A 144,179-nucleotide genomic window follows, 5' to 3' on the forward strand; every position below is an offset into this window, starting at 1 on the left:
CGTCTGATGAATCTGCAGCTCTCAGCAGAGAGGAGACCCTGGAGTGGGTACCTCCTCTACGCAGGCAGGTCATCCTGTCTTCTGCTGAGCTCTCAGTAGAGAGGAGACCCACAGTGGGTAGCTTCTCTCCAGAAGCAGGTTTGTCCTGTCATCTTCCTGAGTCTGGCCGAGTCCAGGATTTGTATGGGCTTCAGAGGACAGGAAGTGCATGCTGATTGGCCCATGGGTGATTATGGGCAGGCCCTGAAAAAGCGCCATTAGTTTTCATTCTGGTCCATGGAACTGACATCCTGACCCGCAGGCTTCTTGGGTCATCCCTGGCCTGAAGCTAGTGTTTCACTGGGGACCTGCCCCTTTGCAGCCAGGAGCCTGTCTGCCTCCTGCTGCCATTAACCTGCCATCCACAGAGCCCATGGCGCCCAGGCTGCTTGTGCTGAGGGGCACCTGCAGGCCTGTGCCAAGCCGCCCTTATCCCCACCTCGACCTCCCTTCCATGCTTGTCAGTGCCCAAAGTCCAGAGGGGGCTGAAGGGGCAGGGGGCTGGCATGTCAGTGCCACTGTGAATCCCTGCAGTATAGCCATTTAAATATTGAGGGCACATTCTAGATGAGTCCTCATGTGGCAGAAGTGGCAAACAAACCCCCTTGGGCCTCTTTTTTTAAGGGACATCATCTCATTTATGAGGGCTCTGAATTCATGATATGATTGCTTCCCAGAGGCCCAATATCTGAATATCATCATATTGGGGGTTAGGATTTCAATATATAAATTTGTAGATATTCAGACCATAATAGACCTTCCAACCTGCATAGCTATAGCTTAATTAATGTTCACAGTCATCAAAAAAATAAGACTACAGACACAACCACAGTCTTATAAGAAGGCTTGCGGAAAACTTTAATTTCCTATCTCCCATCAGCTTTATGAATAACTGAATCATTGAAAAATAAAAACCGAAAATCTTATTTATTATATATTTTATTGAAAACTGGTTAGCAACAGATAAATTACAATAGAGCCTGGATATAAAAATGAGAGAAGAATGCAGACTTACAAGCTTATAGAGAAAGTCAAAAAGGAGCAAGTTTTTGAAATCAGATTTTATGATACGGAAAAAAAATTTCCTTTTTTTGCCAACAGGATTATTTCGAATAATAAATCTGCCAGTGCCAATCAGAAACACCATTTCCACAATATTTGCATGCCCCTAGTTGCCTATTTTATACATATCGACTCCTTGAGCTAGGGGTATTCGTGTCTCTAAAAGGAAAACGAGTGTATTGTATAGGTTAATATGTTTTCTGTTTATGGGCACAATTCATTCTCAACTTCTGTAATGTCTCAGGAATAATTCATAATATTGAACAGCTGGTGACAAGTAACATACAAAAATTATATCCTACAATTTCCGTATGTTCTGAACACGGTCTTATCAATAGCTGATAGAACATTTAGTAGCTAGTCAGCTACGGGACTTTCCAACCTAGAAGGCCTCCTCCTCCCTACCATTCAGTATTGTATATCTCAGGGCCTTTTAATCATTTCCCTGCATCTTGGTACCTGAAGGACACAGCAAACATATATTCACTGAAAATCTGAAATGACTTGAACTTGATGGTGATCTAGAGTTTTCTTCTATCTTCCTACTGATACAGGAGTGCTGGGAAGGGAGGAGTGTGGTCTCTTTAAATGATACAGAATGAGGAAGGGAAGTGCTGGGTAGAGGAAGGCATGGTCCCTAGCTAGGGCTTTACCCCCACGGACCTAGGTGAGAACAGGCACTCCTGACTTCACGCCCAAATGTTGCATTTCCCAAGACCACCCTGGCTCACCACCTCCCCATCCAAGGTCTATAAAAGCCCAAGATCCTAGCAAGGCAGAGACAGAAGCGTCTGGACATTGAGAGGACACATCAGTGGAAGAACACACAAGCGGCTGGTTGTGGAGAGCATACTGGTGGAAGAGCAGCAGAGAGCTACCTGCACTCAATAAAACTTTGCACTCATTCTCCAAGACCATGTGTGATTGATTCTTCTGGTACACCAAGGCAAGAACCTGGAGATACAGAAAGTCTTCTATCCTTGCAACAAAGTCCAACTGAGCTGGTTAACACAAGCTGCCTAGAGAGGGCAAACTAACAGAGCACCCTGTAACACACGCCCACTGGCACTTCAGGAGCTGTAAACATTCACCCCTAGACACTGCCGTGGGGTTGGAGCCCCACAACCTGCCCATCTGTATGCTCCCCTAGAAGTTTGAGCAGTGGGGCACTGAAGAAGCAAGCTACACCCCCACCACACACCCTGCAAGGGGGACAAGGGAACCTTTCCCATTTCACTACCTACTAAACTCATTAAGAACTCAACAAAATGGCCATTATGTCATTGTTATAAGTCTGGTCAAACTCTTTTTATTCTCTAGTTGGGCAGCAAGATTTTACTCTACAATCCACTGCAGCTTCCCATTGATGAATTTTGTTCTTTGAACTGGAGAAACTGTAAGCACAGGAGTACCTGTTGTTTTCAATTTCTACCTTGCATAAACATTTGAAGAAGTTTGACTAAAGATAATAATGTTACACTTTTTTTGGCTTTACAAATTAGAATTAAACAATGATGTCTTTACTTGATTAAATCTTAAAGCCAATTAATGGCAAACAGTTACTGTGAAATTAGTCAGATTCTATAATTTGAAAGAAACTTGCAATGTGATCACACAATTTAATATTTATGAATAATTTTCTCATGACTAAAGAGATACCTGTTAATGGGCTTCTAAAAATGAGATTCAGTAATTATCACTTAAATAGCTCATTGTCTGTTTCAGAATTTTACCAGTCAAGCTTTTTTTCATTTCTAATGCAGAATTAGAGGAGGGTGGAGAGAAACCGTAGTCACTATTCTTTCCATTATAGTTGTCCACTATCTTATGTCAGTTTCCCAAAGGTATGGTGGAGTAATCATGGAGGTCACCTTTGCTTCTGGAAAAAAAAAAGCTTCATTTAAATTACCTTAGCTAGTACCAATTTTTTTTTCAATTCTATTTTAGTCCTTTCCCCCCCTGCTGCCACCTCATTGTTTTACAAGTAATGATAAATGTGATAATGAGTAATGACATCTATTCATGGAAAATGTGAAAAGTCTGAAGTTACAGTATTTTTCATTAGGAAAATGTGTCTCTAGCAGAGTTAGGCACCTTGACTTAATCAGCCTAGCTCCAACTCTGTAAAAGAAATGAATTTTCCTTAAATTTCAGAGTCCCCTTCTTCCTCCTCCTCCCCATTTTCACTCCTAATAGCTATATAAGCTTGTTCATGGTAGTTTAAGTGTAAAGAAATGTTTCAACTCTTATTTGTATCCATTAAAATGCAAATGATGTAGGGTTTTCTGATTGTTTAATCCCTGGGAGTTTTTGGATATGAAACATTGAGTACATGTTTTCAAAGTGAATTCTTAGTATCCTTCATCTGCTCCCTTCCAATATGCAGAATACAATGAATGATTAGTGTTAAACCAGGAAAGCAAGATGTATGTAGAGATTAAAAATGACCTTGCTTTCTTGATCTCCATTTGGGACTAGCCATATGGTGCAGAGAGGCTATCTTAAAAACGTGAGGTCACCCATGTTATTTCTATAGCTCTTCCATATCAGGATTTCAAACAATTTATCTCTAAATTGTCATTGATAGTATGTTATTTGACCTCCAACTAAAATAATACTACCTATGTAATTAATGTAAGAAAAATGATCCACCATAAAAATCTGTCAGTTTTATATAAATACAGCCTTTTGTCAGAGGGTTACTTGAGAAAAAAATGGAGAGTTGTTAAACATTTGAATACCACGCATTGATGCTTACAAATATAACATATCTATATAGTAACAATATCATACCAAACATATATGCAAATTTGTAATATGAATATTACTAGTTAAACATTTGAATACCAAGCATTTATGCTTACAAATATATCTATATAGTAACAATATAATACCAACAATATAGGCAAATTTGTAATATGAACATTACCAAGATAAAGTTTAAATGCAACAAAAAAGAATGAAATTAATTTTGTTATAGTAGAGAGGTAGGTAAGAATTTTTTAAAAAAAGAAATAAACATATGTACATTATATACATATATGTACACACACATAGTTTTCTTGGCTTCTGAACTTTCACTGAGTAATATCAACTGCCTTTTTTAAGGTAACATCATAATCCAAATATCTCTTTCTGCAAATTCAAGGCAAAGCAATATGATACCCATCTTCATTATCTTTCCTTTCTCCTTTCTCATCACCAAGGCTACAGTGTGTTATCCAGATTTGTCCTTTCTTGGCTCATTTCAAGCTTCATCAAACGTTACCTATTTTGTGTATCATGTCCTCAAGTCACCAGTCAATATAATATCTACCTCCTACTTTAATATGTATGTGGATACATATATTACTCCATGTAACATCTGGGGAAAAGAGGTTTAAAACCACAACTCTTACCATGACAATTCACTGTCATGGTAAGAATGCCAGGCAGGCTAGTGTATAAGGTACTAATAACTAGTACCTTTCTGAGCCCTTGTCTTACTTCTCAAATTAACCAACGTAATGAGCTTTCTACTCTTCCAAAAAGTAAGATCTACTTTGAAGTGTGGATATTCAAGAACCATGTTCCCAACCAACATCCAAAGCCAAAGCAATAAGCATGTTGTCAATTTCGACTCTTTCTGTGAAGACTCTATCAAACATAGATTCTTGGATCTACCAAAATATATCTCCTTTTCCGTGATCTTGTTTTCACTTTAACTGCTCGCTGCAAAAAAAAGAAAAAAAAAATCTTAGCTACATTACTTTTAACCATAATAGTTGCTTTCTGATCCTTACAAATAATATTTGGGTATAAACACCATCAACAAACTTCTCTTTTCCAGTTTCTGGCCCAGGATACAGAAAGCCTTTATCATTTCAGGCTCTTGCAAGCATTTTGCAATCACTTTATGTCCCAGGCAATAAATATTAATTCCAGTAAGTGTTTACTTAAATAAGTTTGTGGCCACTTGCAGAACCCATTATGTAACACTCCCTACAACTCTCTGCCTGCCAAAATATCACACTTTGAACAAGGCTTTTGGTTCAATCAGTGTATCAGCCCAATACATCGCTGCTTCTAGCCTCAACATCCTTCCCTTCTTTCCAGAGGAAGAAGGTGGTAAAGTCGTTTCCTTCCATTGCTGTGAATCAAAAGACATTTGACCATTTGACAAGGGCAACAGAATGCTGCCTGCCTGCTGTCTATCCAAAAACAAGGAGGAATTTTGCAGGAGTGTTGCAAAATAAAATTCTTCATTCAGAAAGATTTTTATTCAGATAAAAAAATTGGTTAACGAATGCAGCTTTAATTGCTTCTAGAGTTTGAAAGGGATTGTTTTTATAATATGCTATTACTTTCACCCAATTCATATTATAAACCATTCCAAGGCTTTAAACAAAAACTAAAGGGAACATATCTGTAAAAGTAACAACTAGCCTTGAATATAAACTTGGAATTAAATAAAATTATGTTATATGCTACAAATTAATCAAAAATTAAATATTTATATCATCATTATTTAACTTATTCACTTCTTGATTAATTCATCAATTCACATGTTTTAGAACCACAATTTATGCTTATGTCACTTCATTATAAAAAGAAGGCTACATAGAACAAATAATTAGAAAAAGTTTCTATTCTTCATACACATACAAGAGCTTGCATGATACACTGAATACTCTAGATAAAGTTATGCCTTTCCCATTAATAGATGTAAAGATGCAGGGATGAAGAGGAAACTGAAAGTTCCTAAAAATTAGTCCTTATATCTCATATGCCTGGAAATGTAACCCAACATTCTATCAAAAGAGATTTGTAGTGGATTCATATTAGAGAGAGACACTGAAAGCCAAGCACTTAAAACAAATTTAATTTGCCAAAATTTCAAAGTGGAAAAATTTCAGAAGCCTTCTGACACTTACCAGTGCCATAGGAATTATGCATTTACTGGCATCATGCATTTGTAGTCTGAAGAAATACAGTAATACTACATGGATTTCTGATATATTAAAATGTCTTCTTTCCTAGGGTGCTAAGGCAAGTGCACTCTATGTTGGTTGCCTGAGCTCGTAGCCTTATCACTCTTAAGTTTGTGTTTAGTAAGTATATTATTTTGAACTAGAAGTGAGGTTGGTTTTGTAGTTGTTAACGATTTGCTTTCTTGTGTACATTTGATCTCTCTAAAAAAGATACAAGTGTACTGAGGACTGGGATGGTATCTTTCATATCTTTTGCACAATCCAATTGCATTAGAACCATACAGTGCTCCCGGTGCCAGCATCACAGCTACTCATCAGGACTGAATTAGGAATCCAACCCATTAACTGGCTCGGTGACCCTGGACAATTCATTTTACCTTTTGAGACTCCTGGTGCTTCCCATATAAAATGAGGTGACTACATTCTTTCTAAGATACTTTCCAGTTATAAAACTCTATGATGCTTAATTAAGGAAGCAAGTAAAGGAAGGAAGTTATATGAATGTGTGGGGAACCGTGATACCCAAATTCACAGCATAGACTGCCAAAATCCTTGGCAAAACTATTGATGTGCTGGAAAACCAGAGGGGAGCATTATGAAAAAGCAGGCAGAGACCAGAGAGAAATCTGCTCCTTAGAGCTAGAGCAACGTGGATCCAAATTTGTGAGCTACATGCTTTTCTTTTTTTCTTTAACTGAATTTTCCAATTATGTGCAACCTGGGTGGTAAAAAGCCTGAAGTGTCCAAGTTTAAAGACAAACCTGACAGAACAGCTGAAAATTAGGAAAATTCATAGAAACATGAAAACAACAGAGAGAATGATCCTAATCATTGCCTAGTTCCTCATCTCTGCCCAAATTTAACAAGCATGGAGGAAATCAACAGGGGGAGAAGCTTTAAAAGCAACAGTAGGAAGACATTAGAATGGGCTGGAATGATAAACAGCTGTCTACCATGGGAAATGAGTAGCGGGCAAAGTTTCTAGATTGATTCTAGGCAACGTAACGCAATCATAGAACTAAAATCCAATCTTCTGAACAATATGATGACTCTAGAGTTGCTACAGTGTGTTACCTATAATATCCAGATTTTAATCCAAAATTAGACTATGTACAAAAGAAAGAAAAAAATCAGGAAAGTATGAATCTATCCTCAGGGTAATAAAAACTATTCTGTTGTGAGTTTTCTAAGATTTACCTGAAATAATTCATCTTCAACTCTAAGTAATTGGGATACATGTCAGATACATATTATAATGTCTAGAACAACTTCCTTAAAAAATGCAAAGAGGCTGGGCATGGTGACTTATGCCTGTAATCCCAGCACTTTGGGAGGCCAAGGCAGGCAGATCACTTGAGGCTAAGAGTTCGAGACCAGCCTGGCCAACATGGGAAAACCCCATCTCTACTAAAAATACAAAAAAAGTAGCCAGTAGAAGTGGCTCAGGCCTATAATCCAAGCTGCTCGGGATACTGAGGCAAGAGAAACACTTGAGCCTGGGAGGTAGAGGTTGCAGTGAGCCAAGATTATGCCACTGAGCTCCAGTCTGGGTGACAGAGCAAGACTCTGTTTGAAAAATAAATAAATAAATAAAACAAAACAAAGCTATATTGAGGAGGGCTAAGAGAGAAATTAAAGTGGAATATTAAAATTGCTTAATTAACATAAAAACAGAAAAAGAAGAAAACAAAAGTAAACTAATAAAAAAGTGAATAAGACAAATAAACGAACCAAAATAAAACAAATGTTGAATAGCAGACCTGAATAGAATGCTATCTTTAATTATATTAAATATAAATGTACTAAACATGCCAATCAGAAGACAGAAATCATTAGTCTGGGTTTTTAAGAAGGCAGGACAAACTATATGTTGCATATAAGATACATTTTAAGTAAAAAATACAAAAGTATGTGCTCAAATCTTTGACCCCGACATGGTTTGGCTCTGTGTCCCACCCAAATCTCATCTTGAATTGTAATCCCCATGTGTCAAAGGTGAGATGTGTAATCTCCACGTGTGGAGGGAGGGAGGTGACTGGATAATGGGGGAAGTTTCCCCCATGCTGTTCTTGTGATAGTGAGTGAGTTATCCTGAGATCTGATGGTTTTATAAGTGTTTGACAGTTCCTCCTTCACACACTCTTCTCCCTCCTGCCAACTTGTGAGGAAGGTGTCTGTTTCTCCTTCCACCATGATTGTAAGTTTCCTGAGGCCTCACCAGTCATGTAGAACTGTGAGTCAATTAAAATTCTTTCATTTGTTTATAAATTAGCCAGTCTCGTGTACTATCTTTATAGCAGTATGAGAATGAACTAATACAACCTCCTATTTTATAATACAACCTCCTATTTTATAATGTTATTTGTCTTCTTATTGAGTTGTACGAAGTCTTTACGTATTCTAGATATAAATACTTTATCAGATATATATTTTCCAATTGCTTTTTATATCTCTATTTTTCCTCATAGTATCTTTTGAAAAGCAAAAGGTTTAATTTTGTTAGAATCCATTTTATCAATTTTTGCTTTTATAGTTTGAGCACATACCTCAGTAAAGATACACTAGTGCCAGTAAACAAAGCATCAGGGAAATACAAATTAAAACTACTGTTAGTTACTAGTATATATCTACTTGAATGACTAAAATTAACAAGTCTGACAATACTAAGTGTTGGAGAGGATTTGAAGCAACTCTAGCACTCATATATTGCTGGTGAAAATGTAAAATTTCATAGTCACTTTGGAAAGCAGTTTAATTCTTTATAATAAAGCTAGTTGAAAACCTACTGTATGATATGGTCTGGCTCTGTGTCCCCACCAAATCTCATCTCTAATTGTAATCCCTACATGTTGAGAGAGGAACCTAGTGGGAGGAGACTGGATTATGGGGGCAGTTTCCCCATGCTGTCCTCATGATAGTGGGGGTGTTCTCACGAGATCTTGTTGTTTGACAAGTGTCTGGCAGTTTCCCCTGGATGCTCTCTGTCTTTTGCTGCCATATAAAATGTGTCTTGCGTCCCCCTTTGCCTTTCACCTGATTCTAGATTTCCTGAGACTTCCCCAGTCATGCAGAACTGATAGTCAATTAAACCTTTTTTCTTCATAAATTACAGTCCCATATAGTATCTTTATAGCAGTGTGAAAACAGACTAATACACCATATAATAGCATTTCTACTACTAGAAATTGAGCCTCTCTAAAAAACCCACTGATTTCCACACAAACACTAGCAAACAAATATTTGCAGCAAACTGTATTCATAATAGCCTAATGTACAAATAATCCAAATATCCATTAACTGGTGAATAAGTTTTAAAATTGTGGTATGTAGAAAGAAATAATATTTAGCAATTTAACAGATGAATCTCAAAAATACTGTGCTAAGTGAAAAAAGTCAGCCCTTAAAGGCTATATACTCTATAGTTCCATTTATGTGGAATTATGGAGAGGACAAAGTATAATAACATAAAGCATCTCAGTGATTATGAGGGGTAGGGTGGGTTAGGGAATTGACTTCAATGGGGCATTAAGAGAATTTTGTCGGGAAGATTGAAATGTTCTATATCATAATTGTTGCAGTAATTGCACTACTCTATATATTTTTCAAAACTCAAAGTGCATACTTCAAACTTATGAATTTTGTTGTAGGTAAACAACACCTCAATGTAAAAAAAATGTTAATGTTTAAATAGATGAGCTTGATGAGTGAAGAAGAAATAGAAAATCTGAATAGAGCTTCAATCATGCAGTTTGATTTCATAGTTAAAGTTGCATTCCTTCAACAACACTGAGAAAGAAATTCTAAAACTTACAAATGGAAACAGAATCCAGACAGCTTTACAAGGGAGTTCATATGATTTTACAGTGAGGTTAGCAAAGGAAAAAGATGCATCAAAGTCTAGAAAGTCGAGGCAAAATCTCTCTTCCAGGTAGGTCTTAGAATAGATTGCATAGAACACATTCCTTGTTCTAGCAACAAAATGCTGCAATATATGTGCTGGGATTTTGCCCAGGATAGCCCACTTGAGATTTAGAGTTCAAGGTTTTTACTGGGGGACAGGTCACATCAGAACTTTCTCCCGGTGTAGCCAGGAATGATTATCAAAGTTCTAGACTCCTAGGAGGAAAGCAGGTATTTACCATCAATCACACTGTTTGCACAGTATAGGCAAGGAGGACTCAGTGCCTGAGGCATACAAGACAGCCGGATTCTTTAGTAACAAAAGGAAAATTCCAAAGTCAAGTTTTCAGACACCAGCCAAGGATTAGCAAGCCCTTCGAAGAGGAACATCAGACCTGCTACAAGACTCTTTCCTATACCATAGGGGAGGCACTTCCTTTCCTTAGCTGCAGTTCAATCTAGCTGGATTTTTTTCCCCCAAAATGTGTAGAAATGGCCTAACTAAATCCTCCTCAAAGAAACTGATCACCAGCCAACCAGCTTCATCTACTGAAATGTCAGTTTCACCTCCACAAGTTTCTTCAACAAAGCTTTTGAATTTTAGTGATTCTAACTTCTTCTCTTTGTTCACTAAGGCTAGGAGTGGTCACTGCTGCCTGCGATTGCTATTTCCACAACTTAATGGTTTTTTATATTTTTTTCCTCTTCTGAGTTACATTAACAACCACTTACTTTTAAAATATTTGTATGGAATCACGTGTGTTAAAGTAATTTCTGTGGTTGTTCTGGATGCTGACTAATAAAAGAGCAGAGGCATCTTCCTTTGGCAAAAGTTACTAACAAATAAGAACTAGTAACATATGTTCATTCATTATTCTCTGTTTTGGGTACTATATTTGTGGTATGAGGCAACTGTGACAGTGGCAGCAAATTTGCTTATATGACCTATGATGACACCTGAGGTAGGTGACTGTGAAATGAAATTTCAGCATCACCCCTTATCCCCAAAATGCTCTCCTCCAGCTCTTCCAATGACCTTTCAAGTGCCTGTTATATTCTTCCCTCCTTGTAACATCTAGAGTGATTTTTGTTTCCTGAACTGAATTCTAATAGATATATAGGCGATTTATCAAAAGAGTGCAGTAAACAACATACTCAGTAGTGAAATTTTAAAATTATTCCCCATAAAATCAGGTGTGAGATAAGTATGCTCCTTCTCACCATTTCTATACAACATTGCATTGGAAGCAATAGAGCTGAAGAAGTAAGTGGAAAATGGTAGGGAAGAAAACAAAATTGTCATTATTTGCAATTGATAAGATAATCTACATAAAACCCCCAAACATAGCTTTATGGAAAATTAGTATGTATCACAGACATAAATACATTCGATGCTGCACTGTGTCTACTTTTGTAAGACAGGAAGAATATATCTGAAATGTTTAGTAACCTTTTTTCAAAAGCAGATGAAATTACATCCAAAATCATCAATAACTGAAGAAGTCTAATAGGGCTTACTTCTAGAGGATTCCAGGTGAATGGATACAACCTTGAGCTAATTGCACAAAAGAAATTGTGTCTATAAGCAGGTCAATTAGCTTGTTTCACTAGAACACAGTTAAAAAGGTAGTTCTCCAATCACTTTGATTTTCAGAAGAGCTATGAGCTTGATTCTTAATGATTATTTAACATAGTTGAGCTTTAATGGTTAACTTGAAATTTTAAAACCATAAAACTTTATAGAAAATGAATATCAAAAGTAAAGAAGCTGTTAAGACCACAGTCACTGTACATAGGAATTTTATCTCACTGCTGTAAATCGTGAAATCCTGCCCTCAACCATAGTGTACGAACATGGCCATTTCAAAGATGCACCTCTGTGACATTTCCCTGGATTTCTCCACGTAGGAATTTCAGCGGTTATTCTCTGCAGGTAATTGCAGCTTCCAGAATAACCCCAGGTCACTGAAACACCTTGGCTCTACAAACAACCCATTATTAGGCAGATTACATCAAGAAAATCCATCCTGCTACTGCTGTGGAGATGTGAATTTATGACATTGAAGAAAAAAAACATGCAAAGAGGTTTCTGGAGTCTCTCTGTGGTGAAGGCAATGCTCTATGGACACATTTTATTCAATCACACTTAATGAATGAGCCTCACTCCTTGGTTTTCTTCATCCTCTCTGTCTCGTAGAATCCTTCTAGGGAGATATATATATATATATATATAGTAGCTGTGAATTAACATTTGTTCTCTAAAAACACAAAACTTGGTTTCTACTATCATACACTTAATACAAAACTCCCACAGTTCGTCTACGACCATTGTCTCCATCAGGGTCAGGTGAGAGGATGGAAAACATACGAGATTTTGAACAGGGAGAATGTAATGTAAATAATTGTCAACCAGGTATGAAGTTGTGAACTAGGAACTGAAAAGATAAAAAGAGGACGCTAATGTATCATGGAGGCAGCAAATGTAGGAAGCAGATACCATCCTTATGGTTAAAAAAACTAAGGGACATGATTGGATTTATTAAAATTTAGAAACTTAGAGGAGGGGTCTTGCATAACTGAAACTCAGGGCTTTGAGGAGGGCTACTGGTTCAGTTGCTCAACAGATTCTGGTGTCTTTGAGCTTGGAAGAGCGGTCCCAAGGGGCTGAGACCCAGACTGTAGAAAACAGGATACTGTTAGCAGATGCTGGTGATTGTTAACTGTGACACAGTGAAGCTTGTTTCACAAGTGTTTAAAAAACTGTTAACTGAATTCAGCTACTGCATACAGAATTACTACTCCTGCCTGGGTGAAGAAGCGCTGCCAAAATGATGCTTACAGGAACTGCAAACGGACAGGAAGTCAACAAGGAGTAAATAAGAAAGACCAGGTTCCTTCTTTCTCCTCCAGTCCTAGTCTCCGTCTTGTGCCCCCTTTTGGCAGAGCATAACAGGAAATCAGGGGGCAAAGCAGAAATAAGGTTTGCAGAGTTCCAGCTTCAGGATCATGAAGCAATTATAGAAATGTGGTTTGAGCTGAGAGACAATAGCTGAGTAAGTGGCACAACCATACACCGAAAAGTCTTCTGAAATAACTGAAAATTGATTCATGATTAATTACACTACGGTATAGCTAAACTGCTTATGTAGTTTTGTAACTTACTAAGAAGTTGTATAATTCAGCATAGTCTCATAGTTTTAACAAAGAGAAAGAGATAAGCATTCAGTTTCCACTCCCTGTTCATTATGGAATACAAGGAGATACACTGTGCATCTGAATGTCCACTTTGATTCCTGTGTGAGAAATATCGAACCAGCTTGTGGCTTCCAAGAATAAAATTAGTAAAATAAATGGACAAACATGTAAAAGACACAAAATTAAAGCATTCTTATCCTCCAAATCAGACCAAATAAACCTTATCTCAAATGATATTTCTAAACAGTATACCCACTTCTAATCCCCCTCTACCTCCTGACACATACTTAATAACAACTAGAATTTCTAACTTCCACATACACCAAAAAAAATTTATTACCATAATTTATAATAATAAATAATTAAGAACATCTACCTATTGACTTTCTTATCGTGTGTTCACCACTTTAAAAAATGAATCAACTTTCAATTATCTATTTCTTTTTGCTACATGATAAGTGACTAGAATGTAATCAGTTTTTTAATTTTTATTTTAGGCTCAGGGGTACATGTGTGCAGGTTTGTTATATAGTTAAACGCATGTCACAGAGATTTGTTGTACAGATTATTTCATCACCCAGGTACTATGCCTAGTATCCAATAGTTATTTTTTCTGATCTTGTCCCTCCTTTCACCCTCCCTGCTCAGTTAAGCCCCAGTATCTGTTGTTTTTCTCTTCACCAAAAGGTTTTTAAAACCTGGTTTTGGCCAGCGTGTAAAATCATGTGCTACCACATCTTGTTGAAAATTTAATTCACATTTCCATGCAGGACAGAAGTTTGGTTTTATGCACCATTTATGCTCTAAAATATGCTCTATCCTTCCTATAGAAAATGCATTCCTAGAAATTATCTCTAGGGAGATAGTTACATCCATATAAAATAGATTTAGCTGGAGATTATTTTATCAGGTTTTTTAAAATAAAGCAGATGAACATAAACCTAAAAGTTTTGCATAGAATCCTGGTTAAATAAATTACACAAGTAATGAAACACTATGCAGTCAGTAAACATGACTGGTTAGACATACCTTTTATTAACATAGAGCAAGCTATAAAACATTCATTCATTCAAAAAATATATACTGAGTATCTGCATTGGCCAATGTACCAAAGAGTGACAGAAGAAAAAAAAGTCCCTATTGATGTAAAACTTCACATATGTTCATATGAACACACACACATACACACACACACAGATGTCTGGTGGGACCTTCTCAAAAATATTGAGTCATTCGCTAAAAAATAAAGTGGTTTTCTCCCAGTGGGGGACTATAGCTGATTTTTACTTCAGTCTTTTATGTCATGTATTCGCATGAATTTATTTTACAAAAATAATATAGCCACTTAAAAAAATCCTATACCTATTCAAAATCGAAGGCAAAGACTATTACTACCACTAAACCTTACCAGGGTTACTGGCTGAATGTGATTTCCTTTCTCTCAGAATTGCTTTATCATTTGGTGAGTATCATTTTGGGGAATTCAGAATACATTGGATTCTGAATTATAATTAGTTTTGAATTTGTCTTTCCTTGAGGATAGTGACACTGTCTTGTGTAACTTTTTGTCACCTATAACATGTAAAGTAGAGCTTAGATGCTTTCGGTGTGTGCTCAATAAATAATGTGTTATATTTCTAATTTCACTCACCATCAAATTGTACTGGGCATTAGTCAGGGTAACTGCTTTGCCCATAGAGTTTATAGGTTATCATGTGCTACTTATAGCCCATGTTGAAGAGCAGCCTTAAAGAGCTATGTTTTGTAATATGTAACCCCAATCTCCAGACACAGCTGATTGTATTGAGGGTGAATACTTGACTCAAAGGCAGCCAATCCAAAACCTGGCCAGAGCATGACCTGGAATGCAAATGTGATCATAGGCTACTCATAAGAGAAAAAAAATCAAACTGGCTAATAAACCTGTAAAGCCTTTTCTGCTTTATTAACAGTGAAAATGCAAGCTAAAAAAGAGACAGACATGATTTTATTCCCATTGGATTGTTGAAAATTAGGAGTGACAAGTCTCATATTATTGAAAATAAGAAGGGTGATAATATCTCATATTGAAAAGAATGAAGGGAAATGGTCACCTCCACGCCCCATGGGTGGGAATACAAAAATTATTAAGGCAATTTGACAGCATCTACCAGCATTTACATTATGCTCATCACCTTTTAACCCAGTTAGTCTACTCCAGGAAGACAACTTGCAAAAATAGCCACAGGTGCACAAAGATGAGGCAAGGATTTTCATTGTAATATTCAAAAGAGATACATTTCCATCATTAGGGTGAAGTAGGCTATGTTATTTTCATTCATTAGAAGAAAGGCAGAGATTCAATAGAAATAAAATCAAACCCAACATCCTTACTTTGAACCGCAGTCCTATATAATTTGGTCCCTGCATTTCTGAACTCATCTCTTCTCTCCTTCCCCACCACTCACCTGCTTCAGAACTCACTGGCATTTGCACTTGCTCATTCCTCTGCTCGTTTCATATCTCCAGCCATTCTCAGGGCTGATTCCTTCTCTCCAGCATCTCTGGTTAAATGTTACCCCCAGGGAGAAATTTCCTCATCAACCTGGCCTCAAACCTCTCTATATTTTCTCTCTTCTTATTTTCTTTGTCTAATTTACCTTCTCTTGACATTATATTAAATATTAAGCCACATTTTTTATTGTCCATATCTTTCACTAGAATCAAAACTTTTATGGGCAAGCAATTTATCTATTATTTATCACTAAATCCCCAATGCCTAGAGTGATGTCTTGTAAAGAATAAATGTATGTTTGATAAATTCATTTATTCTACAAAAGTATATGATAGAACTGTGTATTTTAACATAGAAAAATATCTAAGATCTATTGGTGTTGCCAAAAAAGACACAAATGATATGTTCACTTTTATGTTAAGAATACGTGAGTATTTATATATAGGGGTGTGTATGTGTTTAACACATACATGCATGTAATTATCTAGATAGAGAACTAAAATTATATATATCAAGTTGTAATCTCTGCCAAGGATAGTGTCTATGGGAAGTAAGAAAATGAAACTTTGACATTGTACTCTACATATTTCTGTATCCATTTAATGTTTTTACAAGAATAGATTTATATACTTCTCATGAAAGGAAAACAAAGAAAGAAAAGTAACTACTAATAATGACAAATGACATTTAAAGCTCTTGTAATAGGCAATACTTTGAGCATTACAGATGTATTAACTCATTTAATCATCACAACAGCCCTAGAGGATATATTATTATTATTAATGTTAATATTACTATTTCAATTAGAGAAGAAGCTAAAGCATAGAAGAGCTAAGTAGCTTACTCAACATTGCACAGTGTCCAGGTAGCAAAACCAAAGAAGGAAATAAAGGAGGAAAGAATGAAAAGGAGGTAGGAAAGGATGAAGGAAAGAAGAAAGGATTCATTAATCAGTTAATTTATCAGACTGAATATGGCAAATGAAAAGTGGTTAAAGTTGTGAATGCCTACTATGCAAAATTGCAGGTTATTTGAAAGAGAATGAAATGTAAGGAAGATTTTCAGCTCCTGTCCTGGGGTGCACAGCTCTTCCAGAATTCCCAAGATTCCTTGACCAGATGGTTCAGTTTTTCTTGATTCCCACACACGTGTCCTGAGAGAAACCCTGCGGCGCACAATGACTTGAGTGAGGCTCTCTTCTTTGCCTCAATACCTTAAAGTAGAATGGATGTTTTTGACCTGCAGAAATAATGCCATGTGTTAGAAAAGGTTACTTATTTCCCAAGTCTGTTAAAGAGGAGAAATTATCAAAGGAAACTTAATATTGGTCAGCAAAACAGGGACAGTTTCGAAATTTTCAAGAGATCATCAAAACAATCTGTGTGCGTGTGTGCACATGTGTGTGTTTAACTATGCACTGATGCTTTTTTTGCCTTTCTTTCTTTTGTAAGCTTACCTGATTGGTCATTCGCTTTTTAAAATCCTGCAGTCAAGTATAACCGAATTGGGTGAATATAAGGGCGCAAAGAAACAAGAACAATGCAGGAGAAGACATGAGAACAGATGTGCCTCATGTTAAATTAAAACGCTCCTTTCTTCTGAACTTTCTTACTAAAATTCTGCAATTTGTGTAAGACGGATTCCATTTAGCACTGCTTTTCATTTTCCTTAGAGCTTCTCCATGTGATGAAAGAGAGATTGTGGGTGAACATCTGAGATAAGCATGGCATTAGGTCTCCTTCTATCTCTTTATTTATTAAAAGAATGGATCATTTATTTCTTTAAGACTAATATAGGTTTGTATCTGTAATTCATTTATCAACTTTAACATTTCATTTGAGATCTAACAGAGATGGATCATTGTGTCATCATAATCTTTTAATTAGAAATACTATGTTAAGTGTGCCCTTAAATGAACCCTAAAAATCTTCCTGCACTCCAACCACGGGTGTTACATTACAAAGCACGCTAGTTTACTGACCATTTCAAGATTGCCTTGTGGTTTTTATGCTTCAGAACATGAGGTTTATTGGTAGTGACACAGGATGAAATCCAAGCATATATGATTACAAATGTCCACATGGCAAAGCTTGGCTTTCAAAATTCAAATTGTCTACAAAGTAGAAACTGCTATTTTTAAAAAGCCAAAGAAAAAGTAAAAAAATAAAGTATCATATCTCATTTATAGATCTTGTTCCTTCCTCTGAAAGATACTGAAAGCTTAGGTAGCAGAGTTGTTTTAAAGTATATTCTCTTTTACAGTTAGGCAAAGATATGATTTAAGAGAATGCTCATCACTATAGCCATGCCTTTTATGCTGTGAGCTATTGAAATGTGAATACACCACTAATTCTTTGCAACTACCAGACTGTAAACCAAACATGCCACTTTAGTAAATGACCCTTATTCTTCATTTCTGTTCCTTACTAAAGAGTACTAGCTATTTGTGGAAACCGCAAGAAAACACAGAAAGTTTGGAGAAAAATGTTTAATCTGTCGTTCCCCTAAGGCAATTTGCATCCTTTGAAGCTCTCTCTGTGTAATGAAACAAACAACTAGTAGGAAGGTGAAAATTTTACTCAAACAGTTTTTGAGAGTTTACATTTTTGTTTTTTTTCATGGAATGCTAAGTAATTGATGTTATTTTTCCTCACTGAATTCTCCAGTTGTTTTAATGATAGGTAATTAGAAAGAAGAATTCACTAAGAAATAAAATGGTTTCATGAAGTGATGAATTGTAAAGATAATTTCTCTTGAGATAAATTTAGCAGTGACACTAAGAAATTAATTCAGCCCAATCATAATAATAACAACTCCCATTTACTGAATATTTACTATGTACTGGCCACTCATCTGGCCCACTCAGAGCTGAGTGGCTTCAGCAATAAGCAAGTCATTGCTGTTTGCCAAGATCACTTTCAGGAGAGTGGGGATAGAAGCCAGGTTTCAATGGATTAAGAAGGAATGGGAAAGGAGAAAGTAGAAATAGCTATCATGGACACAAAATTACCCATGAAGGGAAAAAAAAGAAATTCAGCAGAAGCTGGTGGGAAATATGGAATTTAATAAGAAAGGGTTTATTTATTTATTTTTTTTTTTTTTTTTTTTTTATTTTTTTTAAAGATAGGAGAGAACTGAGCACATACAAATGAAAGCTGGGATAGCACTTTGAAGGTACAGAAAGGAAATAAGATAATCTACTGAGCAAGGCAACTAAGGGATTAGGAAGAGTAGGAGGGTTTCAGGAAATGACATCCCCTCTGTGCTGTAGATTTCACTGAACCCTACTGGACATATTTATCCTTGGGGATCTTATAAGCACCTCAACTCATCAGTTCCATCTCCATGCCCAAACCCTCTGCCTTTGCTTTCTTTCTTGAAAAATTGCACCATTATCCACCTACATTCCTAAACCAAAAATCTAGGCCTGATGCTGGATCATCCCTTCTCTTTATCCTTGCATCTTATTACCAACTTATGTTCATTTTATCTTTTAAAAATAAGTATTTTAATAACAGATGCTGGGGCTGTGGAGAAATAGGAATGCTTTTACATTGTTGGTGGGAGTGTAAATTAGTTCAACCATTGTGGGAGACAGTGTGGCAATTCCTCAAGGATCTAGAACTAGAAATACCATTTGACCCAGCAATCCCATTACTGGGTATATAACCAAGGAAATAGAAATCATTTTATTATAAACATACATGCACACGTATGTTCATTGCAGCACTAGTCTTAATAGCAAAGACATGGAATCAACCCACATGCCCATCAATGATAGACTGAATAAAGAAAATATGGTACATATACACCATGGAATACTATGCAGCCATGAAAAGAAATGAGATCATGTTTTTTGCAGGGACATGGATGGAGCTGGAAGCCATTATCCTCACCAACTAACACAGGAACGGAAAACCAAACACCACATGTTCTCACTTATAAGTGGGAACTGAACAATGACAACATATAAACACAGGGAGAGAACAATATACACTAGGGCCTGTCAGGGGTCAAGGGGAGGGAGAGCATTAGGATAAATAGCTAATGCATGAGAGGCTTAATACTAGGTGATGGGTTCATAGGTGCTGCAAACCACCATGACACATGTTTACCTATGTAACAAACCTGCACGTCCCACACATGTATCCTAGAACTTAAAATTAAATTAAATTTTAAAAAGTATATATTTTACTTCTTCTGAAGATTTTTTCCTGTATATCCAATGTTTAAATATTCAAGTCCAGGTTAGATGCCCTGTAATATCCATTGGAATCTCATCAGAAAAATAAAACTACTCTAGTTATTCCAGCCTAAGGGATTTAATACAAGGAAATAACTGTACAGAGGAAGAAACAATTGAGAAGTTGAGGCAACTGAGGGAATAACAGAAGAGAGCAAACTACCACCTCTAGAGTTTCAGGAACCAGTAGAAGCATCATTACTAGAAACAGTGGTGTACTGGTTCATGTTTAACATCCAGCTCTCTAGGGATAAACAAAACTTTACTGCCAATTTCTGTGGTGTTAATATCATACCATGGCTGATTTCAAGATACCAACATTTCACTAAACGCAGAGCTGGGAAGAGATGCAGAGATTCAGCTCTTATGAGCTCACACACCAGAAACCAGAAGCTGAGCCTGTCAAGCAGAATTTGGAGCCATGCAAAAGAGGCCGCTGTTTCCAAAATGCTACCTGAATAGAGCAAGAGGACAAGTACATTGGCTTCTACAATCCTCCCACCTTTCATTCTCCTTTTGAGTCCTTTCTTCCGTCAAACTCAGCCAAAATCTTGCCAAGCCTGGGAAATGTAGCCTGAAAGTTTATGTCTCCTGAGATACAGAGCAGAGCTGGAGTAGGGCAAGGAATGGATTCAAGAACCAACGGCTAAAAGACTGACACCCACACCTCAGAGCTCTTGGAGAACTTCTACCTCTGTTATAACTGATCTATATGCTTTGTGAAGGCAGGGACCACTGCCTAGCCCAGAGTCTAACATTCATTAAGCATCAGTAAATATTTTACAGAATAAATGAATGATTTATTAGCAAATATAATGTCAGCATTTAATAATCAGAAAATCAGTGCTTCTTTGTGTATATATGACTTCCTATGAAATTGCCACATTTCTTGGTATAGTGCAGCTATAACTTGTCAAAATAGCATACAAAAATATTATGCTGTTTGACCTTTTCTAATAATTCTCATTTGTGCCTTATTCCTTTCATCCCATCCCATGCAGTTTGTTGGAAAACTGAAAGCTTTTGTTTGATCTGATGGCTCTTGTAATTTAAACATTTCCAAATTATTTACAAATTGACGTTTTAGGAATTATCACTAAACCAGTATATTCTACAAGTTTCTCTCTCCATCTGGGATGTCCATCCATTGCCTCTCCATCTGGCAACTCCAAAGCCCTTAGTTAGAATTTTCATCTCTATTGCTAGTACCTGCCGATGGGCAGACTGTTTCAATTTCCACCAGTCCTATGTCTGGTCTGACTTCTATTTCTAGCTATAGTCAACAGAGTCAAATGTGTTCCATTTGAAGGACCACATTTGTAGTAGAATTTTCCCGTGGATCTAATCCCAAAGGGGCCTTTGATTCATGTGCCTACCTTTGTTCAAATATATATTTAGATTGATTTATAAATCTTGCCAAATATAAGCAAAATTGGAAATTTGTTAAAGTGGTATGGATAGATTAATCACTAGTATATTATTGCAATAAAAAGAGTCCAGCCTGACCTGAACTCAGCTTTGATTTGTATGGAGGCGACAGTGTGTTTTAAAGGAGGAATTAAGAAATAGGGAGGTGGAAAGGCAGAGCAAGATAACGAATAGAAGCCTCCCCCAATTGTTCTTCCCATAAGAACACCAAATGTGACAACACTCTACACACGGAAAAAGCACCTACATAAGAACCAACAATCAGGAGAGAGATCACAGTACCTAGTTTTAACTTCATATTGCCGAAAGAGGCACTGAAGAAGGTGGAAAAGACAGTCTTGAATGGCTGAACCACCTCTCTCCCATCCCCCAGCAATGGCCGCGTGGTGTGGAGAGAGAATCTGTGCACTTATGGGAGGGAAAGCACAGTGATTGTGCAACTTTGCATTGAAACTCAGTGCTGCCAACACCCGGCAGAATTCAGGGGATGCCCACAAAGGGAGTCTTTAGACCAGCTCTATCCAGAGAAGAATTGTCCATTTCAGCAGTCGCAGCTTGAGTTTCAGCAAGCCTCATCACCATGGGCTAAGGGGCTCTGGGGTTCTAAATTAACTTTTTTTTTTTTTGAGATGGAGTTTTTTGCTCTTATTGCCCAGCCTGGAGTGCAATATTGTGATCTTGGCTCACTGCAACCTCCACCTCCCGGGTTCAAGAGATTCTCCCGCCTCAGCCTCCCAAGTAGCTGGGATTACAGGCACCGACTACCACGGCCAGCTAATTTTTTATGTTTTTAGTAGAGACAGGGTTTCACCATGTTGTTCAGGCTGGTTTCGAACTCCTGACCTCAGGTGATCCACCCACCTCAGTCTCTCAAAGTGCTGGGATTACAGGTGTGAGCCACCGCACACAGCCCTAAATTAACTCTAAATCCTGTCTAGGTCACAAGGACTGCAACTTCTAGGCAGGTCCTACTGCTGTGCTGGCCTAAGAGCCAGTGGACTTGGAGGGGCACATGACCAGTCAGGGTGGCAAAGGCAGTACTCGCATCACCCCTCCCCCAACCTCAGGCAGCACAGTTTGCAGCTCCAAAAGAGACCCCTTTCTTTCACTTGAGGAGAAGAGAGAGAAGAGTAATGAGGACTTTGTCTTGCAGCTTGTATTCCAGCTCATCCACTTTAGTATAAGGCATCAGGCAGAGTCCTGAGTCTCCTGTTCCAGGCCCTAGCTCCTGGATGGCATTTCCAGACATACCTTGGGCCAGAAGGGAATCTACTGCCTTGCAGGGAAGGACCCACTCCTGGTAGAATTCATTACCTGATCACTAAAGAGCCCTTGGGCTCTGAATAATCAGCAGCAGTAACCAGATAGTACATACCATAGGCCTTGAGGGTGAGGCTCCTCTGCTTGTGGAAAGGGGAGAAAAGAGCGGGAAGAACTGCATCTCATGGTTTGAGTGCCAGCGCAGCCGCAATATAAAAGAGCACCAGGTAGATTTCTAAGGCTTCCAACTCCAGGCCCTGGCTCCCAAACAGCATCTCTGGACCTGCCTGGGGCCCAGAGTAACTAACTGCTCTGAAGAGAAGGACACAAAACTGGCTGGCTTTGCCACCTGCTGATTGTAGGACCCTAGGGCCTTGAGCGAACATAGGTGGTACAGGCAGTGGTTAGAGCAGGCCTCAGGCAAGACCCAGTGCTGTGCTGGCTTCAGCACAATCCCAGTGGTGCTGAAAAAAGGAGAGAACAGCCAAACAAATAAAATAAGAGGTGAAAAAGGAGACATTATAACTGATAAAACAGAAATCCAAAAGAACATAAGAGCCCACTATGAGCAACTGAGCAACTATATGCCAATAAATGGGAAAATCTAGAAGAAATGGACAAATTCCCAGACACATATAACCTACCAAGACTGAACCAAGAAGACATAAAAATCCTGAAGAGACCAACAACAAATAATAGGATCAAAGCCATAATAAAAGTCTCCCAACAAAGAAAAGCCTGGGGTCCAAAGGCTTCACGGCAAAATTTTACCAAACATTTAAAGAATAACTAATACCAATCCTACTCAAACTATTGTTAAAAAAAAAATAGAGGTGAAGGAAATCATCCAAACTCATTGTCTGTTGCCAGTATTACCCTGATACCAAAACCAGACAAAGACACATCAAAAAAGAAAACTATAGGCTGATATTTCTGATGAACATTGATGCAAAAATCTTCAACAAAATACTAGCAAACAAAATGCAACAAAACATTAGAAAGATCATTCATCATGACTAACTGGAATTTATCCCTGAGATGCAAGGATGGTTCAACATATACAAATCAATCAATGAGATACATCAAACTAATAGAATGAAGGACAAAAACCATGAGATCATTTAAATTGATGCTGAAAAAGCATTTGATAAAATTCAACATCTATTTCTGATAAAAACTCTCAAAAAACTTGGTATAGAATGAACTTACCTCAACATAATAAAAGTTATAAATGACAGACCCACAGTTAATATCATGCTAAATTAGGAAAAACTGAAAGCTTTTCCTCTAAGATATGAAACACAACAAGAATGCCCACTTCCACCACTATTATTCAGCATAGTACTGAAATCTCTAGCTAGAGCAATCAGACTAGAGAAAGAAATAAAGGTCATCTAAATAGGAAAGAAAAAAGTCCAATTATCCTTGTTCATTGATGATATGATCTTATATTTGGAAAAACCTAAAGACCCCACAAAAAAACTATTTGAATTGAAAAACAAATTCAGCAAAGTTGCAGGATACAAAATCAAAATATGAAAATCAGCAGTATTTCTATATGCCAACAGTGAACAATCTGAAAAAGAAATAAAGAAAGTAATCCCATTTACAATAGCTGCAAATGAAATTAAATGCCTAGGAATTAACTTAACCAAAGAAGTGGAAGGGCTCTACGATAAAAACTATAAAACACTGGTGAACAAAATTAAAGATGACACAGAAAAAATGGAAAGATATTTCACGTTCATCAATTGGAAGAATCAATATTTAAAATGTCCATGCTACCCAAAGCAATCTGCAGATTCAATGGAATCTCTATCAAAATACCAATAACATTCTTCACATAAATATAAAAAAAATCCTAAAATTTATATGGAACCACAAAAGACCCAGAATAGCCAAAGCTATCCTGAGCAAAAAGAACAAAACTGGAGGAATCATATTACCTGATTTCAACTCATACTGCAGAGCTATGGTAATCAAAACGAGATGCTACTGGCATAAAAACAGACGCATAGACCAATGGAACAGAATAGAGAACCCAGAAACAAATTCATACATCTACAATGACATCATTTTTGACAAAGGTGCTGAAAACATACACTGGGGAAAGGACGGTCTCTTTAATAAATTGTTCTTGGAAAACTGGATATCCATATGCAGAAGAATGAAACTAGATGCTTCTTTCCATATACAAAATTCAAATTAAAATGGATTAAAGACTTAAATCTAAGGCATAAAACTATGAAAGTACCACAAGAAAATCTCCAGGACATTGGTTTGGGCAATTATTTTTGAGTAAAACTCCACAAGCACAGGCAACCAAAGCAAAAATGGACAAATATGATTACATCAAGTTAAAAAGCTTATGCACGGCAAAGAACACAATCAACGAAGTGAAAAGACAACCTACAGAATGAGAGAAAATATTTGCAAACTACCCATCTGACAAAGGATTAATAACTCAACTCTATAAGAAAAGAAATCTAATAATCCATTTAAAAATAGGCAAAATATCTGAATAGATATTTTTCAAAAGAAGACATACAAATGGCAAACAGGCATATTAAAAGCTGCTTATCATCATTGATCATCAGAGAAATGCAAATCAAAATTACAATGAGATATCATTGCACTCCAGGTAAAATGGCTTATCTCCAAAAGACAGGCGGTAACAAACACTGGCGAGGATGTAGAGAAAAGGGAACCCTTGTACATGTTGGTGAGAATGTAAATTAGTACAACCACTATGGAGAACAGTATGAAGCTTCCACAAAATCTAAAAATAGAGCTTTTATACAACCCAGCAATCCCACTACTAGGTATATACCCAAAATAAAGAAAATCAGTATATTACAGAGATATTTGCACTCCCATATTTATTGCAGCACTATTCACAATAGCCAACATTTGGAGGCATCCTAAATGTCCATCAACAGATCAATGGATAAAGAAAATATGGTGCATATACACAATGGGTTATTATTCTGCCATAAAAAGGAGATCCTGTCATTCACGACAACATAGAACTGGAGGTCATTACGTTAAGTGAAATAAGCCACAGAAAGACAAACTTCCCATGTTTTCCCTTATTTGTGGTAGCTAAAATTAAAACAGTTGAATTCATGGAGAGTAGTTCTACTACTCCACCAAAAGTCAGATTGACCTTTCCAAAAAACAGTTCTGATCATATCCACCACCTTTTCTATACATCCTTTCATGAAGTCAAAATGCTCTTAGAATAAGAACTAATTCACTCAATATTTATTTAGCATAATCTCTGATGCAAATCTCTTCTCCAGTGATTACTTTGTAAGGCCCTCATTGTAAACACATGTTCAAAAAAATTCAAGAAAACATCAAATAAAAATAAAAGTTAAATGACAAAAACTGGATAAATGTATTTTCAAATTATATCATAAATAAAGTGTTAGTACCTCTTATGTAGAAGACCTTCTGGAAAACAAGAAGAGAAAGGCTAATAGCCCTATAGAAAAATGGACAAAAGATACGAGGAAAGAACCCACAAATAAACACAACAATATGCTCAATCTCTAATATAATAAAAGAATGCAATTAAAAGTACACTGATGAGATTGGCAGAAATCCAAAAGTTTGACAACCTACTCTATCAAGGTGACTACAGGGAAATAGGCTCTCTTAGACTTTATTGGTAAGAAGAATCTAAAATGATATAATCTTTATCATGAGGAATTGAGTTATAACTAGCAGAATTATATATGTATTTATTTTTCAATCTCCCCTCTATAATAACCTTGTCTAGGAATGTCTTTCAAAGATAACACTGGGGAAACGGTATATGGGGTGAAGGGTTCATGAGGGTCGCTTTTACTCCTCTCTATACTTTTGTGCTTATTTATAAATACCTACAATGAAAGGTTTTAAAAATTAATCTTTGCTGGTGTTTTCTCTTGACCTTGGTATCCTATCACCTTAGCCTGGGTTTCCCAAAAAGTGAAGGCTAAGAGAAAAGCTGCCGCCTGACTGGACTATTCAGTAGTGTGATGGAGGGAGGGTGGTAAACAGGAAATAAGAGAGGGTCTTCACAAAGATGCATTGTTGAGTTGGCCACCACGTGAGGCTGCTCATATGGAAGGGCTTTCGGAGAAGTGTGATGAAATGAACCTCGGCAACAGACACTCTCAGCCTCAGAGAGACCCCAGGGCAGGGAGTAAGTGGCACATCTGGTATACCCAAGTCCTTGTCCTGCTAGGGTACCCATGGGATGAGAAGTCAAGCCTATGCAGAGTTAGCTTTCATATCTGTGGCTACACAAAGAGGGGAGGCAGGGAGAATTTGATATGTGGCAAGAGAGCTGTATGCTGCCCCCAAAAAGGGATTACTAACACTTGCATATAAGTTGTAGAACTTGCCTTTAATTTGATACAATAAAATGAATCATCGGATTAATTTTGGGAATGTTGATATTAAACAGCCAAACTCCTAATAGGTAATTTTATGATTGATGTCTTTACCAAGATATACAGCTTCCTCAGGAGAGAATAGTACATATTAAAACTAGAAAATTATACTATAGATGTTAAGAGTTCAAATAATATATGCCAATCTATAAGAAAGCCAGTCGTAAATAGTTTTCACTGATGCATGCCAGAATATTTAAATATTTAGCATATTTAATACATTAAATGTGGTAATGAAGTGGGACAACCATCTTAAATCTATATACACACACATATGACATAAGGTATTGTAAAATAGTATAGTATAATCTATATATGTACATAAATATTGATTTTGAAAAGTTGATAATACAAAGAGAAGAGAAGTAAGCTGGCATCACATGTGCTCTGTAAGCAGTTACTGAGGCAATGATACAACAGCCAAGGGCTCATTTTGAAGTGCTGATTATTTCCTTGTGCCAGACAGAAGTGACAATCAAAGTGATTTACTCTGAGAACTTTGCATTACTGTGAAATCATTTATGCACTGTAAATGATTTGAATACCCATGAAGTCCGTAGGTCCCCAAATCATGTTCTTTTGCATTTCCCTGCCTTTCTTCCACCAAAGACAGATATCATGTGAAGTAATGTATCTGAAATTCATAAGCAGACAAAATTTCTACTGACTTCAATCATATGGGCCAATGAAAAGGTTATCATCTTCCCAAATGGTCTCCCAACCTATATTAGTTTCCTATTGCTACCGTAAAAAATAATCACAAATAGCCACAAATTATGGGAAATTATCATAGCCACCTTGGTGGTTTAAAACAACAGAAGTTTATGTACTCACAGTTCTAGAAGCCAGAAGTCCAAAATCAAAGCGACAGTGACTGTGCTTCCTCCTGAGGCTCTTGGAGAGAATCCATCCCTTGCCTCTTCTGGCTTCTGGCAGCTGCTAGCATTCCTTGCATTCCTTGACTTGCCAGCGCTATCATTCCTATCTCTGCCTCTATCTTCACACTTCCTTCACTATGTGTATAGCAGATCTCCCTCCACCTCTTAGATCTTCCTATGAGGACATTCAAGATGACATTTAGGGCCCACCCAGCTAATCCAGGTATACCTTCTCATCTCAAGATCCTTAATCACATCTGTAAAGACCCTTTTTCCAAGTAAGGTAACATTTACAATATTTGCATGTTCTAGACATTAGGACCTGATATCTTTGGGGCCACAATGTAGCTTACCTCACCAACCATGAGTTATTCTATTGAGATATTGTCTGTCATGCTTATTGCCACTGTAAAATAACAATTAAAAAAAAGTCTGCACCCCCCTCCCTATTCACATACTCATCCTAAGATTAGCGATAATTTTGTTTCCAAGACAGAAGACAGTACACTTTTTCTGAAAAGGGCCAGATAATAAATGTTTAAGAACTTGTCAACCATATGATCTCTGTCATAACTGTTCCAATAGTTTCTTATATGTGCTGTAACAAATTGACACAAATTTTGTGGCTCAAAACAACACAAAGTTATTACCTTCCAGTTCTGTAGGTTAGAATTGCAACAGTGTTCTCCCTGAGTTGAAATCAAGATGATAGCAAGACTATGTTTCTCCTGGAGGCTTGAGGAGAACGTATGTTTCCTTGAATTCACCAGCTTCACATGTCCTGGTTCATGGTCCTCTACCTCCATCTCCAAAGCCAGCAACAAGTCCAGTGCTTCTGAGATGACATCGCTCCAACTTTTTTCTCTGCCTCCCTCTTCCACTTTTAAGAACTCTTATGATTACATTGAGCCCACCCAAATAATTCAGGATAATCTCCTTTTAAATCAATTGATTGGCAATCTTAATTGATCTGCAATCTTAATTCCCCTTTTTTATATCATATAACATTCACAAGTTCTGGGAATCAGGATGTAACATCTTTGAGAAACCATTATTCTACCTACCACAAGGAACATGCAAAACCTATATTTTACTCCCAACCAGAACTTAGAAGGTGGCAGAACCTCTGATGAGAGACAAATGTAGAGACCCAAAGAGGCTAAAATGTAAACACCCTGACCTTGAAAGCAGCTACAAATTTTTTTTTCTTCAACTTTTTTTTTAAGTAAATTTCAGGGTACATGTGCAAGATGTTCAGGTTTATTACATAGGTAAACATGTGCAAATTTCTTGTATCAAAGAGGACCATATGACAAGGCATCTCTGGAACCCAACCAGAACAGTTTTGCAGTTGTCAACCAAGCCACCCAGAAACAAAAGGAACAAGAAAGCAATGTTGACCATCTTGAACTAAGAACCAGGGACCTCCCCTGTTCGCACAGAATAATGTGAATTAAACTGACTGATTCACAGTAAGTTAATATGGAATAAAGTTTCACCTACCTTCTTACATGAAGGTAAGAAATGAGTTCAAGTAATGACTGATATTGGATGTCCTGCCGGTCAGATAATTGGGAACTCAGACACAGAGTACATTTGGTTTAGAAAAATAGAATATGGCATTCTTATTATTGCCAGCATAACACAGAACATACTGATATCGACTACATATCTTCAAAATATATAATACGTTTTATTCTTTTCCTTCTCTGACTTCCTAATATTGCAACCTTCCTGCTCAAAAGCCTTAAATAGTTCAGCAATTCTGAGCCTGGTATTAAAGATCCCTCCCCCTACTCCTACACTAAGATCTGATTCAATTTTACCTTTGGTAGTTTATTATTAAATATTAACTTTTACATATTATGATTTCCAGCTGAATTATATTTTGTGTTCCCTGTTATTAAATATTTTTATAATGTTTTCCTGCTTTGAAAGTCTTTTTTCACCCCATCTTTATACCTCTAAATTCTACCTATATTCAAGGTCTTTTGCAAATCCTATTTTTTTCATAAATTCTTCCCTGATCTTTCCAACTGAATTATTGGGGAACCCCCACTCTATTTACATAGATCTTTTATTGCTATAGTCTTCTCACAGTTTATCAGTCAGGTGCAGTCAGAAAAAAACAGAAACCACACTAGGGACTCCAACAAGGAGGATTTAATATAGGGGCTGGTTATACAGATGTTTGAGGGATGAAAGAGCAACAGAAAACACTAAAGGTTAGCATGAAATAACAAGCAGCTATTTCTCATACAGCTGGAAGAATAAAAAAAGAAGAGGTTAGACTATTAAAGCTTAGGATCTCACAAAAGAGGACTTACATAACTGTGACTTGGATTTTTTTTTTTTTCAAAAAACAGGGTCTTGCTCTGTCACCCAGGGTGGGTGGCATTGGCATGAACATAGTTCATTGCAGCCTTGAAATCCTGGGCTCAAAAGACCCTCCTGTCTCAGCCTCCTGAGTAGCTAGGACTACAGGCAGGCATCAGCACACCTGGCTAATTATTATTATCATTATTTTATTTTGTAGACAGTGTCTCACTATATTGTCAGGTTGATCTCCAACTCCCAGCCTCATGCTATCTTCCTGCTTCTGCCTCACTGGGATTTCAGGCATAAGCCAACACAACTGGCAGGACTCAAACTTCTAAAGAGTAGGCAATGCTTGACGGTGGTTAGTTCTTATGAAGGAGAGCAACAAACTGGTTTGGGAATTTGAAGGCAGTTGGACATTGAAACCAACTGGCACTCTTAAGATAACTGTTTCTGCAGGGATGAAATGTTATTGCTGGAGAAAGCTGTCACCATGCAGGTGAGAGCAAGAATAACAAACAGGAAACAGGAGGTCCTTCCTCCTTTCTTCCTGTGTTCCAGTCACTCTAGTGTTTCTTGGTAGAACCCAACAGGAGGCCAGCTGGCAAATAAATCAGGGAAATGTTTGCTGTGTCTTTAGCCACAGAATGGTAAGGCATTCTGGAAGACAAGTGAGGAAAGTTTTCTGAGGTGGCAATTCCTTCTGTAGCTTTAAATTTTTATCATATAGAAGTCAAAGGCCAGGTGCGGTGGCTCACGCCTGTAATCCCAGCACTTTGGGAGGCCAAGGCGAGCAGATCACTTGAGGTCTGGAGTTCAAGACCAGCCTGGCCTATATGGTGAAACCCCTTCTCTACTAAAAATACAAAAATTAGCCAATGTGGTGGTGGGCATCTGTAATCCCAGCTACCACTGAAGGCCACTAGAGTCATCCAAAGCATGTTGGTGCAACAGGATCCATATTTGCCAGAGGGATCTCTCTCAAGACCTTGGCAAGGCCAGACTCCACAGTGGGAGATTCCCCTCCACAGACACTGAAATGTCTTTGAAAATTGCAACAGTTCATTTTCTCTCTTGCTCGATGATTTCTTGTGTCATTCCAACTTTATAGCTTATGCAATTTACTTTTTTCTCTCTCTCTTTTCAAAGAAGAGAGATCCCTCTAGTGGTTTGAGTGAGTCTCTGTTTTTCAGTAACCAGAGAGAACATGGAGAGAGAGCTCTTTTAATTTCCAAAGAGCTATGAGAGTTGATGAGCTGGGAGGAGAAAGAGATGAGCTGCAATAATAGGAGACACAAAGAAGCATGACTTGATGACGCTCATACAGTACCTTTCTTTGCTGTGCTGGCAGCAATCAAGGAATTTTATGAACCTTTAGAGACTTGTAAGATCCTTGCTACTGGTTTATCAGGATCTTTCTGATTATCATTTATGATTTATTCCCATTTTCTCATTCCTGTTATTTCAGTTCATTTTTCCGCTATCTGCATTGCTTTTGGAGGACGCAAATTCCCCTCACATAATTGCCAAGTCCATGTACAGTTTCCATGCATGATTCTATATGGAAGTAGTTGATGAAAAAGAGTTGGTTAGCATGCTAATCAGTGTATTAGAAGGAAAGACTCAAGAAAATCCATTTGCATTTCTGGTTTTGTGAATTTTACTTCATTACAATGAGAGAGGAGGGTGACGGGATGGGCCACTTTCTCTCTCTTCAATTCTAATGAAGCAGCTGGAAAGATTTAAAAAATCATTCTGCATAGTCAAAGTCAATTAAAAGAAGAACACTAGCAACCTGCAATTATTTATATTTTTTTAAAAAGATGCTTGATATTTAATTGGCTAAATAAAGTCTGCCTATATATCAGTAACATTTTAACTAAGAATCCCACTGCAGACATTTAGCCAAAGTAGCTAACATGTTTGATATTCCAGCTTTGAAGGGTTGGTTGGTTAAGCCTAAGGATATACTTTCTGTCCCCTCCAACAATGACCAAGTGGAAGATCTTAAGAATGGGTCTAGTTTCTTCCTGGTTTAGTCTTGGGAGGGTGTATGTGTCAAGGAACAGGCTCTGAAATTGTGGCAATAATCAATAGCTTACCAACCAAAAAGAGTCCAGGACCAGATGGATTCACAGCCGAATTCTACCAGAGGTACAAGGAGGAACTGGTACCATTCCTTCTGAAACTATTCCAATCAATAGAAAAAGAGGGAATCCTCCCTAACTCATTTTATGAGGCCAGCATCATCCTGATACCAAAGCCGGGCAGAGACACAACCAAAAAAGAGAATTTTAGACCAATATCCTTGATGAACATTGATGCAAAAATCCTCAATAAAATACTGGCAAACCGAATCCAGCAGCATATCAAAAAGCTTATCCACCATGATCAAGTGGGCTTCATCCCTGGGATGCAAGGCTGGTTCAATATACGCAAATCAATAAATGTAATCCAGCATATAAACAGAACCAAAGACAAAAACCACATGATTATCTCAATAGATGCAGAAAAGGCCTTTGACAAAATTCAACAACCCTTCATGCTAAAAGCTCTCAATAAATTAGGTATTGATGGGATGCATCTCAAAATAATAAGAGCTATGTATGACAAACCCACAGCCAATATCATACTGAATGGGCAAAAACTGGAAGCATTCCCTTTGAAAACTGGCACAAGACAGGGATGCCCTCTCTCATCACTCCTATTCAACATAGTGTTGGAAGTTCTGGCCAGGGCAATTAGGCAGGAGAAGGAAATAAACGGTATTCAATTAGGAAAAGAGGAAGTCAAATTGTCCCTGTTTACAGATGACATGATTGTATATCTAGAAAACCCCATTGTCTCAGCCCAAAATCTCCTTAAGCTGATAAGCAACTTCAGCAAAGTCTCAGGATACAAAATCAATGTACAAAAATCACAAGCATTCTTATACACCAATAACAGACAAACAGAGAGCCAAATCATGAGTGAACTCCCATTCACAATTGCTTCAAAGCGAATAAAATACCTAGGAATCCAACTTACAAGGGATGTGAAGGACCTCTTCAAGGAGAACTACAAACCACTGCTCAATGAAATAAAAGAGGATACAAACAAATGGAAGAACATTCCATGCTCATGGGTAGGAAGAATCAATATCATGAAAATGGCCATACTGCCCAAGGTAATTTATAGATTCAATGCCATCCCCATCAAGCTACCAATGACTTTCTTCACAGAATTGGAAAAAACTACTTTCAAGTTCATATGGAACCAAAAAAGAGCCCGCATCGTGAAGTCAATCCTAAGCCAAAAGAACAAAGCTGAAGGCATCACGCTACCTGACTTCAAACTATACTACAAGGCTACAGTAACCAAAACAGCATGGTACTGGTACCAAAACAAAGATATAGATGAATGGAACAGAACAGAGCCCTCAGAAATAACGCCGCATATCTACAACTATCTGATCTTTGACAAACCTGAGAAAAACAAGCAATGGGGAAAGGATTCCCTATTTAATAAATGGTGCTGGGAAAACTGGCTAGCCATATGTAGAAAGCTGAAACTGGATCCCTTCCTTACACCTTATACAAAAATTAATTCAAGATGGATTAAAGACTTAAACGTTAGACCTAAAACCATAAAAACCCTAGAAGAAAACCTAGGCAATACCATTCAGGACATAGGCATGGGCAAGGACTTCATGTCTAAAACACCAAAAGCAATGGCAACAAAAGCCAAAATTGACAAATGGGATCTAATTAAACTAAAGAGCTTCTGCACAGCAAAAGAAACTACCATCAGAGTGAACAGGCAACCTACACAATGGGAGAAAATTTTCGCAACCTACTCATCTGACAAAGAGCTAATATCCAGAATCTACAATGAACTCCAACAAATTTACAAGAAAAAAACAAACAACCCCATCAAAAAGTGGGCAAAGGACATGAACAGACACTTCTCAAAAGAAGACATTTATGCAGCCAAAAAACACATGAAAAAATGCTCACCATCACTGGCCATCAGAGAAATGCAAATCAAAACCACAATCAGATACCATCTCACACCAGTTAAAACAGCAATCATTAAAAAGTCAGGAAACAACAGGTGCTGGAGAGGATGTGGAGAAATTGGAACACTTTTACACTGTTGGTGGGACTGTAAACTAGTTCAACCATTGTGGAAGTCAGTGTGGCGAGTCCTCAGGGATCTAGAACTAGAAATACCATTTGACCCAGCCATCCCATTACTGGGTATATACCCAAAGGATTATAAATCATGCTGCTATAAAGACACGTGCACACATATGTTTACTGCGGCACTATTCACAATAGCAAAGACTTGGAACCAACCCAAATGTCCTACAATGATAGACTGGATTAAGAAAATGTGGCACATACACACCATGGAATACTACGCAGCCATAAAAAATGATGAGTTCATGTCCTTTGTAGAGACATGGGTGAAACTGGAAATCATCATTCTCAGTAAAATATCACAAGAACAAAAAACCAAACACCGCATATTCTCACTCATAGGTGGGAACTGAACAATGAGAACACACGGACGCAGGAAGGGGAACATCACACTCTGGGGTCTGTTGTGGGGTGGGGGGAAGGAGGAGGGATAGCTTTAGGAGATATACCTAATGCTAAATGACGAGTTAATGGGTGCAGCACACCAGCCTGTCACATGTATACATATGTAACTAACCTGCGCATTGTGCACATGTACCCTAAAACTTAAAGTATAATAATAATAACATAAATTTTTTTAAAAAAATGGGTCTAGTTTCTTAAGCAACCCTGGAAAATAGAAAAGAAAAATCTCCCATATTCAGGGTGCTTTTGTATAACAGCTGAGCTGGTTCAAGTGTCCCAGAGAGAATGGGACTGAACACTGTTCATGCTCATTATCGTTTATCTAAAAACTAAAGTTATTGGTTACAGAGCGTTGTTTAGATACTATGGCAATAAATCATTTTTGTGAGCTGCTGTGATGAAACATATATTGTCCTTCAATATAAGCAATCAACAGCAACGGTGTTTCTTGTTCTACTTCAAACTGTTGGTCCCTGGAAAATCTACAGAACAAAATCTCTTAATGTCACAGTATATTATGTGTTTCAGAAACTCTACATGAAATCATTCATGTACATTCATTCTACGTGAATTCTACATTCATTCTACATGAATGAATAAAATGGCAATCAGTAAATGGAAGAGATAAATAGACAATGAAGAAACAAAATTGGCTAATTCACAAGCCAGGTAATCTCTGAGGAATACCAGAGTATGCCACCCTAAAATATGCCTCTTTGGATTATGGATTATTTTGAGCTAAAAGCCATTAAAAACCAGCAGCAGGAAAAGCTCTAAAAATAAAGCACAGATTTTCCTTTTACTGGGGAAGTCTCCATTTATAGAGGTGTCTCCCTCATACCAGGAAGAGGAGGACTCTTAACAACTCTTAACTCTTATCAATGGAGAAAGCACCAATTTAAATCTGCAAACAAATCTTAATAAACAACCCTTGTTTGCCATTCTTTTCTCTTGTCACCTTCCCATAACTTGCCTCCTTCCACCCACAACATGAAACCCTTTTTCTTTAGTCTAAGATGGTATATAATCCTAAATTCTAACCACCCCCGTAGGTCACTCATCTCTGGGTACTCGCGTGTGTAAGCACAACACATGTGTTAATGATATAGGAGTTAAAAAGAAATTATTTAGGCAGATAGTGAGGCTAAGGAAGGTTTTCCTTTTAATAAAAAGCAGCCCCCAAATCATTTTCTTTTCTAACAAAGAGCAGCCTGTAAAATCAAGCTGCAGACATACATATGCAAGCTGGAAGCTTGCATGGGTGAATGTTAGCAGTTGTGTCAGTAGGAAAAGGCTACCTATGACTAGGCATAATCAAAATGGCGGCTCCATCTTCCCTTCACTTTGCCAGCCACATGTACAGTAAGAAGCAGACAAGATGACGCTGGCCAAGTGGAAAGTCCATTTGCATAATAAGATTAGGGTGGTGCAACCAGCCTTCCCTGGCCCCACCCCTCGCTATGTAAACGTCACACCTGGTAGAACCAATCTGTGGCCCTATGTAAATCAGACACTGCCTCCTCATGCCTGCCTATAAAATCTGCTGTGATCTGCTGCAGGCTGGCTTTTCCCTTTCAGACACCTCACTTCAGATAGCTGCTGTCCTCTCTTCTTTCTTCTGCCTATTAAACTTTTTGCTCCTTAACCCACCCACATGTGTCCATGTTCTTAATCTTCTTAGTGCAAAATGATGAACCCCGGGTATTTACCCCAGACAAGGATGCCACTTCACTAATAAACTATTGTTTGTTTTTCTCTTGTTAATCTGTTTTTGGACAGTCTAATTTATAGAGCCCCAGCTGAAGAATCTAAGATGGATAGAGAAAACGATTTTTTCCTCACCTACATCTGTAATTATATTAGTTTGAGGGTAAATATGAAGCAATAATGATCACTACTTGGTAATCTCCTTTACCAATCCTCTGTAATTTGGTAAATTATAAAGCAAAGTTATAGCCAATTCTCATGATTCAGGCTTCTTTTTATAGCATTATGTCTAATATATCTGATTCATGTCTATTGTTTTAGTAATAACATGCCAACCTCATGGAAACCAAAAAGTATCTCAGACAGCTCTCAATCAATTTAGAAAGCTTATTTTGCCAAGGTTAAGGATGCACGCCTGAAAGGCAGGTCTGTGCCTTTCTCCAAAGATGGTTTTGAGGGCTTCAATGTTTAAAGGTGAAAGAGTGGGTATTTGGGAAAGAGAAAGAAATTTTCAAAAGGTGTGGGTAGACAAATGGTTGCATTCTTTTGAATCTTTGATCAGCCTTTCACTGAATACACAATTTACATGTCGGTGGTGTGGAGGAATAGACACTTATGCTGTCATCTGGCTCACTGAATCAGCATTTTTACATCAGAGGAAACAATCAGATATGTGTTTGTCTCAAGTGATCAGAGGGATGACTTAGAGTTCTGTCCTTTGTCCTGCACCTGTAAAGATAAGCTGTCTATTTCACTGTCAGAGTAAAATTCAACAGAACTGTCATAGGGTGAAGATCTTGAAGTCCACAAGGAATTTCCTAGTGGGCAAATTGTGAGGGAGGTATATACTTTGTATTTTTGTAGCTATCTTATTTAGGAATAAAATGGGAGGTAGGTTTGCCTGATGTGATTCCCAGCTTGACTTTTCTGTTTGGCTTAGTGATTTGGGGGTCCCGTATTTTCCTTTCACACTCACAGTAAAATTTTAATACCCTCAAAATCTGCAGGACAAAACTCACACATAAAGCTCCTTGAGAAGTTACTAGAGGTTAAATGGGTCCGAAGGGCTCTTTCCATTCTAGGAGAAGGATCATGATACTATGATAAGGTCACTAATATCAGCATCATTTATTTATTTAACAAATAATATTGAGTACCTGTGGTGGATTTATATCATGTCAACTTAGCTAAGGTGTAACCACAGTTTTCAGACTTCCCTTCACTGCATAATTCCAAGTTAGTATGGGCCACAAATGACATTTGCAAAAACTGAGAAGTAGAAGTGAAACAGCAGCCTTAAAAAATAAAACTAATAGTTGGAAGATTTGCTCAGGTCCACTAGGCACCACTGCAACTCATGTACGTTGCGCCCATCTGCTGGCTTGCCTTGAAGATGTAGGAGCCAAAGGGAAATGACCTATTTGCACTTTGAAGTTTCACTGAAAATCAACTGACAAAGGCAAAACAATAGCAGAGAAGGCTTGCACAATTTTATTTTAACATGCATAGCACAGGTGATTCTCAGGAGAATGATTACCCAATAACCCAATGAGGTACAGAAGCTTATATCCTTTTTCACAGGGGAGAGGGGAGAATGGGGAATGTGGACAATGCTTCTCAGAGACAGCAAATGATTCTTAAGGAGAAGAAATGGACAGAAATTAACTTGTAAATGATTGTCTTTGGAATTCGAATGAGCCAGAAAAGCAGGCATTCTCTTGTGAAAAATCCATTCTAGTTGCATTCCTCAGTCTTCTTTTCTGAAAGAGACAGGGGGACTTCAGGGAGAGGAAGAAGGCAATCTTGTTCATTTTGGAAATAAGATTTCATGGTGAAATAAGAAAATCCCAGAAAATCCCAGAGAATCCCTTCTTGTGCTTGGGCACGAAGCGGGGTTGGGGGAAGAAGACAATATTAGAGGGACCTGGATTCTGAGGCAGCTTCTAAGGCCTCTCAGCATGTCAAAGTGCCAATCTTTGCAGTTTTATTTTCCAAGCCCCAATAATAGCATAGGGCAGATCCCACTCCTAGTTTTTCTGCTCCTATCGGACACCCCGTCAACTCTCTGACAAGCTTCTTCAACTCCCTGTTCAGGTGAATATTTAGTTCCATGACAAAGGGCTCAAACTTTGATTGAAGGTCACCCCTTCAGCATTGAAACTGGAGGTTTGGAAAGACTGACAGAGTTCTAACTCATCCATTGGAGTTCCAGCTCATTCTCGTGGGTTCCAATTTCTCCTTGCTCTTCACCACTTTGCCTTTGTCTTTTCTTCACAGGTGGCTGCCTTCCTGATTCAGACTTCAGAATCAGGCACAAAGACAATAGACTCTGTTAGACCATTTAAGCAACTTCCAAAATTACATAAGGCCAGTTGGAATTTTTTCTTATAAAAGGCAAACCAAAACCAAAACCACATTTTTCTCTCTACTCTCACTCTTAACACAGAATGCCTCTGTGACCAAACGCGTGGGTTTTTTTTCCCCTCAACACATCAAGCAATTCTTTAGCAGACACCAGTTGGGTGTCCTATAACTCAAATCAATTCTGACACTGTGTGATCCCACAGGTTAAGAGTCAGATCCCACAGGTTAAGAGCTCAATCCCACAAAACTGCCGCCCTACCTTAAGATGCCAATTGCAAGGCCCAGGTTGTGACCTGTAATCCTGATCAATGGCTATAGCAACTGGGATTCCCACAGTCTGCCTCCTTGTGTTCCATAATTTGCTAAGACAGCTCACAGAACTGAGTGAAAGACTTTACTTACATTTACTGGTTTGTTTTAAAGGATATACAGGATATGGATGAACAGCTAGATTTAAGAGATGGCTACAAGTCTGGGGTAGGGGATGTCACAGTTTTCATCTTTCTCTCGGTTTGCCACCCTCTCAGCACCTCCACATGTTCAATAACCAGGAAGCTCATTAAATCTCGTCGTTCAAGAGTTTTTATAGGCTATAATCTCCAGCACCTTCCATCAGGTCAATGGGTGGGGTTGAAAGTTCCAACCCTTTAATTCTTTAATCCCTTGGTCTTTCTGATAACTGGCAGCATCTTGAGGCTATCCAGGGGCTCTATCCTAAATTGAGATATTAGGATAAATACAGGTGTGATCAAAGGGGGTCCATGAATAACAAAAGACACTCTAATTACCCAGGAAATTCCAATGGTTTTAGGAACTAGGTGACAGTAACTGGGTACACAGATCAAATGTATTTCATTCTTAAGGGCTCTGTTTTGTCATACTGAACCTTGACTCATACAATGCCCACCATGTACCTAGCACTGATCGTATGGATATAAAATAAAAATTAATTTTATATTCTGATCATACAGATATAAAAATTAAGCCAATCTAGTGAAGAAGTCTGTGTTAGTTTGTTAGGGCTGCCATAATAAAATATCACAAACTGGGTGGCTTAAACAACAGAAATTTATTTTCTCACTGCTCTGGAGGCTGGAAGTCCAAGCTCGCGGTATCAACATGTTTAGCTTCTCCTGAGGCCTCTTTCCTTGGCTTGCAGATGCTTGTATTCTTTCCGCGCCCTCACACAGCCTTTTCTCTGTGTGCGTTCCTGGTGTCTTTTCCTCTTTTTATAAGGACACTAGTCCTATTGCATTAGGGACTCACGTTTTCTACAGCAGATACACGTGTCGGCAATAACTTAAGCATATGCTGAGAATGACCCTGTAGTCTAAGAAGAATGTGTGTTCAGAGTTCTGAAACCCTGGCCTTTCCCTTAGAACACAGGCTGTCCAGCGGATTGAGGCCCTTTGTTTTGGGTTAAATAGTGATTGCTAGATGGATGGTACTGTGTGAAAATACTGTATGAACTGCATGCTTTTTACAAATGGTAGCACTTCTCCTGTTCAGCTCGCTGCCACTGGACTGTCCCTGAAAGCAAGTTCCCCCAAAGAACCCTGTGTCTTATTCCTTGTCTCCAGGTCTCTTCTTCAGCCTCTCAGACACAGTGCCATCCCTATTGGAGTAAATAGGGGTTCAGGATGACACCTTTATGACCTCGTTTAATCTTTATTACCTCTTTAAGGAACCTATTTCCAATATAGTCACATCTGAGGGTTAGGGCTTCAACATATGAGTTTGAGCCGGACACAATTCTTTCCATGACAAAGGCAAGTAAATAGGAAAGTATAATTGCACCTGAAATATGCTAGATGCAATTATAAAATGTCATGGAAATCCATACAAAAGAAATATAACACAGTTCTGGAAATGTAAATTCAGAGATAGAGTGATTATATAATGTATTATTCAAATAGGGACACTTGTAAGAGTGAAAAGGTGTATTAAAAAGAATTTAAAGGCACTAATTATTTTTAAGCAGGCATAATCTAGAACTTTCCCAGGAAAAGTAGGAGACATATGCACCCTATTCAAAGAAGACCTAATGGAAGAAATACCATCTAAACTGAGACCTAAAGGAGGAAGGGAAGTTGAGACAAAGGTGAGAAAGAAGGGAGTGTACTCCAGGTGAGCAGGCAGAAAGAACATAGTCAGCAGAAAACAATAAGCTGGAGAAACAGTGTGCCATGTTTGGAAAACTGCAAGAGATTTCACATGGCTGAAATTATGGGGGCAGAAGGTGTCAGGCAAGAAGCAAGGCTAAGCAAGATTTAGAGGATAACAGAATTCCTTAAAGAGTTTGGACTTGGTCTGTAGCAGGTGTGGGCCATTAGAGTTTCAGTCATGGAAGCAGCATTGTTTAATTCACATTTTTTAAAGATCTCTCAGATTCGATCAAGACAGCAGACTCCGTCAATTCCTGACTCTTACCAAATACCTCTTTTCCCCCAGGGACAAAGAGCATCATCCAAAAGGCCAAATAAATAACAGCCATGGGAAACAATAAGGAATTCAGAAATGGAAGATTTGCATAAAAACAGAAATTAAACAGTATCAGATAGACAAAGAAGCCACAGGCCAGTGTATGAACAAGAGAGAAAAAGAGGTAAGAGAGAACCTTTTACCTCTTTTCATAAGGGTGTCCCAACCTTATGTGGAAGAGATACAGGACAAACATCAGTGCAGAACACTGAGGAACTCTATTTAGAGCAGCTGAGCAGGTCGGCCTCTACTCCTAATCTCCTCACTCCCAGATCTGAGGGGACTAAAGAGTCAGCTTCCAAGGGCTCTCGTTAAAGATGGGCAATTTGAGTGTCAATAATGATAACTACAATAGATTGAAGTGCATCACATAAGCTTCCGTCTATAATGATACTTTGATAACACAAATTAGCTGCCACCAAAGGATACCAATAAATTGTTTTAAAACTGTTAAATAAAGGGAAAGATTCAAGCATTTATCTTGCTTTTTCTATATGAACTGTACCAAAGGGTAAACAATACTAGATGGGATGTTTCTCTTTATAGAAATACTTCAGCTAATAAATGAGGAAGGAATAATTTAATTAGTACATAACCATTTTACAACTATAAATGAGGTAACGGAGTAGGTATTGATAAGCAATAGCTGCTAAAACCATGAAAGTAAACCCAATGGACATTATGTGCCTCTGAATAGGAGAACATAATATTACCTACGAATTAATTTTGCTAAAAGAAAAAGTTAAACCTGAATCTAATTAAACATCTAATCAAACCTTCAGACCAATTACTAATGTGCAGGAAATTTAGAATGATAGAGGTTACAGTCAGAAAATCAACAAGACAAATGACCTATTTTTCTTAACAAACAAATTACAAAAATAAAAAAGAAATGGAGAAAGACTACAGATTAGAAGAGTAATCAGAGACATGCCTATCAATCACAATGTGTGGACCTTATTTATACCTTGATTTAAAAAAATCAACTGTACACCAAAATTGCGATATTTATGTCACAGTTGCACACCTAGATACTGACTCAATATATGATGACTGAATAGTTTGAGTTTGGAATAAATGAGGAGACGAGGCAGTTGCATACATAAATCCAAAGCTCTTGACAGACATCTGAACTGGGGAAACATATGTAGAAGTCGGAATCAACTATGAATTCTTGCTGAACACACATGAGCTGATGAGCTACAAAGCTGTGTTTGAAGCTGGGGTTATCAACTTCTGCACTACTGAGGTTTGGGGCCAGCCAATTCTGCGTTGTGTATTATAAAATGTTTAGGTATATCCATAGCCTCCACCCAACTAGATGCCAGTAGCATTCCCACACGCAGTAGTCACAACCAAAAATGTCTACAGATATTACCCAATGTCCCCTGGGGGATAGTGGGGGCAAAAGTGACCCCAGTTAAGAACCAGTGGTATGGAGTAAAAAGAGAAGAGGGCAGAGAATGAAGCCTCAAGGAGTCATACAACTCCATCATTCACTTACAATTCCATGACTAACTGTGACCATCTTTCCAGACCCCAGTATTCTTATCTACAAAATGGACATGATATAATCTAATTCACGAAATAGGTGTGGCAATTATTTAATATTGAAAACACTTCTTAAAGTGAGAGCATATTCAAAGTGCCTGCCTTTGTAAGTGTCCATTACTGTGGGCCTCTTATCTCTTCCCTTCTCCCTTAAAGCTGTTAGTCCAGTTTAGCTCCACGAAACTCCAGAACAACATTTATCCTCTTATCAGTCTCTTAGGAAACCTGGATCTTTGACTTTGTAGCTACAATGCGGAAGCAATCCTGATTCTGTGAAGCTGCTTAAGGATTGCCAAGTTTCACCCACTTCCTAACCCTCCACAGGAAGGTACTTTGCATAAGTAAACTAGCAAGCAATCTCAAAAGTAAAGACAAGATGTTGTTCTTCCTGGAATTCAGTATCAGAGCCCACTCTTACACCTTCCCGAGAGCTTTCTCAATATGATTAAGAAACACGTCCTCACTGGAACTCCTTGGATGAAAAAGTAGACAAAAATGTATATTCTCAGTGAATTGAAAAGATTTTGCCAGGAGAAAGTTACCCTGCTGTAAAAGAGGTTCCCTTTCTTACTTAGGTTTTGAGAAAGGGGCCTGAAGTTTGTGCTTTACCTCTGTTTACCCAACATGATTTCCTTTCAGCAGTTATAACTCCCTTATTAAGAGCTTTACTGAGATATAATTCTTACACAATACAATTCAATCATTTAAAGTGTGCAATGCAAGGATTCATGGTATATTCACAATTGTGTACACCGTTACTGTAGCTAATTTTAGAATATTTTCATCACCGTAAAAGAAAACCTGTTTAGCCATCATTTTCCTACCTCTTTATCCCCCAATCCAAAGTAACCACAGATCCACTTTCTGTGCCTATAGATTTGCCTATTCTGGATATTTCTTATAAATGGAATCATAATATGTGGTCTTTTGTGTCTGACTTCTTTCACTTATGAAAATATGAAAAGCATAAAGTCTTCAAGGCTCTTCTTTGTTGTAGTATGTAACCGAATTTCATTCCCTTCTATGGTCAAATAATATTCCATTATATGGATATATCACATTTTGTTTATCTTCAGCCAACAACTAGTAAGAAAATGAGGATCTCAGTCATACAAGTTCAAGAAAATGAATTCTGCCAATAACCTAAGAGAGCCGGGAAACAGATTTCCCTAGCTGAGCCTCCAGATGAAAATGCAGCCAGCGGACACCTTGATTGCATCCATGAGACACTGAGCAGAGAACCCAACTAAAGCATGCCAGATTTCTGATAATAAATTAATATTATTGCAAGCCACTATATTAGTGGTTATTTTCTATCCAGCAAAGAAAACTAATACAACTAATACAGTGGCAAATGTCATTGTGTGTGTGTGTGTGTGTGTGTGTGTGTGTGTGTGTGTGCATGTGTGCATGCGTAGCTTTGTGTGCATGCATAATTTGTGCACTAAGAGAATTTAGTGGCTTTGAAGCACGGGCAGGACCTAACACATATTCTTGCTGTTGTTCTATATGCCTTTTGTATACCTATCATTGACTTATGTTTTATATCTAAATAGCTCTTTTACTACACATCTTTCATACACATCTTCTATAATTAAATAAATTGTTAAGATTCTCATCTTGATGATAATGCAGTAACCTGCACAAGAGATTTGCTTGTTGATTTGTTTTGTCCTGAGAGGTAGAGTTCTAAACCCTTAAACCTTGCAAATGCTTTTCTGTTTTGAGTCCCAAATTGCACTTTTAAACAGAATGAGAGGTAGAAGAAATCAGAGATTAGATACAAAGAGACTTAAAGTTCCTAGGGGAGTGGTAAACCTAAAAGAAAACCTGCAGTTTGTCTGTGTAACCCACAGACTATTTAAATGTGGGTGTTATTGTTTAGTTAGCACAGTATTATGTAAGGGCCTAAAACAATTTTATTCTGGTGATTTCAGAGTACAGTGTGGTATATATCTGTGTCATCAGATTGCAGTCAGAATAAAATACAATGCAAGATAAACTCCAATCATTTTTTTCATTGTGGTGTTAGCCCCAAAGCTCCCCCATTTTACCCAAAGACAAATGGACAACAAATGGTGTTCTGTTATTGGTACAGAACTCAAACTGAATGGGATTTATCAGGATTTTGTGTCTAATCTCTCTTCTTAAGGGCTCTGGCTGTTAGCTTTGACGAAGAGAATGGAAACCAGATGTTTAGATACCAGAGGCAGAGTTCCTAGGTTAAAAACAAAGTTTAAAAATGCCTTTTATTTTTATGTATTTTCATATGTCATTCTAAGTATGAACATTTCTCACTGATATTAGTGGATTTGAATTATGGATTAAATAGCCAACCACTCCCCAAATAAAACCAAACTGTGTTAACTACATCTTTAGCAATAAGTATATCTGTCCTTGTTATTACAGAAAATAAAGCCAGTACTGAAATTTCTAAATAATACTAATAAAAAACATATTCAAGAAGTAGAACACTTTTATTTAAAAATTCCAGTAAAATGCATTCCCTCCTTGCATGGAATTTTTCTGCTCATGAAAACACTTTCAAAGCCTCCAGCTGTTCCTGATTATTTTCCCCCATCAGCTCCACACTATCATCTTAAAAAGGCACAATAGGACTTTCCCAAATAATCACAATGCATGATGAAACTACTTCTACAGATCTAAGAACTCCAGCAAAGAATTTGTAGGGGATTACTATCTCATTTTCCAAAAGTGTCTTATTCAGATGTAGCTACAACCACCCTACAGTTAGAGCAATAATTTTTTTCTTGTCACACTTCAGGGGGTCTCCAGTTATGTTAACAACTGTCATGAAACTCTAAAAGAAAAAAAAAATTAATGTATACTTGCTCTCATAAACAAAAGACTAAAATGTATTCTATTATCCTTAGGAGTAGAAAGGAGAAAGAGTTCCTGAAATCAAAAATTGAATAATAAGATCATAATTGCAAAGAGTTGGCCAGTCTAGATTAGGGAAGTGACTCAATGTTCTACTTCATTTTCTGCTGCTATAACAGAATACCACAGATTGGGTAATTTACAAAGAACTAAAGTTTATTTGGCTTATGGTTCTGGAGGCTAGGAAGTCCAAGAGCATGGCACTAGAATCTGGTGAGGGACATCCCATGGCAGAAGGCATCACATAGAGTGTGAATCTGCAAGACAGAGACAAACAGAGCAAAATGGATTCTATTATCAGGAGCTCACTCCCGAGGCAACAACATTAATCTATTCATGACGGCAGAGTACTCACTGACCTAATCACCTCTTAAAGACCCCACCTCTTAATACTGTTACGATGACAGTTAACTTTTTTACACATGAACTTCTTGGGGACACATTTACATCATAGCACTCTCAAACCTAGCTGATCATAAAAATTGCTTGGAAACAGGTTTAAAACTCATATTTTAAGGACCCTTAACATGCCTTCTAAATTGGAACTCTTGAGAGTCACCATTCATAAAGCAGTTTCCACGTATTTCAGATGCAGCTCATCTGTCACCAGAGTTTGGAAACCACAAAATTGAGGGGTGTTTAAATATTCCCAATGGTTTGTTAAAGTGTTAATTATCATGTAATACCTGATAATAATCTACTCAAACATTTAAAACACAGACTTTGGTCTGAATACTTGCATATAACTTCTGACTCCCCAAAATCCCCAATGGAATGACCAAAGGAATTCAAAAATTGTGGGAAAATTGTATCAGCTCTGAAAATCATAGAAGGAGACCAAACTATTATGAAAAAGTAAAGCAATTCCTGCAGAATATATTGTAAGCAAGAAAATTGAGAGAACTGCTGACCAAGTCACAATTCCCACACTGACTCCAAGTTGATAGCAGCAGGGCATTAGGACAAAGTAGGAGGTACTGGAGGGAAGTTACAAATCTGGAGCTGACAAGGATGGGATTACTCTGCATAATTTTTCCCCAGTTTACTATTGAATCATACAGCAAGCCAAGTAGAATAGGGGCAATGCTACAACTAGTCTCAAAAGAGAAAGGCTGTGACAGTCAGAGAACAGGCACATTATTCCAGCAATAAAAGTGAATTTAATCTCTTTGGCTTAAGAATAAGACTTCTTGATGTTGCTGTCCACACCCCCACCCAGCCTTAATTTATATCCTATTCTTCAGAGGTCATCACCTTATAATTTTTCAATGTAAAACTACAATAGCGTTAACTCTTCCTTCCTTTTCCTTTTTAATTTCCTTCATTTTTTTTCTTCCTTCCTTCCTTTTTTACTTTCTTTCTTCCCCTGTTTTTTTATTCCTTCTCTTCCCTCCTCTTTATTCCTGCTTTATTTTTTATTTTGTCCCAAACTGTATCTGTTTAAAAGAAGTCACATAAATCTCCAAATATGGACAAACCTAGAATGTCCTCCAACATTCTATTTACCTAGTCACTCCTTCATTCCCTATCCCATCCATGTGTTATTTGCAAGAAGCAAAGAGAAAATTCTAAAGAGAGTCAATAGTTAGAAGGCAGTCAATCTGAGAAGGCAGACAAAATATTTCCTAAGAATGGTTTTATTAATAAAAGCTAGGAAAAACTATAGAAAATATCCAATGTGTACTTTCAAGAAGATTCAAGAGAACATTTTGTGTATGAAGTAAAAGCAAGAAGTCATTAAAAAGGTAGGACCTGAGAGCAGAAAAAGTTGCTTTGAGATGAAAAATATGACCATGAAATTTCTAATGTAATGGAATTTGTGAATACAAGAGGAGATTCTGTAGAATTGGAATCAATGGATTAGAAAAATAAGCTAAATAACTTCTTCCAGAACTTCTAAAAATGTAAAAACAATGCTGCCAAAGAAGTAAAAATTTAGAGGAAATATCCAGGAGATCTAAAATAAGTTTTATAAGAAGTCTAGAAGGACACAGGAACAGAAAACCGAATACCACATGCTTTCATGTGTAAGTGGAAGCTGACTGAGGGGAACACATGGGCACATGAGAGGGAACAACACACACTGGGTACCTATTGGGGGTGTGGGGCAGAGAGCATCAGGAAGAATAGCTAATGGATGCTGGGCTTAATTTCTAGGTGATGGGATGATCTGTGCAGTAAACCACCATGGCACACATTTACCTATGTAACAAACCTGCACATCCTGCACATGTACCCCTGGACTTAAAATAAAAGTTGAAAAAGATAGATGTCTAGAAAGAAAGAACTTGGCAGATAGAGCAGCAAAAATTAAAAAAAAAAAAAAAAAGGAAGAAGCAATAGAAAACTTAGCAGAGCTGAAGAAAGTCATTTGACTAGAAGTGTAGAGGACATGTTTAATGTCAGGTAAAATTAATTAAAGCAGAGTTAAGCCTGATATATTTTGATGAAATATTTCATTTCAGCACTAAAAACAGAACCCTACAAGCATCAACACAGGGGTGCCAGCAGGGAAGGGCGAGGACAAGTGACTTACAAAAGAAATCCTCAAATTGGCACCAAGTTTTTCACAATACTAAATGCCAAAGGATCATGGAGAGTTGCCTTCAGAGTCTAAGAAAATCAATTTAAGAACCAGGAATTCCATACCTAATTGAGCTGACATATATACAAAAGACAAGAAAAGACACACGCCCGTAATCCCAGCACTTTGGGAGGCCGAGGCGGGCGGATCATCTAAGGTCGGGAGTTCGAGACCAGCCTGACCAACATGGTGAAACCCCATCTCTACTAAAAATACAAAAATTAGCTGGGCGTGGTGGCACAAGCCTGTAATCCCAGCTACTCTGGAGGCTGAGGCAGGAGAATCGCTAGAACCCGGGAGGCAGAGGTTGCGGTGAGCCGAGATCGTGCCATTGCACTCCAGCCTGGGCAACAAGAGTGAGACTCCATCTCAAAAAAAAAAAAAAAAAAGAAAAGAAAAGAAAAGAAAGACAAAACATAATCACTATGTTCCCTTCCAAAACATTACAAAAAGAAGGGAACAGCTGAAAGAGACAAAGGCAGTAACGAAAATCTAAGAAGGGGGAAGACAGTAGTATAATAACACGTAGTGTTTACCCAGTGGTTACTATGGGCAAAGCACTGTTCCAAATACTTCAGTAACCCACTCAAACCTCACAATAACCCTATGAAATAGACTCTGTTGCTATACCCAGTGCAGAGGACAATACAGTTTTAGAGAAATCAAGGAACTTGTTCACAGTTATAGGGCTAGCAAAATGGTGCAGCCAGGAGTTAAGTCCAGAGAGTCTGAGCACCACATCTGAGTGCTTAACCACTAGGCTACGCAGCTCCTCGAAAGGAAAATGAAAGGAGAGCAAAAATAGAAAACGTAAAGGAGGAAGCTCCAAAATAATTATTAAAAATGAATCAATAACAAAAGTATTGAAATACATACCTCTTATGAAAACAAATGACTCTCCAAGCCTTAAAAAAGAAGAAAATCCTGCCTTTTGCAACAACCTGGATGAGCCTGGAGGACATTACGCTAAGTGAAATAAGCCAGGCACAGAAAGACAAATATTGCATGATCTCACACATGTGGAGTCCAAAAAAGTCAAACCTAGAGAAACAGAGAGTGGAAGGGTAGTTACCAGGACCTGGGAGATGGGGAGAAAGGAAAGATGTTTGTTAAAGGGTATAATTTTTCAATTATAACATTAATAACTTTTGAAAATCTAATGTAGATTATGGTGACTATGGTTCATAATAATGTATTATTAGCTTGAAATTTGCCAAGAGAGTAGATTTTAAGTGTTCCCACCCCCAAGAAAGGTAACTATGTGAGCTGATATGTTAATTAACTTAATTTTGAGAATCATTTCACAATGTATATGTATATCAAATCATCACATTATACACTTTAAGTATATGCAATTTTTATTTGTAAATCGTACCTCAATAAAGCTGGAAAAAATTCTTAAAAAAAAAGAAATATATGACTCTTCGGAAGTGTAAAGAACTTAAATCACAGAAAGGTTAGAAATAAAGAGACGAGTAAATATACGCCAGGGAAATGCAAATTTAAAAATACATGTGTCAATCTCAGAAAAGGTAAAATTCAAATTAAACATAAACAGGACAGAGAGAACTATTTTCTGTTCATAAAAAGGAAAATCCAGAATGAATTTGTAAAAGATAAAAACTTTGTATGTGCTATGTACCATGGCACTTCAAAAAAACAGCAAAATCCAATGAAACAATAAAAATTACATTGTAGTCGTGGCAAAAAGCATTTAATGTTTTCTCAGTCTTTGGCTAATCAAGACAAAAGTTCAGTATATAAAATAATTGACTATTACAAATCGTCCCTTGGTATCCAAATGGGATGAGTTTCAGGACCATCTGGGATACTAAAATTCATGCATGCTCAAGTTCCTTATATAAAATGGTGCAGTATTTGTATGTAACCTACGCATATCCTCCCACATTCTTTAAATCATCTCTATATTACTTACAATACCTAATACAATGTAAATGCTATGTAAATTGTTATTATGCTATATTTTCTTATGAATTATTTTTTATTTTTTTTTAATTTTCATCTGAAGTTGATTGACTCCAAGGCTGCAAAATCCATGAATACAGAGGTCTAATTGTATATTTAGTATGTTAATTTTATGGATATGAAAGTAATAATATAACAATATAGAGATACATGTAAAAGAGGGTCGTGATTAAGGACATTGGCTGCAGAGCTGTATAACCTGAATTTCAAACTTATTTCCCCCACTTAACTAGCTCAGTCCTTAGACAATACACTTACCATCTTGCTACCTCAGTTTCCTTCTATCCTCCCTTATAAAATGGATGGTATCATTGTTATGATAATTAAAGTCTATACATATAGTACAAAAATTAGTGTCCAGCCCATAATAAATAATTACTATGAGCTGCTATAATAACTAATGATGTATATATATATATATATATATATATATATGGAATTTTGAGTTTTACGAATAGAGAATATTCTTTCTTTCCAAATATTTTAGGGATATTTTACAAAAAACAGTAATATAATATGCCACAGGAAAGCACAATAAATTATTTAATGTGGAAATTACATGGACCACATATCTAAGTATACTAAAACTCTAATAATAATAGTAAACAAAAAATCATCCTACAAAGAAATTTTAAAACACCCTCCTAAGAAATTTTTGGGTAACAAAAGAAATCAAAACTGTACTTTAACTTATCCAGATAATTCTAGATTGTATTCTAGATTCTAGAATATAACCAATTAAGTGTCTATATATCAAACCTAGGTGATTATAGTAATACAATAAAAGTTTTACCATACAACAATGGAGATGTCATCTTTGTAACTTTAGAACAAGAATTTTTAAACAAGAAATAAGACACACCTCTTCAAAGAAAAAAGTGATGCACTGGACAATGTTTAAATTATAAAACTATGTTAATCAAGGACACCATTGAGAGAGTGAAAAAACAGCTACCATAGAAGAAGATACTCATAATGTACATGTGTAACGAAGACTTCAGATCCAGAAAAAAGAACACTTAAAAATCAGTAGGAGAAAACAAAAGAAAAATAGACAAGAAACTTGAACAGTTACTTCACAAAAGAAGTATCTAAATGGCCAATAAACTATGAAAAAATACTAACTTTTCATGTCATCAGAAAAATGCAAATTAAAACCACAGTGTGAGACCATTGCCCACCCACCAGAACGGCTAAAATTTAAAAGAACAATCAATACTAAATTTTGTCAAGGATATGGAGTAACCAAGTATCCCATACATTGTTAGTAGAAATGAAATTAGTACAACCAACTTGGAAAACTGTTCAGAGTATCTATTAATGTTGAAAATACATATTCCAAGTATATCCCCACCAAGACATGCATCCATATGTTCACCAAAAGACGTCTACTAGAAAGTTCATAGCAGCAATATTTATAATACTCTGTAGTTAGAAATGACCCATCAACAGTAGAATGGATGAACAAATGGTGATGTATTCACAGAATAAAATAATATATAGCTATAAGAATGAATACATTATAATTATACATAACAATATGGCGGAAGCTCACAAATAATATTGAGCCAAAGAAGCCAGATGCAAAGACTACAAACTATGATTTCATTTATACAAAGAGCAAAGGAGGCAGAATTAATCTATGCTATTAAAAGTTAAGGTATTAGTTACCTTTGGGAGGATTGTGACTAGAAAGAAGGGCTCTGGGAAGCCAGTATATTCTATTTCTTGATCTAGGTACAGATTACACAGGTTTATTCAGTTGGTGATGTTTGTATGAGTGTGTTCAGTTTGTAAAAATTCATTGAGCTTTTTGACTATGGTGTACACACTTTTCTCTTTTTATATTAACTATCTTTCAATAAAATGTTTTAAAAATTTATGGGAACAGATTTAAAAGTATACTAACAGGAAAATACAGAGCACTTTGTGCTTAACAAAAGAATATCACTCAAGAAGGTATAAAAAGTAATACAAAATGAACTAAGTTTCTAAATGTAGAAGCAGGAAAGGGAAATTAATAGAGCTTAAGAACCACATTTAAATTAATGATAAAATATTAAAATGCAAAACTGATAAATAAATCCAAGCACCAGCTCTTTGAAAAGACCATAGGCAAACCTCAGGAAATGTAAAATGAAAAAAAAAATAAAAAGAGGTAAAACCTAAGTTTGAAAAATGATGAAGGGGATGGGATATTATCATAGATCAGAAATTCTCAACTTTAGCAACACTGACATTTGGGGCCAGATAATTCTTTGTTATAAGGGGCTAGCCTGTGCATTGTAACAGTAGCCCTGGCTTCTACCAACTAGATGGCAGTAGCACATTCCCACTTCCATCTGCAAAATCTGAAAATATCTCCATACATTAACAAATGTCAGGAAAGGCAAAATCACCTCCAGCTGAGAAGTAGTGCAATGGTAAAGGAAGTAAAACCCTATACTATTAACTTTTTACATCTGAATAAAAAAGCAATGTTTGAGGAAATATACATTATAAAAAATGGTGGAAATGTGGTAGAGAAGCTCAATAAAACAGTAATCAAAAAATTAAAATTTGTATTAAAGATTCATTACCCAAAAAAGGCAAATTCTGAATTTTCTATGTTGTTACGTTGATTTGTGTGTATATTCATGCCCTGGTGCCACACCCATTTAATCATTGTGGCAGAGAATACCCTTCAGACTTCTAAGGACTAGATCATTCATCTCCTACTTAGAATGTTATTGAGAGAAGTTATACAATAGAAATATAAATGAATACCCCATATAAGTAATAGAAATTGAAGAAATTTGATTTAATAATAGATAAATAATTATAATGATATATTAATTGTAATGATAAGATTTTATAAAAGTTGATGTATCAAAAATATTATTCCAATGTACATTCAATACAAAAGTATAATATTTGAATTCTTTTTTCATACTAAGTATTTGAAATTTGGTATGTATGATATACTTACAGAACATCTCCATTCAGACTAGCTATATTCCAGTGCTCAGTAGCTATCTGTGTATTGGACAGCACATTTACAGAGTATAGTTAAAGATGGAAATTTCCTGGATTCATTTTTCTCATTTCCTGAAGACAGTAGAAACGTGATCTTTAAAAAGAATAAAAAAAACAAAGACAATTGGCACTTCAGAACTTAGAAACAAAATCTTCAAACAAAATGTTAGCAAAACAATTATCATTACCTTAAAATGATAATATGTCATTCATGATCAAGTATGGTTACTCTAAGAATGCAAGGTGCAATTTATATTGGACCTATTAATATTATTTATCCTCTACTATATAAGAGAGAAAATCATATGAGCAGTTTAATGCCAGAAATGTATTCAGTTAATTAAATTTCATTTATATTCCTGATTTTATCTTTTTTTTTTTTTTTTTTCTGAGACAGAGTCTTGCTTTGTCACCCAGGCTGGAGTCCAGTGGTGTGATCTCAGCTCGCAACACCCTCCACTTCCTGGGTTCAAGTGATTCTCATGCCTCAGCCTCCCGAGTAACTAGGACTACAGGTGCATGCCACCATACCTGGCTAATCTTTATATTTTTAGTAGAGATCATGTAGGCCAGGCTGGTCTCCAACTCGTGACCTCAAGTGATCCACCCGACTTAGCCTCCCAAAGTGAGATTACAGGTGTGAGCCACCGTGCCAGGTCATCCCCCCATGCCCTGCTTCTTATATGTTGTACACCATATATTAGAATTCAAAAGCTGATATCAAAGGTAAAAGTAAAATGTCTTATTTTTAATAAAACTGAGAATGATCTAAGAATAAGAATACCCTAATTCTTAAAGATTCACTACTTAAAAGTCAGCTCTCTCCAAATTAATTTATAAATATTTTATAAGTCCGATTAGTGTCAAAATTATTAAAAATATTACCTGTAAGAAATAAATTATAAAATGGCCAACAGATTTTTGGAAAAAAGGTGTGCTTTGACTTACTAGATATTAAAATAAATAAGAAAAAAGTAATTAAAATAGAGAAGAACAAGTGTAGGAAGTATAGGCAGTTCAATCATGCAATGTAAGGTCCAGAAAGAACTCAGATATTTATAGAAATGTAATATACAGAAATAGTTACTTTTCAATTCCAGTAAAGATAGATTCTTCAATACATGTTCAAGAGTTTAGCTACAGTGAATGCTTATTGGAGTACTATTCATTGGTGAAAAATAGGAATCAACTAAAATGTTTGTGACGGTTAATACTGAGTGTCAACTTGATTGGACTGAAGGATGCAAAACATTGATACTGAGTGTGTCTGTAAGGGTGTTGCCAAAGGAGATTAACATTTGAGTCAGTGGGCTGGGAAAGGCAGATCCACCCTTAATCTGGGTGGGAACCATCTAATCAGCTGCAAGCACAGCCATAATATAAAGCAGGCAGAAAACCATGAAAAGGTTAGACTGGCCTAACCTCCCAGCCTACATCTTTCTCCCGTGCTGGATATTTCCTGCCCTCAAACATCAGCCTCCAAGTTCTTCAGCTTTGGGACTCTGACTGGCTCTTCTTGCTCCCTAACTTGTAGACGGCCTATTGTGGGACCTTGTGATTGTGTGAGTTAATACTCCTTAATAAACTCCTTTTTGTATATATATCCTATTAGTTCTGTTCCTCTAGAGAACCCTAACTAATACAGATTTTGGAACCAGGAGTGGTTCTAGAGGAACAGAATATTAAGGATGGAGTTCTTTCATTGGTTTTGGGGTTTCTGGAATTGTCTGCTTAATATGATTAGAGCCTAAAATGCTAAAGTCTCTGCTTCCAATAGTATGGAGAAAACTGATAGTTCTTGGCATGAACTGTTTAGAGAGTTATGCAAGATAAATGCATTTGACACTCCTGATTCACCGCTCATGAGATGCAAGTTTAGTGACTCTATACATAATACCTTTGACCATATGTAGAGAACCAAAGAACATAATGAAGTTGGTTGGTTGCTCCTAAGTTCACTGGACAAAGTGATGAGAGAAAATGATGAACTCAAGGATTCTAACTCCAGGCTACAGAAGCAGATACTTAGCTTCAAATCTACTAAGATTGCCCTGAGTGAGAAAGAGCTGTAGAGAAAGAGCTGAAATTGTGGAAAAACAGACACAAACTCTTATCATGCGAGGGGCTGGCATGCAATGAAAGATGCATGCACAGCCTCACCAGGTGTCTACTGTTAAAGTGAGGGCATTGACTGGAAAAGAATGGGACCTTGCAACTTGAAATGGGGATGTATGGGAGGACCCTGATGAAGCTGGGGACACTGAGTTTGTAAACTCTGATGAAACTTTTTTACCAGAAGGAATAGCTTCCCCATCCCCAGTAGTGGCAACATCCCCTCTCTAACCCATGCTGCCATCAGCCTTTCCACCTGTGTCTGAGGGGATAAAGCTTGTACTGTCTGAGGCAACAGTGGTGGACCGCTTGAGCCAGTTGCCAGGCAGGATAATGTTGATTCTCCTCTGGAACCACCCCCAAAACCCCTGTTTGCTTCTAGAACTATAACTAGACTAAAGTCTGGGCAGGCCCTTAGAGGTGAGGTTCAGAGTGTGACCCATGAGGAGGTGTGGGACACTTGAAAAGAACTGCTTGAGTTTTCCAATGTACACAAGCAGAAATCTGGAGAACAGGCATGAGAATGGATATTAAAGTTGTAGAATAATGGTGGAAGGAACACAGAGTTGGATCAGGCTAAATTTATTGATTTGGGCCCACTAGGTAGGGATTCTGCATTTAATGTTGAAGCTCAGGGAGTTGAAAAAGATTCTAATAATTTATTTGCTTGGTTAGCCGAAATACGGATTCCAAGATGGCTCACTCTGAGTGAGCTGGAATTGCCTCATCTGCCTTGGTTTAATGTAGACGAAGGGATCCAAAGGCTTAGGGAGATTGGGATGGTGGAGTAGATAAGTCACTTTAGATCCACTCATCCCAGCTGGTAGGGTACAGAAGATATACCCTTGACCAACGCTTTGGGAAACAAATTTGTGAGGGAAGCACCTGCCTCTTAGAAGAGCCCTGTAATTGCTCTTCTCTGTATGTCAGATCTAAAAGTGGAAACCACAGTCATTCAACTTCAATATTTAAATACAATGGGTATAATTGGATCCCGAGCTGCTAAGGGCCAAGTGGCAGCACTCAAACAACAAAGGCAAGGTGGGCTACTGTAATGGGTGGCAGAGGCAAGGCAGCAATCAGAATAGTCTGACTTGTGTAGACCTCTGGCATTGGTTAATTAATCAAGGTGTTCCTAGAAGTGAAATCGATGGGAAGCCTACTGTATTCCTACTTAATTTATATAAGCAGAAAACTTCTAGATCAAATGGACAAAGACTAATGTGAATTATAAAACCAGAAAATCATGGCCCCTCAATCAATTTCCACACTTGAGCCAATTTACAGACCCAGAAACCCTTGAATGAAGAGGAAGCCAGGTCTCCTTGAGGAAGGACCCCACTACACTACTGACAATTTATGCTGTTAATCTTTCTCCCATTCTTCCCCAAAGGGTCCTCTAGTCTTTTACCACTGGGGAAAGGGAAATGATCAGACATTCTGAGGACTGCTGGGCACTGGCTCTGAGGGGATGTTGATTTCAGGGGACTGAAAAGGTCATTGTGGTCCTCCAGTTAAAGTAGTGGCTTATGGAGGTCAGGTAATTAATGGGGTTTTAGCTCAGGTCTGATTTACACTGGGTCCCCGGACTCATCCTGTGGTCATTTCCCCAGTGCCAGAATGCAGAATTGGCATAGACACACTTAGCAGCTGCCAAAACCCCCACATTGGCTCCCTGACTGGTAAGATGAGGGGTATTAAGTGGGAAAGGCCAAATGGAAGCCATTAGAGCTCCCTCAACCTAGAAAAATGGTAAATCAAAAACGATATCACATCCCTGGAGGGACTGCAGAGATTAGTGGCACCATCAAGAAGTTGAAAAATGCAGGGGTGGTGATTCCCACTACATCCCCACTCAACTCTCCCATTTGGCCTGTGCAGAAGACAGATGGATCTTGGAGAATGACCATGGATTATCATAAGCTTAACCAAGTGGTGACTCCAATTGCAGTTGCTGTACCATATGTGGTTGCATTGCTTGAGCAAATTAACACATTTTCTTGTACCTGGTATGCAGCCATCGACTTGGCAAATACCTTTTTCTCCTTTTCTGTTCATAAGGCCCAAAGAAGTAATTTGCCTTCAGCAGGCAAGGCCAGCAATATACCTTTACTGTCCACCCTTAGTGGTATATCAACTCTCTGGCTTTGTGTCATTACCTGATTTGGAGAGATTTTGATCACTTTTTGCTTCTACAAGATATCACACTGGTCCATTACATTGATGACATTATGCTGATTGGATCCATTGAGCAAAAGGTAGCAAACACACTGGACTTACTGGCAAGACATTTGTGTGCCAGAAAATGGGAAATAAATCTGACTAAAATTTAGGGACCCTCCACCTCAGTAAAATTTCTAGGTGTCCAGTGGTGTGGGGTCTGTTGAGATATTCTTTCTAAGGTGAAGGATAAGTTGCTGCATTTGGCCCCTCCTACAACCAAGAAAAAGACACAATGCCTAGGGGCTTATTTGGATTTTGGAGGCAACACATTCCTCATTTGGGTGTGTTACTCCAGCCCATTTATAGAGTGACCCCAAAGCTGCCAGTTTGGAGTGGGGTCCAGAACAGGAGAAGGCTCTGCAACAGATCCAGGCTGCTGTGGAAGCTCTCTGCTACTTGGGCCATATGACCCAGCAGATCCAATGGTGCTGAGGTGTCAGTGACTGATAGGGATGCAGTTTGTAGCCTTTGGCAGGCCCCCATAGGTGAATCACAGAAGAGGCCCTGCCGTCTTCTGCAGATAACTACTCTCCTTTTGAGAGACAGCTCTTGGCCTGTTACTGGGCTTCGGTGGAAACTGAACATTTGACTATGGGTTATCAAGTCACCATACAACTTGAACTGCCTATCATGAACTGGGTGCTTTCTGACCCATCTAGCCATAAACTGGGTCATGCAAAGCAGCATTCCATCATCAAATGGAAGTGGTATATACGTGATCGGGCTCGAGCAGGTCCTGAAGGCACAGGTAAGTTACATGAGGAAGTGGCTCAAATGCCCATGGTCTCCACTCCTGCCACCCTGCCTTCTCTCTCCCAGCCTGCACTGATGGCCTCATAGAGAGTTCCCTATGATCAGCTAACAGAGGGAGAGAAGATTAGGACCTGGTTCACAGATGATTCTGCATGATATGCAGGCACCACACAAAAGTGGACAGCTGCAGCACAACAGCCCCTTTCTAGGACATCCCTGCAGGACAGCGGTGAAGGAGTCTTCCCAGTGAGCAGAACCTCAAGCAGTGTACCTGGTTGTGCAGGTTGCATAGAAAGAGAAAGGGCCAGATATGCGGTTATATACTGATTCATAGGCTGTAGCCAGTGGTTTGGCTGGTCAGGGACTTGGAAGAAGCATGATTGGAAAATTGGTGACAAAGAAATTTGGGGAAGAGATATGTGGATGGACCTCTCTGAGTGGTCATAACTGAAGATATTTCTATTCCATGTGAGTGCTCACCAACGGGTGACCTTGGGGAAGAGATATGTGGATGGACCTCTCTGAGTGGTCATAACTGTGAAGATATTTGTGTTCCATGTGAGTGCTCACCAACGGGTGACCTTAGCAGAGGAAGAGTTTAATAATCAAGTGGATAGAATGACCAGTTCTGTGGACACCATTCAGCCTCTTTCCCCAGCCACCTCTGTCATAGCCCAGTGGTCCCATGAACAAAGTGGCCATGGTGGCAGGGATGGAGTTTACATATGGGCTCAGCAACATGGACTTCCACTCACCAAGGCTAACCTGGCTATGGCAACTGCTGAGTGCCCAGTTTTCCAAAAGCAGAGACCAGCACTGAGCCCTCAATATGGCATCATTTCTCAGGGTGATCAGCCAGCTACTTGGTGGCAGGTTGATTATATTGGACCTCTTCCATCATGGAAAAGGAAGAGGTTTGTCCTCACTAGAATAGACACTTACTGGGTTTGCCTATTCTGCAACCAGTGCTTCTGCGAAGACTACCATCTGTGGGCTCACGGAATGCCTTATCCACCATCATGATATTCCACACAGCATTGCCTCTGACCAAGGCACTCACTTTACGGCTAAAGCAGTGTGGCAGTGGGCTCATGCTCATGGAATTCACTAGCCTTACCATGTTCCCCATCATCCTGAAGAGGCTGGATTGATGAACGGGAGAATGGCTTTTAGAAGTCACAAGTACAACACCAACTAAGTGACAATACTTTGCATGCCTGGGCAAAGTTCTCCAGAAGGTCGTGTGTGCTCTGCATCAGCATCCAATATATGGCACTGTTTGTCCCATAGCCAGGATTCACAGGTCCAGGAATCAAGGGGTGGAAGTGGAAGTGGCACCACTCACCATCACCCCAAGTGATCCACTAGCAAGATTTTTGCTTCCCGTTCCCACAATATTACATTCTGCCGGCCTAGAGGTCTTAGTTCCAGAAGGAGGAACACTGCCACTGGGAGACACAACAACAATTCCATTTAACTGGAAGCTAAGATTGCCACCTGGACACTTTAGGCTCCTCCTACCTTTAAATCAACAGGCTAAGAAGGGTGTTACGGTGTTTGCTGGGGTGATTGAGGCTATTAAGATGAAATAAGTCTACTACTCCACAACAGAGTTAAGGAAGAGCATGCATGGAATACAGGAGATCCATTAGGATGTCTCTTAGTATTACTATGCCGTGTGATTAAAGTCAATGGAAAACTGCAACAGCCCAATCCAGGCAGGACTACCAATGGCCCATCAGGAATGAAGGATTGGGTCACTCCACCAGGAAAAAAAACTACGACCTGCTGAGGTGCTTGCTGATGGGAATACAGAATGTGTGGTAGAAGAGGGTAATAATTAATACCAATTATGATCACGTGGTCAGTTACAGAAAGGAGGACTGTAATTGTCATGAGTATATCCACCTTCTTTTGTTAAAAACATGTTTGTGCATGGATACACTTGTACTAAGAAAATATCTTCATTTTATTTCCTTTTTCCTTTATCCTGTGACATAAGATTTATTGACTTCATATCAGCATTTAAGTATTGTTGACTTTATGTAATAGCATTTGCGTCGAGGATTGGTGCATTTGCGTCGAGGATTGGTGCATTTTCGGTTGTATGAAAGATAGTTGTATCCTGTTAGGTGTAATTATAACTTTATTACTGTCTTTATTTGAAGATTATGTATGATCTCAGGAGATGTGTATGGGTTCAAGTTGAAAAGGGAGTAGACTAGTGATGGTTAATACTGAGTGTCAACTTGATTGGATTGAAGGATGCAAAGTATTGATCTTGGATGTATCTGCTAGGTGTTGTCAAAGGAGATTAACATTTGAGTCAGTGGACTGGGAAAGGCAGACTCACCCTTTATCTGGGTGGGCACCACCTAATCAGCTGCCAGAGCAGCCAGAATATAAAGCAGGCAGAAAAAACAGAAAAGGCTAGACTGGCTTAGCCTCCCAGCCTACATCTTTCTCCTGTGCTGGATGCTTCCTGCCCTCAAACATCAGACTCCAAGTTCTTCAGCTCTGGACTGGCTTCATTGCTCCTCACCTTGCAGACAGCCTATTGTGAGGCCTTATTATTGTGTGAGTTAACACTCCTTAATAAGCTCATATATATATATAATATATACTAATAAGAGATATATATAAATCCTATTAGTTATGTCCCTCTAGAGAACTCTAATACAATGCTCAAGCAATGAAATTTGTATATAAATTATGATATATTTTTATAATGCAATATTATCCACCCATTTAAAATTATGTTGTGGAAGAGTAATCTATATAAAGAGGTTTATTACACAGCATTAATTGACAATGAAACAGTTTACCAAGTACTAAGTAATGTGAAGTTCAATTTTTGTGTTCTCTTTGGTGTTCACACCAAAAGGATCTCTTTGTAGTCCTCTTAATAACTTTTTGCTGCATTATCAAATCCCTAAGATACAAAAAAACAAATTCTTGAGTTTTACCTAACCTAAACTAGGTTTAACCTTAATTATTTTTAACCAAATTTCAGTCAAATTTTGATGTTTTTGTTTCCCTATCTCTTCTTTCCCTTCTTCTATTTTGTACCCTTGTTCTCTTTCAGCAAGGTTTTTTTTTTAACCTTTTTTTTTTGTTTTTTTTTTTCCATTTCCATTGATCGAATTGGGAGCAATTATGAAAAGCATTTTAGAAGTTATTGCTTATTAAAAGAAATTACTACTACATCACCTTGCTTCCACCTCCATCTTTATCAGTGCAGATACCAAGAGCCTGAATACTTCTTTGACTTGCCCCTCTGCCTCAAAAGCCATGTCCAAACCTGATGTCATAATTCTGAAATGTGTTCAGAACCCACTGCTCTTCTTTAATACTGCTGTAACTGTGTGTTGTGAGCAGCGAAAGATGAGACGTAACCAAGTCTGTGCATGTTTGTATCTTTCCACAAGGTCAGATTTTCCTTGGTGTTATTTCAATTGCAAAAGTCACGGCTACATGGAGTTCCCAAGGAAGCAATTCTCCTTAGCACTACCTGTTCACTCAGTAGTTAGCGCCATGGGCACACGGGCTCAAGCCACAAGTCAGTCAATATTGCAAATCACACATTGTAGTATAATTAATATATAAATGTTATAGATTAAATATTCCATATCAGACAAACAATTAACATCAAGACGAAAAGGATTAGGAAAATGGGGTCAAATGAACCAGTGCAAGGAGAGTGACATGGACAAGGAGAGTGTCCTGGCCTGATCCTGATGGATGTCAATGACTTCCACTGAAGAGTCTTTTATTTGGGCAGAGCCTTCAGCCTCAGATGCCAGGTGCTAATCACAAGTGACAGCATAACCGTGTCTATCAAGATGGCCGTCTTGAGCTGGTGAAGTCTTGCTATTCTTATGGCCCCGGAGTCTTCTGGTGAGGACTGAATTGATAGTAAAGAGTGTGCCTGGTTATGTCCTTATCTGATTGATTGCTGTCTCTATTGATTAGGCGAACATCTGATCGCTGTTGGTATGATGCCTGTTGGTATGATGCATTCTGAAACATAAGATGAGTCTTTTTCTAAGATGGAGTTACAGATGTCAAGGGTGCTCTATAAACAGCACCATTCAGTCCTTCAACACTTTTCACAGGTATATCTATAACCTACCAATAGACCTTATTGCTAACAATCTCCTCCCCTGTCCAATCCATACCTCAGCCTGAAAGTTCTTTCTAGAATACTGATTAATCATGCCATTTGTCTGCTTTTTGGAGAAAGTTAGAACTTCTGAGAATGGATTTCAAAGCTTTTGAGCCCAACCTGATTTTCCAATCTCACCTCAGTTTATCACTCCCTGCCTACCATACCAAACTCCGCCCATCTCAGAAAGTATAGGAACTTTTGAAGAAGTGTTTCTGATGGAATAGTCTAAACAGTATGCACATTTTGCCAGGCCGTGTGTGTGGTACCACTGTAAATTTTATAATGACACTAGATTTTCCAACCATTTGTTTTTCATCCAAGTATTTCTGATCGTTTTAGTAATAGCAAATTTTTTCACAGTAATTTGTTTTATAAGCATCAGGTAGGATCAGATCTCCCTCATGCAAACACATTATCATCTCTTTAACTTGTGCGGCCCTCACTCCATCCTCCACCCTTTTTCCTTTCAGGAGAAACTTACTTTGTGGTTTCACTCTTATTTTATTTGTTTAAAATGTCCCATCCTGTTAAGCAAAGGATTATTTCTCCAAATGACCTGTATCTTTTCATATTTTTCTCTTTTTTTTGCTCATGATGTTATCTCTACTTGAAAATTCCTTGATATTTGTCTTCAGTGAGCTAAATCCTACAGACATTCAATGCTTACCCCAGACATTACTCCCTCTTCAAAGGTTTCCCTCTTGATATTCCTAACACATCACCTCACATGTGAGTAGAAAGTTGAATTTATTAGGTTGGTGCCAACGTTTGCACCAACCTAATACTTAATCTCCTCATTACTACCACTAACAGAGTCTCAAAAAAGGAAGACATACCTATAACAAAAGTCTAGAAGCAAAAGTTTTGGAGTTAAATGACCTGCTTTTGCCTGGGCACAGTGGCTCACACCTGTAATCCCAGCACTTTGGGAGGCTGAGGCGGGCAGATCATGAGGTCAGGAGATTGAGACCATCCTGGCTAACATAGTGAAACCCCATCTCTTCTAAAAATACAAAAAATTAGCCGGGCATGGTGGCAGGCGCCTGTAGTCCCAGCTACTCGGGAGGCTGAGGCAGGAGAATGGCATGTACCCTGGAGGCAGAGCTTGCAGTGAGCCGAGATCGTGCCACTGCACTCCAGCCTGGGCAACACAGCAAGACTCCGTCTCAAAAAAAAAAAAAAAAAAAAAAAAAAAAGATCTGCTTTTGTTCCCAGTTTACAAATCACTCAAATTTCAATCTACTCTCTTTCTCTTTTGTATTCCCATTGCTCTTTGTAAATACTCTCTTGAAACATTTAACACACTCCTTTTCTCTCACCATACATAAAATCAGGTGGTATGTGTTAATTCATTTCTGACTTTTTCAGGCCTTAATAATCATTAAAAACAATTAAAGAAGATAAGAAGGAAGGAAGGAATGAAGGAAAGAAGGAAGGAAGGAAGGAACGAAGGAAATCATTCTATTCAGATTTCTAATAGCCTGTCTATCTAAACTTGGAGTTGAGGTAATGTATGATCCAAGAGGAAAAAGAAGCAACACGGATAGCTTAAGCGAAAATTAAATTCCTGTAAAGGGTGAAAGTTTACACTTTCTTTTTAGGTGGAAGCTTGATTAGACCACTAGAAAAAAAAAAGAGTTAAATTACTTCTTTCTCTTCCAATAGTCTTGTTTATTACATTGCAGCAAACGTTTGTATATGGAATTGCTTTTTAAAAGCAGGAAATCTGCTTCTCTGTGAACACTGGTTTGTAGCTCCTTTTTCATTTTCTTGACTAACAACTCAGTTCTATAAATTGTTTCAGTAGTTCAATAAACAAGTGCTAAATTGTGAGCTCCCTAAGGATAATGACTGTGTCTTATTCAGTAATGTTTACCAGGAGCCTCACTAATACCAGGAAGGCAAGTTTGCCTACATTTACTCGAGAATATATTGTTGTTAATTCTCTAAAGACCAGTGGAGTACATGTTCTCTCAATGTCTATCCACATGGCAAAACTGTGTGAAGAATAACAACCAGACAGACCTCAAATTTGCTCATTTGATGATTTATCTTGTTTGATGAAAGGCACGATAGCCTAAGAAAACTCTCTTTTCTCAGATACTATTTGCCTCAGATCAATAGTATGCAGAAAATACCATCACAGGACAAAAGAAAATTGTCTTGACTGCAACTAGAGCACAAAGGGGAAAAAGATGTAACAATCTAAATTTCAAGAAAGAAGTCTCAGTTAAAAGCATTGCTCTCAGAAGTCTTTTCTGGTGCCTCTGCAGATGATCCTATTAGATGCTAGCAATTGCTAAGATTGAAATACTCCAAGGTGAGAGAGAATGCTTCGGAAACACAGACTAGATGGCCTATGATTCGTTAACTTTATTAAACAGCACTGTATTTCCTGAACAAACAAAAGAGTACACTGGTATGTTCCTGAACTTTTAAAGTTTTGCATTTGATGGAGTTCAGGACACACTAACCCAGGATGTGGCATCTTGACATTTGAGAAAATAGTAGAAACATGAAGGTCACTCTCACCTTCCCCTTGCCCCTTCTCCTCTGAAGCAGGCCATAAAATGTAGAAATAATTCTCTGACCTTCTCTCCTGTAGCAGAGAATAAAATCAGCTGACTTTCCCGTGAAGCAGATCATAAAATCCTGTTTCCTGAGGTGCCCTCCTTGTACCTGGAGGGAAAGAATGTTCTTATCTCTGAAGTCAGAGGGACACAGAGAAGAATCTGAGCAAACAGGCCTTGCTAAGATGGGGTTTGTTACCATTAGATCATACCTTGTTAGTCCAATTACACTTCTGCACAACTCTCCACTCTTCCTCCTACCTAAGCATAAAAATATACGAGTTTCCCTGTTTCTTGGGGTCTTCATTTCTTATTTTACTTTGTTTGTTTCTTTCTTTTTTTTTTTTTCTTTTTTCAAGTAGGAGTCTTGCTCTGTCACCCAGGCTGGAGTGCAATGACACGATCTCAGCTCACTGCAAGCTCCGCCTCCTGGGTTCAAGAGATTCACCTGTCTCAACCTCCTGAGCAGCTAGGATTACAGGCATGCACCACCACTCCCAGCTAATTTTTGTATTTTTATTAGAGACAGGGTTTCACCATGTTGGCCAAGATGGTCTCGAACTTCTGACCTCAAGTGATCAACCTGCCTCTGCCTCCCAAAGTGCTGGGATTACAGACGTGAGCCACTGTATCCGGTGGGTCTTCATTTCTGAAGGCTCCCATGTCAGGCAAAACTTATATTAAATAGATTTGTTTTTCTCTTGTTAATCTATCTTTTGTTACAGGTGCCTTAGCTGGGAACATTGAAACAGGTAAGGAAAAGATTAACACTTTTTCTCCTTTGCACATTTAACTTAATTAGAGTACACCAGACTCCAAGTCTCTCTTACTTCTTGCTTTCTTACCCCATGCCTAGCTTTAATTCAAATTTGGTTTAAATGGTTAATTGCCTTAGAAGCCTGGTAAAGTAGTTTTTATGTTAACTAAACATCAAATGTGAGTAAATCACTCTGCTAGATGCTTTACATAGTCTACCCAATTTTCCCTTAAACAACTTCCCAAGGCTTATGTTTTTTTTCCTATTTATTCTTAGGAAAACTAAGAGTCAAGTGATCAAGTAACCATCAAGGAAACATTCATAATCTTTCCATTGGACCAGGTCTATCTCCATGTTTATTCAACACACAGTGGCGTCAAATGGTATCCTCTTTATAAAACTTGCTCAAATTAGGGATTCTTCCCCCTCCTTCCCCATCTCCACCTGGAACTCCAAGGTATGAGAGCAATCTGGCTCATCCCTTCAATCTCCCAGGTGAACCAGCATCCAAAGAATTCCTAGCAAGAACAACTTGGCATAGTGAAAAACAACGTGCCAGTTGAGGAATTAGATGTTCTGGGCTCCATTCACCTGACCAGCTGTGTTACCTCTGCCTGATGATTTAACTGCTCTTAGCCTTATGTTCCTTATCTTTCACTGAGGTTAACCATCTAGTTACATAGAATATTTTAGTTTGAGTTATAATGGAATCTCTAAGAGAATAGGTATATGTTGTAAGTATTCTTTAAATTAACATTTAATCCATAAACTGCAAATTAGGGACATTGCCCACACTTTTTAATTTTATTTTATTTTATTATTTTTGAGATAGGGTCTCACACTGTCACTCAGGCTGAGTTGCCATGACACAATCATGGCTCACTGCCGCTGTGACCTCCTGGGCTCAAGCAATCCTCTCACTTCTCAGCCTCCTCAATAGCTGGGGCTATGGGTGCCTGCCACCATGCCTGGCTGATTTCTGTATTTTTAGTAGAGATTTGGTCTCACAATGTGGCCTAGGCTGGTCTCGAACTCCTGGGCTCAAGTGATCTGCCTGCCTCAGCCTCCCAAGGTGCTGGGATAGCAGGCATGAGTCACTGTTCCCAGCTGCTCACAACTTTAAAAAAGAAAGCTTAGTGTCTCAACTACATTCTAATGTCATATGGATTATGTTCCAACAAATTCTTTTTCTCAAAGAAAACAATTATTTAAAAAATCATTAACATGTTTGTTTATTATTTGACATTTAAAATGTGCTGTTTTTATATTGAAATAACTCTATCCAAAGTGTACGAAGAGAGAATGGATTCCCTAAGATGGTCAAGTGCAGCAGCATGTTAGCTATCAGACAATAATAAATTGGGAATGACAGATAGTGCTGACCATGGTGCATTCCATAGTGAGAATGGTAAGGACTTAGCAGCTTCCCATTAAATTAATGAGAACCCTCAGCCTTTTTGGCCAGCAAGATTAAGCAACATAATGGAGACATCTGAATACCTTTCTACCACCCTGGGAATGAAAGGCAAGATTGAAAGGACAACCAATTCAGTTAAGTGTTTGGCTTTTCACCCAGGTTACCCCTAGATTGGGCTGTTATTCCACTATTCTCTCATTTTGGCTTTCAAGATCAGCAGCAGCTAAAATAGCATTTTTGAAGTCTTTTAGGTTGTTTATACCCTTGTTTCCTAGATCAATAAGAAATAGAAAGACCAGGAATCCCTCCAGGTCCCTAAAACTGTCCAATAAAGATGTGCCATTAATTTGGATTTATAAGTAGGGTTTTCATTTTATGGTCTGCTTGCTTTTTATAATCAGCAACTCTTCAGTCTGCTATGTAAAAGGAGGCATAGCAATTAGTTAAAAGCTGAAGTGAAAAAGACTAGAATCTAACTGTGGATTTTTCCTCTTCTGTGAGGCAGGATGTGAGAAATCAAAGTATTGGATTAGGAATTAGGCGAGTAGTGCCACTAACAACATGTGCAGCCTGGAAAAATCCAGTCTCTCAAAGCCTCAGTCTCTCCATTGGTAATCAGTTTGACAGTATGATGGCTACATTTTTCAGCATTTCTAACTATATTGCTCTCTTTAAAAACAAAGACTGATATGGAGAATGAGTAGGTAACAGAGCACCAGTATTCCCAAGAAGATATATGCCCAAGAAAATGAATCCTCTCTTGGGCATACATCTTCTTCTGTAAATGGGAATCTATTTACAGATTTTATTTATTTATTTTTCTTGAGACAGAGTCTCACTCTGTCCCTCAGGCTGGAGTGTAGTGATGCGATCTTGGGATCTTGGCTCACTGCAACCTCCGCCTCTTGGGTTTAAGCAATTCTTGTGCCTCAGCTTCTTGAGTACCTGAGAATTCAGGTGTGCGCCACCACACCCGGCTACTTTTTGTGTAGAGATGGAGTTTCACCATGTTGGCCAGGCTGGTCTCACACTCCTGACCTCATGTGGTCCACCCCACCTTGGCCTCCTGGAGTGCTAGGATTACAAGCGTGAGCCACCACGCCCGGCCTATTTACAGATTTATGCTATCTATTTTTCTACTATTGAACACTCAAATTCTAATCCATGGAAATTCCATTTATATATTGAAGAGTAAGCACACAGAACATTGTTCACATTGCTACTGTTAGTATTTTTTACCGGGACTTATAACATCACCTGTTAGGTCAACATTGATCCACCAGTCAACACAATTTGTTTGTATTTTTGCTTTCTTTAATCCATAATTTAATTCTCTTAACCCCCCTGGGAAAAATCCGTAGGCATCACTTTGAAGTTTATTTCTCATAATCTTTTAAAACATAGGTCATTAAGTGACTGTGTTTCCATTTAGAGGATTAATCCTCTGTGTGTTTTCTAATTCCTTAGGCTGACTAGTCTTGTCATCTCAATAGCCATTAATATCTTACCCAGAGAACGGAAGCTTAAAGAAAGCTGTTGAAGATTTAAGATAATCTATAAGTTTGGATAGTTTTTTTTATTTATCATATTCATTTATTTATTTGAGACAAGAGTCTTGCTCTGTCACCCAGGCTGGAGTGCAGTGATGCGATCTCGGCTCACTGCAATCTCTGTCTCCCCAGTTCAAGCGATTCTCATGCCTCACCCTCCGGAGTAGCTGGGATTACAATCGTGTCCCACCACACCTGGCTAATTTTTGTATTTTTATTAGAGATGAGGTTTCACTGTGTTGGCCTGACCTCAAGTGATCCACCCACCTCAGCCTCCCAAAGTGCTGGGATTATAGGCGTGAGCCACTGTGCCTGGCCAAAGGTTTTAAAATTGTAAAGACCTGTAACATTAACCTTTGCATAGAGAAACACATAGTGGGGTTACTAGATCTGTATGTTTCACAGACTTCTGAGAGAGCTCAAGCCCCAGGAAAATAATGAAATCAAACTTTAGTGTCCAAAATTTCTTAGTAGTTTTTTATGAAAGTCTGCAAGGAAAAGAAATAGCAACATTGAGCACTTACTATTTGACAAGTCCTTTCTGTATATTAGCCTGCTTTATCTTATCTTAGCCCTAAAAGTGTCATGAGTCCTGGTTCACATATAAAGAAACCGAGGCTTAGCAATGTAAGGATTCTTCCTTTGACTCTTTCTATGACAGGTAGTCAACAGCAAAATCAGTATTCCAACACTAGTCTATAAAACTCTAAAATTGATGTTTTCACTCTGTCACTGCTTCTCTTGCAAAACCTATTAGATATTCCCTTTATTTCTGCCCTTCATGCTTCTTTCTCTCTATTGATTGATTGATTGATTGAGACAGGGTTTCACTCCCATTGCCCAGGCTAGAGTGCAGTGGCGCGATCTCAGCTCACTACAACCTCCACCTCCCCAGTTCAAACACTCCTGTCTCAGCCTCCAGAGTAACTGGGACTACAGGCATGGACCACTATGCCCTGCTGATTTTTATACTTTTAGTAGAGATGGGGTTTCACCATGTTGGCCAGGCTGGTCTTGAACTCCTGACCTCAAGTGATCTGCCCACCTTGGCCCCCCAAAGTACTGGGATTACAGGTGTGAGCCACAGTGCCCGATCACTCTCTCCATCTTTAAACTCAAAGGTGAAGACTTTTTAGTTAAATTTTCTTCCAGCTACCAAGCTTCTGCTAATAAAATAATTTTTGTTTTATTAGAGTTAGCATTTATTGAGAACTATGTGGCCTAAACTGCACTGTAGGGTTTGGCACTATAAGAATAGCGTTTACAGATTTGAAAACAAAGGCTAAAAAGATTTAGTAATTGCCTACGATGAGCTTGTTGGTGAGTTCTCAAGAAAAAAATTCAATCCCTTATCCATGTAACTATAGAGTGTGCAGTTAGCCACTATTTAAAAATCTAAGCCTCAGGAAGAAAATATATATTAAAATTTCTTTTATTTCAAGTAGAGGGGATTTAATTAAATTTGTATTTTTCAAAGAGATTTGGTTGCTTATCTCTATTCTGAAAATTCTCTTCAGCCTTTTGCTTTTTGAAAAACGATTTGCACTATGCCTAAGAAAAACAAGAACCAAACAAAATGCCACTGATATTATGGTATACCACTGCCATCTAATGGCCACTACGGCTAACAAATTGCAAATGTTTTATGATTGAAAATGACCAATGTACAATTATTAAAATATGGAGATGCAAGGTTGAATTTGAAGGGAAATGCTAGAGTAGTGTAATTTGATTTTATTACTTACTGTGGATCTGAGCCATCCCAAGAGTAAATACACAGTTTTAGCTCTTCCTGCGTGTGTCATGAAGTGAACATTAGTGTTAGAGGCCTTTAAACAATGAATTGTAAAAAGCAAACACACCATGTGCAGTTGGGAATTTTGCTTTAAATTTTGTAAACTTTTTGGGTAAGCACGATTTTAAGTCGCATCTATATATTTCAAAAACATTTTGGAATTAGCTGTGTGAATGCCATGCTGGGCTTGGTGACTGATACATACACTGAGCAAAACCAACTGGTGTTTTGGTCCATAGTAGCATGGATGGTACTACCGGATACAGCATTTTGGATTTTTATTGCATGTAGATTAATGTAACACTTCATTTATCATTTGTTTGTTTGTAAATTTGTTCAAACACTTCTTTATTTGTTAGCTTATTTAAACCACTTGTGCCAGAGATGCCTGTCCATTTTGCATGGAGAAACCAGAGATTTTGGATTCAGATATGTTTAGAACCATGAGTTGGAAGGACATTCAGTTACTCATTTAGCAAATATTTATTGAGTTTTGGTGAGGTGTTGCACACAGAGTAAACATGACATACTCTTCTTCCCTTCAAAGTAATTGTAGAAGTATCAAGTAACTATAGAAAGCAGAAACACAGATAGGCAAACAGAAGACAAAATATGGCTAGTGGGATTGAGGACATGTTACCCCAACATGTGAGACCTTGGCTTTTGAGAAAACAGCAGAGGCAGAAAGGTCACTCTCACTTTCCCATCACACTTTTCTCCTAAAGCAGACTACAAAATCCAGCGAGCTTACTCTTTGACCTTCTCTAGACCCTCATTTCAGAGGCATCCTCCCTATACCAGGAGGAGAGAAACAGGGACACAGAAAAGAATCTGCACAAGCAGAACTTGCTAAATCCCCCCTCCCCCAGTTTATTATCACTAGATTATGCCCTCTGTCCAATCACAATTCTTGACAACTGTTCACTCTTAATCAAACTGAAGCATTAAAATACATAAGCTTACCTGTTTGCGGGATCTTCAAATTTCTGAAGCCTCCTCTCTTACATAAAATTTATATTAAATGAATTTAAATCCTACTCAAACTATTCCTAAAAATAGTTGAAGAGGGAATATTTCCAAACTCACTCTATGAGGCCGGTATTACCCTGATATCAAAACCAGACAAAGAAACAACAACAAAAAAGAGAAAACTACAGGTCAATATCTCTGATGTATATTGATGCAAAAATCCTCAACAAAATTCCAGCAAACTGAATTCAACAATACATTACAATGATTATTTATCATGACCAAGTGGGATTTATCCCTGGGATCTAAGGATGGTTCAACACACAGAAAATCAATCAGCATGCCACATCATATCAACAGAATGAAGAATAAAACCATATGATCATTTCAATTGATGTAGAAAAAGCATTCGAAAAAATTCAATATCCCTTCATGATAAAAACCCTCAAAAAACTGGGTATAGAAGGAACATACCTCAACATAATAAAAGCCATATATGACAGACCCACAGCTAGTATCATACTGAATGGGGAAAAACTGAAAGCCTTTTCTCTAAGATCTGGAACATGGCATGGATGCCCACTGTCACTACTGTTATTCTTCATAATACTGGAAGTCCTAGCCAGAGCATTCAGACAAGAGAAAGATGTAAAGGGCTCCAAATTAGAAAGGAAGAAATCAGATTATCCTTGTTTGCAGATGATATGATCTTATATTTGGAAATACCTAAAGATTTCACAAGAAAGCTATAAGTACTGTTAAATTTACTGATAAATTCAGTAAAGTTGCAGGATATAAAATCAACATACGAAAATCATTAGCATTTCTATATTCCAACAGTGAACAATGTGAGAAAGAAATAAAAAATAGTCCCACTTACAATAGCAATACATAAAATTAGATACCCAGGAATTAATTTAACCAAATAAGTGAAAGATCTGTATAATGAAAACTATAAAACACTGATGAAGGAAATTGAAGAGGACACCAAAAAATGGAAAAATATTCCATGTTCATGGATTGGAAGAATCAATATTGTTAAAATGTCCCTACTACCCAAAGCAATCTACAGATTCAATGCAATTTCTGTCAAAATACCAATGACATTCATCACAGAAAAAGAAAAAAAATTCCTAACAATTATATGGAACAAGAAAACATCCAGAATAGCCAAAGCAATCCTGAGTAAAAAGAACAAAACTCGAGGAATCACATTACCTGACTTCAAACTATACTACAGAGCTATAGCAACCAAAATGGCACGATACTGACATAAAGACTGACACGTAGACCAATGAGAATAGAGAACCCAGAAACAAGACATGCCTATAGTGAATATATTTTTGACAAAGGTGCCAAGAACATACACTGGGGAAAAGACAGTCTCTTCAATAAATGGTGCTGGGAAAACTTGATGTACAGATGCAGAAGAATGAAACTAGGTCCCTATCTCCAACCATATACAAAAATCAAATCAAAATGGATTAAAGACTTAAGTCTAACACCTCAAAATATAAAACTACTACAAGAAAACATTGGGGAAATTATCCAGGACATTGATCTAAGCAAAGATTTCTTGAGCAATACCCCACAAAGAGGGACAACCAAAGCAAAAACGGATGAGTAGGATCACATCAAGTTAAAAAGCCCCTACATAGCAAAAGATACAATTAACAAAGTGAATAGACAACCCACAGAATGGGAGAAAATATTTGCAAACTACAACTAACTACTCACCTGACAAGGGATTAATAATCAGAATACATAAGGAGCTCAAACAACTCTATAGGAAAAAAAAAACCTAATATTCCAATCAAAAGATGGGCAAAAGGTCTGAATAGACATTACCCAAAATAAGACATACAAATAGAAAACAGGCATATGAAAAGTGCTCAACATCACTGATCATCAGATATATGCAAAAAAAGAAAACATCTAACAATGAGATATCATCTCACCCTAGTCAAAATGGCTTATACCCAAAAGACAGGCAATAACAAATGCTTGCAAGGATGTGGAGAAAAGGGAACCTCCTTGTACACTGTTGGTGGAAGTGTAAATTGGTACAACCACTATAGAGAAGAGTTTGGAAGTTCCTCAAAAAACTAAAAATTGAGCTACCATATGATCCAGCAATCCCACTGCTGGGTACATACCCAAGAGAGGAAATCTCTATATTAAAGAGATATCTGCACACCTATGTTTGTTGTGGCACTGTTTACAATAGCTAAGATTAGGAGGCAACTTACATGCCCATCAGCGGATAAATGGATAAAGAAAATGTGAAACATATACACAACGGAGTACTATTCAGCCATAAGAAAGAATGAGATCCAGTCATTTGCAACAACATGATGGAACCGAAGAAGATCATTATGTTAAGTGAAATAAGCCAGGCACAGAAAGAAAAACATCGCATGTTCTCACTTATTTGTGGGATCTAAAAATCAAAACGGCTGAACTCATGGACATAGCAATTTGAAGGGTGGTTACCAGAGGCTAGGAAGAGTAGCGGGGGATTTGGAGAGAGGTGGTGATGGTTAATAAGTATAAAAAAAAATAGAAAGAATAAATAAGACCTACTATTTGATAGCATAATAGAGTGACTATAGTCAATAATAATTCTATATTTTTAAATAACTTTAAATAACTTTTAAATAACTTTAAAGAATGTAATTGGATTGTTTGTAACTCAGACAATCGAGAGGATTTTCCATCATGTGCTTATTTTACATTGCATGCCTGTATCAAAACATCTCATGTACCCCAAAAATATGTACACCTACTATATACCCACAAAATTTTTTAAGTAAAATTTAAAAAAAATTAAATTGTATGCTTTTTTTTTTTTGTTAATCTGTCTTTTTTTATCGGGATCTTGGCCATGAACCTAAGATGAGAAGGAAAGATATTTCTTTTCCCCTACATGGCATTGCAAGGAATGAGTGAAGAACAATGTCTCCTTGCTTATATGTGTGTCTCTAGAAGTCAGCAAGCACCTCACACGTGGTAAACACCCAAATGTTACTGGATGAATGAATAAAGTAGCATTAATTGAGTTAAACGTGAGTGTTATAAGACACCTAACCACAATTCGAGAGGCTGTCTGGAGTAGGAGACTGGGCTAAGGCATGATTAGGCATAAGCAGCCATGAGAGTCGGTGGAGCAGTGTGTTTCAGACAGACCTCAGCGATCTTTTTTTCTCTCTCTTTTTTTTTCTTTTCTTTTTTTTTTTTTTTTTTTTTTTTTTTGAGACAGAGTCGCACTCAGTCGCCCAGGCTGGAGTGCCGTGGCTCGATCTCGCTCACTGCAAGCTCCACCTCCTGGGTTCACGCCCTTCTCCTGCCTCAGTCTCCCGAGTAGCTGGGACTACAGGCACCTGCCACCATGCTCAGCTAATTTTCTTGTTGTTTTTTTTTTAGTAGAGACGGGGTTTCACCGTGTTAGCCAGGATGGTCGCGATCTCCTGACCTTGTGATCCACCCTCCTCGGCCTCCCAAAGTGCTGGGATTACAGGCATGAGCCACAACGCCAGGCCTTTTTTTTATTTTAGAAATCTGTTTTTCTTTGTTTTCATAGGTTATTGGGGAACAGGTGGTGTTTGGTTATATGATTAAGTTCTTTAGTGGTGATTTGTGAGATTTTGGTGCACCCATCACCCAAGCAGTATACACAGCACACAATGTAATCTTTTATCCTTTACCCCCTTCCCATCCTTTCCCCTGAGTCCCCTGTGGCATTCTTATGCCTTTGCATCCTCATAGCTTAGCTCCCACTTATGAGTGAGAACATGTGATGTTTGGTTTTCCATTCCTGAGTTACTTCACTTAGAATAATAGTCTCCAATCTCATTCAGGCCACTGCAAATGCCATTAATTCATTCCTTTTTATTGCTGAGTAGTATTCTAGTGTGTCTGTGTGTGTGTGTGTGTGTGTGTATGTATGTGTGTATGTGCCACAGTTTCTTTATCCATTCATTGATTGATGGGCATTTGGGTCGGTTCCACGTTTTGCAATTGTGAATTGTGCTGCTATAAACATGCATGTGCAAGTATCTTTATCTTTTTCGTATAATGATTTCTTTTCCTCTGGGTAGATACCCAGTAGTGGGATTGCTGGATCAAATGGTAGTTCTACTTTTAGTTCTTTAAGAAATCTCCACACTGTTTTCCATAGTGGTTGTACTAGTTTATGTTCCCACCAGCAGTGTAGAAGTGTTCCCAGTTCACCACATCCATGCCAACATCTATTATTTTTTGATTTTTTGTTTATGACCATTCTTGCAGGAGTAAGGTGGTATTGCATTATGGTTTTGATTTGCATTTTCCTGATCATAAGTGACATTGAGCATTTTTTCATATGTTTGTTAGTTATTTGTATATCTTCTTTTGAGAATTGTCTATTCATGTCCTTAGCCCACTTTTTGATGGAATTGTTTGTTTCTTACCTTGCTAATTTGTTTGAGTTGATTGTAGATTCTGGATATTAGTCCTTTGTTAGATGTATAGATTGTGAATACGTTCTCCCACTCTGTGGGTTGTCTATTTACTCTGCTGACTTTTCCAAATACTTACAGTCAACTGATCTTCAGCAAAGCAAACAAAAACATAAAGTGGGAAAGGACACCCTATTCAATAAATGGTGTTGGAATAATTGGCAAGCCACATGTAGGAGAATGATGATGGATCCTCATCTCTCACCTTATACAAAAATCAACTCAAGATGGATCTAGGACTTAAATCTAAGACCTGAAACTATAAAACTTCTAGAAGGTAACATTGGAAAAACCCTTCTAGATATTGGCCTATGCAAGGATTTCATGACCAAGAACCCAAAGGCAAATGCAATAAAAAAAGATAAATAGCTGGGACTTAATTAAATTAAAGAGCTTTTACATGGCAAAAGGAGATCTGGTTTTTAAACCTCTGTCAGTGCAGCTATGATTCTAATCCTGAGTGTCATTACTTATATCTTAAGTAAATCTCTATACCTTTCTTGGCCTTCGATCTTCATTTAAGAATGAGGAATGTGATAGTTAATTTTATGTGTTAATTTGACTGGGTCACAGGGTACCCAGATATCTGGTCAAACATTATTCTGGGTGTTTATATGAAGATATTTTTGGATGAGATTAACATTTAAATCAGTAGAAATGAGATAAAGCAGATTATCCTCCATAATGTGGGAGGGCGTCATCCAATCAGTTGAAGGACTAAATAGAACAAAAGACTGATCCTTACTCAGGTGAGAGCAAATTCTCCTGACAGGCAGCCTTCTCACTGTCATATTGGCTCTTCTTCCCAATTAGCCTCTTCTTTTCTAATTGCTTAGCAAAGTTGTGCAGGGGATTGCTCAAAAATATGCAACTCTTCAGAAGCCTAGGCTTGGAACCATCATCTTGTCACTCCCGCCACATTTGATTTGCCGAAACATGTCCTGAGGCTAGCCCAGTTTCAGAGGAGAGGAGATGGACACCACCTCCTGATGGGAAGAAAGTTAAAGTCACATCGTGAAGAACTGGGAATGATTTTTGCAATCAGCCTACCACATTTATCTACCATCTTCATGCATTTTCCAAAAATTCCTTTACCAACTCTTTAACATTCTATTTATTCATGAGGTCTACATTACCATAACCATATATGAAATTGTGGGTTTAAAGTTAAAACTTTTTTATGTGCATTAGACATTATAACTCTTAAAAATTGAGAGAGAAAAACTTACCCACATACTTGAATAAGGTAGAGTTCAGAAGTTTGTACGGGATTCAGAGACTGATGGGAAATTCTCTAACATGCTGTGAGATAGTAAAAATGATCTCTCTAACAAGTACTAGAGTCCCTGTTGTGTCCATAGCACTAGAATAAATGCAGGGGAAAGGACTAAGAACTTAAAACCTCTTTTAGGAGAGTTTGCAACGCAGAGTGGCCAACAGAATCATCTTGTCCACCTCCACACTAGCCAACCCATAAAGAATGTAAACCCTATGTCTATCATACAAAGAATAATTAAAATGGTATTTGGAAAAGGAGGTGATCAAGTGGAAAGGAGGGATAGAAGAAGAAATCATGGACTGAATTGGCTTCAAGCTAGACCTTCAAATATGAGTAGGAGAAGAATAGATAACCTTAAGGTAGGGAGGCTTTTTAAATGGGAAAGAAGCCCCAGCTAGAGGCTCAAAGACAGTAAATAAAAAACCACAGTTAGAAGTCAGTAAAATTAGATATATAATGTTAAAACCAACATTATTCACATTATGGTATGTAAATGACATTATATAATACTTAGTTTTGGTCATCAACATGGTGGTCATTATGCACATCTGAATTTAAGAGAGACAGGAAATATATATAAAGAGTTGAGAAATGGGGATGAATTCTACTTCTGGTAAGGTAGGGCTGCATACTTTGAACCAATATTCCTACTAAAGACAAGGTGAAAAAATGGACATTTTATCAAAGCCATTAGCCTAATGACACAAAAAGCTCAGAAAATGGTGAAAAATTATCAGGTGAAGATCCAAAAGAAGATTAAAGTGCAGAAAAGTGAATCCAGCTGAGAGGGTAATTTTTCCCTTGGGACCATTAGCTGCTCAGGACCTGGCCAGCACTTTTGATGGCTTCTCAGGGATAAAGACACCAAAGGTGGCATCTAGGCCCACATTTTAAGCTTGGGGCCCTAAAGACTACATTCTGAATCAACCTCAAGTAGCACTGCCCTCACACTGACTGCAGCCCAGCTTCAAAGCAGCTAAATCTCTGAAATTGAGTTAAGGTGTTCTAAGGCTACCAGCAATTTAGAAATTTTGTTTTTCAGCCTGTTTCATGTTCCTTTCAGCTAAGTTTTCCTTCTACTGGACACAGGTGGAATCTCAATGAGAAAAGATATTCATGAGACTATTAAGGAAATATAAAATGATGTATCATGTGTGCTGCAAAAGGGAATTTTATTTATTATGCTAAGGAATTTAGAGGAAAACATTGCAGCTTTGTTTATTTTAAAAAATAATAAAATTAAAAGTTAAACTTTTTTATTGGTGGCCAACCAAGGACCATTCATATATTTGGCTGTCTTTTGACATCTCCTTTACTTGAAAATCCATTTAGAAGGCTTTTCTAATGTGCTATGTGTGGAAATTGGTTGCAAGATTTAGAACAAAAATAATTCTGAGTGACATGTGAATTATCAAGTCATAGCTGAGAGAACTAAATCCAGTTTCTGAAGAAATAATACAGTTAGCCTTGTACCATTGGCTCTGATGGAGTTTGATTTTTGTGAGGTATGGATGTTTTCAGTTTTTGATACATAGTCTCAAGATATAACTAAAAGTAGGCTTTGGTGCTATTTTTGGAGGTGTATAATCTGCTACTCTACTTAAAATGTTTTGGTACATCTTCCTGTTTAATTCATTTCTCTGAGTCCCAATATGTCAGAACAAGATGTCCTCCTTCTTTCATTTTGGGGGACCCAATTTTTATTTCTGTAATTTTAATTATCACTTGTCTACCCTCTTCTTTACAGTGTTTTTACATGTGGGCCACTTTGTTAAGTGACTAAGCAAAGCCTGAGCCACCAGATGCTGACTTGCAGGAAAAAAATGAACTTAATGTACTCCAGTAAATCCAGTGGTAAAATTTGCCACAGCCAGGTCTTATAGTACAACATATTAAACAGGAATCTGTGTCTAAGATATTCAAAATTATTTTAAATTTTTAGTAAAATCAGCAGAGAATAACCATGAAATAAAAAAAAAATGGAAGCAAATATAACCACATCATAAACAAAATGTACTCTTCCTCCAAACCTTCCATGGTAATTAATTTTATGTGTCATCTTAACTAGATTATGGTGCCCAGTTGGTTGGTAAAACCCTAGTCTACACATTGCTGCACAGTATTTTTTAGATGTGATTAACATCTACAATTGGCTGGCTTTAAGTAAAGCAGATTACACTCCATAATGTGAGTGGGCCTCATCCAATCAGTTGAAGGCCTTGAGAGTAGAGACTGAGGTTTCCCAAAGTAGAAGAATTCTGTCTCCAGATTGTCACAAGGAAATTCTGCCTGAGTTTCCACCCTGAGTTTCCACCCTTCAGACTCAAGAATGCAATATCAACTCTTATCTGAAATCTGAGTCCAGTTTTTCTGCCTGCCCCATGAATTTCAGGCTTGCCAGTCCCAATAATTGAGTCAATTCTTTAAAATAGATCTCTCTCTCTCAATCTCTCTCTCAATCTCTCTCTCTCTCTCTCTCTCTCTCTCTCTCTCGTGTGTGTGTGTGTCTGTGTGTGTGTGTGTGTGTGTGTGTGTGTGTGTGTGTGTTTCCCTGGAGAACCCTGACTAATTCTTACACCTTCCAAGGAAGGAATAAGTTTCCAATGGTTATTTGTAACATTCCATGTAAATATCTGAATGCATCTAACATACATGTAGAGTAGTATTTTTAATATTGCCTTTGCATTTTGTTTAAAACCAAATGGATAGTAGCCACTTATAACCCATTTATTATGTATAGCTGTTTTAATACTTTCCAGGAGGTTATGTTCTTTTGACCCTCTGAGGTTTCTTCCCATAGTTTCACCCTACTTTTGCTTTCATTCTAATCCTTAAAAGAGCATGAAAGCTTATTCTTTTCCTCCCTGAGTAAATAAAACCAATATAGTTATGTCATCTTGTGGCCCTTTGTGTATTTTAGGCCAATTTTTTTTTCCTTTCATGAAAGCAACTATTGACACAAAACTATTTAAACAACTATTATTTACATCTATAGGAAAAAATACTACTGATTTTTATAAAACAGTTGCCAGAGAATTATGATTAAGGGCAATTTACGAAAGGCATGAGTGTTACGGCCATTGCTCAGGGCAACAACTAGTTGGGAAGAAACAAAAATAATTTGTTACAAAAGAAAAGTGAGTTAGTAATGGAAAAGTCTAGAAGATAAGTGTTTGATGAGTATATGAAGACTAATTTTGACATTTTCATTCTCAGCTTCTTGTAAGTAGGAGAAAAGAGTTCAGTTTTAGACAATCAAATGGAAAATTCTAAAAGGTACATTTAAGAATTTCTTAATCTTTTCTCATAATCTAATCAGACTGACTATATCACAAATAGTTGTCATGGAAAAGAAAAAAGTGTAGGCAGCTAAGGGAAGGAGATAGAGGAAACAAAAAAAGAACAGTTGATAAAATATCCAAAATTGCATAATACATTAAACTTATAATTTTTCAAATGTCTTTATATAGTCACTTGGAGATGATGATTAACTGTATTAGTTTCTTCAAAACACACTTGGGAAGGTTTTAACGAAGTTATATAAGTACCAGTGTTCACAGTATGGCAGGAGAATTTTATCTTAGCAACTGGTATTAGTGATCTAAAAATGTTTCGCCCTTCTATGAGCACCCTAAAATCTGTTCTTACACACACCCTCCAGATTTTTTCCAACTTAAATTAGCAAGTCTTTGACTCTTTTTATGTATATGACATCAACCAAACTTGCAAGTTTTTAATTTGTAGTTTATTCCCTTTGCTATACTGACACCAAACTCTAGTGACAGGTGTGGACAAAGTAGGGATAAGAGAGACGTGTGGGTAATGGACTGTTTCTTTAAGGAAATCACTATGGTGAGGCGGCAACAAAATAATCCTCAAGCAATGGAGAAAGAACTCTCAGACAAGAAAAAGAAATCTGCTTTTGAAGGTAGGAGATGCTTCATGGAAGGTGGGCGAAAACCACCTATAGATCTGATTTCTGGTTCTTGAATTTAGATATTTGGGTTTAAAATTCCCTCCCTTTACACCATCTAATTCTACTAGAGTCATGCCACCATACAGGTCTTCCATTTTTGCTACCATACTTTGGTGGCAACAATGCTGTCTCCCAAACTTTGTTCCCAAGGGCACACAGGATGACATAATTAGCAGTACACAGGATGACTTAATTAGCAGTTTTCACAACTCTTTGTCATGGATTACTGAATTCCAAAACCAAAATATTAGGGAACTTCAACTAGATGCATTCAGACCAGACAACCAATCCCATTTTCTCCATATTTTCCCAGGGATATTTAGTTTGTGTCTATCTGCTTTGCTTTCTGTATCAATTAAGAGGTTGTTTTGCAATAAGTAACAGAAACATACTGTGGATAGCTTAAATACGTATACTTTAAGGATATCAAGAGCTCACTATATTAATAGAAGGCTTGTCTGAAGCAGCATCTCTTAGCATCTCATCTGGCCCAGATGTGGGCACTGCTGTTGAGAATGAATTGCTATCGTTCTTGTATGCACCACGAAGTAAAGATTCCAAACCATGTGTGGAAAATCCAGTTGAGAGAACTAAATCATCGTAACTGCTTGGCCGCCAGGCTGTTCCTTATCCTCTTTGCCCTTTGCAGTGGGAAATAAGATACTGCCTTCCAAAAGGAATCATCACGGTGGGAAATTACCTGCAAATAGGACACCACGCCAGCTCAAAATACAAGTGGGTACTGAGGTTCCTTATCCTTAGATGTTGCTATCCTTATACTCAGCATAATCTTCACCATTGACTAAAATGCCCTCTAATGTAGATAACTTGTATTTGCCTCTTAGAGAACTCTGAACTGCTGCCACCTTGAACATGTCTTGGCTTCTTTTTTCCCCCTAGTAAGGATCAAAAGCAAGTTTTTTTTCATTGTAATTGTTCAGTCATCGTCAATCTATTAACTTGTGTTGATTTGCAAGGCGGCAGCCAAATGACTGTCACAATAACAAAAGCCAAGTCTCCTTTGATTGTAGAATCATCAATAATATTTATTCACTTGTCTCTGGCATGAGACAATTACTTTTCTGCTCCAGAAAGGCCGTTTTAATTGAACTTGTATTTCCTGCTTCCCAGGCATTTTGAGTAGGAAGAGGGCAGACCTCCTCACCATCTAATGCAATTGTTTTGCATCATCTTAATTTGAGTGGAGGCTGACATTCCTGAATTCCTGACTACATGCCAAGCTGTGGGGTGTGGCAAACAGCTCAGTTGTTTTAATTCCAGAAACTGAGTGATGACATTTTGCTAAGCTTCTGTCATATACGCCCTCATGAAGGGTGGGAAAATTTTGAACTCTGGGCTTCAGTTTATGTGTTATGTTTAGTAAGTGTGTAAGTAACTAAAGCACCTTTGTTTACTTGGTTTTGACATTTGGAGAATGAGGTTTTCTCACCACAAGATAGAATACCAAGTGAATCTTGTTCTTCACACGTTCCTGATAAAGATGAAGAAACAAATGATTGAGAAGTTAAATGATAATTAAAAAAATGTGGTAAATACCAAATGAATAGTGTAGGCAGAAAAGGGAATAAGAAAGAACTTTGGTGACGGTCATGGCAGCGGGAATGGTGGGCTATCCCTTTACCCCAAGTTCTGCATCACAGAGAACAGGTTTAATTTTTTCTATGTTCAGATAAAAATCAACCAAAAAATTCTTTTAATTTGTACTACTGCTAGGTAAATATTTCTGCCTACATTCCCCTAGGAGAAGATACTAATGCGTAAACTTATTCCACTACTACCCCAAATAACTGTTCAAACCCAAAGTAAAGACTTGGACCCCAAGCCTGAATCTGGTACATGTGATCCCTAGGTTGCCAGCCTTAAATATGTATAACTTTGCATTGAACCCAAGGTTAGATCTTGGGGGGGAAATCTTTGAGTTGCTATGTCCAAGGGAAAATGTCTATGAATGTGACCTGGGGCATCATGTCTTTTTGCCCAGACCCTGAGAGGACCTGCATCTGTTTTCAGACCAACTTCCATCTGGAACTTAATATCCGTACAAAATGGATGATTTTAGGGGACTGCCTGTGGCTTAGGCAGAATTGTAGAGTCAAACAGAGAAAGAAATCATCTTTTTAATAAACTGGTGCTATAGGATTTTCCAGTTTAAACTCCAGTTACCCTTCCTTTATCCCTCCTGAATTGGTTTTATAAGTTTAAAAGAACAGACAATGAAGTCCTGTCAGACTGGTTCACACAAACTCCACAGCACCTGACAGGTTTGAAAAACACTAACATTTGAGTATTCCCAAGTGTCACACACTATCTGCACATATTCTGGGTATATGAGTATGGAAAGGAAGGGACTTCTCCAAAATATTTTACAAACCCTGAATTCCTCTAATGGGGTTAGAAACTCCTTTCCTAAATCACAACTTCAAGAAAAAAACTTCTGGAATCCTACAATATAGTATCACCTCTAAATTTTTTCTGTCAAATCCACAGTACAATAAAGACTTCATAAATAAAACTTATAAATAAAATTTATAAATAAAACTTATAAATAAAATTCATTTATAAATAAATAAAATTTACAAATAAAATTTACAAATAAATTTATTTATAAATAAATTTACAAATAAAATTAATAAATAAATTTATTTATAAATAAAATTATTTATATGTACATAACATTTATAAATAAAATTTATGTATTTATAAATAAAATTTATGTATTTATAATAAAATAAAATTTATTTATTCATAAATAAAATAAAATTTGTAAGTAAAACTTATTTATTCATAAATAAAATAAATAAAAGAGTAGATGGGACTACAGGCCCAGATAATTGTTTTTTTTTTTGGTAGAGACGAGGTTTCACCATGTTGGTCAGGCTGGTTTTGAACTTTTGACCTCAAGTGATCTGCCTGCGTCAGCCTCCCAAAGTGCTGGGATTACAGGTGTGAGCCATGGCTCCTGGCAAGTCTTGCCTTTAAACATAAAATGCCAAGGAGTAACAAAGTGAAGGAAACAGACTTCCCAGAATTTTTGGTGCTATTCTTTGATAGCAATGGCACTAGTAAGAGGAGAAACCTACACTGTATTTTCTTTGTCCCTGATTGCCATGGAGTAGGTCATCCAGGGGAGGGGGTAGTGTGGTCTTTTGGAAGAATATGAAAAGGGGAGTTAGAAAGAAGAACGAAGGAGGTATGGTTTGTGATATGATCTTGCCCTTCTCAAGTAATTAGAAATTTGAAGGTGCTTGAGAGTATCAAATGTTACTAAATTGTACACATATTTCTAATTCCTTACTCCTAAAACATCACTTAATAAAATTCACTTAAAAAAAAAAACCTCTCATCAGAGGTGTCTAGTTTTTGATTTAACAGCAGGTGAGGATCTTAGAGGTTGCCGCCCCATTCTAGCAAGTAAAAAGTTAAACAGCCTGAAAAAATCAGCAACTCTTGTCAGGTCTGTAAGCAAAGTGAGGTCCCAGAGCAAATCGCTAATCCTAAAATTGGAGAGATGGACAAGTGACTACAGAGAAGCACAGCTTACCAGAGCAAAAATCTCCCTGGAAACCAGTAGGAAAACCTGAACTGTAATTTATGGATTGCTGAAGGCTCAGTATGGACAAGTCTGATAGATAAAATCTCTAGGGGAACCCAATCATTGTGGGGTCCCCATAATTTTGTGAGTTTTGCCTCCTGGAGTCCTAACAGGTTCTCTCAGTGAACAGTGAAGAAAAATCTCATTCTTCCAGCACAGGGAGGGGAAAAGATCTCACCTTGAAATACACCAGAGCATTCTGTTCTACTTAACAAGGTTGCCCTCAGGAGAAGCTATTTAACCAGAGCCTAACTTAATGTGGTTTTCTCAGAGTCTGCGTGTCCTGGTAAAAGAGAAATACCCAATCCCAGTCCCCTCTGGCTTCCAGATAGGGAAAGAGAAACCCAACTCCAGCCCAGTCCAGCCATCGTGCCTCATGAGAAAGGGAAGGGGACTGAAAAGCCCTTGTGAAGTTCACAGTCCAGGTAAAAGCTCAATAAACACTGACACCTATTCATGAGACCATAGGACACTTCTCCTCCTTTCACATCTTTCCACCATGTTACTAAAGTCCTGTTCACAGTAGTTTCTTTAACTCTATCCATCGTGTCCAGCTATCAAGAAAAAAATTACAAGCTGTCCTAAAAGACAAAAAGCATAATTTGAAGGGACAGAGGAAGTATTAGAACCAGACTCAGATATGGCCAGGATGTTAGAATTATCAGATCAATGATTTTAAACAACAATAAATAATGTGCTAAGGGATCTAATGGATAAAGTAAATAGTATGCAGGGACAGACAGATGATGTAATCAGAGAGATGGAAATTCCAAAAAAAGACCAAAAAGAAATATCAGTGATCAATCATACTATAACAGAATTGAAGAATGTATTTGATGGGCTTATTAGTAGACTAAAATTGGCCGTAGAAAAATCTTTGAGCCTGTGGATATCTCAATAGAAACCTCCAAAACAGAAAATCAAAGAAAAGAAAAACTGACAGGAACAGAACAGAATATCCAAGGGCTAGGAAAACTACAAAAGGTGTAACATGTGTGTAATGCAAATACCAGAAGAATAAGAAAGAGAGAAAGGGACAGAATAAGTATTTGAAATAATAATGACTGAAAATTTCCCCAAATTAATATCAGACACTAAACCCACCAATCCAGGAAGCTCTGAGAACACTAAGGAAGATAAATACACCCCCCCCCGCCAAAAAGTACACTTAGGTATATCATTTTAAAACTATAGAAAAATCAAAGATAAAGAAAAAATCCCAGAAGAAGCCAAAAGAACAGAAAACCTTACCCACAGAGAAGGAAAGATAAGAATTACATCCACCTTCTCCTCAGAAACCATGCAAGAAAAAAAAGAGTAGAGTGAAATATTTAACATGTTCAGGGGGAAAAAAAGCAACCGAACTAGAACTCCGTGAAATTATCTTCAAAAGTGAATGAGAAATAAAAACTTTCTCAGACAAACAAAAATTGAAGGAATGTGTTTCCAATAGACGTATGTAGCAAGAAATGTTAAGAGGTTTTTTTAGCAAGAAGAAAAAATATATAGGTCAGAAACTCAGATCTACATAAAGGAAAAGCATAGGAAAAGGAATAAATGAAAGTAAAATTAAAATTTTTAATTTTTTCATTCTTAATTGATCTAAAGGATAACAGTTTTTAAGATAATAACAATAATATGTATGTGTGTATACATGTGCTTATTTATGCTCATGTATAAATTAAATGAAATACAGCAATCAGACAAAGGATAGGAGGAAAGAATTAAGATTATTTTGTTATTATAAGGTACTATACATACTACCCATAATAAATGGTATAGTCTTATTAAAGTAGATTTGAATTAGTTATAAATGCATATGGCAAACTTCAGGGAAACTACCTTTAAAAAAGTATAACTGATGATCTAGGAAAGGAGAAAAAATAAAATCATATAAAATTCACAATTAAAATGTTAAAAGACAGAACAATAGTGTGCTATAGATTGAATGTTTGTCCCCCTCCAAAACTTATTTAGAGATTGAATTGCCAATGTAATGGTATTAGGAAGTGAGACCTTTTAGAGGTGATTATGCCTTGAGGGTGCCACTCTAAGGGGTGGGTTTTATGTCTTAATAAAAGGGTTTTCAGAAGTGGGCTCTCTCTCAACTCTTCTGCTTTTCTGCTGTGTAAAGAACAATATTCTTCCCCTCTGGGGAATTCAGCATTCAAGGTGTCATTTTGGGAGCAGAAACCAGGTCCTCAGCAGATACTAAAGTTGCTGCTGCCTTGATATTAGACAATATCAGCCTCTGTAATTGCAAGCCAATAGATTCCTATTCATTATGAATTACCCAGTTCGTGGTATCCTGTTATAGCAGCACCAGCAGATCAAGAAACATTGGAAGACAAAAATAGGAACAAGCAAGTAAAGCAATGAATTAAAAACAGTAATGAATACAATAGATACTAATCCAATTACATTAATAATCACTTTAAACATCAATGGTCTAAATGCACCAATTAGAGAACAAAGATGGTGAGAGTAAATCAGAAAGCAGGACACAGCTAGACGTTGTCTATAAGAAACACACTTTAGTTATAAAGACATACAGAATAAAAGTAAATGGATGGAGACAGATTAACCGTGCTAACACTGATGAAAAGAAAGTGGTGTCACTATTAATTTTAGACAGAGTAGACTTCAGAGCAAGGAAAGTTATCAGAGATTAAGAAGGGGTCAATGATAAAGGGGTCATTTCTCCAGGAAGATATAATAATCCTGAACATGTGTTTGCCAATAACACGATGTCAAAATATGACACAATAAGGGATTTTGGCATGTATTTCAAAACTCCTTGATCAGAAAAGGGACAGACCCAGCAGTCGAAAATCAATAAGAACATAGTAAAATTCAACAATACCATCAATTAACTGGATACAATTGACATTTAAAGAGTACTTTATTCAACAACAGTAGATTATATATTCTTCTTAAGCTCACATGAAACCACATGAGATCACAATTTGGGCCATAAAACACACCTCAACAAATTAAAAAAAATAGAAATTATACAATTTCCATTCGCATACCACAGTGAAATTAAACTACAAATCAATAGCAAAAAGGTAGCTGAAAAATCTGAAAATATGTGGAGATTAAACAACATACTTTTAAATGACTCATAAGTCAAAAAGGAACTATCCAAAAAAATTTAAATATTTTGAACTAAACAAAAATGAAAAAAATTAAAATTTGTGTGATACAATGAAAGCAGTGCTTACAGGTAATCTTACAGCATTGAATGCACATGTTACAAAAGAAGAAAGATTTAAAATCAATTATCTAAACTTTAACTTAGGAAACTGGGAAAAGAAGAGCAAATTAATTTCAAGGTTAGCATGAGAAAAGAAATAATAAAAGTTAAAGCAGAAATCAATGAAACTGAAAATAGAAATTCAATTTTTTAAAATCAACAAAACCAAAAGCTGGTTCTTTCTAAAGATCAATAAAATTGATAAGCCTCTAGCTAGGCCAAGTTATTAAAAATGAGAGAGGATGCCGGGAGTCGGGGCTCACGCCTGTCATCCCAGCACTTTGGGAGGCCGAGGCGGGCGGATCAGGAGGTCAGGAGATGAAGACCTTCCTGGCTAACACGGTGAAACCCCGTCTCTACTAAAAATACAAAAAATTAGCCAGGCATGGTGGCGGGCGCCTGTAGTCCCAGCTACTCGGGAGGCTGAGGCAGGAGAATGGCGTGAACCCGGGAGGCGGAGCTTGCAGTGAGCCGAGATCGTGCCACTGCACTCCATCCTGGGCAACAGAGCGAGACTCTGTCTCAAAAAAAAAAAAAAAAAAAAGAGAGAGGACAAAAGTTATAAATACCAGAAATGAAAGAGAGGGCATTACTATGAATCCCATGGACATTAAAATGATAATAAAGAAACACTATGAATGACTTTATGCCCATAAATTTGATATTCTAGAGGAAATAAACAAATTCCTTGAAAGATACAATCTGTCAGAACTCACAAAGAAAAAATAAAAACTCTAGCCTGTATCTATTTAAAAAAATTAAATCCCCAAACAGAAAGCACCAGACCCTATGGTCTCACTGGTAAATTCTATCAAACATTTAAAGGAAGAAATTATACCAATTTTCTACAATCTCTTTCTGAAGATAAAATCAGAGGGAATAATTCCTAACTTATCTATGAAGCCAGCATTTCCCTAATACTAAAAGCAGACAAAGACATTACAAGAAAAGAAAACTACAGACCTGTATCTCTTATGAATGTAAATGCAGAAATCCTCAACAAAATATTAGCAAATTGAAGCCAACAATATATAGAACAATTATACACCATGACCAGTGGGATTTATCCTAGGTATGTGAGGCTGTAGGCTCAGCATTCAAAAATTAATTGATGCTATCATCATACTAACAGGCTAAAGATAACAAATCACATAAGCATATAAATAGATGCAGATAAAGCATTTAACAAAATCCAGCACCTTTCATGTTAAAAACTTTCAGTAAACTAGAAACAGAGGGAAACTTCCTCACCTGATACATAGTATCTATGAAAATTATTATTCTGAATGGTAAGACATGAAAAACTTTCCTACTAAGATGAGGAACAAGGCAAGAACGTCCCTCCTCACCACTCCTTTTCAACATTGTACTAGAAATCTTAGTGCAATAAGACAAGAAAAGGAAATAAAAGGAATATTGATTGTAAAAGAATAAATAAAGGTGTCTTTATTTACAGATGACATGATTGTCTATGTAGAAAGTCTAAGAGAATCGACCAAAAACTCTTGAAACTAATAAGCTATTAATATATAGCAAGGTTGCAAGATAAAAGGTTAATATACAAAAAGTCAATTGCTTTCCTATTTCCTGCTTTCCTTTCCTGTATTTCCTTTAAATAAATCAATTTGACATTAAAAACGCAATACCATTTACATTAGCACCTAAAAAACAAAATACTTAAGAATAAACCTAACAAAATTTATGCAAGATCTATATTAGGAAAACTACAAAACTCTGATGAAAGAGATCAAAGAACTAAATAAATACATATTGCATGTTAATGAATAGGAAGACAATATTGTGAAGATGTCAGTTGTTCCCAACTTGGTGTATAGATTCAATGCAATCTCTATCAATATTCCATCAGTTATTTTGTAGATAACACTAAACTGATTCTAAAATTTATATGGAAAGGCAAAATATCAAAATAGTTAACTCAATATTGAAGGAGAAGAAGAAAGTCAGAGGACAGACATTACTTGATTTAAGATGCATTACAAAGCTATAGTAATCAAGACAGTATGGCAATAATAAACAAAAGATCAATGGAACAGAATAGAATACCCTGAAATAGACTCACATAAATATATTAGTTAATTAATCTTTGACAAAAGAGCAAAAGCAATTCAATGAAGAATTGATAGTGTTTTCAACAAATGGTGCTGAAATAATTGCACAGCCACATGTAAAAAAATTAATCTACATACAAACCTTACACCCCTCACAAAAAATGACCAAAATGGATCACAGACCTAAATGTAAAACATAAAACTATAAAACTCTTGGAAGCTAACAACAGAAAATCTAGAATAAGCTTATCGAACCCAGGGCCCACAGACTGCATGTGGCCCAGGATGACTTTGAATGCAGGCCAATCCAAATTTGTAAACTTTCTTAAAACATTACGAGATGTTTTTTGTGTGATTCTTTTCAACTCATCAGCTGTTGTTAGTGTTAGTGTATTTTTTGTGGTCCAAGACAATTATTCTTCTTCCAATGTGGCCAGGGAAGCCAATAGATTAGACACACCAATCTAGAAAACCTTGGGTTATTCTAGATTTTTTCAATATGTGACTTTTTCAATATGACATCAAAAGCTGGACTTCACTAAAATTGAAAATTTCAAACCTGTAAAAAACAGTGTCAAAAGAATGAAAAGACAAGTCACAGACTGGGAGAAGATATTTGCAAAAGACATACCTGATAAAGTACTGTTATCCAAAATACACAAAAAACTCACCAATAAGAAAACAAACAACATGATTTTAAAATGGTCCAGAAACCTTAACAGACACCTCACCAAAGAAGATACACAGACGGCAAATAAGTGTACAAAAAGATGCTTCACATCATGTGTCATCCGAGAAATGCAAATTCAAACAACAATGAGATACCACTACACACAAATTAGAATGGCCAAAATCCAGAACACTGACAATACCAAATGCTGCCAAGGATGAGGAGCAACAGGAACTCTCATTCCTTGCTGGTGGGAATGCAAATTTGTATAGCCACTTTGGAAGACAGTTTGGCAATTCTTACAAAACTAAATATACTCTTGCCATATGATCTAGCAGCTGTGTCCCTTGGTATTTATCCAAAAGAGTTCATGATGGTTAATTTTAGGTGTCACTTGACTGGATTAAAGGATGTCCAAATAGCTGGTATGGCATTATTTCTGGGTTTGTCGATGAGGGTGTCTCTGGAAGAAATTGACATTCAAATCAGTGGACTGAGGAAGGAAGATTCGCCCTAATTGAATGTGGGCAGACACCATCCAATCAGCTAAGGGCCTAGATAGAACAAAAACAAAGGAAAGGTGACTTCTCTCTCTTTCCTGAAACTGAGGTACATTTCTTCTCCTGCCCTTGGATATCAAAACTCCAGGTTCTCCAGCCTTTGCCATCTGAGATTTGCACCAGTGGCCCACCAGTTTCTAAAGCCTTCAGCTTCAGACTGAGGGTTATATTGTAGGCTCTAGTCCTTTACATTTGGACTGGCTTTCCTGGCTCCCCAGCTTCTAGATGGCCTATTGTGGAGCTCAGGCTCCATAATCCCATGAGCCAATTGCCCTAATAAATTCCCTCTCATCTGTCTATCTATCTATCTATCATCTATCTATCTATCTATCTATCTATCTATCTATCTATCTATCTATCATCTATCTATCTATCATCTATCTATCATCTCCTATTGGTTCTATCTCTTAGGAGAACTCTGACTAATGAAGAATTGAAAACTTAGGTCCACACAAAAACCTCTACACAATGTCTATAGCAGTTTTATTCATAATTGCCAAAACTTGGAAGCAACCCAGATGTCCTTTAGCAGGTGAATGGACAAACTATAGTATATGCATACAATGGAATATTGTTCAGTGCTAAAAAGAAATAAGTTGTGACACCATAAAAAGACACTGAAGAAACTTAAATGCATATCACTAAGTGAAAAAGCCAGTCTGAAAGGATTACATACAGTATGGTTTCAATTCTGGAAAAGGCAAAATTATGGATATAGTAAAAAGACAATGATATGCTCCCTTCAGAAGCATGTACACTAAAATGGGAGTGACACAGAGAAAATTAGCAGGGCCTTTGCACAAGGATGACATGCAAATTCATAAAGCATTCCACCTTTTATAAAAAGAGCAAACCCTCATGTAAACTATAAACTTTGGCAGGTGAGCTGCTGCTGCTGCATCAAGGTAAGCTCATCAGTTTTAACAAATGTACCACTCTCATGGGGGATGTTGATAATGGGGAAGGCTGTGCATGTGTTTGGGCAGGAAGTATTTGGAAAATCTTGGTCCCTTCAGCTCAATTTTGCTTTGAAACTAAAACTGTTCTAGCAAAAAGTCCAGTAGAAATAATAATTTTTTAAAAAAACTACCCTCTACTGTGAAACACAGTCCCAGACCTGGGGGGCATGGATAAAGATTTCTTTAAGCAAATTCTGCGTGCATTACACTAACATTATAGTAAAACTCAATTACTTGAACTCCTTTGCCTATGTGCTTATTTCTACATTTCTTCTTTTATTGGTGTTTCTAAACTTACATTCAACAGCTGGAATGTGAAGAGGACAAAAAGAAAGAGGGGAAAAAATATGAGTTAAATTGTTGGTAGCATAAGATGCTTGGCAAAGTAGGGAAGAGTCCTCCTCGCTTCTTAATGAGTTTTTACATAAAAGGCCCAGGAACTGAGCCAAACCTACAGTGTTCCTGAATAACATAAGCAACTTGGAAAAGATTTCACTAAGTGAAGCAGGAGTGCTCTAAAGCCCTGGGCTATAGGCAGAAGCCTATGGGGGTTTATACTGCTGAACTGTCTCAACAGTTTCTTTCTTAAACTTGACTTCCACTGGAGACAGTGTCTTAGGCATGGTAGTGAAATACAGTGGTGACTGGAGCAAGCCAGGTGGTACTATCTATGTTCAAGACAAACTTGTTTGCTCCTTAGAGGTCTTCTGGGGAACTGCAGGTAGGGGGATGAGAGGGGAAAGCTGCAAAAATGATGCTTGCTATTATTTTGCCACCTGACAATGGTTTACCCAAAGGTGGAATAGACATAGTCTCTACCTCAATTCTGTGTCATCATTTTTGCCTGAAGGTTTCAAAATAGCTTCCAGTCTTTCCCATGTCTGGTCTGTCTTTTATTTTGCTGTCAGATCTTTCCAAGTTATGAATGAGATTAGTGCCTGGTGATAATAGACCCTCAAATATCTGCTGAGTAAATGAAGTTTCTTCCTATGATTAAAACCCTCCTATGGCTTCTACTTTCTTATACTGTAGAGTTTCAATTCCTTAACATGGTGTCTGAGACTTCAAGTCTTCATGCATCCTCTTCTTTTCTAGGTTCTTATCACATGCTCCTCTTTGTGATTCCCTAACTTTGAGCTGTTCTGGTATGTTTCAAAGCATTTACATGTGCTAGTTCCTCTGGGTCTCATGCCTTCATTCCTACTCTGTCTTGAAAGTTTCTGTTCCTTCTCAGTCCTGCTCCTCAATGAAATCTTCCTCGGTGGTATCCAGACAGATTGAGCTGGTCCCATTATAGGAGTTTCAATGAAACTAGTAAAATGTATTCTGCTTTCAAGTACATTATAAATGGTTGTTTACATGTTTGTCTCTCTTGTTAAATGATGTCTTTTTAGGGAAGAGCTCTCAGCTTGACTGTCTATGTCAAAGTATGGATCATGTGGAACAAATAAAAGCAATGGGGGTAGGCAAACCTAGATGAGACTTCGGGCTTCCCCTGCCCAGTGTGCGACCTTAGTAAAAGTAATTAATTTCTCAGAAATTCAGTTTTCTCCTTTAAAAAAATGTTACTTCGGATGGGTCAGCAATTGACAAATAAAATTTTTATTTCTGAATAAAATAAAGTGTTAAAGAAGTAAATGACAAAAAAAAATGTGGGGTGTATGTGTAATTGCCAGATTTCCAAATAATTATTTTAATACTTAATGATTTTTGGACTCTGTTATCAAAGCTCTTTTTGTCCCGTTACAAACACAGCATTGACAAAGTATGTTCGAGTCATAGGCTTTTGAATTACCTGTGATTCTTTGTGAAAATAAAAGACTAAGACTCATGTGACTTCCTATTCAAAGAAGTCACAATTATATAGTAGCATCAAATAAGTGAATACACTGAGATAGTAACATAGGTATGAAATTAACCAATCAAAGCCAAAATATAGAGCTATATTTAGTTCAGAAGTTAGAATTTCAGATCTACAGGTTTGTGCCTGGTCTACAAGGAAACAAATAATTTAAAAATCATCTAGTTCCCAGGTATTCTTATTTATTCCAAGCCATCCTGCTATATTTGTGTTTGCTTCTTTAATTCTTAAGTGTAAAAGTGAGGATAATTGGAGGGAAACTAAGATGAGTGATGTATTATTACCAAAGATTTAAAATTTAGAATTGCACAAAAACCCGTGGACTTCCAAAACCATTCCCAAAGAAGAACGTGTTGCCAGGCTCATGAAAAAGGATTTTTCAGTTTGAGTTCAGTATCTAATATCTCTTTGTTGTAAAGAAATTGTAAATTAATTGTATTCTGAATGTTAAGTTTTAAAGGCATAACTAAATCTAATGTAAAATTTAGGCTCATAAAATTCTTTACTTTTAAAGAGTAGAATTTTCTTTTACTTTTATGAACACAGAGAAAAAAGAATAAAACAAAAGTTGCCATTTTAAAAAACACCTCCACAATTTGGAATTTGGTTGTTCTCAAAGGATAAAACTTCTGCCAAATGGATGACAAGCTGTTATCAGGCATAATAGGAGGCTTCTGTGGGAGTAGGCGATGGATTAATGCACAGAAGTTGCATCACATTTTGAGCTCAGATACTCTTTGAAACAGAAAGAGTCTAAATTTCAAAGCTTGTACTAATCTTTCTTAATAACTCTAGCACTTATTCATAGATGTCCAATATAAATGTGTATTAACCCTAGAAATAAAAACATCAACTTTCTAAAGAAATATTATTTTCAATGTCTTCTTACCTCATCACGTTCTTGGAAATCTAAATGACTCAATATGTCAAAGAATGCTAGTGAAAAATAAAACCATCCTTTTTTTTTTCTTTTTTTGAGACAGGGTCTCACTATGTCACCCTGGCTGGAGTGCAATGATGCCATCATACCTCACTGTAACCTCAAACTCCTGGGCTCAAGCAATTCTGTTGCCTCAGCCCTCTGAGTAGCTAGGACTACAGGCATGCACCACCACATTTGGCTAATTTTTTTAATCTTTTTGTAGAAGCAGGGTCCTGCTAGGTTGTCCAGACCAGTCTTGAACTCCTGGCCTCAAGCAATCTTCCTGCCTCGGTTTCCCAAAGTGCTGGGATAACACAGGCATGAGCCACCATGTTCAGCCAAATCCACACTTATAGGTTAATAAAATATGAATTCACAATTAAGATAGAAGGAAAACTAGTAATCAAGATTTATTGAGTATACTGTGCCCAAAGAGTATAGGTTCTTTAGCATACTTTTATTATTGACTACTTACAGCATCTACTAAGTATGTTTTATTATTCTCATTTTTAAATTAGATACTGAAATGTCAAGAGATTCTGATTTATTGAGGATCATATAGCTGGTTTGTTATGCAGACAAAACTCAAAACCAGGGTTTTTGTGGATTTTTTTAAGGCCCTGCTTATCCAAAAGTTGTGCCATTTTTAATTTTTTCCTAGTGTTACAAAATTTTTCCCACATATAAACAACATAGGAGCAGTTAAATTGAACAGACAGTTCTCACAATATAGGAGACATAAATCACTTCCTGGGATGAGATATTATAAACTTATCTAAGCATCAACATTTTTTGGAAAGACGCCAACATCATTGTACAAGGGAGTTCCCTGAAATGAGCCAAACAAAACCCTTGAAAACAGAATCCTATGAACCATTCATTTGATATCCTCTGGGGAAGTAAATAAAGAATCCTCATCCCACATGGTCATGCACCCTGCCGGCCATCCCATCTTTGGGAAGGGTCAGACTGCATTCCTGGGATGTTTGAGGTCATTATGAGACGTTGGTTTTTGTTCCCATCCACACCCATTATGAAGGAAAATAGTGTTCAAATTCAGTTCAAACAGTGTTCAAAAACTAACCCTTTACAACACAGAGCTCCATCTATTCTTGAGCTTGAAAATAGTCTTCCAGGTAATTTCATAGCAATAGCTTGATTCCTAAAGAGTGCAGGAAACTCATCTTACTTTATTTTTAATATTGAGGAATTATCATTTGCTGCCCTCAATAGCTAGGTAAAATAGCTAAGAAATTAGGAGTGAGGCATTTTCCTTCTAATCTGAGAGAGAAGATATGCCGTGGATACAAAAGATGATCACTGCAAGGAGCACATACTTATGTAACTCAGGTTGACTCATAATATGTCATTTTGCTTTGTTGGGATTAGTGTATAGAAAGTTAAGCGACACTATTCCATGTACTTTGTTAATCGGGGATAGTAAGTGAAATATCACATTCTACCTGTTTATCTCCTTAAACATATTCCTATTTCATATTCAAAGGGACATGGTAAGAGAACTAAACCATGGTCAACATTTGCAGTAGGAAGAATAGGTACTTTTAGCTTTAGACTCTCAAAACATATAACATTTAAATGAATCTTGTTAAGATTTCATTTAACTGATGCTCACCATCAGGTAATATAGAAGTCAGCAGAAGAAAAGCTTCCAGAAATGCCTGGAAGAGACATTAACCTCTAATTCAACAGTAGTTTTTGCTCCAATAAAACAATAATCTTCATTTTTCTCTTTTTGTTTTTTGTTTGTTTGTTTGAGACAGAGTCTTACTCTGTCACCCAGGCTGGAGTGCAGTGGCGTGATCTCAGCTCACTGCAACCTCTGCCTCTAGGGTTCAAGCGATTGATTCTCCTTCCTCAGCCTCCTGAGTAGCTGGAAATACAGGAGTGTGCCACCACGCCTGGCTAATTTTTGTGTTTTTAGTAGAGACAGGGTTTCACCATGTTGGCCAGGCTAGTCTTGAACTCCTGACCTCAGGTGATCCACCTGCCTCAGCCTTTCAAAGTGCTGGGATTACAGGCTTGAGCCACCGCACCCAGCCTCATCTTCATCTTAGGGTCCAAGAGTTCAAACAAGTCTGCAATGCATCCAACTGACGAAGGTGAACTTTCCAGAGAAGAGGCATTTCTTTCTTCCTTTCTTTTTTTTCTTTTTTGAGATGGAGCCTTGCTCTGTCCCCAGGCTGGAGTGCAGTGGCATGATCTCGGCTCACTGCAACCTCAACCTCCTGGGTTCAAGCGATTCTCCTGCCTCAGCCTCCCAAGTAGCTGGGACCACAGGTGCACGCCACCACGCCCGGCTAATTTTTGTATTTTTAGTAGAGACGGGGTTTCACCATGTTGGCCAGGATAGTCTCCATCTCTTGACCTTGTGATCCACCCACCTCGGCCTCCTAAGTCGCTGAGATTACAGGCTTTCACAACATGCTTCCCGACACGCATGATCTGCTCAGGGAAGGTCAGAGAATCCTTTCCATACTTGCCCTTTCTCGAATTCCTTAAATTTAAAAAACTCAAGATGACAAACTGTCGTATTTTAGGGTGTATTGTGTTCTAAATCCCATCACCTATTTGATCACCTTTTAAGGGAACACTTCACCAGCAAGAATTCTCTGAATTAAAAGATGTCAGAAAATTCTCTTCATATCACAGTGAATTTAGGAAAACAGGTATTCTTCGTCCCTTGTCTCAATTTTATTCATATTAATAGAGATCTTTCAAATAAAAACTATGAATAAACATTTAATATGCCATTTTTCTAAGCCTCTAAGACTTCAGTTTGACCCATTTAGGGTCAGTGTGAATCCAGGTGACCATATGGAGGCACCGTCAGGCCACAGCCCGCTGTCCGTCCATCAGAAGTGTACTGGGAGGGAGGTTGTCTTTCAGAGATCTAGCATGTCTGGTTACTGAGAGCAGAAATTAGTCATCTTCTGAATCAAAGTAACTTAAGTTGGATATAGGAAGTAATTTTCACATTAATATACAATAGTTTATCTACAGGAGGCTATTCTTCATAGAAATTTCAGCTCCCTGATCATACAGCACTCATTATAGACTCTGCGGGATGATTGTCATTAAAGCAGATATGTCCTTGACTTTGTCATAGGGTCTTGAAGCTCATTTCTGTCTTTTGCTACAGGTCCTGGAGCCTCTGGGCTTTGTACAAGACAGAGAGCTTTATATAAATTAAACAAGTCCAAAGATGTCTCGTGCATATTCTAGATGGTTATATAGTAAACTTCACCTTAACAAGGGCTCTATCCCAGTGCTTCAGAAAAAGAATTTGATCACACAATGGAAATTCAGACGGTCCCATATCTGGTGAGTAATCCTAGCTCATTACCTAGCACTCCGTCTCTACTTTATCCCTCTTTAGTTTTTACTTCTTGTGGTAATTTCCAGGAGGAGTAAAAAATTGTTGATGTTTGTGAAATACGGCCCTCAATAGAAAGTTCAAACTTGAATACAATGTAGAATAAATGATGACTACATAAGAGTCAAAAATCATCTTAACTGCTAAGACTCTACTTGACAGTCATTCACAGTATAAAATAGATAAAATCTTTGTCTTAGTCCATTCAGGCTGCTGGCTATAACAAAATGCCATAGACAAAGTAGCTTATAAACAATAGGAATTCATTTTTCATGGTTCTGGAGTCCAGGAAGTCCAAGGTTGAAGCTCTGGCAGGTTTGGTGTCTAGTGAGGGTCCCCTTTCTTGTTTATAGATGGCGTCTTCTCACTGTGTCTCACATGGTGGCAAGGGTTAAGAGAACTCCCTGGGTCCTATTGCGTAAGGTCATTAATCCCATTCACAAGGGCTCCACACCCATGACCTAATCACCTCCCAAAAGACCCCACCCCCTAATACCATCACCTGGGGGTCAGGACTTCAACATATGAATTTTGGAGAGACAGATACTCAGACCATAGCAATCTTCTTATCTCATTTGCATGCCTGTCTGAGACCAAAATGAAGTGTTTTCAAAGAGTATCTTCTCTGTTGTTTATATTCTACTTCTTCCAGGTGACCTTTCCCTTATTCTAACACCTTGTTTCTATGTTCCTGATCTGATGTTCTCAAAATTACTACCTTGCTTTTGGCTACCTATACCAATTTAGACCATAAAGCATTTGTTGCTACTAAGGTTTTTCTTGTGCATCTTATCTGCCAGTCTCCCAACATGGTCTACTGCCTGCCTTCCTTGCCACAGTTGTCTGTGGCCTTCCAAGATGACATTGAATTGATTCGATGAGTTCTTGAGAATATAGACTAGGATTTTTGAGGCCTCCATTTCCATTTTCTTCTCACCAATAGCGTGCCACTGGACAGGTTACCTAAAAACCCTTCAACTCACTTAGTTCAGTCATGGAATAGAGAAAAGTATCTTCATAGATGGTTAGGAGGGGCACGTGTAAAAAGGCTTTGTCTGCTCACAAATGAGAAGTTTTGATTTAAGACAACAGCAGAAGTCTATTACTCTAAGAGTAATAGTGAAAATGACACCCTTCCTATTTACTCTGGGAAAAAGTTATGGGCAGTAGGGGGTGGTACCAATTGTTTACTAAAATCTGAGAGAAAGCATTCTTCAGGAAAAGGGGACTTGATTGTCTTTTCAAATTAAACAGAGAATTCATCCATCAATGTTTCGTACCTTCCCAGCTAGCAAATTTCTTTCTTGGTATAAATGTATTAGGAAAGATAATTGCCAATTTACAAAAAGAAATGATAGTTCTTAAAGAGATATTGCATATGCTTGGGCATAACTTAATGAACCATTCTTCTGAATCAGTTACATTCACACAGTACTAATCAAACCCCAGCCAAATTACTTTGATTTTACTTTCTCCAAAATCTATTTTGGGTAGAAAGTTAATTTATATCTATCTCATGAACCTCAAATTTAGTCTTCTTGTATATTTTAATTAGATAAATACTTTATTCATATCCCCTCTCTTCTTCCCACAACCTCCCTTTTTATTCCTCCCATTTTCATTAATATGGCTTTCCTTCCAAAAGGGTTTGATGTTTCCATATGTTCATTAGCATCTTGTCCAGAAGAAAGAACAAGACATGGAGGAAGAGTCTTTATTTGTGAGCTTGCTGTTCTCTCTTGAATACGCAAAGCTCTTTCTACTGATATATTTGGGAAGAAAAATATTCTAGGTATAAAGGAGAATCTGAGCACAGTTATGTTCTTTGGTTGGTAGATCTCATTTGCAAGAGGTTTTTACTGGACTCAGATTAGAGCCTTCAGATGGAATAATTCAAGGGTAGAATTTCAAAGCAGATACTACCCCCAATTTTATGCAACTAAAGGTGTCATTTTGGAGATTCCTATTTTTTGTGGACCAGAAACCCAGTTTATTGATTCAATCAATGATAGGTGCTGTGGAAGTTTTCAGATGTTTTCAGATGTCCTTCAGAGAGGTTTATGGATTTAAAACAATATCAGATAAACTAAGTTCTGGATGATATTTAAAAAAATGCCAGGAGTCCTGTGATAACCTATTCTTCTCAGTATGTTTCTTATGTCAATTGCTTTTTATTTCAGACAAAACCCAAGTTTTTCTATTTGTTTTTTATATGCCAATATGTAAGATAATATGATGATAATAATAGCTCCCACTTTTTGAATGCCTACTGTGTGTCAGATGCTAAGTGCTTGCCTCTTTTTACTTTTATATCAACTTGACAAGTTTTATAGATGGGAAATCTAAAGATCAAAGAGGTTAAATAACTTGTCTAAGATCTCAGAAGTCATAAAAAATGGAAATGAAATTTGAACCCATGCCCGAATCCAAATTCCTTGTTTCTTCCTCTATACCAGACTATTTCCATATTATGTTTCTTACTGTGTGATGAAAGCCAATGTATAAAATACCAACGTCAACAGTTTTCCAAATATGTCACTTATTTTAGCAAACAGTTATTTGTCAGAGTCAGCTAGTGTATTAGTCTGTTCTCAAGCTGCTAATAAAAACATACCTGAGACTGGGTAATTTATAAAGAAAAGATGTTTAATTGAGCCACAGTTTCACATGGCTAGGGAGGCCTCAGGAAACTTACAATCATGGCAGAGGGAGAAGCAAACACATCCTTCTTCACATGGTGGCAGGAGAGAGAATGAGAGCCAAGTGAAGGGGGAAGCCCCTTATAAAACCATCACTCACTATCAGGAGAACAGTATGAGGGAAACCGCCCCGATGATTCAATTATCTCCACCTGGTCTCTGCCTCGACACATGGGGATTATGACAATTCAAGATGAAATTCTAGGTGGGGACATAGCCAAGCCATATCAGCTAACTTCACTGACCTTTTGTATATATATATATGGTCAAATGGAAGGTGTTTCACCCACTCACCTGTTATCCCATTCCCCGCTCCCACCTTCCACTGATGGGTGAAGCAAATCCTGATGTTGGTTAAAAAGGCCAAAAACTTAGGCAAAGCTTTCTATAATTAACTCTCATTTATTCATTCTGTGACATGTCTTTGAGCCACAAGACAATTCTCCCCTTTCTGAAGGAGTAAACCTTTTCAGTTTACTATTAATTTAATATTTTTTAAAATATTTGCATGCCACATGCTTGATATCTATCCAAGCATAAATCATTAGATATTTTGTAAAAGATATTGGCATCTTCTTCTTTCCATTCCATTAGTGGCATTGATAAATAATGTTTGCTATTGATAGAGTCAAAGGAAATATTTCAGGAAGGAGCAACACTTGTAAACACAATCGTCTATCTGGAATGCTCATGATAACCACAGGAATTGTAATATTGCATGTTTCCAAACTAAAATATCCAGAGAGCTTTTCTACCTTTCTCGCTTCATTTCCCACCTCGTCATAAATTTTCAACTAATATTGGGGAAATTAGTCACAAATCCCAAATTAGTATTTGTAATTATCATCAAAATAGTAAGATAATAGGGAAATCGCATCAGTTTCCAGACAGCCAGAAGATTTTTTAACCACTAATTTACTGAATATTTAACATGCCAAGCTTAGTGACAGAATTGGAGCTGCAAATATATATGATTAAAGAAGAACTAAATAAATTAACATATTTTGAAAGATTTGGGAAGTGATAAATAATCGGTGATACATAATTGAACAGTATGCAGACATTAAAACTGATGGTTTCAAAGACATGAAATAATGAAAGGAAGCAGAAGGCACTCATATGTATAGTAGGATTACTGAATCATCAAATAAAAAGAGAAAAACAGCTAGATCCTAGAAAAACTTGCAATGAGTAAAGCCAAAATTATACTAATTTTTAATAAGTAATAGAATTATAGGTGATTTTATTTCTCTTCCTTACATGTAGCAGCTTTCTAAAAACATTGCAAATAGAGGATGGTTGAACTTCTGGAGGAATGGACAGAATGCTAGACAAGAGGATGAGATAAATGCCCTAACCTTGCCTAAGGAATTTAGCAAGACATCACAACACAGTTGAGCTAAAATGTAAGGATAGGTTTGTCAGGCAAGTTGTGGCAAGGAGGGCATTCCAGACACGGAAAAATGAAAGCACCTGGTAATTTCCATGGCAATGGCAGCGTGTCCTGTACTTGGCCTAAGCATATCAAGACTGAAATATCTGAAGCATTATTAGCTCATAATCACAGTAAGTTTCTTCACAAGGGGGCCTTAAATAAGCAAATAGGAATTGATGTGAGAGCAAAAAGAACTGCTTGAGATGGTACAACAATATGTGAAATTGATTTCAAGTAATTTTGACAATACCATTATGCTTCAATGCTATAATTGCCTATTGCCCACCTAATGGGACATTCTTAGGTTATTTGTCCTTCATCCTATGCAACTTGCAGTGATTGTAATGAAAGATGGCCATAAGGTAAGGATGAAGAGAGATGTCAGGCTCGTGATACTCTGCCCTTCAGTCAATAATGCTAGCAGAGGCTCTTTAATGAGAAGGGGAGTGACAGACTCAGGTTTATTTCTATAAGAAAATAATTTAGCTGGGCGTGGTGGCCCACCCCTGTAATTCCAACACTGTGGGAGGCTGAGGTGGGTAGATCACTTTAGTCCAGGAGTTCAACACCAGCCTGAGCAATATGGCAAGACCCTGTTTCTACAAAAAATACAAATGATTAGCTGGACATAGTGGTGTGCGTCCTGAGTAGCCCTAGCTACTCAGGAAGTTGTGGTGGGAAGATCACCTGAGCCCAGGAGGTCGAGGCTTCAGTGAGCCAGGATTGCACCACTGCATTCCAGCCTGGGCAACAGAGTGAAAGTCTGACACATACATGCACATGCATGCACACACACACACACACACACACGCACACACACACACACATGCACAGAAGAAGAAAAGAAGGAAAGAAGGAAGAAAAGAAGGAAGGAAGAAAGGAAGGAAGGGATTCTTGTAGATTCAGGAGGATCATCTGGAAGGGGAGACAAGCTAGGGGCAGGAAGGACAGAGGGAGGGCTGTTAGAATGGTTTGGGGCAATAAGAGAAAAAGAAGAGGCAATAATTGTTAGAAGTTGCCAAGATAAAGTCTCCTTTGTTAAATTACTCACTAACTCTACGACCTTGGGTAAGCTTCTTTGCCTCCATTTCTTTACCTGTAAATTGAGTCATCGACCTTCTTCAAAATACCATTGTGGGAATTAACACAGGAGAAAGCATTTTATAAGGTTTTAAACCCTACAAAATCCAAAGGCTTTATCAGCTCTACTTCATTAATGTTATTAGCAGTAATAATATTAGTATTCCTATTGCAACATCCTCACAAGGCACACATTTTGAAAACATAACCAAAGACAGACAAGAAAATCAAGTAAGAATTTCTGCTTATAGTAAGAACATTTCTAAGAATATGGTGTAGCAGTTATATGGATGTATTTCATAATGCAAGATTTCAGTACTTCTCTAAAATAAGATATGAAGATTACAGCTTTCATTTGAAAATAAGAAGTAAAAATGAATCATTGGCTTCTATCACCTACTCTTATGGTATTGGGAAATCACCAAATAAAATGTTTATTTTCAAAAATGTATATTTTATCTGGCTAACAGTAGTGTTACTACAGCTTGAATGGGTGGAATATTTCTCAAGGATATTTTTTTAGTTGGGGTTTCTTCTTCATGATCCTTTGAATAAAGGAGAGGAATCTTTTGTTGTTTTCATGAGTTTTTTTTTGCAAAATTCTCATTTCTTTTAAATCCAATTTAAAGAAAAAATACTTAGACTAAAATTCCTTATGTTTAATATTAAATACAAATAAAACTAAGAATAAATATTTTAAATTTGTAACATAACTACAACCATGAAACCAAGTAAAATTCCAAGAATTATCAAGCAAAAACAATTTAAATATTCAAATTAATAATTCAATGTGATCAATGATACTGAGTTTGATGACAGAATGATATAGCCTTCGATCTGGTTTTACGTTTGATCTGTTTATGTATATTTTCACGAATCCTACTAATGTAAGAATTGCCTCTTACATTTATATACTATATAAAGCAGAATTGTTAAGACAGTTAGCTCAGAATAATCACAATTTACCCAACAAGCAGTCTTCAAGTGCCAATCTAAGACGTGAAAAACGAAAAAGACTATTTGTTTGCTTAACGTTTCAGTTAGCATCGTGGCTTTGTTGAAATCAACATTAAATAATTTTTATTTTATTGATTGCTAAAATTGAAAGTAGCAAATTTCTTTATTGCATATTTAGTGCTCACTTACCTTGGCTGAATTATTGTAGGTCAGTATTAGAAACATCTCCATAAAGCAGCATTTGCCACATGAATGTGGTACAGATGTACTGATTGACTCAAGACTTATCTATTTCAACTACTCAGAAACCTTGATTGTGCAGTCACTTGGCATCCACTTTGCACAAACATTATCATCACCATAGACTCGGGCGTTGATGTGACTGAGAGATCCATTATAAGACTGGCATCTACACGATGCAGAATTCAAAGAAAGCTATTTTGGACACTCAAGATGCTATCTACAGACCTCAATCTGAGATCTTGTCATCATCTGAAGCAAATTCTAATTTGTGTTTATTGATGAGAAAAGCATTCCAAATTACAGTTCCCTTTAAAGGAACTATAAGATCTATAAGACATTATAAGATTTTTGTAAGATCTTTATAAGATCTTATAGAAATTTTTAACTATAAGATCAAAATTACAGCTAAGACAACAGAAAAACAATATGATTGAGATTTATTGCCTTAGAAAAAGGAACACAGTTAATTAACCCAGACTTAACCTGAGTAAGAGCTCTGGTGAACAGACAATACGCAATTTAGAGAATATAGACAAAACTGACATGTTGATCAGTCTCTAACAACGTTTGCAATCTAAGCAGGAAAGAAGCTGAAGTGAGGTTAAAGTACAGGTTTAAAAAGTATGCACATATATATTTTGTTAACTGTCCTCATTTGTTCAGAGCCAAACAGGCTGTTAGGGAGAAAACTACAAAAGAAGGGAAACACAAAAGCACTTATCTTCAACAGAAAATAAGTCAATCCCTGATAATTATTTCGTGATTTACACAGAACAATGCAGGCATATAGATACATGTTCCCTTTAATGTCGGGTCTTCGCAAAAGCTATGTGTTTATACTGCCACAAAAGTGACGGTAGCCATGCCACATTAATCACGTTTTGTTTACCAGCTAAATCCTAATGGCCTTTGAGAAATGGCTCAGTAAGAGCAGGCTCTCCTTAGGGCCACCTCTAATCAAGTGATTAGACTGATTGGGAAAATGGCATGACCCATCAAATAAACCCTTGGTATCACGTGTTTGTTTTTTAATCACTCATTGCCAACACGAGATTATTATTTTTCAATTGTACATTTTTCCCTATGATTATGTCTGTCAAGGACTAAGATACATGACATTTATTCTTCTATAAATTTGTTACCATGAATATGACATTTACTCTTCTGTGAATTTGTTATTTCTAAGATATCGTGTCTTAGGTTTGCTTAAATCAATATAAAAAACATCAACTCTTATGTCTGAGGTGATTGTTTTCCCAGTATGTCTTTTAATTTTACTTGTAGTTTTTTGAGTGATTTTTGGTAGTAATAACTTTTTGTTTTGTGTTAGAAAGTTATCTGAATCCAAATACCTACACACACACACACACACACACACACACACACACACACAGAGAGAGAGAGAGAGAGAGAGACAGAGAGAGAGAGAGACAGAGAGAGAGAAACCGTTTTTATAACTATTCTAAAGCTTTTTTTTAACTTTGTATTTTAAAGTGTTTTTTTTTTTAACTTTAACTTTTCAATTCATCTGAATTTTCCATTGAGAGAGGTGCAGATCCACACTGTTTTAACATCTCTCTCTTCTACCTTGGAACATCTTGACCTCCAAGTCTACTATCAAATGCATTGTTTCCACAAGAGCTCACAATTAGCTCCTGGCTTATTTCAGCTGATAATGATGTCAACTTTTTGAGCTTTCATTTTTTTAACAGGATATTAGAAAACCAAAATCCTTTCAGACCTAAAAGACTGGGCATTTAACAAGGAATGTATTTAGATTACAAAAGATAATTAAATATCTCCATATTTTTGGAATGGAGCGTCTACCTAGAAATCCTAAAATCTTACTGGCTAGATCTCAGCCAACTTGTAAACAAGTGATTTTTTTTTTCTCACATGGACTTTCTGAAAATACATATTTTAAAATCTCCTACATATAAAATGTTAGCATATTTGGAGCCTACTCACAATCTTAACTGATGTCAAACATTAGATATTTGTAAATGTCAAAGGCCCTATAGGTGGCCCACCGAAGTAGAAAGTGGGGCAACCTGTTTTGCTTGTTTTAATGCATTCTTGAAATCCACCACTTTGGTTAAGATCTATAGATAGCCTGTTGGTTGGAAGTACTGGGTTATTTCTAGTTTCCTCACCGTGTGTGTGTGTGTGTGTGTGTGTGTGTGTGTGTGTGTGTGTGTGTGATGAGGAAGCTATCCAGCTTTATTCATTGGATCAGGTATTTGATTCTGGTCTGTTTACTTATAACCAAAGCACTACGCAGTAAACTTAAACTATCACAGGATCTTTGAATTTGACTCTTCCTGAAAATCTGGAGTTTTTACAGCGGGGTAGAGTTTCAGAATATTTCCATTCATCTCTTATATGTAAATAACACACGACTAGAAACTGAAGTGACTATAGAACAAATTAATTTGAATACTATCCAGCCTTGGAGGAAAATTTCTAGATATTTGTATGTAGTAGGTCTAAGAAGTATGAATAATGGCAATGAGAAAAACCTTTCAGGCCGAGCACAGTGGCTCACACCTGTAATCCCAGCAGTTTGGGAGGCTGAGGCAGGCAGATCACTTGAGCTCAGGAATTCAAGACCAGTCTGACCAACGTGGTGAAACCCCATCTTTACTAAAAATACAAAAACTAGCCAGGCGTGGTGGCACACGACTATAATCCCAGCTACTCAGGAGTCTGAGGCAAGAGAATCTCTTGAACCCTGGAGGTGGAGGTTGCAGTGAGCCAAGATGGCACCACTGCACTCCAGCCTGGGTGAGAGAGTGAGATTCTGTCTTGGAAAAAAAAAACAAAAAAAAACCTTTCTGAATGTTAGTTCTTTTACCTAACTTAATACTTAAGACTTCAGATTAAACAGTAATTTTATTTGAAAATGCAGGTAGAAATCAAATGGAAAAAAAATTACCAAAATAAGAAAACCTGTCCATACTTAGATGAAACTGTGCGCCAATTCTGCAGTATGCCTGGGTGACAGAGTACACAATCATTATGCATTTAAATTCATCTAGTCTGTATGGAAAATCGCCCTGAGTATAACTGACTATAACTATAACCTTGACCAATTCAACTGAATGCCATTTTGTTAAATAAAATATGAGGGCAACAAGATAAAAAAAAATAGATACATTGGATTGCATCAAAATTTTAAAAATCTTTTGTGCATGAAAGGATATTGTCAACAAAATGAAAGGCAACCCATGAACAGAAGAAAATATCTGCAAATCATACATCTGATAAGGGGTAAATATCCAGAATATATAAAGAAAACTCAACAATAGCAAAAAAACAAACAACCTGATTTAAAAATGGTCAAAGATCTTGAATTAACATTTCTCGAAAGAAGATTTACAACTGGGCAATAGCACATGGAAAGATGTTCAACATGTCTAATTATTAGGGAAATGCAAATCAATACCACAGTGGGATACCATTTTACACCTATTAGGATAGTTAATATTTAAAAACAGAAAGTAACAAGTGTTTTTAAGGAAATTGGAACCCTTGTACATAGCTGGTGGGAATGTGAAAAGAGGCAGACGCTGTGGAAAATGGTACGATGGTTCCTCAAAAATTAAACATGGAATTACCATGTGATCCATTCCACTTCTGTGTATGTACCCAAAAGAACTGATAGCATGAATGGATATTTGCACGTTCATGTTCATAGCAGCACTATTCACAACAGCCAAAACGTGAAAGCAATCTAAGTGCCCATTGATAGATTACTGGATAGACAAAATGTGGTATTTACATACAATGAAATAGTATCCAGCCTTAAAAAGGAAGGAAGTTCTGGCATATGCTATAACATGGATGAACCTTGGAGACATTATGCTGAGTGAATAAATCATCATAAAAGTATAAATACTGTATGATTCCACTTACATGAGGGACCTAGAGTAGTCAAATTCATAGAGAAAAAGTAGAAAGGTGGTTTCCAGAAACTATGGGGAGGGTTGAATGGAGAGTTACTATTTAATGGATACAGAGTTTCAGTTTTGTAAGATTAAAAAAAAATTCTGAAGATGGGTGGTGGTAATAGTTGCACAAAATTTTAAAGGTATCCCTGCTACTCAGGAGGCTGAGGTGGGAGGATCCCTTGAGCCCGGGAATTGGAGGCTGCAGTGAGCTGTGATGGCACCACTGCACTTCAGCCTGGGCAACAGAGTGAGATCCTGTTTCTAAAACAGAAATATATATATATTAAATGTACTAATGCCACTATGCACTTAAAAATGGTGAAAATAGTAAATTTTATATCATGCATCTTTTACTGCAATTTAAAAAATAAATAATAAAATAATATAAAGTAAAAGAAATATTAGAGGCTTTTAAATGCCTGTGTTTCCATGGAGACCTGGTTGTTGATCTTGATGACTCATGTAGAAAACTGTTTGGCATACAGTATTCCTGTTTTATAGAGTGAAATGGTAACGTTTGTGCTATTTCTGCTCCTTCCAAAATATAAATGGATTTTACAATTACTCAGGAATTACAAATTACTGAAATCATCTGAGAAGGCATCTGTGAGCAGGTTTGAGTTTCACGGTCTGAAAATGCCTATCATAGTCAACTATCTCATGACTAGTAATTATAGTTTTAGTCTTCAAAATGTTTACTTCTACTTCAAAACTTTTCCATGCAATGTGGGAATTTCACACAGTCATGAAATGTCTTTATTACATGTTTCCAAGAGCCTTGTTCCATGCCCAATATGATGATTCTCTTAAAATCATTATAAACAGATTTTTCTCATTAAAATTACATATTCTTTGTCACAAAGACTGAAATCAAGCAAATATCGAAGATGACCCCCAGATATTTGGGTATTGTTAAAAGCAGAATTAGAACATGGTTATCTTTGTCCATTTTCTACTAATAATAATGATAGCCACTATTTGTTGTGTACTTATGTGGGTACATGCACATTTATACTGTCTAACATTTTTATTCCTATATACAATAATTTATCAAGTCAGATTATGAGTATTTCAACTTACAGGATTCATTCTGTGATGATGTTCACATGTTCACAGCCTCTGGAGTAAATTTCCTCTGTATTTAAAACCCATCTCTATTTCCAGGCAATCAAATAGATCAAATTAGCACATGACTCTGGAGAGAAAATTATCCATGAATGTGGTGTTCCTGGTAACAGAGAGTTTTCTGTTACTTTGCTCTTAAAAAAAAAAATGGAAAAGTCTCTCGACTTCTTGGTTTGAGAGTTGCTAGTGCAGTGTACATGTATAACAAAATAAGGTAAATGTTCTACTCTAAGGAAGGCCAAAAAGAGCTGGAAATGTGTATTATATGTTCAAATTAAGAAGTCAAGGAAGAGGGTGAATAATCCAATCATTATGCTGAGTGAATAAATCATCATAAAATATAAATACTGTAGTATAAAGTATAAATCCAGACCAAATCACCAGTTTGGTCCGGGTACTTCTCCTTTCTTGTTACTCTGGGGGGTGAGTCTTTGGGTAATTGTTGCTGTTGTCTAACATTTCTCATTGCCCTTTGACTTCAGAATGCTATAGAGTTGCTGTCTGTGTAACAAGTCTAGTTTAACATTGGAAATATGTGTTCTTCATTTTGGTTTTATACAATCTCTGCAATCTTATCACTGATGCATATTTTTACAAGAATGTAAATGGCTCTGAGCAATGTTCAGGATACTCAGAGTGTCTTGACACACATAGAGGTTTTTAAGTACAGAGCATTGGTGATATGCACTTGGCATATCAAAAACTCAGGAAATCACCAAATGGGATTCTCAAGGACAATTACCAATACTGACTCCTTCACCTCCCCTGAAAACACCTAACTACTTATGGGGTGTGTGTTACTTAAATGATGGGAAAAGAAACAATCTAGAAGGGAGTCATTAAAGAAGTTGAATGGTGAGGAGGACCTTGGCCTAGTTGAGATTTACAGAAACTTACTTCTTTGAGATGAGCTTAAAATATAGAACCCCATGTTGCCACAATGCTGGCATGTCTCATGGGATCATAGTCTCCTTAGCCAAGATTGGCCTTTGTTTTCACAGAACAGTTATGACTACCCTAGGGGGAAGACAATAATACTGGTAATAAAACTGATTAAATTATATGAACAAAAGAAACCTGCTTTAGAAATATACTTATTTTAACATGTTTTAAATGGTATGCTTCTTGTAAAATATTCTAACATTAAGCTTTTTGTTTTTTCTTCAGTACACATCCATAGATACCACAACAAAAGTTATTACAGTAGGGCTGAGTTTCCATGTTTTGGAGTTTGTATTATTCCATTCTCACACTGCTATAAATAACCACCTGAGACTGGGTAATCTATGAGGAAAAGAGAATTAATTGACTCACAGTTCCATAGGCTGTACAGGAAGCATGGCTGGGAGGCCTCAGGAAACTTACAATTTTGGCAGAAGGGTGAAGGGGAAGCAAGCATGTCTTAACATGGTGGCAGGAGAGAGAGCTAAGGGGGAAGTGCCACACACTTTTAAACCATCAAATCTCATAAGAACTCAGTCACTATCACGTGAACAGCAAGGGGGAAATCCGAGCCCATGATCCAATCCCCAAGTCTCTCTGCCAACATTGGGAATTACATTTAACATGAGATTTGGGTGGAGACACAGAGCTAAACCATGTCACAGTTCTTATTCAATTCAGAATCATATGGACCTTTAAAATCCTTAAGCCCAATTTCACACTCAGTGTGGAAATGCCTTCTAAAGCATACTCTACAAATGTGATGGCAACTTGGCTTGAATATTCACAAAGATAGAGCATGAAAACACATGGTAAATAAGCAAAATGTATAGTCATTGTCAGCCGACATGTTTTTTCTTGTTATACTGATCTATCTGAGGTAGAGGTCCCTGAATTTTAGTCAGATTTATTTCCCATCCTCTGGCTTGCAAATGTCTCACCAATAAGTCCAGTGTGTTTGCTGCTTCTTGTTCACTGGATCCAATCAGCATAATGTCATCAATGTAATGGACCAGTGTGATATCTCGGGAAAGCAAAAAGCGATCAAGTTCTCTCTGAATAAAATTATGACACATAGTTGGAGAGGTGATATACCCCTGGGGTAGGACAGTAATGATATATTGCTAACCTTGCCTGCTGAAGGCAAATTGCTTCTGATGGGCCTTATGGACAGGAAAGGAGAAAAAGGTATTTTCCAAGTCAATGACTGCATACGAGCTTCCAGGAGATGTGTTAATTTGCTCAAGCAATGAAACCACATCTGGTACAGCAGCTGCAATTGGAGTCACCACTTGGATAAACTTATGATAATCCACTGTCATTCTCCAAGACTCATCTGTCTTCTGCACAGGCTAAATGGGATAGTTGAATGGGGATGTGGTGGGAATCACCACCCCTGCCTCTTTCAAGTCCTTGATGGTGGCACCAAACTCCACAATCCCTCCGGGGATGCAATATTGTTTTTAATTTACTATTTTTCTAGGTAGAGACAGCTCTAATAGCTTCCATTTGGCCTTTCCCACCATAATAACCCTCACACTACCAGTCAGGGAGCCAATGTGGGGGTTCTGCCAGACAGCTGCTAAGTATGTCTATGCCAATTACACATTCTGGCACTGGGGAAATGACCACAGGATGAGTCCCGGGACCCACTGTAAGTCGGAACTGAGCCAAAACTCCATTAATTACCTGACCTCCATAAGCCCCTACTTTAACTAGAGGACCACAGTGATGCTTGAGGTCCCCTGGAATCAACTTCAGCTCAGAGCCAGTGTCCAGTAGTCCCCGAAATGTCTGATCATTTCCCTTTCCCCAGCGCACAGTTACCCTGGTAAAAGGCCAAATGTCTCCCTGGGGAAGGATGGGAGAAAGCTTCACTGCATAAATTGTCAGTAGTGTAGTGGGGTCCTTCCTCAAGAGGACCCAGCTTCCCCTTCATTCAACGGGTTCTGGGTCTGTAAACTGGCTCAAGTCTGGAAATTGATTGAGGGGCCGTGATTCTCTGTTTTTATAATTCAAATTAGTCTTTTGTCCATTAGGCCTAGAATTTTTCTGTTTGGATAATTTAAGTAGGGATGCAGTAGGCTTCTTATGACTTTCACCTCTAGGAACACCATGATTAATTAGCCAATGCCAGAGCTCTAAATGAGTCAGACTATTCTGATTGCCGCTTTGCCTCTGCTATCCATTATGGTAGCTACGCCCACCTTGGCTTTGATGGCTGAGTGCTGCCACTTGGCCCCTGCCACCTCGGGATCCAATTATTCCCTGTCTATTTAAATTTTTTAGTTAAGTGACTGCAGTTCCCACTGTTAGACCTGACATACAGAGAAGAGCAATTACAGGGCTCTTCGAAGATGCAGGTGCTGCCTTCACAAATCTATTTCACAAGGTATTAGTCAAGGGTATATCTTCTGGACCCTCCCAGCTGGGATGTGTAGGTCTAAAGTGACTAATCCACTCCACCATCCCAATCTCCCTAAGCCTTTGGATCCCTTCCTTGACATTAAACCAAGGGAGATCAGGCATTTCCAGCTCATCCACAGTGGGCCATTTTTAACCCATATTTCATCTAACCAAGCAAACTATTAGAACCTTTTTTAACTCCCTGAGCTGCAACATTAAATTCACAGTCTTTACTTAGTGGGCCCAAATCATTAATCTCAGCCTGATGCAACTCTATGTTCCTTCCACCATTATCCCATACCCTTAACATCCATTCCCATGACTGTTTTCCAGATTGCTGTTTATATAAATTAGAGAACTCAAACAGTTCTTTTGGAGTGTAGCGCACCTCCTCATGGGTCACACTCTGAACCTCCCCTCTAGGGGCCCATAGGGACTTTAGTGTAGTTACAGGTCTAAAAGCAAACAGAGGTGTTGAGGGTGGCTCTGAGGAGAGTCAACATTATCTTGCCTGGCAGCTGCCTCCGGGGAGGCCATCACTGTTGCCTCGGGTAGTGTGGGGTTTATCTCCTCAGACAAAGGTGGAAAGGCTGATGGCAGCCCGGGTTGCGGAGGGGATGTTGCCACTACTGGGGATGGGGAAGTTCTTCCTTCTGGCAAAAAAGGTTCATCAGAGTTTACAGACTCAGTGTCCCCGGCTTTATCAGGGTCCTCTCACAAGATCCCATTTGAAGTTGCAGAGTTCCATTCTTTTCCAATCAATGCCCTCACTTTAACAGTAGGCACCTGGCGAGGCTGTGCGTGCATCTTTCATTGCAGGTCAGCCACTTGCATGATAAGAGCTTGTGTCTGTTTTTCCACAATTTCAACTCTTTCTCTACAGGACATAAGACTCTCACTCAGGGCAATCTTAGCATACTTGTGGCTCAGTATCTGCTTCTGAAGCCGGGAGACAGAATCCCTGAGTTCAACATTTTCTTTCATCACTTTGTCCACTGAACAGGAGCAACCAACCAGCTTCATTATGTTCTTTGGTTCTCCACATATGGCCAAAGGAATTATGTATAAAGTCACTAAACCCCTTGCCTCTCATGAGCAGTGAATCAGGAGTCTCAAATGCATTTATTTTGCATAACTCTTTAAACAGTTTTCAACAAGGACTATCAGTTTTCTCCATACTATTAGAAGTAGAGTCCCTGGCATCTTTAGGTCTAATCATATTAAGCAGCCAATTTCAGAATCCCCAAAACCAATGAAAGAACAACATCCTTAATATTCTGTTCCTCTAGAACCACTCCTGGTACCGAAAACTGTATTAGTCAGGGTTCTCTAAGAGGGATAGAACTAATAGGATATATATATATCCTACTAAATAAACACACACATATATATATATATATGTTTATTAAGTATTAACTTACACGATCACAAGGTCCCACAATAGGCTGTCTACAAGCTGTTGAGCGAGGAGAGCCAGTCTGAATCCCAAAACTGAAGAACTTGGAGTCTGCTCTTCAAGGCCAAGAAGCATCCAGCACAGGAGAAAGATGTAGGCTGGGAAGCTAGGCTGTCTCTTGTTTTCACATTTTTCTGCCTGCTTTATATTCACTGCCAGCTGATTAGTTTGTGCCCACCAGATTAAGGGTGGGTCTGCCTTCCACAGCCCACTGACTCAAATGTTAATCTCTTTTGGCAACACTCACACAGACACACCCAGAATTAATGCTTTGTATCCTTCAATCCAATCAAGTTGACACTCAGTATTAACCATCACAAGCATTTAATATAAACCTAATAAGTTATTTCTAACAGCTTTATTGAGATATAATTTACATACCATAAAATTTACCCTTTTAAAGTATACAGTTCAGTGGTTTTAATAATTCACAAAGTGGTACAACCATCATCACAATTTAGTTTTAGAACATTTTCATCACTCCAACATAAATAATTTTTTAGTTCTTTTTGCTTTCACCTTTAGGAATTCTGTATTTCTGGATAATTATAAAAGGCACTTTATTAATTTGGCAATGACTGGGTCAAATCTAAAATGAAGAAAAAAATGCTGTAAAGTTAGACAGCTATCATAAAGGAGATAATAAGTAATTGTTTTATTTGTTGTCTTTAAACATGTAAAGGCTTCTGGGAAGAATCCTTAAATATTAATTTTTAGTAATGGAAATTCTGGAAATTAAAATATATCAAACATCAAATGTTATTAAAAATTTTAAATCAACAAAAGTCTGCATTTGTAAGTCAAATTTCTACCTAAGATTACAAAGGCTTTGGTTATAGATCCCCTTAAAAGGATTTGGATGATTCTAAGAAGAAAACAAAATTACTTAGATGTAATCCTAGCTTTTGGCTCTGTCAATGCAGAAGACATTTCATCATGTGATTACACAGCAATAGGGTGTTTTTATAGTACCTATTCTTATAGAAAATGTTCTTTGAAGTTCTGTGCACACTGGTAAAGACAGGATAGTTGCCATATTTCAGCACCTAACCAGAACAAAAGATGTGCATTCATTTTACATTCACAAGTCTTATTAATTTTTACAAATTTGCATGACTTATTTTAAATTTGTACTGCGTGAGTTGGAGAAATTCTCAATGATCAAGTTATCTGAGAGCATTAGTCATTCTTTAACATGATTATTGCTGCACTGGGTTAAGTCGTATTTGATAATTTTCTTCTAAATGTGACTTAATGGGCTTACCAAACCAACATTAAAAAAGCTTTTCAACTATTTAGTCACTTACATTTTCTGCTATTAAAAAATGTTTCTGATTTTTGAGTGTTTGCCTCCCAAAAAACACTTTAGAAGTTTTTTCAGAAACACAACTTAATGGGTTAATCCTGCTACCAAAACAGACTCTCTTGGGATTCACAGGCTGAGAATCCAAACTTTTACCAAACATGATTTCTTATAAAGACGTCTTATAGCTTACTGAGAGAAACCATTTGGGGAACACTGCAAAAATACAGTGTAGTAGAATCTGGGGAGCAACTTTGTTCAGAATTTTGGGCTATGGTATTTCAGGAATTTAAAAAAAAACAAAGCATTAGAATAAAAGTCTAAATGGACTCCCTCTTTGGCCAGGGCACTCTAAAATGTAACCTGAAAGACTGGTTCAGGCCATGATGAGAAGTGGGGTTCAGACATGCCTCATCATACCCTTCCAGCAGTAACATCAATGCCTACCTTAAGTCTGATAAGAAACATTTACAATTCTCTCTAAAGCCTGCTACTTGGAGGCTTCATCTTTAGGATAAAACCTTGGTGTCTTCAACCCCTAATCATAGCAAAGACATCTCTTTCTACTGATAATAACTCTTTCAACCAATTGCCAATCAGAATATATTTATATCTACCTATGACCTGGAAGCCCCCTGCTTCAAGTTGTCCTGTCCTTTCAGATCAAACCAATGTAAATCTTACCTGTATTGACGGATGTGTTATGTCTCCGTACAATGTATAAAACCAAGCAGTATCCCGACCACCTTGGGCACATGTCCACATGTCGTCAGGACCTCCTGAGACGGTCATAGGCACCTCCTTAACCTTGGCAAAATAAACTTTCTGAAGTGTGTGAGATCTGTCTCAGATACTTTGGGTTCACAACAGGGAATAAAGAGTACGGCAGGAGCCCATCCAGTACCCTAAAATACTTACTTTAAACATCAGTTTTTTCCACAATGTTTACTAGAAGGCTAGGGGCCTAGCCTTAATCCTGGTGCTTGCCATGTTTGTCGTTTTGGAGGGAATGTTGTGCAACACCTTACTCACCCAGGAATTGTACCTGTTGACTCCCTTCAATGTTTGAGGCCCAGCCAGCACTCTGTCTACAGGAGCTAAACAGCACAGCTGGTTCCTCTGGCAGCGTGACTGGAATTCTTTCTCAGCTTTTATGTTCACACAGAAATGTTATCTTAATCTCAACTGACAAGTGTGTTCTTAAAACAAAACTCAAAGGTAGAAGGCTAGAGGAATGCTTCAGGGAGCTCCAAAATGAACAAAATGAATAGATCTGCACAGCAATTACATTTAGAAACCGAAACTTTTAATCCACAATTTAGACAGTAGCTGCAAAAGACAATTTGTTCCTTTCTGTTTTGGAGTGAAGATTATAATACATCATAATAGTGGTTTTTCACATTAAGTAATGTTTTTGCATTTCTGTAAAAAGTGCCTTAATGCCAAAACAAAAGGAAAATTAGTCATTAGTGGAAAAAAATAAATCCATAGTAGTGGTAATAAGTCATTTATTCCTCCATCCAGCAGTTACTGAACACCTATTGTATGCCAGATTTTTATCTAGGCAAAGAAAGAGTGAAAGATAATTCTCATAAAGGCCCTAAAAACAGGGAATCTTGGGGTATTCTGAAAACCTTGAACTAGGGCGCACTTCCGAACAAAGAAGGGGTGTGAGGGAGGACTTCTCAGAGGAGCTGAATACTTGTAAATAGATAATATGGAGATTTTAGAAATTGAAATTCGAAACATTCTAAAGCAGTGTCAGAAAATGTTCTATGTAAATTTAGCTGTTATTATTATGTTATGAAAATCTTTGTGTGTCCTAAGCATACATAACATAGGCATACATAAGAAACAGATTTAAATCCGTTTCAGATAATCCATTGTCCATCAAGCATAATTATTGATCTTCACATGGTTCAGACACAATGCTGAAAATTGGAATTAGGAAAGATAATTTTTCCAGGAGTCCCTGAGGCAAGCAGTCTTGTATCCTAAAGCTTAGCTTGTTTTTATTTATTTATTTATTTATTTATTTATTTATTTATTTATTTTGAGACAGAGCCTCACTTTGTCACCCGGGCTGGAGTGCAGTGGTGTGAACATGGCTCACTGCAGCCTCAACTTCCCAGGCTCAAGCAATCCTCCCACCTCAGGCCCCCAAGTAGCTGGGACTACAGGCACGTGCCACTGTGCCCAGGTAATTTTTGTATCTTTTGTAGATACTGGGTTTCACCATGTTGCCCAGGCTGGTCTCAAACTCCTGGGCTCAAGAGACGCACCCACCTTGGCCTCCCAAAGTGCTGGGATTACAGGCATGAGCCACAGCACCTGGCCTGTTTTTAATTTTTAATCATCAAAATTATAGGAAGAATAATTTGTTTTATTCTCTAAAGTCTCTAGAACATTTTTGTTCTCTTCCTCCCTCCCTCTCTCCTTCCCTCCCTCCTTCTCTCCCTTCCTTCCTCCTTCCCTCCCTCCGTCCATCCTTCCTTCCTTCCTTCCATCCTTCCTTCCTTCCTTCCTTCCTTCCTTCCTTCCATCCTTCTTTCCTTCCTTCCTTCCTTCCTTCCTTCTCTCTCTTTCACTCTTTCCTTTTCAATCTCATGTCTCCAAGAAAAACAAACTTGGCACAATTATTAGGAGTCACTCTTTCATGGTGAGTATAAGTTTCATGACATTTCAGAGGAAGTACAGTCAGCCATTTCCGTGGTGATTGAGGAGGTTTGAAGATTATGGACTAATACGCAGGAAGTTATCTATAGATTGCACTGGAAGGAACCTGAGGAATTAGAGCTCAGATTGGGAAGGAGATAGGTTATGTTTTCAGCACTTTTATGCGCCTTTTATCCTTTCTTATAGGAAGGCTGCAGATAATAACTAACAAATGACTAATAATACTACCTATGACTGTTTGATTCCCATTCTCTGTAATTCTGTCCTTATGAGACTGCCAGAGTGAGGACAAATTTTAGGCCACAGACTGAGAGAAAACAATAATCAATAAGAATTTCAGGTGTGGCGAGAAGGGAACATGCCATGGTCTTCAAAGCAATGATCAGAACACATTGTCTTTCCAGTTTGGGGGTGGGAAGAGAAAAAGGAGTAAGACTGTAGCAGAACTGCTTAAACAGAGCTCAATATTCTACAGAGTCAACAAGCACCCCTCTCATTCACTACATACAGATATTAAGAACGCTGATTAAAAGTGGGAGAGCTACTGCTTAAGTACAATATGTGGAATGTTGAGCTCTGTTTAAGTGTTTCTGACAGCATGCCTCTTTTTGACAAATACCAGTTAAAATATGAAATACGAGTTTCTTGGAACAGAACGCAGAATCTCTTGGGGAACTGAGAGAAGCCAAGTTGACCATTTAATAATCATCAGGTTCTTTTGGCAAATATTGAGAGCTCCCAGCAATTAGAGGTAGGCAAGTAGGCGTTGGATGGCAATCCTCTCCCATGTAACCGTGCTACCCCATGGTATGTCAATAATGAAAACAAGTTATATAACAGATTAAGATTGTCTAAAATGTATTAACAAGAAGCAAAAATAGTCACATCAACTGCTCTTGTAAGCTTAGAATACTAAGGCTGTTCAGACATTCTGAAAGCAGGATAAGCCAACCTTCTAGTTTGGGTCAAGCAACATTGTCATCTCTGAAATGAAAGTGTGTGGCCAAATGGAGATGTGAACCTACCATGCTGCTCCAGAGATATTAGTTTCTGCCGGATTTGCATATCTTTACATCGAGTTCATACATGGGTGTTGGTGCCTGTACACTCATTCTATCCAGTCATGTAACTCAAGCACAGCTCATTTTACTAATGTTTGTATGCTAATTAAAAACTCTTAGGTATAGATTCCTATAATAATATTTAAAGTTATTATGTAGCTACTTCTGAAGTGTGAATACCTGAGTAGGGTACTTCAGATGTTCAATACTCCCTTAGAACAGTGAATATAGTAAGCACTCAAATGTTACTTACTACTTTTCTTGTACTTATCTTGGTTGTCATCTTCATTAGTATGTGACATGCTCTGCTATTTCTCTACATGTCTAACTTACTCACTAAGCTAGTGCTTTTCAAGCCCATTAGTGGGTTATAAAATCAATTCAACAGTTTCTACATAGCATTTTTAAATGAACTAGGCCAGAAAAGAATAGCAAATATTAAAGTGTATCAAGTTTTTGGTTCAGGCTTATAAAGGTATATATACTGAGTTACAACGTAAAATATGTTTCCTACTGTGGCTCATGGTCAAAAAGAACAAACAGAAAAATGCTATACTAGGTTGTATACTTCAAAGAGATCTTCCCTTATTTATGTTGCTAACCCCAGTGTTTAGTATATGTTTAGCTGGTCAGTAAATGTTTGAATATGAGTAACTTGTTTTTTCTGCTAAGACGAATTTCACTGTAAGATGAGACTGGCATTTAAACCTTTTGGAGAATCTGAAACCAAATATGTGTAATTGATATTTGTAGAACCAATGCATAGAAATGTTCTCTGTTGCTCTGTTTTGAAGAAAACTGTAATTATAGACAATCTCTCCTGGAAATCTTTATAGTTTTGTGTCTCAGTGTTCTGCATTTTAAAACCCAGAAATTGCTTATTCTGGCGAAATGTATTCCAGTGCCCTTTGTATCAGTTGCCTGTTGTTGCTGTGCAAATTGCCACAAGTGTTGTTGCTTAAAACAACATGTTTACTATCTCATAGTTTTATGAACTAGACATCTGACATGAGTCTCACTGGACTATAGTCAAGAGAGCCACAGCCTGCTTTCTTCTGAGGTTCTAGAGGAGATTTTCCAGCTTCTGGATGCCTCTGGAATTCCTTGGCTCATGACTCTTCTCCATCTTCAAAGCCAGCGGCGCAGCCCTCCGACCTCTGCCTCCATGGTCACATCTCCCCTTCTGACTCTGACTCTCCTATCTTCCTCTTTGATTTATAAGGACCCTCCTGATTACACTGGGCTCACAAAGATAATCCCAGATAACCTCCCCATTTCAAGTTCTTATTTAGCCATATCTGCAAATTCTCTTTTGCCACTTAATATTCACAGGTTCCAGGAATAAAACTTAGACATCTTTGGAAGCCATTATTCTGCCTTCCATGCCCATCAATTCTACTGCCTAAGAAGTGACTCAAACAGAGAACATTTGCAAAGCATTTTGGATAACGTTCATGCTGCTTGACTTATAGATGTGGCTATGCAGGTCATTTCCTAAAAACCTGTTTTCTGATTTCGTATGATTTTGGGTGTTCAGCATGGGCCAAGAAAGTAACACCTAACCATCAGTGATTTTAAAATCCTTGCTTTTGAGAATTTGTTGAAATTTAGGTAGCAACCCACATTTTCATACTGAAATTTGAAATTGTTCTAACTTTTAACATTACTTAGTTAATAAACCTTAGAGTAATGAATTAGAGAAATAGAAGTAGAAGGTACAGAATTCTAAACTAGTGAAGAACAGTTTGATAATTTATGAGGATACATAACTTGCAGAATGTGAAATTTTGGGAAATAATATGGCTGTCCAGGGCAAAGTCACTGCAGTTTCCTGAGTAATTAAGAAATGTAATTTGGAAGAACTGCTGGCCTGTTGGCAAAGATTTTGAACACTATCTACGCTGGTTTGTTTTATAAGTCAATGCCTTCTAACGCTTTTATTTTCAGTGACTGTCATTTTAATTTTTTTCTCCAGTTCCCTAGTTTCTATGAGAATTTGGTCTTGCTAATAAGATTTTCTCCAATTATGAAATTTGTCAACAACATAGATTCTTGAAAAGTAATTATAATCCTTTACTTAAAATTTTTATTGTTTCCTTTAAAATGTCTTCTGCATAGTAAAATTCAAAATCAAATATCTGTCAAAGAGGTGAGTGTGCCTTATTACCTCAAAGATGTTAAATTGCTTTTGCAAATTACTTTCTCATTCTCTTTTCTAGTCTCATCTTAATTCTCCATGGTTTTAATAGCAGGTGCTCTTGCTGGCTTCATTTGGTTTATTGCTTTGTCTAAAAATAGTTTTCATAGCTTAAATAGGCTTGCAAATTTGATTCTTTCTAATAATTTCACTTATAAGCAGTCACATTTTCTCTCTGAAAAATAATTTAATATTTATATTGCCAGTTGGGCTAGGTTTGGTTTTTAAGTTGTGCATTTGTTTCCATTTGAAACTACTATTGTTAATAATCAACATTGGCTGAGGCAAGATGTAGTAGACGCCACCCTTACCAATAAATATTCCTTGGACTGTTAACATGAGTAGTTCATTGAAAGTATGTTTGAATCAAAAGAATTAGGTTGTAAAGTGAGCGGAGGCTGTGGCTTCTGAAAAAAATTGGCTATGGACTTAGAAATCAAATCAAACCTAGGATTAAATTTGGCTCTGCTACTGATTAGCTAAGATTTGGAACATGCACCTCAGTTTTGTCATGTGTACAATTGGAAAATACAGACCTCGTGAGAATGATGTGAAAACTATATGAGATAATGCAGCTAAATTTCTAGCATAGGATTCACAAAAAGCATCTAATAAATTGTACCTCTTATTACCTAGACATTTCTAGTTTTGCTTTAAAAAATAAAATCTGTGGCCAGCGCCGTGGCTCACACCTGTAATCCCAGCACTTTGGGAGGCTGAGGCGGGCAGATCACTTGAGGTCAGGAGTTCGAGACCAGCCTGGCCAACTTTGTGAAACCCCATCTCTACTAAAAATACAAAAATTAGCCAGGCATGGTGTCACACACCTGTAAACACAGCAACTCGGGAAGCTGAAGCTGGAGAATCTCTTGAGCCCGGAAGGTGGAGGTTGCAGTGAGCCAAGATCACACCATTCACACCACTGCACTCCACCTAGGCAACAGAGCCAGATTCCATCTCAAAACAAACAAACAAACAAAAAACTGTGTATCTTAACAGATTTTTTTAATTGATATGTGCTATAAACAGTTCTTAACACCCACAAGGAATACACAAAACATCCAATAGATTACAAAAAATGTTAAACTTCAAAAATTCTTGATATGAAAATGAAATCAATAAAAATTTTTAATTGTTAGATTACCAATTTTTTTTTTTTTGAGACAGAGTCTAGCTCTGTCACCCAGACTGGAGTGCAGTGGCACGATCTCAGGTCACTGCAAGCTCTGCCTCCCAGGTTCAAGCTATTCTCCTGCCTCAGCCTCCCAAGTAGCTGGGACTACAGCCGTGTGCCACCACGCCCAGCTATTTTTTTGTATTTTAGTAGAGACGGGGTTTCACCATGTTAGCCAGGAAGGTCTCGATCTCTTGACCTCGTGATCCGCCTGCCTCGGCCTCCCAAACTGCTGGGATTACAGGCCTGAACCACTGCACCTGGCCTAGATTAGCAATAATTTCTAACGGAATATTTTTATCAACAGACTGTCATTATAGTGGGGGCAAAGGGCTAGATTAAAGGCATTAGGACAACTAACCATCTGTATATAAAAGAATAAAACTAGTACCCTACATCACACCATTTTCAAAAATCAATTACAGACACACAAAATACTTAAATGGAAAAAAGCTACAAGACTAACTTAAAATATTATATGTGTATATATATATATGTATACACACACGCATATGTACTGAAAAAGGTGAATAGTTAAATAAATAAATTGGAAAGGAAAAACAAATATTCCTTACAGAGGAATTCCATTTAAAATATGCAGATTCTCCTCCCTCAAAGGCGTGGCACTTAATCACCACCACATTTCTCCTTCTTGGTAGGCTAGACATAATAACTTGCTTCCAAGGACTAGGGTAAGGAGAGAGAAAATCAGTAACTTTACAGTGAAAAAATCTGGCAAGGCGTGATTAACCAAGTAATTAAGGTTAACATCGTCAGTGATGTCATGTAGGTATGATATCCCCCTTGATATTCTGGGATGAGAAGGGCACTTTACCCATGACATATTCTTTCCAAACACCCATAAGCTCACTGTAATCATAAGAAAAACATCAGATAAATTTAGATCCAAGACAATTCTACAGCTTCCTTGGCCAGTACTCCTCAAGACTGCCAAGATGATGAAAAACAAGGAAAAGAAAGAAAAGCTGTCATAGACCAGAGGAGACGTGGGAGAAATGACAAAGAAACACAATCTGGATCCAGGATTGAATACTGGAAACAAAGAAAAGAAACCTAGTGAAATTCAAATAAAATCTGGAGTTCAATTAGCAGTAATGTATTAATGTTGGTTTCTTATCTTGGACAAATGTACTATGGTAATGTAAGATGTTAACAAAAGGTGAAACTGAGAAAGAGAAACACAGGGACTCTGTATTATTGCTGCAATCTTTCTATAAATCCAAGGTTATTCAAAAGTACAAAATGTATTTAAGAAGACTATAAGATTTAAAATAAACATATCAACATATCTTTATATTCTTTTTTTTTTTTGACGGAGTCTTGCTCTGTCACCCAGGCTGGAGTGCAGTGGCGTGATCTCAGCTCACTGCAAGCTCCTCCTCCTGGGTTCATGCCACTCTCCTGCCTCAGCCTCCTGAGTAGCTGGGACTACAGGCGACCACCACCACGCCCGGCTAATTTTTTTGTATTTTTAGTAGAGACAGGGTTTCACCGTGTCAGCCAGGAAGGCCTCGATCTCCTGATATCGTGATCCACCCGCCTCAGCCTCCCAAAGTGCTGGGATTACAGGCACGAGCCACCGCGCCTGGCCCTTTATATTCTTCAGATAAAGATGTCTTAACCAAGGAAAAAAATGTAGAAAAATATTGATGAAAAGAAAATATTGATAAATTTGACTACATTAAATTCCAGAATGTTCATCAAACCAAGCTGCAAAGAAAGTAAAAATATAAATCACAAATGGGGAGAAGGTATTTGCAATAAATACATTGAAATGACAGAGATCTCTTGCAATGCAAATTGAAAAAAGATAAGCAGCTCCATGGAAAAGTGAGGAAAATACTTAAATAGAATTTCAGAAAAAAGGCAGTCTCAAAGATCAATGAGTATATTAGAGGATGTTCAACCATATTACTGTTGAGGAAAAGACCACAGTGGGATATCATTTCATGTTTGCTCACTTGGAAATTTTAAAGACTGAGAATATCAAGTGTTATCAAAAGTGTGGAAAGCCAAAACATTTATACACTGCAGGTGGAAGTGTAAGACTTTATTGCCACTTTGGAAACAATTTGGCAGTATCTAGAGTAAAAGATGTGTGTATTCTATGTATGACAAAGCAACTGCACTTCTAGGTATATAGCACAGAGAAACTCTCGTATATATGAACCAGGAAACCAAAATACTCTCAGAAGCTCTGTTTATAATAACAACAACAAAAAGAAAAACAAAACAGATGCAACCCAAATATCTATCACAACATAATACCATCCAGCAATGAAAATAAAACAACAGTAATGAGCGAAACAAGGATGAATTGAAAGAATACAATTTGGAGGGAAAGAGGAAAGTGCAGAATGCATACAGCATTTCTTTACATCAAATTTTAAAATATAGAACTAAACAATTTAGTGTTTAGGATCACAAACACGTGGGAAAGTGCTATGGTCTTAATGTTTGCATTCCTCCAAAATGCATATAATTGAAATTTCATCCCCAAAATGCTGTTACAAACAGGTGGCGCCTTTGGGAGGTGATTAGGTCATGAGGATGAAGCCCTCAAGAATGCAATTAGTGTCCTTATAAAAGAGGCCTCCAAGAGCTCATTGGCCCCTTTTTGCCCTTCTGCCATGTGAGGATATAGCAAAAAGGCACCATCTTTGAAGAAGACAGGAAGCCCTCACCAGACATGGAAGCTACTGGCACCTTGATCTTGGACTTCCCAGGCTCCAGAACTCTGAGCAATAAGTTTCTGCTGTTTACAAATTACCCAGTTTAACATATTTTGTTATAGCAGCTTGAACAGACTCCAATAGAAACCTATAAAGAAAAGCAAAGGAATGGTAAAGATAATTCTTACAGCTACTACCTCTATGGAGGGCTTAGAGGAGTGGTGCCTAGGGAACTTCAAAAATAAAACAATATTCTCCGTTTTTAACTGGATGGTGGGTTCATGGGTGTTTGTATACATACTAAATATGGTATAAATATGATTTTATATCTACTTAATAATAATAAGAAAGAAAGACAAAGGTGAGAGATAGAGACAGGGAAGGAGTGTGGGTTATCACTCTCACTAGCGGTGATACCCATACAGCATGGAGACCCCAGTGTGCAAAGGGATTCCCAAGTGTAGAGCTAAGTTTACCAGTTTGGTAGATTTCACTGCCTCTTTTTATTCTTATCTCATATCAAAGCTTCATTTAAGTTAGCTGGGCCCAAATTACCGGAGTAAAAACATCATTATCTCCTCCCTCTAGCTCAACCTCTTGTGATGTACAGTGCCCCATGCCTGTTTTCTCGGAGCCACAGTCCCCTCTTCCTCCTTTTCTCACTGTCACAACAGAGATTCTATATGTCTCCGTCTACATACCTGACCCTTAAATGCTGTAGTAAGCCATCCTTCCTGAGAATTCATCCCCAGATCCTAGGCTGTCTTTTTCTCCTTCCTTAGGATGTCCTTCCTCCTCACTTTGCTCAAGACCATGAATTGATGCAGTGGTAATGGAAAAATTTCTAAAGCATATCGGACCGATCATTGCCAGAAATGCATCTTCTCTCTTTTCTGATTCAAGGCAGTTGTTAGGCCAGAAGAGTGGCCTCAGAGAAATACACACCTCTTTTTAAAGTGATGGATTCTGTATTAGATCTGAGAACTTCTTCTTCACTTTGTATGCCAAAGAAAAAATTTTAAGCAAGTATAAAAGCAGGGAGACTGATGTACTAGTCCAGATGAAGGAAGGTAGTCTGAACCAAGGCAGTGGATATAACAGAAGTGGAAGTAGAGATGAGGGAACAGATTTGAAAAAGATTTGCTTGGAACCCTGTTTATTTACTAGACAAAAATCTGTCTGGAAGGAATTATGTGAAAATAGCCATCATCTTCATAAAACAACAGTGGGTGGACAGATTAAAAACTTTAAAATTATTGTCTACAATGAGACAAGAAGAAAGCTAAGTATTTTGAGAGTTATAGATTATTGAAGCAAAATTATTAATTGAGCACCAAGCTCTGCCATTGCCTCCAGGAAGCTACAGAGAACATTATTACTTGTAACCTAATGAGCCTTCAGAAATCAGTAACTAATCATGTTCATGACTTGCTATAGTTATTAGCATTAAACATGGATTAGACTAATTTTTAGTATTATACATGGGTGGGATTTGTCTTTTTGAAAATTTTCAACTATTCACATTTATCCTTTTTGTTCCATAGCAAAAAAAGATAAACAACATGTTGGAAAGCATGGATATGGTTCATAATATTTTTTGACTGAGCAATTAATTCTTATAATGACATTTAAAGGCTTTCTGAGAAAATATGAGAAAACTTTTAAGAAAAATGTTTTAAGTATAATATATAAAGGATGATAAAAGATCTGGAGAAAGGAAAGTATCCTGCTTAAGTCAACAACTCCTACTGTAGACAGAGTTTTTAATAAAAAAAAAGAATTCTGACTATAAAAGATAGTTTAACCATGTAGTTTTTATCTTGGAGACTGAGGCAGCATTTAAACCACAGAAGAAAGAAACCAGGTAAATTTATTTTATGACTCCGAATTCATAATAAAAAAAGAGCACCTCAATTTCAGGCATATATTTTGTTTTCCCCCAGGATAAACATATTTTCACAACATAATTTGGCACATTTTACAGCCAAAGTAAAATATGCAGGAAAACACTATAATATTAATGATAACTCTACAAACTGCATGGAGAAAACATTACTCAATTATCAGTTAAGTGAAATTCAACCTAAGTGTGGGGTTTTAATCCCTCCTACATGTAAATGTTTATATGTTGTATGTGTTTAAGGTTCATTAGCTCAAAATGTATCATACATTCCCTAATGAAAAGTTATTTCTTATGGGCCTGTATATCTTTTTGGTTTGTATTGCAATTTGTACAATGTCCTGATGCACATTTTTTATTAATGTTGTAATTACATTGTAAATTTTTTTTGTTTGTTTGCTTTTTTCTCTCTTCGAATGTTAGTGCATTGAAGACAGAAACTACCACTTCTATAAGATCGTTTTAGTTCTTTGCACAGTGCACGGTACATGGTACTTATTCAATAAATGTGTAATGAAAAGCTTTACATGTATATAATGGCCATGCTCAGGATATTTAATTTCCCTAAAAACTGTTAGTTCTAACTATGAAGCTAGTTAAGTAATACAAACTTTCTCATCCTTATAAATGTTTTCTTGGGATCTATAATTTTGTATAAGCTTTCCAGTGAAAACTTTAATTCATCCCTCTAAAATATTGTATAAATTCTGTAAACAAAAGAAAATTTCCAAGTACCTTTCCCCCATGAAATATAATACCATTAAATGGCTCTGTTATATTTTGGAGAGGAGCTATCTCATCCAAAAATAATAGAAAATCATGAGTTTTAACATTTCCGTAAAACAGAGCATAAAGAAGTGTGAATCTTCTCTTGTTCTCAGGCGTGCATATTCTGCTCTGTTCGTTGCTAAGATACACTAAACTTAAAAGTACAGAAATGCAATTTGGCTCCTTAAAAATAGGCTATGCAGCTTTCTTATTTTTGACAAAATTAGTCTCTATGGAACATACACAATCTCAGCACAATCATCTATTTTAGTCACTTTCTGGCCTTAGTTAATTAGATAGTGTTTTGTAAAGATTTTAATTTTAAGTTTTCATTTTGAGAGCAACAAAGTTATTTGCAAGCACTAACCAAATATCTCTGGTTTTTGGCTTCCCACCCTTCTTTTAAGTGATCTGTAAAAAAACAACCCCGACATGGGTTTTTGCAAGGAAAAGCCACACTGATCTCAATTTCTAAAAGTAACTGATTCTTGTGTTCTTCCATTTCTTCTTCTTTTTCCTGAAAAAGTAAAGTTACTTCACAGGCCAAATCTATTTATCTTGAGGTGAGGTGGTGGTGAAATTGGGTCGAATACCATGTTGCATTCTCAGATCATGACAAATCTGGCAGACGCATCTTTTCTAGTTGAGCCAGATAAGAACTATGGGCATCTTTATAAGGTTCACATCATTCCTGTTGGGAAGACCAACCTCAGAACCTATTACTTGTTTGGTAGTGTCAGTATGTTCAAGCTGAATTACACATCTGGGCATATCCCTGGGCACCAGCCTTAAAATCTGCTTATTTTCTATAGGATCCTGCCTTTCAGGGGAAGGCATGAAAAGGTATAATTAGGAAAGAATACTTGTATCTATGTAAATTTTAAAGATGCATATATATGCGGATATATATGTGTGTATGTATGCATATACACATACATACAACAGGTTGCAAGATCCCTGGATCTGAAGATAGCAGACAAGAATCAAAAATCTCTGCCACGTATTGCCTACTAATTCATAACCCCTAAATTGGATTCTATTTTTTTTAGTTCTCACACGATTTCACATTCCCTTTCTTTCCTTTTACATTAATGGCTTTCTTAATTCTTGGTAGGATTTTTTTTTTCCTTCTCATTTTTCTCTTCTAGCACCTCTTACCCACAGAATTCCATCTTTTTCTCTCTTCTTTCCTCACTACACAGTCTACATGAACTTCTTCACTGTCACATTTCAATTAATGTCCATACGTAGTACTTGATAAATATCTGTCTCCAACCCATCCCTTTTTCTTTGACACTCCAAATTCACATCTCTGAAGCTATGTCTTCGAATGTAATTGTCACAAACCAAATTCATACTCTACTACTCCATTTCTGCTCTTCCTCCTTTCTTTCTTATCTATGATTCTTATGGTAACAGTGCAAAGGCTGGGAGAGGAAAAATAGAAATGTATTAATGTAAAGTTGTCATACTACTCTTGAAGTGATATAATACCACTTTCTGTTAGACTCCAATATGTTGAAGGTTTATGCTATAAGCACTAAGGTAACCAAAAGATGCTGCAGACTATTATAGCATCTCTTCAAACAGACTTCACAGAAACTTGCAAGCAGCCTGTGTCTATGACATCAGTTGGCATGAGCAACAGGTTTTTGATTTTGGAGAACTATGTTTACCTGACACTGCAACAAAACAAAAGCAGCTATACATGATAGGAATGAATACAAATATTAACAACTGATACCATTGAATTTTTGGAGGGTGAGGAGCCCCTCAAGACAAATAGAGACTTTCAATTTTAAAAGAGCAGATATTGTGTTTGTTCCCCTGACTTATTTCTTAAACCAGCTAATCATTTCATGAGCCGTTATCTATTCCTTGCTGTCTTCTTTTGCCCTGCTCAAACTTTCACCACCCCCAGTTGTTTTTCTTCATGCACGTATACTAAATTTCAGGGCTAAATGGTTTCATTGTTTTGGTAAAGTTGACATTTCCTTTACTACTTCTTTTTTTTTTTGAGACGGAGTCTCGCTCTGTCGCCCAGGCTGGAGTGCAGTGGTGCGATCTGGGCTCACTGCAAGCTCTGCCTCCCGGGTTCACACCATTCTCCCGCCTCAGCCTCCCGAGTAGCTGGGACTACAGGCACCCGCCACCTCACCCGGCTAATTTTTTGTATTTTTAGTAGAGACGGGGTTTCACCGTGTTAGCCAGGATGGTCTCGATCTCCTGACCTCGTGATCCGCCCGCCTCGGCCTCCCAAAGTGCTGGGATTACAGGCTCCTTTACTACTTCCTATTTGTATTAAATTATTGGTTGGCTTAAGAAAGGAGAAACAAGGAAGAAACAATATCTATCATTTTAAAACTTCAAGGACCTATTTCTTCAAGAATTTCACCACCCAAAAAATTAAAGGGTCTCTATCAGAAATGTTTTTATTTACTCACAGCTATTATGCTTAATGTTTTAGTTTTTTCTGAATTCAGCTTACTATGTTTGAAAATCATCACCTTTAAAGAAATCTGACAGTATAATTTTGCAGGTACAAGGAAAAGAAAAAAAGCCATCGATTCTGTAGTTTGTTAAAACTAAAACCCATTCTCCCTTTTTCTCTTATCGCCAATCAATCTTTCCCATATTCTACTGAGCAAAATGACTGTTGCCAAAATCAGTTCTCAAAATCCAAATATGAAGCTTCTAGAATGTTATAATGTAAAAATAAAGTATGCTACATTCTGGAGTAAAAATTTGAGGACACACAGACAAGGACATACCTGGGTTGGCTCAATCTTGCTTGTCCTGTGGTTTCAGAAATCTAAATTGATTATTTGGATATCTTTTTCGTGTATTTTAACGCTGTGTTGTGCCCACCAAATTAGGTTGCTCAAATGTCTGATCCAAGAGGATTATGGAAGCATTCTCGAGTATTTTCATCTTCCGTGTTCCTCTGGGCTTTCTCTCTTGAAGTCATTTTATTAGTCATCCTCAAATGGCTTCTACTGATGTTTCTGATAACTTGATGCTGCCCTGGGAATGCCCATCACACAGCTGTCACCACCATCTGGAGAACTCATTATCTCTATGAAATAGTGTTCTCTTACCTATGGGATATGACCTTTGCTAATTACTCTAGTGGAGTAAAAAATAATTTCCCCATCATCATTTTATCCTGCTACCAGGTCATGTGGCAGCCACATGACTCCATCCCATAGTTTCCTGTAAAAAGACTGGTAATTCGACTTTTATTTGATTTACTCTTTATCACAGCTTTTACCTCCTAAGAACTTGGGCAACAGTCCAAAGTGGAATGGATCACAAGTCAAACTGAGTATCAGCACATTATCACGTCCTGGCTACAGAAATAAAGATTTGAATTATTTGTTTTTCCCACCATCGGGTGCCCTTAGTTAAAGTTAACCCTCCCTTATACTACATAGAAATAATCTACATTGTAAGATCATCTGCATTAACAAGTATATCTTTACATCTCAGATAAAATTGCATCTTCCTTCTCTATGGTAGCACTTACTACTGATGTATCATTATATCTTCGGGCTCATGTGCGACAAATGTTTTCAGCAGGGCAGAGGATCTACTGATAGTTGTTAAGTGCTTCCTCTGTGCTGGCACTGCGCTAAATACTGCACATGTTTAACGCACACTGCACTCACTTAACCCTCACAAAAATCCAATGAAGTAGGTACTAATACTATCCCATTTTGCAGATGCACAAATGGAAGCAACGAGGCTAACTAGAACCCACTTTGCAATAAGCGGAGGAAGCAGGGTGAGAACCCAATCAGTGCAGCAACAGAGACTTCACTCTTAACTAGTGCCCAACTGCTTCTCATAATAAAACATGTGCTGCTAACCACTTCTTAGCCTACATCATGTTGACGAACTTTAGATTGATTCTAATCTTTGCTTTTATGAACAGTATTCTAGTGAATGTCTTTGTATGCACGTCATTTTGCACATAAGCATTTATCAATAGAATAAGTGTCCTGAAGTAGAATTTTTGAGTAAAAAAAAGTATATATGTACATTTTACATTTTGATGAGTATTGCTATAATGTTCTTCATAAACCATAGTCAGAATTTATGTTCCAAAAGCCATATATTAGAGTAAAACCATGTATTTTACAAGTTTCAAGTTACTTTTGGAGCATATCTACATGTTCTTTGCTTTTATTCATTCTCAGGTTCCCTCCTACACCAAATTGATACAACTATCCCAGGACTTGGTCCGCAAAGTGTTTTGTTCAAATATTCAAAATCTAGGCACAGGTATTTCTTAGTACTTCATAAGATGGGGAAGGATGAAACCATCTGCATAATTGGATATTTTCCCCATTACAATTGGAATATTTGAATTCACAGATGTTAAATAGGGTACCACTTTATCACTAGGTTTTCTGGAAATCAAATATTAACTACACATGGGAAAACCCCCAGTTTTTGTTTGTTTGTTTGTTTTGAGACAGAGTCTTGCTCTGTTGCCCAGGCTGCAGTGCAGTGGTGCGATCTCAGCTCACTGCAACCTCAACCTCCCAAGTTCAAGCCATTCTCCTGCCTCAGCCTACAGAGTAGCTGGAGCTACAGGCACGCACCACCAAGCCCAGCTAATTTTTGTATTTTTAGTAGAAAGGGGGTTTCACCATGTTGGCCAGGCTGGTATCAAACTCCTGACCTCAAGTGATCCGCCCGCGTTGGACTCCCAAAGTTCTAGGATTACAGGCATGAGCTACCGCACCCAGCCAACCCACAGTTTTTCTATAGATAAATTGTTAAATGTCGAAATATGTTCAACATAAACTTACCACAAAGAAAGTGGAGATTTAAGAACAAACTTTAATAAAACTGGGGAAAACTATAATAGAAAATTTGTCTCAAAGTAAATAATTGGCAGTTAGTACATTGAAGATTTTTTAATACAAACTTTTTTATCTCACAAAATAAAATCTAAATAGAAAATTTACCATAGTATGATTTTTTCACATGTTAAGATAAAAATTAAATTGAAGCTAGTGCCAAAAGGGAAAAACTAGATAAGTTATAGTAAATAACTAGAAAAGTCATAGTAAATGTTTAAAGAGATGTTGTTATGTTAGTTAAAATAAATTAATTATATAAATATAGATTTTAAATCAATTTTGAGTTTCAAAATGAGTCACATGGATTTTATAAATAATGTAGCTTGCATTACAACGACATATTTACAATGTTTTCAGTTGAGTGACTAATATGAATCAGGCACCTTCTCATGTGTCTGTTCATTTAAGACCAAAGAACAACATCCCATTGAGGTGGGAATTCTTCATCTCCCTTTTACAGACAAAACTGGAGTTCAGGTGAGCAAAGTGACATATCCATAGTCACGGACAGACATAGTTAGCTATGCCAGATCTCAAGTCCCACAAATCTAAGACAGAAGATTCGGTTGTAATTAACAAGAAGATATTTCTGACCGATTTCTGAATATCAGTTGAACTAAGAACTCCAAGGAAGTATCTTTGGAAACACTTTAACCTCAAGTTTTAAATATTTATTAAGTTTCTATAATACCATTTGGGGTGTTTTGGGTGGTGTTGTTTTTGACAGAGTCTCACTCTCTCGCCCAGGCTGGAGTGCAGTGGCGCCATCTCGGCTCATTGCAAGCTCCGCCTCCCGGGTTCACGCCATTCTCCTGCCTCAGCCTCCCGAGTAGCTGGGACTACAGGCGCCCACCACCACACCAGGCTGATTTTTTGTATTTTTAGTAGAGACGGGGTTTCACCATGTTAGCCAGGATGGTCTCGATCTCCTGACCTCATGATCCGCCCACCTCTGTCTCCCAAAGTGCTGAGATTACAGGCGTGAGCCACCACTCCCGGCCCTATTTGGTTTTTAATTGTCCAAAATAAATTGGAAGAAATACATTGTTCTTTGTGAGTTAATTACTTAACACTTTACACTCCCAAGAACTTTCAGAGGTTCAAATGCCTTCAAGGGCCTCACAATTCTAGGGCTAGGCTGGAATAAGGATATCAAAAGAAATAGCTTCAGAGGCATATGAAAGAGGCATGCTCTTGGGAAGGTATCCAACTTCAGAAATATTTACAACCTTATGAACAAGAGATACCAAATGTCCAGTCTGGGCCTATGGTTTTGGCGTTGGTGTTTCGGCTACTTCACCAAAATTAAACCTGAATATTTACAGTATCCAGAAAAATAATAGCAATAAAAATATGATTGTAAATTGAATTCTAAAAACCAAACTCGTTGTGAATCATAACACTCTGCAGAATAAACAATATTATAAATGTATATTTTGTTTTGGCCTTGGTTAGAAAGAAAACACTAATTTTTTAGAAAACTATATACATATTTAGATAGAATAGGCTAAAAGTCTATCCTACACAAATTTCAAATTTAAATACACTGCTACTCAGAACTAACAATATCAGCCTCATTTTATATCTCAAAAGGGATGTGAGCTATAAATAAAAGAAGAATATTATGTTGCCCACACAGTGTCAATTGCACTTGGCAGAGTTTGCTACCATCTCTTTTCACTGGGAGACTTAACAGAGATATAAAGATTTTGCAGTGTCCATAGTTCTGCAGGTGGTTCCTCTCCTCTAAATCTCTGATCTCATCTACATAGTAGCTTTCCAAAGGGAGAATGAAGTTCTGTCAATTTTAACACAGAGGATAATAAAACAGCTAAGCCCACTTAAAAAATTTTTTTCCGTAGGTTATTGGGGTACAGGTGCTATTTGGTTACATGAGTAAGTTCTTCAGTGGTGATTTGTGAGATTTTGGTGCACCCATCACCCAAGTAGTATACACCACACCCTATTTGTAGTCTTTTATCCCTCACCCCCTTCCATCCATTCCCCCCAAGCCCCCAAAGTCCACTGTGTTATTCTTATGCCTTTGTGTCCTCATAGCTTAGCTCCCACATATCAGTGAGAACATATGATGTTTGGTTTTCCATTCCTGAGTTACTTCCCTTAGAAGAATAATCTCCAATCTCATCCAGGTCGCTGCAAATGCCCTTTATTCATTCCTTTTTATGGCTAAGTAGTATTCCACTGTATATATATGCCACAGTTTATTTATCCACTCGTTGATTGATGAGCATTTGGGTTGATTCTATAATTTTGCTATTGCAAATTGTGCTGCTATAAACATGCATGTGCAAGTATCTTAAAAAACAACAACTTCATGCCGTATTATTGTTCATTTGACATCAAGCTCTATAACATTCTATACTTTCTAAATGAAGCAATGCTGAATAAATTATTCATTTTTGTTGGCCAAAAAAATGTTTTCAGATTCTAGCTAAAAATCCAATTCACTAGCACTTTAAAAACCTGACAGAGGAAACCCAGACCCCTATTTATAATTAAGACTGAAGAGTCACCTGCTACTCAACATATCCACACACAAACTCCTTATCTTTGCCCCATTAAGCCTTTTCCTTCATCATAAATTCTTTAGAAGTTACTGAAGGTGCAGTTTAAATAATCATCCATGACATATGTTGTGATTGCCCTGATTACAAGATCTTCTACTTCTCTCTCTTTTGAAACTTTCTAGTATTTGTCTGCAATATTCAGATCCTTCATTTTATGATAATCATTTGTACATGTTTACCAACTCTGATGTCATTGTAAATTCCAAAAAGATGGGCGGTATTGTATTTCTTAACTATTTTACTAAGGAAATAGATAAAAGGATACTTATGATGTGTTCCCAGCTATCAAGAAACCAAGAAGTCCAGCTTCTTAGTGTTCCACAGAGCACCTTACATATCTGTAAAATTTGAGTTTTTTATTAAAAAAATGGGATTCTTAGCCCATAACAATAGCTGTAAAAAAATGCAGACAGTGAAATTTTTTAATTTATTGGACTTCATTTGAAGACATCATTTTTTAAAACCCACCAAAATGACAGCATAAAAAGGAGCAAGGGCAATGAATTAATACTGTGAATTGTATTAATATATTTTTAGAAACAAAGGATAACTGTAGTAAATAATAACATTGCAGGTTCTGTTTTCTTGATTTGTTTTTTGTTTTTAAAATAACTAAGCAATTAAAAGGAACACATTTTAATATTAATAACATTATTTGTGGTTAAGGGATGCAAAAATGATTACAAAGAATAAATCAGATCTAGCATTTGACAGCACAACAGGGTGACTATAGTCAATAATAAGTTAATTGTACCTGAAATAATAACTAAAAGTATAATTGACTTGTTTGTAACACAAAGGATAAATGCTTGAGGTGATGGATGCCCCGTTTACCCTGATGTGTTTATTACACATTGTATGTCTGTATCAAAATATCTCATATACCCCAGGAATATATGCAACTACTATGTACCCACAAAAATTAAAAATTTTAAAAATGACTTAAATGTCAGGAGTAGAAGTGCTCTATTCTCTCCCCTTGAGTGGGAAAGTCTAATTTGACATTTTAAAATTACCGTTTATTTACTGAAAATAAAAATAAAAGTTCAAACTAAAAAAATAGTTAGATTAAGTAAAATATTTCATATTAACTAAAATAGGTACTTACCAAATAATGCAACTGTATATTACAATGTGCAGTTCATAGTTTTTCACTGTTTTAATATTTAAATACAAGTAAAACTGTAAGTTGTCACAAAGAATGATAGAATTGAAGTAAGTCAAGTTCTGTTTCTTCGTGTTTACAATGTGCTGCCATTATTTATTTTGATCCACTGTTTAAATAGAAGAATATGTGTTACCATGGTAGTTAGAGAGAGAACTGCACCCACCAGTGTGTGTGTGTGTGTGTGTGTGTGTGTGTGTGTGTGTGTGTTTAGGGAGAGGCAAATCTATCCAAAGAATATTCCAAAGTAACTTTCATATAGAATATAACATTCATCAAAGGTTAAGTAATAAAACATTGCCAATGGGAAGCTCACATCCATGTTATTAAAACCCAACAGTTACTACAACGATCTTTTAGAATTTAGAGATCTTTTTCTGGCAGGAGTATTTTACCATGGTATTGCTTAGAGTCTGCTGATGCCTGGTGATAATAAAAAGCAGACTGACTTTAGTGAGTTTTATTGCTGTTTTCAAATCTTTCCATACAGGGAATTTCTTGATCCCAGCCCCACCCACACTATTCCACTGCCTGAAACCTGCCATCCTTAACTGAGATCAGGAATGTTCAAAGACCTAGCAACAGGCCTCATCAAGTTATTTTATGGCAGTGATCACAGTGGTGACTGTTAATCATTGGCAGAGTTACCCTTTGCAAAGTACACAGAGGCTTCTTTTTAAACCACTTTCCAGTTTAGCACACTAAATGAGGATGTTTGTTTGGAATGTTACCACAAACAGATTTAAATGGTTTTCCTATGATACTATGAATTTTCTTTTAATGCTCAAATGCATACAAGTTCTTAGCTGTCAAATTAACAAGATAATTCCTTCTCTTTTCACTTGCTGTAGTAATAGCAGTATAATTAGGAGTGCAGCTCCAGAAGAGACTGTTTAACTCCTCAGCTCCTCGGTCAAAGCTTATTTCTTTTCCCCAGTTTCACAAACTATGAGCAGTGGGGTCTCGGACAAATTTCCCAACATTTAAAATGCGTGGTAAAATGATTACAGTAGTACTTGCTTTCATAGAGTGGTTGCAGGGATTAAATTAGATAATTTGTGTAGAGTAGGTCTCACACTATCTGAGATACTGAATGACAAAACATGCAAAATTGTTCGCTCCTGCTATTATTAAAATAGAATAATCTGAGAAAAGAAAAATAGCTCAGAGCAGTCAGATATGTAAAGTACGCAAACTTTATCAGGCTTGGAGAGACATGAGTTCATACAAGTCATCCATGCCCAGGGGACAAATGTTTAAAGGCATCTTATTCCCAGCTAGCTGCTTATGTTCATGTTCTTGGAGTTTGTGATACAAAGAATAATGTACAGCCAATCAATAGCTTATGTTATTTTAATGTAAATTCTTGGTAAACAACATAGAAGTTGCCTCCTTTTCCCCCTTAAAAACCCACATGTAACTGCTGCTAATCAAAGTGTATATTCAGGGCACTTAATTCTGTGCCTAGTGGCCACCCTCAAGCTTTGGCTCAGAGAAACTCTGTACGTGATGGTATTTTCTGAATCTGATTATTTGAGGTTGACATGATAAATCAAACCAAAGTATCTGACCTCCCCCAACCTCTCACCTCTCCCTAAATGCTACATTGCTGCTACCACAAAGAGGGGTAAATTGCAGAATTTTTCCGCCATTCTTTGCTCTCTTAGTTTTTAAAAATCTTTTAAATTTAATCTCTCATATCTTCATTTGTCATTCCAAACTGGAAATAATTTTGTGTGGTGTCACAGTATAAAACATTAACCATTTTGCCAATGAAATATTACCATTTCTAGATTTTTTAAAATCTGACATCTCAACCATTTAAGTTTTGGGGACCCATTTCAAGTTAAGGACTCTATTCATTTAAGAAAAATTTTTTTAATGCCAAGGTAGACTAGTACCAAGTTAAATCTCAAAAACTAACCATATTCTGGTATTATAAGGAGCTGCCTGCAAGAAAAATATTTTTCTAATCCAAAAACTTTCAGAATAAGTGGAATATGAACGTGAACATGGCAGTAAGCCAAAATTTCCATCAATGCATAATGAAACCAAAGGAGATATCAAACCCAAAATTCTTTACTTAGGAAAAAAAAACGCTCAACTTGACACCAATAAAAGGTTACAACCTTTTCAAAAGCAAAAAGCTTTTCAAAAAGCCCTTCACAAAGTTATCAAATGAGATACTGGATTATTTGAATATGGTGACAGAGGGAAACATTTTGATCGGCTGATCAGCTGAAAACAAACTCATTACACTCCCACCTCACCAACTAGTTTAAAGTCAGGAAAAAAAAAAGGTTATTAGCAACTGGAAACTTTTTCACAAAAATATATGCCTATTGTCTTGGTGCGGTGGCTCATTCCTGCAATCCCAGCACTTTGGGAGGCTAAGGCAGGAGGGTTGCTGGAGCCTAGGAGTTTGAGACAAGCCTGGGCAACATAGTAAGACCTGGTCCCTACAAAAAAATTGAAAAATTTGCCAGGTGTGGTGGTGTGTGCCTGTAGTCCCAGCTACTCAGGAGGCTGAGCCTGCAAGGAGGCTGAGCCTGCAAGATGGAGGCTGCAGTGAGTCATAATTGTGCCAGTGAACTCCAGCCTGGGTGACAGAGCTGTCATATACATATATACATATAATATTATATAATTTTATAATATATTAATATAGATCCATAATAATATAGATCTATATTAAAACATCAATATTAAAACAATAATGTATATTGACTCAGTTGTTATCAAATTCAACTTACATAGTACCTTATAAATGTTTTATGAAAGTAAATACCAGTCTGTAAATATTTTTTCCTAAATTTGTAAATAAATTGTATTAAATCTTTAGTACGTAGGTTTTATTGGTTAATTCTAATAATTCTGCATTAAAGACTGGTATTAAAGCAGTATTTCAGTATTTTTCAAATCAAACACTCAAGATACATGTATTTCAGTCACTCTATTCATGTTCTCCTAGCTCGCTCTGGAGAAAAGAAAATATTTAAAATATGTCTTCAGCTCATTTTCACATTCAACTGATTTCATCCAACCTCTGGCTAAGTAGGAAATATGTGCCAGATTAAAGTTTGATGATCAGCAATTTTTTTTCTATACTAACATTTTTTTCTGCTTACAGAACACTGTTCTATCATTTTCAGTACATTTCACAGAGGATCACATAGGCAAATTTAGATGTCCTTAATGTTCACTTATTTCTGCATACAAAAGTCAATCAGATATCTAGTTACCTTATGTTCCAAATAAAAATATGTTCCAATATATTGATGTTGAAAGAAAGAAGAAAGGATTACATGGAGCATTTTTGATGTCACCTTGAAGAAATTGTCATACACCATCTGCTGGTTTATTGAGCATACATAATAGCAATGTTGATGAATTCTTCTTTAATAAATGATACATATTGACATAACCACCAAATATATCCTAATGACCAGAAACATATCAAGGTGACTAGAAATGGATCCAGCTTAAGTTATCCATGTGTATTTTGAATCTGTGAAGTGACTAATACTCTAAATAATCTATTTTGTGCTATGCTTCATTTATAAAGACTTGTAAGTGCGCCTTTCAATCTAGCTCACAAAAGAGGTTCATGGTCTTCTTTGTCTTCATTGTCTCTGTGGGCTGTCTTCTGAGAATTCTTACCCCATTAAGAATATACAGGCTGAAGAGGTCAGTCTACTAGCATGTCAAAAATAATTTAGAAACCATTCTCTCTGTTTTATGCCTTGATTGACCAACATGAACGTGTTGGGAAAATTACACCTATAGCCTATAAATGGAAATTATTCCATAAATCATTGAGATCAAAGTCTTCAATAACTTCCAAACAAAAAAGAAATGAAACATGACTTATTAAGCAGAAAAGCTGGGAGTTCAAATATGGGTAAAGAGGAGGGAGGAAGTTTGCTATATAATTAATAAGTAATTAAAAATAAAGGAGACTTTTATGAATCATGTGAGAGAAAATCATGGAATACTTCAGAATCACAATTTTAGAACTTAGCTTATGAATGGATCCATAAACTGAAAGACTCAAATGAAAATGGAAATACTCAGTCAATCATTGGATCACTGGTATTGTGGTATGCTTTACAGTTGACAGTATTAGAGTTTGGTTCAGGAACTGGAAATCACTTAGGTATTTTAAGCAGGAAAGAAATCAGATCAATAATTATAAATTGTGTAAAATCCTTGGAAGAACTGGAGACCTGAAGGCAGGGCTGGGCCTCCAGGTCTGACCTTTGCTAGATTCAGGAAGATGGAGAATCAAGGATAGCTGATGAAGCTCTAGAGTTTAAAGAAAAGGAAAAAATGCTTCCACTGCTGTGCCGCAAGGATTAAAAAGCAACTGCCAGAGTAACTCCCTCAGGAATGGAGCACTTACCCCATGAGACCAGCTGCCTCCTCAGGACAATTTCTTCCTGACACCTTTGAAACTTACGGATGAGTTTTTCTGCTACGCACGAACTCTACTTCTCAGCTCCGCCTGCTAGCAGAACACAACATCGAGCAACCAAGAGATGGTCTCTGGCTCCTTTCTGGATTCCTAAGCTCTGGCATCCACATTGGCATCCACAATAAGTTCAAAAAATTGAACTTATTTTAAATACATAATGATAGATGAATGAGAGCCTGGGTATCGTAGTTTGGTCTTCAAGCCTTTGCAATACAGAAAGGCCCACTTTCAGAAAGCCAGCAAGTTGGATATTTGCACCAGTCAACCACATTCATTATTATTTACAAAGTCTTTTCATGGTCACAGTGCTACATACTCTTCATAAAAACAAATTCGAATAGATGGTGTTATTCCCATTTTACAGAGGAGGAAATTTACAGGTTGAAGTTGTACCATGTCTAAAATTACATATGAGGCCAGGCCTGGTGGCTCCTGCCTATAATCCTAAGCCCTTTGGGATGCCAGGGTAAGAGGATCACTTGAGGCCAGGAGTTTGAAACTAGCCCAGGCAACATAGTGAGGCCCCCGTCTCTACAAAAAAATTTTTAAAAAGAAATTAGCTGGGAGTGGTGGTGTGTGCCAGCAGTCCTAGCTACTTAGAAAGCTGAGATGGAAGGATTGCTTGAGTCCAGGAGTTTGAGGTTACGAATCTCTTCATAGACTGCTGTGATTACATAGTTATGATTGCACCACTGCACTCCCGCCTGGGTAACAGAGTGAGACCCTATCTCTGAAATAAAAGTAAAATAAAATAACTTGAAATAAGGTGCTAGAATCAGTAACTTAATAACACAAATTTGCTTTGAAATCCTCCTATTACTACTACACTGCTTCTACATGTATTTGCTAAGTAAAGCCAGTATGTTTCTTGGTTATCAAACATCTAAAAAGAAAACTTCAGGCCAAGTGCAGTGGCTCACGCCTGTAATCTCAACACTTTGGGAGGCTGAGGGAGGAGGATTGCATGAGCCCAGGAGTTTGAGACCAGCCTGGGCAATATAGTGAGACTTCATCTCTACCAAAAAAAAAAAAAAAAAACAAGCAAAAAAACTTAGCCAATCATGGTAGCATGATCCTGTAGTCCCAGCTACTTGGGAAGCTGAAGTGGAAGGATCACTCGAGCCCAGGAGGCAGAGGTTGCAGTAAGCTGAGATTGCACCACTTCATTCCAGCCTGAACGACAGAGCAAGACTCTTTCTCAAAAAAACAAAACAAAAAAGAAACAGATCTATTTAGTTAAAACGTAACAAAGGAAGACGATTACCATGGTTGAATGTTGGTGTACCCCCATAATTTATATGTTAATCCTAACCCCCAATGTAATGGTATTTGAAGGTAGGGCCTTTGGGTGATGATTAGGTCATGAGAGTGACGCCCTTATGATAAGGATCCGTGACCTTATAAAAGGGACTCCAGAGAGCTAGTTAGTTCCTTCTGCCATGTGAGGACACATCTAGAAGTACCAGAAAGTGGGCCCTCGCCAGACACTAAATTTGCTGGAACCTTAATCTTAGACTTCCCAACCTCCAGAACTGTGAGGAATACATTTCTGTTGTTTACAAGCTACTCAGTTTATGGTACTTTGTTATTGTAGCCCAAATGGACTGAGACAACCATCCAGTAAAAAACAGCATCTACCTCTATAATAAATATAAAAAGTTATATTCTAAAATGGAATAACAATGGGTTTATTGAATCAAAGACATTGATTGCCTAAAATTCATTACCCAAAGAGGTAGTTGGGTATCAAAATTCCTGATATAGGGGAAATGTTCACTGTATAATAGCTTTAAATGACAGAAATTATGGAATGCTATACAGTGTTCTTATTATTTGTTAATTTTTAAAAAGATTCAACATTAATGTTTTTCTTGGAGACAGGGTTTCGCTCTGTTGTCCAGGATGCAGTACAGTAGCATGGTCGTGGCTCACAGAAACCTTGAACTCCTGGGCTCAATCAATCCTCCCACTTCAGCCTCCCAAGTAGCTGGGACCACAGGGGTGCATTACTATGCCTAGCTAATCTATTTTTGTAAAGGCAGGATCTCCCTATATTGCCAGGCTGGTCTTGAACTCCTGGGCCACTGTACAGTATTATCTTAGCTTAGAAAAAATATATGAAGACTACATCAAAATTAAATAGGTAACTCTGGATGATGGCATTTTGAGTGCCTTTATTTTTTTCATTACTCCATCTTCCAAACTATCATATTTGAATTTTTTAAAGCAATAAATAGTACCC

The 144,179-nt window shown here is 37.3% G+C and overlaps 2 long non-coding RNA genes and 1 pseudogene across 3 annotated transcripts; 2 read left to right on the top strand and 1 right to left on the bottom strand.

Annotated features, from left to right (window-relative positions):
- Positions 1 to 960: 960 nt before the first annotated feature.
- LOC105369302 (uncharacterized) lies at positions 961 to 105,349 on the bottom strand. 2 transcript variants are annotated; one of them, XR_001754972.2, is made up of 3 exons: positions 105,135 to 105,349; positions 53,359 to 53,499; positions 961 to 4,812 (listed from the first exon to the last, which is right to left on the bottom strand). It is a non-coding gene; the product is annotated as an uncharacterized LOC105369302 (long non-coding RNA). The 2 variants fall into 2 exon arrangements; XR_937594.3 differs by lacking the exon at positions 961 to 4,812 and adding an exon at positions 49,281 to 49,445.
- On the top strand, positions 41,349 to 44,213 carry LOC124905056 (uncharacterized). The gene is made up of 2 exons (XR_007067935.1): positions 41,349 to 41,492; positions 43,996 to 44,213. It is a non-coding gene; the product is annotated as an uncharacterized LOC124905056 (long non-coding RNA).
- Positions 92,372 to 92,478, top strand: RNU6-1326P (RNA, U6 small nuclear 1326, pseudogene; annotated as a pseudogene).
- Positions 105,350 to 144,179: the final 38,830 nt, after the last annotated feature.

The sequence above is a fragment of the Homo sapiens genome, chromosome 21 (assembly GCF_000001405.40).
Source record: "Homo sapiens chromosome 21, GRCh38.p14 Primary Assembly".
Lineage (NCBI taxonomy): Eukaryota > Metazoa > Chordata > Mammalia > Primates > Hominidae > Homo > Homo sapiens.